The sequence below is a fragment of the Stegodyphus dumicola genome, chromosome X2 (assembly GCF_044657685.1).
Source record: "Stegodyphus dumicola isolate Sdum_Otavi_A_Nest chromosome X2, ASM4465768v1".
Classification (NCBI taxonomy): domain Eukaryota; kingdom Metazoa; phylum Arthropoda; class Arachnida; order Araneae; family Eresidae; genus Stegodyphus; species Stegodyphus dumicola.
In genome coordinates, this window is record NC_140781.1 from 103,898,436 (window position 1) to 104,019,607 (window position 121,172).

Here is a 121,172-nt window from a genome sequence, read left to right on the forward strand (position 1 = left end):
TAAAAATTTAAATTATCAGTTATAAAATTAATATTTGGCTGACTTTCTAGTTTTAGATTTATTTCTTTATTTGCCTTTTCACCTTTTATTTTAGATGCCTTTCTTCCACACTTTTTTAATAAAAGGAATAAGCAAACAGATTTTTAATTTTCTTTTCAGAGTTTTTATCTAGATTCTTGTTTTGTACATTTGTTGTCAGCTTGTTTATATATTTCTCTTTCTAAATAATTACTTAAAAAAAGTGTGCGCACATTCATATACTTGTAATAACTTCCGATATATGTTATGGAGACTGCAACGAAGAGAACTTGTTACCTTTATTCATTAAACGCATAGTTTTTGTTTATTAAATGCAGTGTTCAAGATAAATCAACAGCTGTTATGAGAACGACATTTTTAGTTTGTTCCTCGCTAAAATGAGCACGCATTTAAATTTAATTAACTGGATTTGAATCAAGTCACTTATAACAAAATTGTTATCATAGTTGTCTTAAATAAAAAAAATGAAGATTAAGTTTTGGATTTAGATAAAAATTAGGATTTGGATTAAATCATTTATAACAAAATCGTTATTGAAAAAGGAAAAATACTTTTTACTAAGAATTTGCTAATTCTGGGTTGCCGAATCTCGCAGTAGCAAGGAAACAATTTTTCTGTTACAACACAAAGGAAAATGAGTAATAAAATCTCTCTAATTAAATATATTAAATTTATTATTTAATAAGGTATTTACTTAATTGATGGCGCAATAAAGACGAGGAAAAAACTGAATCATATTAATTTCTGGAAAAGAAAAGTCATAAAATATTCATCATTAACTTTTTCATTTCTATTATCATTCAGAATATATATAAATCATATTTTAAAAAGATTCCTTAAATAAAGCAGCACGCATGCATTCTATATGCATCAGGAGGCAGCGGTTGTGTAGTAGAATTTAGAGACAGACGATTGGCGCCCTTTTAACTTTGAAACTCTCGCCAAATAAGCGATAAACACAGCAGAGCAAAACAATGACTATTATGTCCCTGCAAGGTGAAGAGGCTGGCGGAAAGTGAGTTAAGAGGAGGAAGAGCAAGAAGTTAGTCTCAGCATGGGGGGTAAGAAGAAAACTAAATGGAAGAAAGTTTCATTAGGTAAAATGTTTTCCTTATTTTAAGTTTGTTTTTTGTGGTATCAGTGCGTCTGTTTCCCTTGTATGTAAGACACAACTTAGCCATGTTTTTAATGAACTAAAATTAAGGAAGAAATAAAACACACATAATAATGAAAAGGCAAGCGAAATTTGTGCAAAATTCTAAACGGTATGTTCGATTATTTTTAATTTTTATTTATTAGTAAAAAATAATTAATTCTGCTTTTAGTTCCACGGGCATGAGAGGATATGTGATGAAATGTATTATCTTTCGATTTTGTTTGTTTAATACCCCTCCCCCCCCGAGCTAATGAATATGAACTACAAACTACAAAATCATAAATTATATTTATCTCAAAAATGTATTTCTAAAAGAACATTTTAATAACTTTTATTTGTTTATTTATATATTTTAAAACAGTAGCTGAATACTAGAAACTAGTCAAGCATGGAAATTAAAATTACCTATACGATTGAATTACCGTGTTTTAACATGAAAATAACTGAAAATGTACTAAGTGAATTTTGAATAGATATTTCATAAAACAAAATTACCTATACGATTGAATTACCGTGTTTTAACATGAAAATAATTGAAAATGTACTAAGTGAATTTTGAATAGATATTTCATAAAACAAAAATATACGAAACCAAAACATATTTTTCACAAATGTATTTAACAAGACATATGTCTTATTAATTTATATTAATATTTTAATAGATTTTTATTATATTATTAAATTGTATTATAATATTAATATAATAATACATTTTTTATAAATTTCTTTATTAATTGATATTATTATTTTTTGAACAAAACACATTTTTCATCATTTCTACAAAACAAAAACATATTTTTCTAAAATTTAAAGAAAGAATACCTGTTTTGTCATGCTATTTAAAAATTTTAAATTTCATTTTGAATCATTCTTCTGTTTATTTTCCCCCGAATGCATTTTTTTCTCTCCTCAGCAAAAAAGAATGAGTATTAATTAAATACTTGTGCTCAGAAGTTAAACGATATATTACTACAAGTACTACAAGTTACTTGTATACAGAATAAAATAGTCGCAAGGAAAAAGAATTAATTCCAAAGTAACAGTTCTCATTGAATTGTCAAGAATATTTAAAATTAATGGTGTCAAATTTTAAAAGGAAAAAGTAACTAATCAGAATAGAATATAAACCGTTTATTAAACATGCCCAGTTTTTCAGCTGTACTTTATAGAGTCGACATTAATTATGAGTTGTAACTAACCCATGTTAAAATATAATTGGAAACAATAAGAAAAGACTTATTCACCGAGAATTCCAAGAAAATGTAGTTCTCTGAATATTCCAATTAAATGTGAACGTAGCAAAGTAATTTATAGACCGAGTAAATAAAAATATGGGGTAAAATATTTCGATGGAAATCCATGGAAAGTTGTAAAACCATTATTACTTAATTCCCGGAAGTGGTTGTTTACATTTTTCAACACGTTTTAATAAATCGTAGCTGTGTAACTGTCTTTCTATACTATCTAATTAGAATAGCAAGTACAGGAGGCATATTTGTGTCAATATATCCTTCATTACAGTGCTATTTTTAAAATTAACGTTAACAACTCTGTTTTGAATAACTCTTAATAAAATTCTAAATGCTTTTCAAAATCACGGAAAATTCATACTTCAATAAATATGCATACTGAAAATCCGTGAACTAATCTTTTACAAAGTTTAGTTTTGAGAAATATTAAGATACACCAAGGAATTTCTTCAATGATTCCCAATTACACATACAGCTGAGCTCTTTTTAAAAGCATCTTTGGTAATAATGTTCACATAAATTACATATATGATTATCCATTAATGCAGCTCAAATTTAGAAACATACTGTGACTGCATTATTCGAAATTGATAAAAATGTGTGCAGAAGAAATTTGGACTTAAAAACGATGAATGTATGGTTAGCAAGCCATACTTTGAGAAGATATCATAACTTTTATCATCGATGCATTTAGGAAATATAATTTTATTAAAGTGTTTATATGTTAGAGTTTCATTAAAATGTTTAAAACACGAATTTTCATTAGAATATTTATAAGAAGAGATTTTATTTGGAATTAGAACTTGGTATTGATGACATAAAAAATATTCATCATCAAAAGTTGCTTTGCAGAAACAAGACAACACTACAGTACAGATTTGAGCAAAGGAAACGTGTTCGATATATTTCAGGAAGTGCAGTTCTTTATAAGACCTAAGGCGCTTGAAAAAAAAAATTGATGTTTTTAGAGAGTTATATAATCCTCGTAAACTCACTACACCACAGAAATGCATTACAGTAAATTCCCCTTTGTATAACACATCTAATAAAATAGCGGTTCTGAAAAAGCTGGAAAAAAAAAAAAAGAAAAAAGAAAACTGCCTGAGTAATACCATATAATACTGTTAAAAAGAATTTGGCATAGTCTTATATCTTATATCTTATATCTTATATATATATATATAGTCTGGCAACCAATGTGTACTAAAATTATATTCAAACTATTAAGACATAATACTAGCATAACTTCACTGTTTAAATGAAAGAAGCATTTTCAAAAAAGATGTTTTTGAAATTTATGAGTGTAAAATGGTAATCGAAAAGCATTTTTAGCAAAAAACTTGCTCAGCGTTTTTTTTTTGGGGGGTGGGGTGTTAGATGGAAGCCGCTTATAAATAGGTAAGCACAATCTGGTTGCCCCTTCAAACCGCATGTGTATCTTTTACTCTACGTACCATTTTCCTTCAAGAAAGAGGCATAGCTATGAATTCCGATGAAGAATAAGGCTGGGGAGTGAATTTCTATTTTGACTGGGAGGAAATGCTATTTTCATTCTCCGATGAGTCCACCGCGAAAGCTCACGTGCTCATGCTTCTCTTTCCAAAAAAAAAAAAAAAAAAAAAAAAAAAATTCTGGTAAACATGTTGGAAGCTATGTTATTTTATAACAAACGCTTTTGAATAAAATAATTAATATTTCTTTACTTTTAGCCTTTCAGATCACTAGCACACACAACGTACAGAAGCAAATAAAGAGCTTGACAATAAATATCTACTCGCAATACTTGCTTGATAATATTTTTTTGAATATTAGTTCAACTCAATGAAGATGCTGGCTTTAAAATATGACATATGGCAGCGAAGTATATGGATATGAAGCGTAAAACCAGGCAAAATTCGACTTGTCACCGGCCTTGATTTCATTGAAAAAAAAAAAAAAAAATTCTGCGCATATCAAGGAAGACAAACTGCTTGAACAAGGAAAAATATTCTACGTCTTAAGCCTGATCTGCATCGCTGAAATACATGAAATAAAGTAAATAAATAAATAATAAAGGAAACAATAATCGTACTGCCATCTGCTGAACAAAACAGATATCAAATGGTTGAAAAGATATGAGATAAGTGTGTTAAACATTTCAGAAAACCTGGATTAAAATTAAAATTATAACTAAAACTAGTAGATTTGGGTGGATATGTCAGTATTCAAGGAAACATAATTCATAAAACAAAGAAAGCATTTAGATTTTTTTAGGAAAGTTAAATTTAAAAGAAGGTTAAGAGAATTGTTAGAAATTTCATTAATTTCTCCTTTCCTTAAATGCAAAACTTAACTTTGTTTTAGCCTGGCCGATGAATATGAAATTATAAGATGCGTAGTTAATTAGACTCGAGTTAAAATTTATGTGCTCAAGTTTTTCTTCCAAGTTATTTTCTCTTGTTATTAATACAAATCTTTGTTTAGTCCCTTCCTCAAAACCGTATTTCAGATTTAAATTCAGAAGGATAACACTCCTTGCGCGTAACGTACACTGGTAGTGGTAATTTCGCATTGAGGAACATGGATCGTATTAAAAGTTTAACATAGTCATCTCATTCTGTCAACGTAAATTAATGATTTTGATTCTAAGCTACTTTCTTTTCCTCGAAATGTTAAAAGTCTTATGACATAATTTTATTGGTCTTTTAATTTCTATTTTGTTCGATAGATGGCGATATTATTCTGTTCTTTTTTATTTTAATTTATTCCCTTCAAACAAATGAAGTATTTCCAAAGTTTTTTTTTTTTCCTAATTCCAAAGCGTGATATTAAGTTATTCAGTGCTCAGCAGCAGTTGCAAATTCGAGTCCATGATAGAAAAAACATGCAATAAATTAATATTTGTATTAAATTTATTTGTAAGTTTAAAAATTATAATTCTATTTAAAAGTTTTAATTTGCTGTATAATTAAAAATATAGTTAGAATTTTTAAATTAGCGGTTTCTGCGTGAAATCATAATCCTTGTTCTCAAAATTTCAAGTTTCTTTACTTTATTTACAGCTGGTTTACTCTGAGACTTCTGTTACCAAGCAGTCAGCATATATTAAATTTCCTGCAGCAAGACTAAGACTTTTTAGAAAAAAGAAGGCAAACCAAAACGAGAACATAATTCTTTGATATTCATTTTACATGTGTAATTGAAAATTAATGACCACAAAAAGACCAAGATGGCCGCTATGGGCTTAAGAATTTAAAAATAGTAAATTATGGCAATTTAGTTACATTGCGCTGAATTAAAAATTGCCTAATCTTGAAGAAATTGTTTCCAAGACATGAAAAAAATTTAAAAAGATAAGTCTGGAGGGCTTTTTTTCCCTTCTTTTGTGAAGTCTTATATGGTTAGCGGCCCCACCAGTTGACAGAATGGTTAAAACCGCTGAACACTGTGATAACATGCTTTCTCTACTTTCAGATGCTATGAAAAAAAGTCATATATGAAAAAGGAAATTAAAAGAAAAAAAATAAGAATTCTCGTTGTCTTCATTCATTAATCGGAGAGCTAACGACAATATTACAATTAGAATTAAACTGTATGAATTCTCATTAGAATCTAGAAGCTAAAATTTTTTAGCATTTGCGATTTATTGTGATCAATTCTAAAATATTAAAATATATGCCACTTCTCATATCCATGAAATTCTTCAACATGTAGTTTCATAAAATTCAAAACCCTTTGAAATTTCCTTTGAAATTTTATTTAAATAATTAATTTTTCTAGTTAGATAAATTCAGTTATATATGATTTATAATAGTTTATAATAGATTTATAATAGAGGTATATTCTTGGAAATAGTTTAAATTGCCATTTGTACACCTTTCACAAAAAAAATGGGGGGGGGGGTCTATATCTCTCGTTCTACTGGATCGATTGTCGAAATTTAATTTGGCGTTTTCCATGTCTCAAAAGCGCGACTTAGGATATATATTAGATTTATATATAGCATTCTTCTAACATAGGTATTTTGACACAAAATTGAACTTTAGCAATTTTTTTACATATTTCGATTCTACGACTCAAATAATGCCAAAGTGCCAAGTTTTGTAAAAATCTCACGAGTAGTTTTGAAAAAATTAGCTCTCATAATTTTAGCTCCTCCATGTTAATTGAATTTGGTATGTATTTATTAATATATCTTTTTTATTAAACTTATTTGATTCTTCCTTTCACATTTCGAAATTCAGGTTCATTCCGAACAAAATTCGGCAATTTTTTTTATAATTTTTTTAAAAATAATTTTCATCAATTTTTCGAAGAACATTTTGAACTATAACCTATAAAATTTTTACCATCATCTTAAAGTAGATGTATTTCTAAGCATACCTGCAAAAATTATAGTTTTTTATTCAAAATTTCATAAGATATACGTGAATTTACATACTGGACCGTTTTGAAATTTGGCAAATTTGTTATAAACGATAATAATGCCTAATATGTTTTACACGCTCTGCTAAAATTATTTGAAAGTATGAACGATGACCTTTTTCTGCTCGTGTACAATGAAAAAAAAAAAAAAGAAAGAAAGAAAGAAAGAAAAATAGGTTGCTATAAATTAAGAAGCTCGCCAAGTGAATTATTCTTGGCGCAAACTGAAAAAACATTCTCCAAGATAAATTTTTAAATTTCTCATCAAAAATTACAAAATTTAATATCTAGGCATAATTTGAGTCGTAGAATCGAAATATGGAAAACAATGGTATGTTATTTCAGAAAAAGTCCGATTTTGTGTCAAAATATCTATGTTAGAACAATGCTATATATAAATCTAATATATAGCCTAAGGTGCGCTTTCGGGACATGGAAAATGCAAGTTAAATTTCTACAATCGGTCCAGTAAAACGGAAGATATACAACTGTCGCATTTTTTTGTGCAAGGTGTACAAAAAGAGATATGTATGATTATGCATACTCAAACAAGTCATATTCAAAATTTGATACATGCAGATCAGAACATTTTCTTCAAAATACCAAACTCGAAAGTTTCTGTGATGGCCAGGTACAAACAAACTGAAACATAATTTTTCAAAGTACTGAACCCGAAAATCTATATATTAACTAAACTTCCTTTCAAGTAAATAAATAAAGTATAAATGAATGCAAAGTTACGAGGCAAAATGTTGCAATTAAAGTTATTGAGTTACATTTAAATTAAAATTATAAATAACTATATAATACAGAGTTAAATTCAGTTTCAATTCCAATCAGTTTACTGTGTGTTGTATCTCGTGTGTAAGGGCATAGGACAGAAATTCGTTATTTCCTAGTGTAGAAAAACTCTTTTTATCAGTATTTCCTTATGCTTTTGTTCTTGTGTAAGTCTTGTCTACATAAAGAACGTTTCTCATCTGACATGGAAGAAAAAATGTAATATATACATATTTTCCTGTTTGTTGATTTCATTTTAAGATGAAGCGTAGTTTCATTTCTTGTATAATTCCGTTACATCGTTCAATAAAAAATGGAGTACATTTACATTTCCTACAAATAGAACGGGAAGAGGGAAAAAGTTTACAAAGTTTACAGCACATCATAAATATTTGAATGGCGTTTGATAAGAATATTAAGCTTTTAATTTGTAATAAAAGTAAAATGTCTTAAACGCAAATTGTGATTAGTATAAGCTATTGTTCGCATAAAGAGAAACTCTAATTCCGTGAATGAATACCTAATTATTGTTTTACTGTGTTTAATACTGGTAAATATTATTTTACTAGAATTATTTTATGGTGAAACAGGTCTACGTTTGCTTTGTTTGTCTTTTGATGCATGCCTAAAGCTTATGAACAAAGATACTAGAATACTTTACACTAAACAGTTATTTATACAAGTATGTAGGTTGTATTAAAAATAAATGTAATATCTATTAGATCCTATATGGTCCTGGGCATAATTAAGTGTTATATTTCAATTCGTTTATCTGTCTTAAATATTGTTGTCCTCTATAAACTGATAGAAGGTTTTGAGCATAAGCTATTAAATCCATTAATATCGAAGTTTAAATGTGGACAAATATTTTCTCCTTACCTGCATATGACAGCTGCAGTTTAAAATGCCAAGTAAAGGGAAAGTGATATTTTACTATTCACTAAAAATTATGCTATGATGGAAATGATGTAGGTCAAAACTATGTCAGAAAACTTACAATTTAAATACAATCTGTCTATCGTTAAATTAACTTAGACTCTGTACGCTAAACAGAAAATTACCATCAAAAGATAACTTTCTTTTTACTAATATATCAAAGTTCATTTTTTCTTCTCCTATTATCCCGGTTTTAAAAATTTCGAAATGAAAGAGACGAAGATAATACCCCCTCCCAAAAAAAAAAAAAAAAAAAAAAAAACACGCTTAGAATGAGTGATTATTGTAACTATAATATCTATCTAGCTATTTCTTTCGCTGTATCTATTACCTCTCTATTTCTATCTCTGTTCTCTATCTCTCTCTATATATAAAGCAGCAGCAGGCACTAATCATTTGAAAAGGAAGAAGGAATTAAGACATGAATAGTGGTAGCTTTGATTTTGGTTTAATTTGTCTTGATCGTTAAGTTTAAGGAGACTATAGGGAGAGTTTTTAAGCGAAACTTGCTAGTATTGATATTACACGTGAGGAAAACCACGTAAATACCCCTGCAACCAGCTCGTATGTACTTACCACACACATTTGCATATGATTATGGGCCCACCAGCGGCCGAGCAGTAAAGTCGCTGAACACTGGTAGTTCGGTCCGAGGTTCGAATCCCGCGAATAGGCTGGCTGCATGGGCGCTTTCGTGGCTTTCTCCATGTGTAACATGTATACGAAACAGTTTTCTCAGAAAGTCCTCCACGAAGGCATGCTTCCCCTTAGACAGATAGCCCTCGAGGCTTTGCCATAATCACACACGCACACATATGATTATGACTAGATTATTTGACTATGGGAAAGCACACGAAGACTATCTGCCTAAGGGTATGGATGTCTTCGTGAAGAACTTTCTAAGAAAAATTGATTCGCATTCACGTTACAAATGGAGAGGACCTACAAAACACACTTGCTGCCAGGTCTTTCGCCGAGGTTCGAATCCGAGCCAACCGCTCTACTGCCAGGTATTGAATACGTGATGGCACTAGAAAGAGGACAAAACGGCCTAAGTTTAAAGAATTGGTCAAAACGTATTAGTCTTAATTTTTAACTAAAACTGAGTTAAAAGGGCCCAAATCACTTTCGGTTCTATAAACGCAAGTAAAAAACACTCAATGGTATTAGACAAAGGGTAAAATTATTTAAGTTTCAAAACCAGATCGAAATATAGATTTTACAGCGAATTCACGTCGAAAAAGAATTTTTAAAACTTAAGCGTAAAAATGCTGCGTAACTACCAAAGCGTTGGTTATATGGAAAGGTTCACGTTAGAGTCCTGATAGATGCAGTGATGTTATGAATATATGCAAGTATTATACAATAAAATACAATTAATATAAGCATATTTAAGCGTTTTTACTAGTAGAATATCAGGAAAACATTTAAAAACTCGGCAGAATACAGTTGCTCCCTTAACGTTTCTGGTCTCCATACATTATTAATGATATTTTATGATTATATGGATAGATTGAGAATAATTAATCTATAACCATGTGTAAACCACTCAAATCGAGTAACAAAGCACTCGATGACACCGGATATTTTCAATTCCTAAACGGAGGTACTACCATGAACGAAGGCATGCAGTAGGAAAGGCGAAAATTCTTCAATGACTGACTTCTTTTTTTTTTTAATTTCGTTTAAGCGAACTTAGCTTGTTCGAAATTTAGCATCTATGAAACTATGGAGGAAAGTGAAACTGAATCAGTAAATCCGAAAAACAGTCGTTTCCAAAATTTTAAAATCAGCTTTCATATACCGTTTCATTTCTCAAAGGTATATAATGAAATCAAATTATTTCACTCTAATGCAGATAGAAATAGTGAATCGTGAAATGTCTTACACCGGAGATGAAATGCATGATCATCAAACCCTAGTGCAACAAAGCAACAACAAAATGTTATTCATTCTTTTAAATAATGCAAATATGTAAATGTATCGTGAGACATACTTTTGCTTAACAACGGTATACATACTTTTTTTGTACTTTAAACAGCTGAAAATAGTTCCCATGTGTTATTCGAAAAATATTATTGCTAAGAAAAGGCTTCGTCTCCTTTATTTTGGATAAGCAAGCATCTATTGCGTTTAGGCTGCAGTTTATAGTTATTTCCGTAATAAAATTGCCATTAAATTTTCCAGACAAACTATTAAGCTTTCAGGAACTTAGACCAGCTAAATCTGATAATGTTTCATTTGGACATGCCAAAGCACACGAGGGTTATCTGCCTAAGGGGAGGGATGCCTTCGTAGGACTTCCGAACCCGATAAGAATGATATATTTTCTATGATTCTGTTTAAAAATACTTCGTTAGAAAAACATAAGACAGAGGCACACTCTCACTTTGGCCTATTTATATAGGCACTCAAATGCGCCCTCCAATTTTCTGTAGTATCCCATTGCCTGGCAATTGAGATCTAACATGCTTATTCACTGTTATCTCCTACATAATCTTCTGTTTTAGACGTATAGAGGCTTATTTATAAATGCATATCTTTCAAGGGTTTGAGTTCAAGGATACATATCTTTTAGCAGTGTACTTCAAGAGCAGTTTCGTATCTAGAGCATTGGAATTTGCAAATGTTTTAACGCAACCCTCGTTAAAAAAAAAAAAAAAAATTCTGTGTAACTCAATTTTACGCCAAATTTAAAGAATGTTTAAAGAGTTCAAGAAAATTTATTCTTCTGAATAAAAACATCAGAAGTAAACTAGAGATTCAAATATTTTTTTCTTTACTTGAAAAGCAAAGTTTAAGGGGGGAAAATAAACGATATCTCTTCTCAAAATAAAATTATTCGAAACTGAAAAAAAAAAAAAAAAAAGCGGTACTTAACGAAAATTCCTGCTTTAAACTTTGGAACGGAAATGAAAGTTCAGTTTCTGTTAAAATACAGTAATCTCATAAATAACACCGTAAATGAATAATAATGCGAGAAAAACGAATACTTTATACGAAAAGCAACTGAATAAAATACAAAAGGTATAAAACATAAAATAAAAAAAAAATTGTTTATAAACGCTAGAGGCATTTAAGACGGCACAGAGAACTCCAGTCTTATATTTAAGCAGAGGATGAACGTTTTGAAAATAGATTACTTTATGAATGGTAACACAGAAGTTTAGAATCACGAATACACTCTAATGCTTGGTTTTGCTTTAAATAAGTCAAGCTTAAAAATGATTTAATAAACAAAAATTACAGTTATTAAGAATTTTTATGTAAATAATAGTTAAATATATTTGGTTGTATAAAGAAGTCATTTTAATGATAAGGATTAGAGTGGTTAATTATTTCGTAAGCCATTGTTATGTTCCTGATACTTCAACGACATTAACTTCGGCTACATTTGAACTTACAAACAGAATAAAACTTCTCGAATTAAATTATTATTGTTTTCAGTATACAGACGCAGATAAATATACTTTTAAAACAGTCATTAATAAAAACCTTTATTGTGTAAAATTTAATTAATAAGCACTGATCTTTCGATTTAACTTTTTTAGCTGAATTTACTAAGGAAATTCAGAAAAATGATGTAGCTCCATCCAAGATAAATAACCAAGAAGGTCAGTTTATTTAAAAATATTTTTACGTTCTTAGAATTAATTATATTAAAATATCAATTAGCTTTTTGAAAAGAAATTTTATTTACTATAAAAACTATTATTAACTAGAATAACTCTTTATGAACATTTGATAAATCAAAGGTCTTGCAGCAGGTCTGCCGAAGGAAGAGGAGAAGGAAACATTTTTGCCATTAACTGAGGAAGTAACTGAAAACTGTGCACCATATACGATAGGGTATGGAGAATATACGGATGGTAAGATATATCTGATTTCTCTCTTTTAGTTAAAGCACCTTTAACAACTTCTAACAAACAAACAAAAAAATATCTATTTAACTCTTATATGTTATTTTTCGTACATAGTTGTATCTGACTATTGAATTCTTTCCTAATGGATATTTCGACAAAACAGCCTAAGGCGAAATAGCCCACGACAAAACAACCCATGACAAGGTAGCATGCAGCATGGTCAAAATGGCCTAAATGAACGGCTTCGGAACTGGGTCTCGCAAATAATTTTTAAAACTTTTAATTTATAGATATATGCAGACAGTATAAAAGAGGGCCACAGCGTATGTTTAAATCAGTATGCATTTTGCATGCAAATGTGTTATAAAAATTATGTATGTCAAAATTTGATATTGTGCGCATATTTACATAAGCTTATCAGGTTCAATGTTCCGTCTTACTTTCTTCGGGAACCTGCAAGGACCTGACTCGGAACAGAGAGCTTACTAAAGCTATGTTCAATAACTGTGGGAAGTAGACAGGATACACAAGAAGGGTATACAAAACCCTTTATTTTTTTCTCTATTTACAATAACTTCCGTACTTCGGAATACAAAGACCCACTACTTGTGGTCTAAACGTAAAAATATAAAAATAAAACTAAACTCTAATTTAACTTTAAAATAATAAACGTGGAAGATTGGCCTTATATTAACAGGAAGCCGTATGTAGTACAGAGAACTGTGATCACTACAATACGTTTAAAGTTATCAAGAGGATTAAACCTCTGGCCTGGAAGGCAACCAGCAACTGAGTAAAACTTCTAAGGTAAGCGGCCTGCTTCGACTAACTGCTTCCTCTCTCTCGCTTGGCAAAAAACCACATCTTAAGTACTTGGCGTTCGCCAGACAAACTTTGCATAAATACGTTAACGCTTATAATTCTGGCCGGAAGTAGAAAATAAGAAGTGATAGTAAAGATTTAAAATAAAATAAACGTTAGTAAAACTTAAGATCCTTACATACTTCCCGCCAGAGTTAATTAGTTTGAAACTGAGGTCTAAAACGACCTTGTTGAAAACTTTTAGCTCTAGAATCTAACGCGAGGCCAATCTTTTACAAACATTTTTCGCTAGAAACTAGAAATTTAAAAGAAAGAAATTTGTTTTTACAATAGCAGCTCCCAGGACACGCAATTTTTTCATCTGTACTGCATCTAAACAGGAGCTTTTATTCAAATCTGGTTCCTTCCAGAGATCTGGAATGAAAACTAGTTTAATGCAATGTTACACAATGAAATGGCAAGTAACATGTATAATTATATTTCACTTAACATTCTTATTTTATTCATGACTATTTTAATTATCTCTCCCCGTGCTCTCTGACATGTGTTGTAAAAGAACACCAAACACGAATGTGTTTCTGTCTACGTGTTCAACACTTCCTCCTACAATCAAAGCACTAACGTGTTAAAAATTCAACATACCAAGACCTCGTAATACACCCTAACTTCAACTCTAAACCCTGAGGAACTATTCTGAAAGTGGCTAACTCTGAAGTGTAGCGTCAGAGAGTCTAACTACATTCATTCAACCTTTAACACATATTCACCATGATTTAGTCTTTTTACAGTCACACGAATAAAAAAAAATTTTAACATTACTTTCACTTTTACCATATCACGATATTTCTTAACATTTGAAATAACAGTTCACATTGTATATAAGAACATATTAACATGCCGTTAATTTTACGCATTTGACAACATACATTAGTAGTACATTGTTAACTTCTATTCTTTTCAAAGCAAGTGCCAATTTTTCTACATTGAAATACTACATTTCAAAAAGTCTTTCAGACTAAAACTTCTTTCTTGCTAGAATGTTTTAAATAAAATTTATACAATAACATTTTTCAATATTTAAGTCTTTACACAACGCTATTATACATCAACTTTAGTTTTACGCGCGAGTAATTGAAAAACATAATACCCAAAATCGGTAACAACTCATTTCTCGCCCTTTTGGCGATAAAGGTAGACCTCGCATGAAGTAAAACTTCTTGAAATCTGCCACTTGCAGTAAGAATGAAAGATTAACTTAAGTTTGCAAAGTAACATAAAATTTTACTTATCTTTGTGATATTCGGACATCCTTTTCTGGGCCCAGTCTTTAAAGGTATTGCAGATAGTAGTTTGATTTATCCTCCTTCTTGTACGGGCTCGCCCTTCAGTGCCTTCCTCTGGAAGCTTCCTTTTTTCACCAGTTCGGTCACCCTTGAATACCTTCTTTTTCTCCTCTGCTTGTGGTCTTGGCCGTTTGATGGCAACTGGTCTTGGCGGAAAAGGGAAACTTCTGTCGTGTTCCTGCTTGGACCTCGTTGCTGGCCGTTCAAATTTTCCTTGTAACTTTTCCTCCGCCGCTGGTGGCCCTTCCGCAGTTCGGCTACATTTACTGCGGAGAATCCTGTCGGATGAGTAGATCTTCCGTTTTAGAGCCGGGTTATAGTTGCCGTCATTTCTCCTGATTCTCTTCACATACGTCGTCCTTCTCCCTTCTTCATTCTGGGGGTGTTCGTGCACTCTGTTTTCTGGACGGTGGAACGGCTTCTTTTTCTTGCTCCCCTCAATTTTTCCGCGGGGAAATTTTCTTTTCACTTGCTCCTGCCTCTTACTGGCTTGCCCTTGTACTTGTCGTTGTTCCACCTCTGGAGCTTGTGCCTGCGGTGTCTGCCGTGCCGGATCCTGCAAAAAATCTTTGAAAATTTGCATTTTATTACGATCATAGTAGGGTTTGATTTGATCAATGTTTGCGGAGCAGGTTTCACCATTTCTATCTTTTAACACTACTACAGCGTGAGTTATTTTTTCTATGACATATGGTCCTTCAAATCGTGGAAAAAATTTGGCAGTTTTATCTTCTGGTGCTGAAGAAAGTGAATGCTTAATTTTTAATACTTCATCCCCTACTTTATAAGTTACTCCCCGTCGTTTCAAGTCATAATATAGCTTTTGTTTTCTCTGTGCTACTTCAGTATTCTTTTTTGCTTCTTTAATTAGTTTTTCTATATCACCCATTTTAAATTCTGGGGCTCTTTGTTGCACATAAAATAATTTATCTAACGGCGTTATAATCTTTCTGCCTAAAAATAACTCAGCAGGAGTCTTGCCCGTTGTATCATGTTTTGCGGTCCTAAGGGCGAAAGCAAATTCATTGACATAGTTATCCCAGCTTTTATGAAAATTTTTAACATAACTACGGATAATTTTCACTATATTTCTATTGACCCGTTCCGCTATATTTGATTGCGGCCGATACGGGACCATTTTTAAATGACGTATGCCCAGTTTTTGGCACATGTCTTCAAATACAATACTTACAAATTGAGGACCATTATCCGATATAACTTTTAGGGGCGCTTCGTATTTTAAAATATATTTATTTAAAATAGAATCAGTAACTAATTTCGCGGAGGCTCGTTTTCAGGGAGCAATTTCGGTCCACTTACTAAAATGATCAACCATAACAAGGAGATAGCGACTTTTATTTAACTGACTTTTTGGGAAAGGGCCCAATAAATCGATGCCAATTATTTCATTTGGAAATTCGGATTTAATATTATTTAGAAACCCGGCCAGGCGGAAATTAATATAATTAACTGCTTGACATGTTGGGCAGGACTGGACATACGCCCTTTTTAACTTTTGCAGTTCAGGAAAATAGACTGCCTCGCGTACGCGTTGGATAGTTTTTCGAATACCAGCATGAGAAGCTAAAGGGCTGTCATGGAGCTCCTGCAGGATATTTAATTTAAGACTAGCTGGGATAACAGGTCGAAATTCGTTGTTGGAATTCGTAGTTTTTGTATAAAATAATAGACCATCTATTAGTTCGTAATGGGCCGCCCTATTTCTTATCGCCACAATATCTTGGTGGCTAAAATTTTCAGGATCCTTTAAATACTCATAAATGCTTCCAAACTCAGGATCCTTACCCAGTTCGGTTATTACAGTTTCTTGGGAATTTATTGTACATGCTGTGAGCATTGCCACCTTTACGGTATTACCTTCTTCATCTATTTTAATTCTGGATAGGGCATCTGCTACGATATTTTCCTTTCCGGGGGTATGCTTGATTACCAGATTATATTCTTGTAGCTTGAGTGCCCATCTTATTAACCTTGGGGATAAGTTTTTCCCTCAGTACAATCTAGTTACCGCCGCATGATCAGAGTACACTGTTATTGGCGCCTTTCCAAAATAGACTCGGAACTTTTGCACTGCTAACAGAACTGCAAGTGCCTCTCTCTCGGTCGCGGAATAGTTTCTTTGTGTTTGATTTAAAGTTCGGCTAAAAAATGCCACGGGCTGTTGATTTTGCGAAAGTACCGCTCCTACCGCATAATCCGAAGCATCCGCTGAAATTTCTAAATTCTCATCCTTTTCAGGAAATTTCAACACAGGGGCTTGCGTTAATGCTTGTTTTAATTTTTCGAAAGCACTATTGGCTTCGGCCGTCCACGAGAATCTTGCCTTTTTCCTTTTTAATTTTAACTATGGCTCAGCGATAGCTGCAAAATCTTTTCTAAAGGACCTATAATATGAACAAAGTCCTAGATAAGAAGAGAGCTTCTTTGCCGTGTTTGGAGTCGGATACTTTTGTACAGCGATTATTTTTGCTTCGTCTGTCTCTATTCCTTTCTGAGATATTTTGTAACCTAAATATTTTAATTCAGGGGCTGCAAATTTGCACTTTTCGACATTAACTTTTAGACCGGCCGCATTTAATAAAGAAAACACCTGTCTTAAATCCTGTACATGTTGGTCGAGATTATCACTAGTAATAATGATATCGTCTAAATAGATAAATGTGGACTTTCCAAGAACAGGTCTTAACACAACGTCCATACATCGCTGAAATGTAGCCGGTGCCCCTGAAAGGCCAAACGGCATACGCAAAAATGCATAAGTGCCAGACTTGGTTATAAAAGCAGTCTTAGGCACGTCCTCAGGCCTAACCCCTATTTGAAAATAACCAGTCGTTAAGTCTAAAGTCGTCATATATTTGGTGGATGTTATGTTCCTTAGAATTTCTTCAATAATAGGTAACGGATATACCGGATATTTAGTTATGGAGTTTAATTTACGGTAGTCAATTGCGAATCTCCACCTTTTTGGATGTGTCAAAGGATAGTCATTATTTTTCTTACATAAAACCACCGGGCTAGCATAACTACTTGAGATGGGCTTTATGATCTTTTTACGTAGCATATCCGTGATATGCCATTCTATAATTTTTTCCTTATTCTTATCATACCGGTATGCTTTGTGGCGAACTGGCATTGAATCTCCGGTGTCGATACTATGGTTAGTAACCTGAGTAAATCCTGGAATATCACTAAATAACGAAGCAAATTCACTTACCACTTGTCGGATTCTTCCTTGCTCGTCATTAGGCAGGTGGTCAAGATTTAACATCGGCGGTTCAGCCTTTTCTCCACGAACTGGTTTCATTGTCAGCTTAAGGGACGCTTCATTAAAATCTAGCGTTGCTTGTGCCTCTGAAAGAAAATCTATTGCTTATATAATATGTGCTTGCAGATTCTTTACTATAAAAAACCTAACCTTTACTTGTTCGTCCTTGATACGGACATACAGCGGTAATTTACCTATACACTTACATCGTTCTCCTTGCGCCGCTAACACTGTTGTATTATCCGAATTATATGTGCGGTATTTCCGAAAATACTTCCTAAAAAAATCTTCTGCCACACAGGAACACTGCGCGCCTGTATCCAGGAGTGCGGTGGCTGGGATATTATTCACCAACACTTCAATCTTCGGAAGAGTCAAATTTTTCACCATTACTGTATTTAACTTGAAGGAAGAGGGGTTTTCGTGGCCTTCGGATTTCCGCACACTCCCGTCAGCAGAAATCCGTTTTAGTTTAAATTATTCTTCATTTCCGTGCTTTCCTTCTTTTTCCACTGGCCTTGAGACTTTTTTCCTGGTTTGCTATTGAACTGTCGACGTTCGCCGGCTGTTTTTGAATGCTCGGGTTTCCTTGCCCACTGATTCGCTTTGCTTCCGTAGCCGTGTGCTTGAGTTTGCTGTAGTCTTGGCGCACCAAATTGGTTTCGCTGTTGATATTGGCGTCTTCTTTCAATGTCCGCCGTTCTTCTACTTTCAAACTGGATTGCTAGCTCAAATAACTTTTCCAGTGTAGTCGGATTTCTTAATTCAATAATGTCTTGCACTTGGGGCAGTAACGTCGGCAAAATCACTTGAATTATCTCAGGATCCGGACGGTTTCCATACAAGAGTTTGAAGACGTGAATTTTTCTTAAAATAAAGCTTGAGAGATTTTCGATTCTTTGCTGATATATACTAAAAAGTTCCGTTTCTAATTTCGCACGATCCCTTACAACAGGGAAGGCTTTTACTAGGGCAGTCTTGAAATTCTCGTAAGTATAGGTGGGACTTCCTGCTTGACCCAAGAGACTTCTGCCTATACACTTGAACCAGTTAAGCGCTTGGCCCCTCAAAGCGCTGGTAGCTAAGGTAACTTTTTGAAATTTGTGCACGGGGTAGAGCATGAAGTGGTCATCCAATTTTTCCAAAAACTGGTTACCGGTGAGTTTCCATTAAATGTTGCTTCTGGTTTCATCGAAGCGCGCATGGTCTGGACGATGTAACCAAATCCTTCCAGGGCGGCAGCTGGCATTTCTGGATTTTGAGCCGTTTCTGCAGGCAGCACAGGTTCTTCTTGAAACTCGGCCATGGTTATTCTTCTTCGTTGGGCGCCACTATCAGGATCAATGTTCCTTCTAACCTTCTTCGGGAACATGCAAGGACCTGACTCGGAACAGAGAGCTTACTAAAGCTATGTTCAATAACTGTGGGAAGTAGACAGGATACACAAGAAGGGTATACAAAACCCTTTATTTTTTTCTCTATTTACAATAACTTCCGTACTTCGGAATACAAAGACCCACTACTTGTGGTCTAAACGTAAAAATATAAAAATAAAACTAAACTCTAATTTAACTTTAAAATAATAAACGTGGAAGATTGGCCTTATATTAACAGGAAGCCGTATGTAGTACAGGGAACTGTGAACACTACAATACGTTTAAAGTTATCAAGAGGATTAAACCTCTGGCCTGGAAGGCAACCAGCAACTGAGTAAAACTTCTAAGGTAAGCGGTCTGCTTCGACTAACTGCTTCCTCTCTCTCGCTTGGCAAAAAACCACAACTTAAGTACTTGGCGTTCGCCAGACAAACTTTGCATAAATACGTTAACGCTTATAATTCTGGCCGGAAGTAGAAAATAAGAAGTGATAGTAAAGATTTAAAATAAAATAAACGTTAGTAAAACTTAAGATCCTTACAAGCTGGCAGGCGAATCTTATTAAAAATATTTCATAAAAATTTATCAAGCAGTGTACCGTAGTTAATACTAATTTCTGCATACTGGTTATTGCGATATACAAAATTTTGATGTCTTATAGCCTGTATTCTAAATTATAATTGTTATATAATTAAAGAAGATTTACATGTATTGAGCAAAAATGTATCTAAGTATAGCAATGTTCTTGAAATATGAGTGTCAGTAAGGACTGATTTTATTGTTTTTACTGGTTTTATATGTCTTGTTTTTAAATGTCTTTTTTTGATAAAAAAGATTTAAATGATTTAAATGTCTTTTTTGATAAAAAATGTTTAAATATAAAGTTTTTTTATTTATTTTTAGAGACTAAATCTGTATGTGAACTTTGTCGAATGATCTAAAAAGTCGATATTCCAATAAAATGTTTTTAGAACTGAAACTAGAAATAAAACATTTACAGATGTATTTAGTCTATTTTGTCATGGTTATTTTGACGTATCACTCTCTGAATGTTGAGTTATAGGATAGAGATATCCATAATTATGTCCAAGATTCCAAAAGTTTCTGATAAAATGACTATAGCATGTAGAGTAAAAAAGGAGTAGATCAGTACACGAAAAAAAATCTCATAGAGTTTTTATATACCTTACAGGTGTTCAAAATATATAATCCTGGTGACGCGACAGCCGTAGGTCTCGACCAGCTTGTTTGTTTAGCATCGCATAGGTAGCCAATCTTTTAAAAGTTTTTGCACCACACACTAATTGCCCTGCCAGTAGATGCTTTTGGATGATATTTTGTAAGAAATATCCGTTTTACTATCACAACGATTGATTTTTAGCAAATTCTAAAATGCACTCCTTTACCTACTGCTATGCACATTTCTGCTGTATTTGTTATAGTTGTACTTAACATAAAGCCACGGTGAACATAAAGGCATAAACTTAAAAAGCCACGATGGAATTATGAATCCCCATCTACTATAAATGGAGGTATGAACTGGACTTTACCCAGTTAAGAATATGGAATTTTCTAAAACCGATTAGAGATCGAGAACCCTGAAAGTTTTGTCACAAGTTCATAGCTTTAGAATTTTGTCTTCTGAAAATCGCTTAATTTAGAAAATGCTCAGAAAATATCGAAAATTTGAAAGTCCGCTATTTAGACCGAAAATATACTGCTGTGGCTAAACTTATAAATCATATAGTATGAAGCGAATGTAACGGAGTTTGAAGCACAATTTAAACATTTGGAGCACAGAAAGTAGTCGGTAATAAAGTAAGTAGAACAGAAAAAGTAAGTAAGCATAGAAAAAACAGTAGTCGGTAAAGGAAGTTATGTTAACGCCGCTACCGACTCCCTTTCTTTGCTTGTCGATTACGTTGCTGTAGCACCGCACGATTTGATCTTCGGACACCATTTCCTATGTAAAAAACATGTTTAGTTCCTTTTGGGATACTTTGTGGTTTGGCTTACGCATTTTTTGACCGTTTCTGTTTATCTGTTTGTGTACAATTTTGTGTAATTGCATTGGATTTTAGAAGTAAATTCTCATCATCTAATGAAACAAGTTATTTTCAGTCTAGGCGTAAGAGTGAATATTTGGTACAGAAAACATGTATCCTACAAATAATGAGTATCCTTACTAAAATTTCTCTTTTATAAAGCCAGTTATTTTTGCTTGCATGTATGATATTTGGTGATTACATTAAAGTCTGAAATGTCAAAATTGCCTCTGGCTTTGAGACAATTTTTATACTTGCAGTTAATAACCATATAAATATGGCTCTAGGATGACACGAAATAAGTTTTCAGGGTGTCACGCTAACTTGAAATTAGTTATGGAGTTTATTGATCGCGTTCCTACTATTACTTATGGAATTATTTTAAAATATATTTATCTGCTTCCATTTTGACTTCCTCTCATCAGAAAAATAAAGTATTTAAAAATACTTTACAAATAGCATCTTACTATGGAAAAAGTTAGTTAAATTCCCCACTAATTATAAATGCTCTTCTTTGCCGATGACAAGGGATATATTCGCAACTGCTAAGACAAAAATATTTAAATGCTGTAAAATAGTCTAATACTTCAGCATATATTATATCTTGGACCTATTGTCTTTCAATATACAATGTAGAGTTAGGAAATGTTTTCAGACACATTTTTTGTACAGTGCAAATGATCTCTTCCATAATCTGCAGATACTTCGTGGAGACAGTTGAATATTACTACAGTTTTTAATATGGTGCAAACGATTTTTATGTATCTCACAAGCTAATAAAGATTCGTAAATCTTTGCTTACAGAGAACATTAATTTATTTCGTAAAATACTTAACGTGTAACATTAAATTCTGGAAATTTTATCCTTCAACTTACATATGAACCTTATCTTTAAAAGCGTATTTTATGTTATTACTATTCTTCATGTGATTTTAGTTGTGTGTATAAGTATTTTAGTATTCTACTTTTCTATTTCATAATTTTATTAATTTGCCCTAGTTTATTTGTTACTGATATTTTGAAAAGCAGTCACTGTTTGGCCTGAATATTGGACGATGTTTCTTCCCTAAAATGCCTTCCTAAAATTCATACCCGACTTATATCGTTTAAAATATATAAGATATTTAAGCCTAACGTTTAAAAATATATTAAGATATTTCGTTACTTATTCTTTAATGTTTAAAAGGAAGCATAAATACATATATATTATATATATATATATTATTTTTCTTTACAGTATGGTGTCTAGATTATTTCATCATCTATTTAACTACGGAACAGCTTTAATATCAAGCTCATCATATTAAAAGTCCGTCTTGTATACTGAGACTTTTTTTTTTTTTTTTTTGTAAACACGTTAAAAAGTGCAGAGTCATCTAATGTTTGGACTGATGCGATATTTGATTTGGGTTGTTACAATTTCTACTAACCTTATATATATATATACTATATATATATATATATTAGATAAATAAATTGCTTAAACACATGGCATATAGATTAAGGAGGAAATCTGAAGCATGCAGATAAATCACGGCTCTTTGTTATATTGCATATAACATAATTTTACTTCTTTATTTATGCAATTGTTATTTCTTTTCATCAGGTTTCTGGTATCCAACATCTTATGTCACCTACAATCCGGAACTTGTGGTACCTGGAAACTACTTTATGCCTATAGATTCTTGTTACTATTATTACACACCAGAAATACCTACAGTACAAGAATACGTTCCAGCACCTTACCAAGACTATTCTACTGTTAAAGGTAAGAGCTTAATCTGTGCTGTATACTTCAATGTTAGGAGATATTTGCTCGGGAAGAATCAAATAGCATCTTACTTAAAGACATGGCAAAAGTTAGTTAAATTCCTCACTAATTATAAATGCTCTTCTTTGCCGATTACAAGAAATTTATTTGCAACTGCTAAGACAAAAATATTTAAATGCTTATTTTGTTTATTGGAAGTAGATGAATGAAACTACCAAAACACACAGTAGGCCTTATTCTCTTTCAAAATCACAATGAGATGTTATCCTGACATATGACAGAAAATATATTACGTATAGGAAAAAAAGAATTGCTAATCAATGCGATTATTTACAGGGAAATTTACGGCATCAGCAGTCTTTTGTTATTATCTGTGGTCTTCCAGTTTCTAACCCTTTTCATCTTTTTTATTGTTTAATGTATATAATATTTCACTGAATATTATCATAAGGAAGATTATAAAAATTATTTATTACACCTGAATAAATCGGCTTAATAAATTTTAATCACAAAAATCAAATCCACGTACAGTATTCCTTCAGATGCTACTAATCTGCGTGAAGGCTATTTAATGATGGCAGTGTATAAGCTTCACACAGAACGGGCTGAGAGCGGAGAAATGGCGACAGGTTATTATGAACTATGTTATCATTTCTGAAATATAGTTTTAATTTTTCTCCTATCAATTATCGTGTTTGATTTATCCTAAGAACATACATGTGTTTGTCTTTCTAACTGGAGTAAAAATTTTTAACAAAGAGCCGTACGTACATTAAACGTACATTGAATAAATGCGTATAAAAATTAGTTCAAATATTCGTATCTTGCATTTTAAGATATCAAAAATATTCATTAAACATATATTATAAACATGTACTTATATACACGATTGCATTGACTTTCACTTGGAAGGAGAGTCATATGTAATTATAGAAATCTAAAGAAATATTTAACTATAGGATATATCAAGAAGCTCTTTTGATAACATGAAACGTAAAATATGAACATTTTAACTTTTATAAACTTAACTTATAATTAAACGTATACCTTACTATGGTTTTTATAACAAATTTTTACATGATTTATGGCTAATTTGATGTTTCCCTCTTATTAAGTGAAATATTCCCATTTATTTAATTTTAAAGAAAAGCAGCATCGAATAACTCGTAGAATTACTTAGGATTCTTCGGAGCCAGGAAGTGGCAGAAGAACCCTTACCGGTATTCAAACCTCGGATCTTTCAGTAGCGAGCTAGACATGCTACAAGTTACATTACGAGAGCTTGGGGGGGGGGGGAATGCAGAAATTCCTTATAAACTAAAGAACTAAATTTTTATGCATATAATACAACGAATTTCAATATTTGAAACACAGTTATCTCTAGAGAAGCTGCTATAATACTTAAAGATGTAACTAAGTAAAATATTTTATTTAACTAAAAAATCTTTCAGCGAAATGATAAAGTATCCTGAAGGTAATAGATAGCACCATTGTGAAATTTTAATGATTTATATTCACTTTAATTGAACATGGTTTAAGCTAAAATTATTTTGCACTTCTGGAGTAACCAAAATAAAATCCTTTTCTTCCCCTCGGAAGGAAAGTTCGAGGTTTAGGTTTATTTAAAAAGTTTTCCTGCTCAAATAAAAAATAAAATTCACGAAAATTTCATTTTCTATGCAGGTTAAGAAAATGTTAAATATTAGGAACATTGGATCATGCAGCTAAAGTATCTGATGGTCTGGCATCGTGTCATCTCTTACTTTGCTGTTCCTGGAACAAAAATAAATGGGGGTTCTACACTGTAAGTAAAAAAAGAAAAAGAAAAATATAGTTAAAACTTCGTTCCCATTCTGTATTTAAACATTACGATGCGAAGCATAAAATAAATTAAAAAAAAATCTGAAAGGTTTTAGATTTTAACTTACGTCCAAAGGAGCGTGTTTTTAACGTTTTGTGTGTTAGCTTTAATTATTAAATATCATGTTCTTCGTACTTAAACCATAAATTTCAGTTTAATAGCAATGTCGCAAAATAATTTTAAAATGAGCCTAGCTTTAGAATTTCCGATACACAGTTCCGCGCGCTGCAGATAAAAACGGTTCCCTCCCCCCGTAGATTGTTGCCATTGCTCGCTTTCAAATCGTTGAAATTGTTACATAAAAATTCGTTTAAGTTTTATAAAATATGAAATCGATAATAAAACAAATTCAAAATTTCAAATTTGGGCTTCCCACATGCCCATATTCGCAGAAGGATTACGTCATTCAAAATGATGGCTGTATCTACCGTTGTTTTATCACAATGCGAGAAATATACATACATTTATGCAGACTTTTCATTATTTAATTTCTTCAAATATAATGCAGGACTCTAACATTTGGTGGCAACAGTTTGCAAAGTGAAACGGACATTTATAGTGATTCAACGCAAAATCGCAAAACGAAAACAATAGTCCTTCAGGGACAAAGCCCCTTTGGACTAACAATGGCAATGTTCAGATTTTATGGTTAATTATGCTGCTAAAACATAAATATTAGCCAACGTAACACTTGTTATGATAAATAATTTTATCACATTGGAAAAAAGGGGGATTTATATTCTTATATCACCAGTTTTCTTAAAGATTAGTTCTTTCTAACTGGTGAGAAGAGGACTCAGAAACCAGTTATCTCCAATTTCCGAGCCTTCTCTTCTCACTAGTTTTCTCATATCACCAGTTTACTTTCTTTTACTTTCACTTTTTAAGTTCTTTCTTCTTTCTTATTCTTATATCACCAGTTCTTCTCTTATATCACCAGTTTCTTTCTTTCTTCTTCTATCCAGCTTTCTTCTTTCTTTAGAAATTTCTTATGAGAAATGTATGATCCATGGGAATGTTTCTAGTGCCCCAGTCTCTTTTGCCTACCTACCTTACCTACCTAGCTACGTTAGTACATATAACAAATCCTCCTCACTGGCCACAGGTGTTTCGTAAGTCTATCTCTTCAGGTAACCCCAGAAAAAGGAATTTTGGGCACGAAACGTCCAAAGAAAGTTGCACGCTAATGAATAGAACCACCAAGAGCAATCCACTTTTGACAAATGTTGAATTTAAGTGTTGTCGAATGAAAAGCTTAAATGTTCTAGGCGTCATCATGCTGGAACAATATATCGTTGTACTGCGGATGCTGGTTGCTTTGTTCATCTAACATAGAACGTCTTAGTCTTTTTCGCAGTATGCACGCCTTTCACTATTCCTAGACGATCATTCCTCCCCGTCCTTTCCCAAACTCGAAAAATGTGTATACGTTTATTTAAATTTAGATTATTTTTTTAATGTGTGTCATAAATTAACCAAAAATATATAGAAAATCTTGATAAATACCAAAACTTGAATAAAAATAATTATTTATGTTCACAAACAAAAATTAAATACTTCACGGGTAAATAAAAGAGGGACTGCATCCTGTCCTGAAACTGTGAAATTCCTTTCCCCCCCCCCCCAGGTAAGAAACGTTGATCCTCTAAGAAAATCTTATAAGACCAACCGTCCGGACGAACAGGCATGAAATATGGGCTTATTATTAGGTGGTCGCTAGCAACGGTAGAAAACCGATGTTGTGCTGCTTGGTGGGTTACTCCTGAAACTGTTTACTGCCGACACATGTGAGTCATATGCTTTGTAGAAGACATCTCTGCTAAAGTATACCTCATCAGCCAAGAGGATAGCAGCCGGAAAATGGGGTTCCATCGCACACGTCTACTTGTACCATTCAGCAAATGCAACGCGCTGCGTGTAATCAGGAGGGAGCAGTTGCTGCACGCGCTGCTCATGGTATGGGTACGAGTGCTTCAAATTCAGGATTCTGCAGACGATAGTTTGTGAAACAGCGAGGTTTGCAGCAATCGTTCGTGTCCTGATATGTGGATCCCTTTCCGCATAACGGAGCTCCACTTCAGGTGTCCGTGTGGTTCGTTGCCGATTCCTTTGACTTGTTCCGAGAGATCCCGTATTGCTCAATCATTGATGTAACCGTATAAATACCTGGTGATTCGGAATACTGGGTATCGTTCACTGTACATGCGCAACTGTACATCACAGCCATTACAGTCAGCCGCTCGATATGCTAGATGCATAGCTGCTAATTCGCAGTCACTGAAGCCTTCTATTCAATTTCCTCTGAAATGATCGTCGAATGCTGATACCTTGAAACAGAAGTATTTATCCAGGAGTTATATTGTTTAAGCGGTATTTTCTTGTAAACCTGAAGTTAATTTACAGTGGGCGTGATGTTGTCGAATATTTGGTGGAATTCCCGTAGCGAGAGATCTTGATGATCAAATGCCGAATTTCGTCCGAATTTCGTTAGAGGTTTTACTTGTTCCACAATAGCGCTCTCTAACCTGCTGCGAATGCTTTTCTACCCCTACACTGCTATGTGTTTTCAAACTTTCTGTAAGTAACTTACCTCTTCTGAAGTTTGTACAGGCTTAAGCGAATGCCGTTGTAACCGTTGTATATAGAGAGCAAATAGAAAAATAAACGCATATCACGAGTTCGTTGTTGCGCAGCTAGAAATGGATAAGTAAAAGTGAAAGGAAGACAGTGAAAACTAATTCTTTAAGTAGCGAACAAAAATGAAACAAAATACGATTTTTTAAACATTGAGAGGGGAGAATTTCAGAGATTATTCAAAAAATCTTACTAAGGTTTAGGACAAAAAGTCAAGAATTATCTTCAAGTTTGCAGGTACGTATGTGACTGATATGCAAGTTTATATAGGTACATGGTGGACTGTAAAAAAGTTAATATATGTTGTCAAATACGTAATAGTAATTAAGTTATTATACGTTATTACATAGTAATTACATCTTTAATCACAGTTCACCATGTACAAGCTTATACATCAACCATATACCTGTAAGCTTGCTTTTTTTAACGTCTGGTGTTTTCCCTGAACTTACAAAACTTTTTCGCATTTAAAAAGTTTTGGCTCTTAAATAATTTATTTCTTACAGATTCAAACTATATTCACATTTCATTAGAACACAGGGCATGGGCAGCGACAACTACTGATATCTTATATTGCTGCTTTGTTTGTTTTTACCTTTCCGTCATTCCGTCCGTACTTTTTTTTGTATATTTATTGAGCCCTTTATAATTTTTATTTTATATGTTTACAGATGGCTTTCAGTCAAGTACTATTTTTTCACTCTTAGCTCGTCGGGGTTGGTAAATTAATGAGGAGTTTAATCTAATGTTTTAAATTTAATTTGCTTATTTTGGCGTTACTATACTGTTCATTGCTTAGCTCAGAAACGAGGGATGTTTTTTGTATTTTTTAGAGCATGAACGCTCTGATGAAAATGTTACGAGAAAAGTAAAACTTCTTTTTGGTTTTTATGAGCTTTTTATGAACTTTAACGTTTGATTTTCCCTTATTTCGAGATTCTACACCAGTTACATTTTGATTGCAATACTCTTATTTTTATTCCTTTTTTGCTACTGCTCTTTCAATAAAATAGGAATTTAACATTAAGACTAGATTTTTAGAATTATCATTTTACAGCAAAACAGCGAAAGCTAAGACAGAGACAAGAATGACCATTGTAACAAAACTAAAAATAGTAGTTAGCTAAACAATTATGATAAGCACGTTAATTAAGCCCAATAATCAGATATTATTGCACCGGATGAACTGCTAGAATATTTCTGAGTACACTAATTCCGTTCAAGTTTCAGTTAATTATAAATTTCTATCCAAATCCATTATTTTTTTATTTAAAATCTTAATTATGTATGCTTGCGTTATAACCCCTCAAATTCATAACAACACCATGTCCAGCTTTGGTGAATAGTAAAGACGTTATGTCTGTAATTTTATACTAAATCTATTTGTAGGTATCAGTTAGATTTTGAGCATTATAGTTCTTTACATAAAAATTCTTTTTGTCCTGCTAATTACATCTGGCTTGTCTTGCTTTATTCTGCCTTGCAACGTTCGATCCCGTAATACTTCAATTTTTTAATATTGTTTTGAGTTTTTGGCAGCTATGCACTAGTTGTGTCATTATTAGACGTCTAAATGGTATGTCAATGATGGGCGGTCCTTTCAGATGGAGTACTTTTGTAAGCGGAAAAATTGAAAACAGTATGGTCAGCATCATTTGATTTTCCGCATGAGCATGGTCGGTATTTGCCAGGGTCCTGTTGCAGAAATAATCCGGGAAAGGATCATGACCTGACAAATATTATGTACTTCTGGTTTTGTGTTCCACGTTTGAAAAGAAGTAGTTTATGCGACGAGATGTTGTGTTTTTGTCCCATTCTTGTTGCCACAAAGGATCACACAAATAGATCCTTTGTGTGATTTTTTGTGATATTTAGTATATTCCTCAGACAGGTTTTGGGAAACTGAACATCAAGTAATTCTCCTATTTGCTTTCGTACTGTCACTTTTGCAAATACTACACCTGCAGAGTCGTTACCTGAGTCCTCGTTCTGGACTTCTATCTATATGAGCGTAAATTTTGTATTTTGCATGTTTTTCGAGTGCTGATTAATTCCGAATGCAATTTTACAGTTGTTGACTGGATTACAAATATCCTCGCCTTGCTGTCTTGATTTAGTTATATGGATGATTCTCTGGTCATTTGCTATTTTTAGTGCTGCTTCTGTTGGCAAAAGTTCTGCTTGATGAATGCTGTTATTGTTTTTTAGCTATCCTTGCCATTAAATGTATTTAATTATAGACGTTCTTTTGCATAGGAATGTAGGAATCGAACTTTTCCATCTATTATGGAGTTGTCCGTAAATGCTGTGGTTCTGTTGTTGAGGGACTCGGCTGTTGTTGAAATTTTATCCTTGTATGCGGGACAGGATGATGTCTGTTGTAGAAGACTGGGACAGCATTCATATTCTTTAGCTTTATAAAGATGATCATTAAAGGAAATGTTCTGGTTTGAAATGCATGAATGTTACATAAATAGCTTCATCTGTTGCTTTTAGATGTAGTGGAGTTGTTCCGGCTAGGATGTTGAGCACAGCATTTGAAGTTGTATGGAATCCCCATTATGCATAAGCTGTCTCTGAAGTGAAGTCAGAATTCCCTTTTTGCGTTCAGTCATAGTATTTCGCAAATGACGGTGGCGAAAGTCATTACTTTGATTATTATGGTATTATATAAAAATTTGATTATGGGGGTTAGGGCCCAGTTGTAGCCATGCATTCGTCTTAGATAAAGTCTTATTTAGCGAATGTATACCTATATCTCCTTGAAATGATAGATAAAATTTTGCTTTTGGTCAATGTGAATTCCTAGGTATTTCCTAATTTTTACGTTTTTAATTCTTCTGCCGTCAGTTTTCAGAGAGAGTCGTTTGGTAATAGTCTAGCTTGGTTTGTGTATTATCATGAGCTGTGATTTTGGTAGAGAGAAATTTCAGCTTGCGCTTTTTAAAAGTGTTTTCATTATTTCAGTTATGGTTCTGAAGGTTTCTTGGAATATCGTATGCAAGTGGCCGTTTCAACAAATGCGACATCATCTGCAAACGCACTGATTTTTGAGTAGATTTGATTAACTATTTCGTTCAAGGCAATGTTCCATAGGTCTATACACCTGCAGGATTCCTGGGGACATCCACGTGTTAATTTCTAAAAATTAAGGTATTGTTTTGTAAGATGACGTTATTGTGATTTTGTTTAAGAAGTCATATATTATATTGAAACGATTGTTTGGACAGTTAATGTTCCGTAAGTTACGGAGAATAGAAGGCTACCACAGTGAGTCGTAAGCATGGTGGAGGTATAGGCTAAGTATTTGGGAGAAGGTTGATTGGTCTGCCTGAAGCGGGGCTGTCTAGCGGTTTATACGTAGGTTGGGCAAAAGTCATGGCAACTATTGTTTTTCTTGAAGATACCAGTCCGGTTGGAAAATGTGACATATACACATGAAAGGACAAGGTCTTAACTACATGTGTGGACAATGAATAGCACTGAAATATCGTAACACACGAATTTATTACGGTAGTATACAGGGCAATATGGCCTTCAGCGTGCAAAAGAATGATAACACAATGCACATACAGCTGACATGTGTTCCTGTAGTACCATGCGGTCACTGTTCTGCCATGAGGAACAAAGTGGCAAACAATGACACCCCTGACGTCATACGCGACGATCACCATCAATTTGACTGGGAAAGGATTCTGAGGGACCTTCTGCTGCCTTGATGATCCAGGATGTCGCCACTCCGCGGACTGACATTTCAGAAGAATTGATCCCGTCCTGTTGCTAGCGTGAAAAGTGGTCGGAGCATATTGCATAGCACACCCACCTTTGAACTTCCGTCAGTGCATGCGATACCCACAGCGAAGCGATTTTGCGTAGCTGTAGCTCATTACGCAATATCCTGTGGACGGTGCGTTTCTCGATGCCATTTGCCCTCTCTAACTCCAGTAACGTCCATCGTCTGTCTTCATCCATGAGGTGCTCGATGACGGCACACTCACCGGTCGTCCTGAACGTTGCTCATCACTGGTTGACACACGTACTTGCTGAAACTTTCTTACCCACCGTGCTACTGTACGATATGGTAGGGCATTATTCCTACTAATTCACTACTAATTCACTGTGACATTCCATCGCGTTTCTCCCTCGGAGAACGGCTATTTTGATGTAAGCGCGCTGCTCAACACTGGTTGTTTCCATCTCGCAAGACACTCACCAACTGACTGATTTCAGAACTCTCGCTACCACACAGCCAACTATCACAGAGCCATCTGTTGTTCTGCATACACACTATGCCTGCAGAACTTCCACATGACACATATATGTTTTGTGATCCGTTTACATATATACAAGAAAAAAATAGTTGCCATGACTTTTGCCCCAACCCTCGTATTTTTCAGAAATAGTATTATCTGCCCTGTTTTAGGGCAGTCATGACCACTTTGAGGTCCAAGCATTTATTGCAAAATTTGAGGATTATGTTGAGACTGGTGCTGTGGATTATTGGGCCTGGTGCGTTTTCCCTGTTTAAGTTTCTGGGAATTTGGGAAATTTCTTGCAACGTGAAGGGAGGGTCGGTTTTGGAGTTCGGTCATTGTGAATTGGTATTGGAGATAATGTATTTCGGTATTACAGTTAATATCATTGTGAGTTTTCTTTTGTTATTCGGTAGTTTCATCTTCATTATCTTTGAGAAATACTGTGTCTAGTATGGGATTTAGTGTTGTTTTTTTTTGCTGTTGCGTCTTCACAGCAGTTGTTGTTGGTGCTCTGAGATGGGAAATGAAGTTACGTTGACTTGAATAGCTTGATTGTGCCCATTTTGTATAGTGGGCTGTGTATGTTTTTGTTGTTATTGAAGTATACATGCCATGTTTTTTATTTTGCTTCGATGATTAGTTTCTTGTATTAATGCTTTAGTTTTTTTTAAATTGTTGTAGATTTCCATTCTTTACGTGTCATAAACTACTGATTTAAACTTCCTGCGAAAGGCTCGGTTCTCATGCTTTTCCTGTTTCTTTACCATTATATATTTGAGCTAAGGATTGGGTTCTCTTCTTGAATGTTTTTTCTCAGGTGCTTTGGATACATTTAAGAAATTTTCCAGTTGTTATATTGATATCTTCTTTTGTTTTGCATTATTATTGGTTGAATAATATTTTCGGATTCTTGCTTTAGCCAATCTTGGAATTCCTTTGAGTTATTTTTGTTGATTTATATCGGGCTGTACTTTTAATAATTGCAGATGCTGATAGTTTAAATGAAGTGTACTTATGATCAGATTCTGTATATTCGTTTAAGGTGCATTTTTTGGATCTGGTTGGCTAGATTAAAGGTTGCAATAGTTAAGTCCGTCCAACCTTTGCTTCGGACATTGACGAAAGATGGCTGATCTGTTGCTTGATTACGGAAGATTAAGTTATTTGAATTGAGGAATTCTTCTGTTTGTTCTCCTTTTGAATCTGTCGAATTATATCCCCAAAGGGTACTGTGTAGCAGTTAAAAATTCTACTGATCGATATGAGAGCATTTAAAATTCTGTTAAAGATTATTGATGGTAATGAGAATTAGATACAGTTCTTCTGTTTGGGCGTTTTTTAAGAGAAGTTACAATGCTTCTGTTTTAATTTCGATTGTTGAACTATCTCTTTGGTTAATGATGGATGTGGAGTTACATTTTTTACTTGCCCATATTATTGCTGCACGTGGTTGGGAATTTCCTGATGTTGCGCTTTGTCTACGTATATGAAGGAAGCTGAATGCAGCTTTAAATGAAAACCATTGAGCATATTTATTGACCATCTTATTCAGTTTATGGATTTTTTATTCCATGAATTCAATATTGTAGTCAAGAACAGATACCATGATTCATCGAGTTCAAACTGTGAAAGATTGGTTCAAGGAATGCAAGTCATCATTCAAACGTACTGGTTGGTGACCACAAAGTTCTGACATCAGGCCAGCTGAGGGTACATGGGATACAGTTGTTAAGGAATATTCTTTGATATCGCCAAGAGATGGCGTTAGGAGTCCATCTATTGGCTTACTTGACCTTTCCCCTTCTGAACACGTGACTTGAAAAAATATTCTTCTTCTTGAAGGTAGAATTTCGATGCACTACGCAATAGAAATCGATTTAGATTTAAGCTGGAACTATTCAGTTCTTGCCTCTTGAGCATTAAATATTCGATTCAGGCATTTTAGCCTACATTGTATATATGTAAATATTAAGTTTAATTAAAATTTATGGAAAACCCTCCAGACCATGCATCTCGTCCTTTGGATTATGAGTGATTCGACTTTGATATAGAACCTTCGTTACATAATGGTGCATCGGCTCCAGAAAAGAATCTGATTAATTTGAAAATTTGTGTTTTTCGCCTTTTGGATTAGCTTTGTAAGCGAAGACTTCTCACGGTAAGTCTCCTTTGATAATTTATTAAAATGGAACAGAAGACACTAATTAAGAATCGAGCACATATACGTGCTTCTGTAACTCAAATTATTAAAAATGTAGATGAGTATTTAAAAGAAGAAAATCAAGAAGAGTTAGAAACTTGTTTGGAATTGTTAAATAGTAAAGAAACGGAACTACATGATTTAAATGAAAAAATACAAAATTTGATTGAAGATGAATCAAAATTAGATTCAGATATTAACACTTCTATGGAATATAACGATAAAATAATAATAGCGAAGTCTAAAATCAACCGTTATTTAAGGAAATACAATACTCAAAATATCAACACGAATTTAAATAATTCATCTACAGAAGTTGAAACCAAAAGACAGATTGAAGGCAATGTAAAATTACCCAAACTGTTAATTCACAAATTTTCCGGAGATTATAACGATTGGATGAATTTTTGGAATTCATTCAAGGTCACTATTCATGACAATGTTACACTTTCGAAGATAGAAAAATTTAATTATTTGAGAACTTATTTATGTGGAAACGCAGCATCAGCCATAGAAGGTCTCTCAATCTCAGAGGCTAATTATGACTCTGCTATAGACATTCTTAAAAATAGATTCGGTCAAAGTGACCTTATTATCAATACACACATTTCTAATCTCTTAAATTTAAATCCCGTTCAAAGTTCAAGTGAAGTGGCAAAATTGCGAAAACTTTATGATACAATTAACGTTCAAGTCAGAAGCCTTTTAGCATTCGGTGTGAAACCAGAAACATATTCCAACATGTTTATTCCAATTTTGATGAAAATTGTCCCGAACGATATAACTTTAGAATTTCATCGTACAAATACTGAAAATCCTTCAACCTATGATTTAAACAAATTTCTAGACTTTCTCCGATTAGAAATAGAATCGCGAGAAAAGATTAATTCGTTATCCTTCCCACGCAAGTCAAACCCGGAAATGAAAGGTATTAACAGATATCCACCGACGCTGAAACATAAACAAACTGTCACCACACATGAATTTATGGCAGCCGCGTCATCAAATCGAAACTGCATTTTTTGTTTTCAAAACCATGACTCTATGCCTTACAGTTAATGAGAAGAGAGATATTTTGAAAAAACAAGCGCGTTGTCTGCTTTGTTTGGCCCCTAAACACAAAATCTCACAGTGCCGGCAACGCCAAACTAAAGTTTGTAAAATTTGCAAAGGTAAACATTCAGAAGCCATATGTTTTAAATCCAGTTCGATAGTTAAAAATACACCAAGTGATAAAAAGGATAGTATATTAATTTCGAAAAATGATACACAAACTAAGGAACAGAAAGAAGAAATTGTTTCGGCCGTTTCACATAATGCAAATAATACAATTCTTTTACAGACTTGCACGATAAAAGTTAAAACAGCTAAGGAAAAGGTGTTTGCCAGACTTCTCTTGGATAGTGGAAGTATGAAAAGTTTTTGTGCTCGCGAGTTAGCGGATAGGTTAAACCTCGAAGTCATAAGAAAAGAAAAATTGACTGTCTACACTTTTGGGAATACTTCTCCCATCCAAAAAAATTATGACGTAGTTAAACTAACTTTAGAACATAGAAGTTCTCCCGATTCTAGAATAGAAGTTGAATTATTAGTAACTGATCATATATCAGGTACAGATATTCCACCTCCTAAATCAGAAGAAATTAAGCAAAACAGACAATTAAAAAATTTGCTGCTCGCAGATTTTCCCGACTGTAAAAAACCCATTGCCATTCTAATTGGTGCAGATTATTATTACAACATAGTAATGGGACACGTTAAATACTTAAGCAAAAATCTTGTTGCAGTGGAAACTATTTTCGGCTGGTGCCTACATGGACGAAAAGGTGATGAGGATGTCTCTTTAGCTTTCAATGTAGTTGTAGGGGAAGATTTGATTTCCAAACAAATAACAAAATTTTGGGACTTGGAAAACTCAGGACTTATTGATAAGAGGGAAAACTTCGATTCAACTGAAAATGAAGTAGTCGAATATTTCGAATCAAATATAACATATGAAAATTCTCGCTATAAAGTTAGATTGCCTTGGAAACATGACACATCAAATCTAAATAATAATAGGGAAATCGCAGAACAAAGATTTCATCGACTTAGAAAACGATTTAAAAAGGATCCTAATCTATTTTCTGAATACAGGAACGTATTAAGAGATCAGTTAAAACAAAATATTATCGAACCAGTTTCAGAAATTTCAAATGAAGAGGATGTCGTGTTTTACTTGCCACATAGGGAAGTTATACGCGAGGATCGAGCTACAAGTAAATTACGTATTGTTTATGATGCATCATCGCATGCCCCAGGATCCATTTCTTTAAATGACTGTCCACATGTTGGGCCAAATTTATACCCTGAAATATTCGAAATATTGTTAAGATTTCGGTATAATTTAATAGCCTTCACCGCAGATATAAAACAAGCCTTTTTACAGATTCTCATACATGAAAAAGATCGAGACGCAACCAGGTTTCTGTTTTCCAATTTCCCTAATGATGAAACCATTTCTCCTGATATATATAGGTTCACTAGAGTTTTATTCGGAATAAATAGTAGTCCATTTCTATTATCCGCTACCATTAAACATCATCTGAAAAAATATAATAAACTTTATCCTACAACGGTTAACTTTTTGAATGAGAACGTATATGTAGATGATGTGATTGGAAGCCAACCAACGATCAATGAAGCATTAACTACGAGTCTAGAATCGGTCCAAATATTTAAGGAAGCAAGCATGCAGCTTCACAAATGGCATAGTAACTCAATACAATTACATGAATTGTGGGTAAAAAAGGGTATCGTTCCAGATGAAAATCCTGAAGATTTTAATAAAGAAAATTTCCCATTTAAAGTCTTAGGTATGGCATGGGATAATTCAAAGGACTTACTGTATTTTGATGTTCGGAACTTATTGTCTTTCACATCTAAACCAATAGAAACAAAACGATTTCTTCTACAAGTGTTGGGTCGGATATTCGATCCGATTGGAATTTTAGGACCTTTCACTGTTAGAATAAAGTGCTTAATACAGAAGATTTGGTTGTCACAAATAGATTGGGATGAACCGTTACCTGAAGATTTGTCCTCTGAATGGAGAAAGTGGTGTGAAGAGCTACCTCAAATGGCTGAATTCTCCATCTCTCGTTACCTTTTCATGCACTCGAACATTAATGTCGAAAATATCGAACTACATTGCTTTTCAGATGCAAGTGTCAAAGCATATGGTACAGTCGCATATTTACGTTTCACGACAGAAAATAAAGAAATCAAAACGGCCTTTGTCTCTTCTAAAAATAGGGTAGCCCCACTAAAATCCCTTACTTTACCGAGGTTAGAATTAATGGGGGCATTGTTATCAGTTAAGTTAGTCAGCAATATTCTGAAAGCACTGAAATTGAGAATTCCGTGCTATTTTTGGACAGACTCAACAATTACTTATTTTTGGATCCAGAAACAACCTGAAGCCTTCAAACCCTTTGTCAGGAATCGTGTCGAAGAAATACAAAAATTGAGTTCACCTCAAGATTGGCATTATTGCCCAGGTGTCGACAACCCTGCCGATCTCGTATCTCGGGGAACGAAGATTTCCAAGTTAATAAATGAGACCATTTGGACGCAAGGTCCCCAATGGCTTCAACTCCCTCACGAACTTTGGCCAAGATTAGATATTAAAGAAACAATAGATGAAAACAAGCTGGAATACCGAAAGAGATCCGGTGATATACATCAACTTGAATGTACAATCGAAAAAAGTGCAGATGATCTTTTCGACATATCAAAATATAGCAAATTAGAGAAGGTGTTAAGAGTCACTGCTTGCACAACACGTTTCATTAGAAAATTAAGAAAAACTAGCGACATTCAAGGAACTCTCACAGCTGAAGAGTTACAAGAAGCAGAAAATTTCTGGATAAGATCAGAGCAAAAGAAGTTTTTTGCCGAAGAATATAAATCCCTCAAAGAAGGTAATTCAGTTGGAAAAAATTCTCGTTTGTATAATTTTCTTCCTTATATTGATGAAAAGGAAATCATGAGGTTGAGAGGAAGACTGGAATTTTCTGACTTCTCACTAGATAATAAACATCCAATAATCTTACCTAAAAATTCTCGACTAACGATTCTGATTGTATGCAAAGAACATGAGAAGATAATGCATGGAGGAATTGCTGCGACTTTAGCTAAAGTCAGATCACGCTTCTGGATTCCTAAAGGACGACAGTTAGTCAAAAAAACATTAAAAGGTTGTATAATTTGTCAAAAATATTTAGCTAAACCAGCAGACCAGATGACAGCACCCTTACCAAAGGATAGAATCCAAGAATAGCCTCCATTTGCAGTCTGTGGAATTGATTTCGCCGGACCAGTTTACGTAAAGAGTTCTAAAGACATTCGAAAATCCTATATTGTTTTGTTCGTTTGTGCAGTAACCCGAGCTGTACACTTAGAACTTGTATCAGATATGCCAACAGAATCCTTTTTACTTGCATTTCGCAGATTTTTGAGCAGAAGAGGAAACTGCGTAATCATCTACTCTGACATCGCCAAGACCTTTAAGAGGGCAAAGAAAGAACTTGAGAATTTTTCGAAAGTTTTAAAAGATGACAAATTCAAGAATTTCATTGCCAAAGAAAGAATCCATTGGAAATTTATAATCGAACGAGCCCCATGGTGGGGAGGGTTTTATGAGAGACTTGTTAGATCTGTTAAAGAATGTTTAAGAAAAATCGTAGGAAAAGCATTGTTGAGTTTCGAAGAAATGTCTACACTACTTGTCGAAGTGGAGTCAGTTCTTAATTCACGACCTCTAAGTTACGTTTACAACGACAATGACGAGCCGCAACCGTTGACTCCAATGCACTTCTTAAACATTGGACAAACTGATTTGAAGTATTTTTTGACCTTTGCTAGAATCATCGGTAGCGAAACGACAAGAGAAACGCTGTTAAAAAGAAAGCGTTATCAAGAATTGCTGTTAAAACAGTTGTGGTGGAAATGGAAGCAACAATATTTATTAGATCTTAGAACTGCCCATTTCTTGAAGAATCCGCAACTTCAACCAGAACTAAAAGTAGGAGATGTTGTTTTAGTCGAAGGAGATAATAAAAACAAACTCTTATGGAAACTTGGTAGAATCATAAAAATTATTCCTGGACGTGATGGTAAAGTCCGATCATTCGAATTAAAAACTGGTAATGGGATTTTAAAACGTACTGTTCAACATCTATATCCTCTTGAACTTTAGATATTTTGAACTTTAACGATTTAGTTATGCTTTTTTCCTTTTTTTTGTCTATTAATGATTAAAGTGAATATCCTTAGTTAAGTTTGTTCAGTTAAGTGGAAAATATTTTAAAATTTAGTTCATTTATTAGTTATAACATTTTTTATTTGATACCTGTATTGGAATTGAAGTGTTTGACTAATTAGTATTTTTTAATACTTTTATAGAATAGTGATTTATGTACTTGATTGTATGTATAACTGAGTTAGATGAACTCTTGTCAGAGTTCAGGTGGGGAGTGTGTTAAGGAATATTCTTTGATATCGCCAAGAGATGGCGTTAGGAGTCCATCTATTGGCTTACTTGACCTTTCCCCTTCTGAACACGTGACTTGAAAAAATATTCTTCTTCTTGAAGGTAGAATTTCGATGCACTACGCAATAGAAATCGATTTAGATTTAAGCTGGAACTATTCAGTTCTTGCCTCTTGAGCATTAAATATTCGATTCAGGCATTTTAGCCTACATTGTATATATGTAAATATTAAGTTTAATTAAAATTTATGGAAAACCCTCCAGACCATGCATCTCGTCCTTTGGATTATGAGTGATTCGACTTTGATATACGAACTCGTAGAACTTTCGTTACACAGTAGATAGAGATCAAAGGAGTGATTCGACTTCTCCTTTATTCACCAAGAATCTTGGAGAATGGTTCTTTCAGATCTGGTTAAAACTGAGAATAGAGGATGTACATAAACTTATTGAAATAATACCATGATGTTTGGGTGTTGCAACTTGTACCAAAGGCTCTCGAGCGAAGCATTAAAGTATGTGATTTTTTGTAGGCAACATGTTTAATTTAAAGAAAAGTATTGCAGTCTAGTTACCAGACTTTACTATAATACATATTGTCAAGAATGTTTGATAATAAGGACGGGTTGTGGTTCCAGTTCGCGTGGATAACTTATTTATAAACAAATAGAGTTGTTAAAAAATGAGTGCACGACAAAATATCTATTGAAAATTACTCACAAATCCATGCTTCTAGACTTAGAAAGGAGTTAAATAAGGTAGACTAAGACAGTTCCCGGTAACATTCGCATGTTTTGGTAAAAATATAACGCAGCATAGATTTTTATACAGGATTCGTAAGGGGAAAATCTATCAGTGACAAACAAGTTTTCCATAGCCAAATCAGGAGGAAAAATTCCATCTTTACCTTCACAGGATCAAATAGGATGCTTCCCACCGCATTAATTGCAATTTTTGGAGTCTGCATGCAAGTAATGTTTTAGACAGATAGGCGTGTAAGTTTTCGAATATAGACTTATAAAAGCTATCTTTTATGTCATAAATATGTTATTACGAAAGCTAGAATTCAGATTTTTCATTAGCAGAAAAGTTAAAATTCGAAATTTTTTAATTTAATATAATTACTATATTTTTATGCTCACTTAGAACGATTTCTTCGTTGTTTCTTTCATTAGGTGAAATTTATTTAAGTTGCGTAATGATGAAAATTTTTATTAGAACCAATTTTGCATTTCTGAATATGATATTTAGGGCAACAAGAAATTACTTACTAGCGCGTATTTTTTCCGTTTTTACCAAGGACTTATAAAAGTTTTTCATTTTATATTTTCAGTGAAAGACTTCATATGATCAGAAATATTCTAATCTGAAAGCGTAGCTTATTTATGTCACACTTCTTAAAGCTTAGTCTACAAGAGCATTCAACAGAAATTTAATCACGCAGCTTTGTGAATGCACATACACAAGCTTAGGGATACTTAAGATAAAGAAGGGCAAATAAACAAAATTAAAATTTAATGTAATATAGAAATTTTAATGATATGATCAGTGTTTCTCAATTTGTGGACTGGGGAACACAAGTGTCTTTGAAGCCTGCCCTTGTGGTCCTCTTAGATTAAAAAACAAAGTCAAATTAATTGTATGTACCATAGTATAGCTGAAAATTTCAGAGTATGGTAATTATGCACGGCAATCGTCTATCCCGTTTTCTCCCAAGATCGAACATTTTATGAGAATTATCACCGGTTTTCCTACTTATTTACTTTCCCTCTGGTTTCAAGAACAAAACTGGTATTTAAAACACTATAATTGTGGCACTTTTCGCTATCGTTCCTCTGCACGTCTAGATACGCTGAGCTCATTAATAGTGAAAACGGAATAGAATGAATTTTACAACTGTGCTTTAAAAATTATAATTCAGTTTGCTTCTACTTATTTATGTGACAAATGGTTTTCACGATCAACTCAAATAAAAGTAAAGTACTCAAATCAGTTTGATGTATGCGCCGATCAAAGACTTAAGTTTACCAGCATACATCCAAACGGAGAACAGCTATGCAAGAATCGGCATGCTCATCCATCTCATTAATGTAAATACCAATATTTATTTAATTTTTAATTAATAAGGTAAAGATTATCTAAACTACAATATCTTTGATTTATTAGAAGGGAATACGGATTTTCTACTTTTAATTTAATTACTTAATAGCGATGTAAAATTAAATGAATTTTAATTAATTTTAAGTTAAAGCATATAAGTATACCGGTAATAACATATTCTAAGAAAGTGCTTTCGAATGGGATAAGAGTAAAATGATGCCTATTTGAAAAAGAATTTGAGAAACACATGATTCAGAAATAGCTTTTGGATAACATTTAAAACTAATCGAAAATGTTCTTATTAATCTGATAAGCGTTAAAATGCTGTAAAAAAAAGAAAGTTCTCTGGGAAATTTCGAAATATGCATGAAAAATACCAACTTAGCAACAAAAGCTTAAAGCGTTTTAAGAGCGAGGTTATGAACTATAAAGTAAACACTTCAGAATTCGTCTGTGGATCAAGAGATATTTGGCAAGCTAATGGCTTCCTTTTATTCCACGTAGGTTCCGCATGAAACAGAAATTTTACGTAGGCAGGGTTTAGTTACTAAGGGAGCGATTCCGCGTTTAGTAATTTTCAATTGAATTGCATGTTAGGAATTTAATGAAATAAGTTACATTTTTTAGAAATAGTAAAAAAATCATTTATATTTTATTAAGTAATTATAAAATTACTTGAAGTTTCTTCTAAACTTCAAACTTTTAATATCGGGACTTTTCAGAAAACGGTTATATATTACTTTTAGCAATTAGGAATAAATTCGAGAACTCAGAACTATATTAGGAACAAAAAATGTCGGGCTATTTTGCTGCTAGCAACGTTTTTGCGAGTCAATATATAGCTGGGAAACTGCACACTGAGGGCTTACAAAACACAAATAAAAGTAATAAAAGTTTCCCAAAGGAATATAAAAGCCCAAAATAAACATAAATAATTGAGAAGAAATCTACAATATAACGAAAAAAAGAAGTAAAGTAAAAAGTGCATCAAAAACCAGAAAAATATTAGTTAAAAAAATACTGTCTCTGAAAAAACGCATGAATTTCTTGAACATAATCTAAACACGTGGTTAGATTTATGGCTAGATATTAGTGTAAAGTAGTGGAAATTCTGAAAACGGGGCATAAAATACTGCATACTACTTTACGAGTCTCAGTGCCTGACATACGGAAAGAGTAGCAGTAGTAACGTTTAAAAATTGTTTAGAAGAGAGGCCCGCCAATAATAAATGCAAAATCAATAAACCTCAACCATGTGCTGACGTTAGTTTTGTATAAAACTATATCGATTTCGAGGGCATCATGTAAGAAGACCCTTTCCTTCAGAAAAGGAAGAATACATAAACCATATATAAAGTTTTCTATAAATCTAACGCGCTAATGCCTAACTTTCGCATAACGCCACATTTAATAAATTTTTCCACGTGTGCTAAGTTGCGTGCTTAAGGGTCAAGACAAAATACACATGACCATTCTACGTAAAACAAGTTGATGAGCAAGACAATCGCATGATATATCACTTTATTTATCTTTCTCAAATCTAAAACCATATTATTCACTGAGCAGATTATATAACTCATCCTTTTACGTTTCAAGTACTATGAAAAAATATCAATCTAAAAGTGCAAAAAGAGTTTTCCCCTGCCTGTATAAATACGATGCAAAATTTCTGTATTTTTTTATTGATTAGTAGACACAAGCGGCACTAAACTTAACTTATACATAATTCCTTTATGTGAGATACAGAAATTTTATACAGAAAAATAATCTTAAGCAAACTGACTAGTTTTTAATTAATATCTCTTAAAATGTAGTCCAGTGCTTAGTGCGACTAATAAAATAAAGGATTGCGACTAATCAAAACTTTCACAATGATATCTGCGTTAAAATTTATGCTTTATTTTATAACTTAACTATAAAAAAAATCTTTTCGAGTGAACAACATTTCAAGGTGGTACAGATGAATAAGAGACACTATAAAAAATACACTTACATCAAAAAGATTCATTAATTTTGAGATCCAGAAAGTAATCAGGAGTTAAATTTATTTTACTTATTATCTCAGTTGCATTACTTTGTTTTTATCAGGCTCCCCTTTAAAGAATCATAATTAATTCTACTATTGATGTTAACAGGCATGAAAATATAATTACATTACTTATTAGTATTTAGAACATGGATGGTGAAAACTCACAGTCTGTATATTGTGTGTCAGAAGTAGATCCTAGTTCACTTCTGAGATCTCATCTTGGAAGTGGAGCATTACTTTATAATGTTGCGAGGCCCCAACTTTTCAGCAACAGTGGTAGTGACTGCTTTGAACTGTAAATTACACAAACTCGTAAGAAGGGTTTAAATCCCTTTTTATTCCACTTTAGAAATACAGCTGCGTTCATTTGACGCTCACAAACTACGCCGACCCGGCGGTTTAACAAAATAGAAAAGTACAACTAAAAATGAATGACAAGATGAATAAATAACGAAATCACTACCTACGAGGCTCTATAATCGTAACTAACTTAACCGCGTTCTAAGATACAGCTGAGATTCAGCAAACTTACTGATTAAGAAGTTGAAAGATTCAACGAACTGCCGAAATAGGCACACAGGCCGAAACGCGCGATTCTTAAATTTCTACCTAGCAACCTTCACGCTCGCGATTCAAGCAGCACATTTACAATCCCGTTTCCCTTCTATTTAAACTCAATTTACTTCTGCTAAAACTTGAATACCCTGCGCGTTCTACTACAATTTACATACTCTGGCATTGGCAATTCTAGGGGAAAGTAAAGGCTTGACAGGAAAGATAGCTTAAAATAAATATTAGTTAACATAAATATAAACCCTACAAATGTACAAGAATAAATTTCTCGAAAATGTTTCCAGATTTAGGTGGCGTTAAGTCTAAAACGGCTATGCTTGCTTTAATATTTATTTTGTGACCTGAGAAAATTGGGCAAAATTAAAATTACAATTAAGCTGTTGTTTTCGTTCTAAGCGAAGAAAATGTTATCTATTAAATACTTAATTTTTAAAAGTATTTAGAGAATTCAATAGAATATTTTATTTTTAAAACATAGCTCTTTCGTTAAACATATTTATTTCTCCGATGAAACATATCCTTATACTATATTACATGTTACTTATGAGAAAGACTGTAGAGAGAAAATATTTCATATTTTCATAACGAAAGAGAAGTAAGAAAGTGCTGTGAAGAATGATATTTTTATTTCCGAAGGTTCGTATGTCTTAATAATTTAATACTGTTATTCAAGAGTAGCACTTGGTAAATATTTTCATATAATATACATTTAAAATTAATCATTTGTCTTTCTTAAAACACTAAATTTCGTTAAATATAAAAACCATTACAAGCGCTTTTATTCTAACTTATCTCTGACTCGCAAACTTTTCAGTACTTTTTAGTATGTATTAATAACTACTTCAGATTAGGATAAAAAATCTCAAGCTTGATCATTTTGACCAATCTCAGGGTTTGAAACTAACCATCTGAGGCTATCCGTTCATAGGGTTCATCCATTTTGGAAAGAGGCTTAAGTAAGTTCCAAAATCTTGAACTTGGTTTTGGGTACGCCATTTGGTGGAATGATATCGAGCAAAGAAGATAAATTTCCATGCTCGACTAAAGCAATTTTTAAGAGCTTATTCTGAAGGAAAATGAAGAATATGGTAGCGAAAAGTCTTTAAAATAAACTGTATCTTTGCCTGAAATCGAACACGTAATCGTTACTCCTCAAAGGTGTAATGGGAGGAATGTTTTTAATTCTTTACATTTATGCTGTCCTTTGAAATGTAGTCTTCTGAAGGAATTTTATAATACAAATTAAACGCTATTTTACAAATTAGGAAATAATTAAAATTTAAAATTTCTGCAATATTTTGCAATGCAAGAAAAGATTTTTTTTCAGAAGCGTTTGCCATGGCGAATACAATTTACATATATAGATTTACTCTAAATGCGATAAGGGTATCATCCATTTTGGAAATTTTATATATAGGAAGCCAAAAACTTCTGCACTGCAATGACTCAGTCTGCTAAACTGAAAAGTGGTAATAATCTCCAATCAGGAAAATAAATTTTGACAAAACTACTTCAGTTAACGCGTTTTGCCACTTACTATTAGACCATAATTTTAAAAAAATCATTAAAAAATTTAATGCAAAAAAATAAAGCTGTATACATTTCATTGAAAATAATTTTGTCTATATATTTATCACTATTTTTTATTACTAGTGTATGTGTATTTTTATTATATTTTATTTATTTACTACGAAATAAGATAGAAACCAGTTCCGTGATAAAAAAAAAAAATGAAAGGACGCAAATCTACAACAGTGTGCTCAAGATACACAAAACATGTAAGACATACGTCAAGAAAAGTCAGCTGAGTTTTATTTTGCAGAACGTATCTAAACTTTCAGCTGAGTTTTAGTCGGTATCTGTTATGTAAATAGATGCAGGGGGTTAAAAAAGCAACATCCAATCCCGAATCTGAATAGCCACACAGACAGTTCATCAAAAGAGAGCTCTTCTCCCCGCAGAGGAGTTCAGCGCGAAAAAGATCCCACAAGTGGAGTAGTAAAAGTAGCTGATGACGAGTCTTTCACATCTCTCTGCGTCATGAGCTCTTTTCTGCGCTTCCTTCTCCCAGAGGTGACTTTTACGTAGTGTTTGTTATAACTTCCTTCCAGTAGCCCAATTAGTTGCAGAAATCCTGCTTGTATTTACGTTGTCTGTTCCGTGTCAGCTGCTATTGCTGTTCTGGACTAGGGTAAGTGCAATTTAGTCTCGATCGCGATTTATTGAATTATTGTTCAAACGAATAATTGTTAATCCCGGCTCTTGTTCAGGCGTGAATTCTCAGTTATTTTTGCTATTATGTTATCCCATCGTGACGACAGCGACCCCGATTCCTTGTCGTCAGCTGGACGCCGAGCACCATCTAAATCTTCTCCTGTAAACATCTGCGTTGTTTAAATTTGGATTGAGCATCATCGGATTTATCTGTTGTTAAGATGGTCAATGAAAAAGCAGAAATTACTCACTTTTTAATTTTCCGAGAAATAACATATCAGATAATTAGCACTATAAAAAGAAAAGCATATTAAGAGTTACTGGAATATATATTTGCATGTTATTACATAGGTAAAATAATTGCCTTATATTATTATTATTATTATTATTAAAATTCAATTCAACAAATGTACATTTGCCGCAAAGTTTCCTGAAAGTGTTAATCGTTGACATATACCGTGTAATTCCTGTTAATCTTTGACAGATATGGGAGGGACTATTTTATGCTTTCAAGCATCAGCTGATTTTCATTAGATTATTAAGGAATTTGGTTGGTATTGAAAGCTGGTGCATTAAAATGTTTCTGTATGGGTTATTGATGAAAAAACTTTCAATTTTCTTTTTTCATATCACTTCTTTGTAGTACAATTTTTTAAATGAATTAAATATATATAAAATGTACATGCCATACATTTTGTTAAATTAATTATTTACAAAAAATAATAAAATGATAGCAAAAACAGTTTTTCCTTTAAAAAAATGTAAAATTATTTACTATCGCAGATTCTTTCTAACAGTAATATACTTTTTCATTATCGTTATCATTGTTATTAGTATTACTTTTCACTAAATATTTTCCAGCTAAATTCAATGATTAATTCTCTGTAGGTTCAGGAAACTGCACAGAAATTAGTGGTTTTTCTAATAACTTTCTATGATTTATGTGATAAAATTCTGTATTAAGTTAAATTTTATTTTAATTAAGTTTTAATTAATGCAAATGCATTTATTAAAGTATGTCTACAGTTGGATCATTTGAAGATTTAACTGAAGCAGTTAAAAACATTTGGCCTAGTAAAGAAGAAATAAATTTATCTAAAAATGGTGATAATAATAATAACTAATAAAAATAATAATAAAAAATCTAAAAGTTTTCCGATTTTAAATTACTCCCAAAGAGGCCTTTGTTTTTCATTTAAACACACATACACGTTTCGAGAGTATTTGGGCTACGTGTCTTTGGATTAAAAACATTTAAAAAGTGTATCTGTAGAAATTCCGATAGAAAGGTCTCGCGCGCTGGAGATAAAAATATTTTGTTCCGTACAGTGTTGCCACTGCTAGTTTTGAAATCGTTGATTTTTTAAATCAAAAATTCCTTAGATGTTTTACAAGCTATTAAATAGATAATAAAACAAATTTTAAATTCAAAATTCGGGCTTCTAAGTGCCCATATTTGGGTGGAGGACTACGTTATTCAAAATTTGTTGGCGGTAGTTGTTTTTTCACAGTGCGAGAAAGAAACGTACATTCATACAGATTCTTCATTATAATTAATTTCTTTAAATATAATACAGGGCAATAATATTCGGTGGCAACAATTTGAAAAGTGATTCGACGCAAAATGCCGTCGTTTCGAGACCATATAGTCTTTCTGGCCTAACGCCTCTTAGGCTAATAATTTTTTTTAATAAAAATTTGAATTTCGTATTATAATAATGATATATAATATAAATTTATAATATAATACCCAATTTATAATATAAATTTCATAATGTACATATAACTAGAAATATTGGAAAAATAATTAATTGAGATTCAAAAATTATTTTCAAACATCTTAATACTGCTTGATTTCTATCGCTAACTTGCCGATCCAGCCTAATCAAGTGCAAAAATGTTTTGATCCAGTAAATAACAAAGTAACATAATAATAGTGAATTATAAATATATAACGTCGAAACCACTAAATACCAAATAAAAGAAAATTAAAAAATGAGATCAGAAAATTCCTTTCTTTGAAATAAAGTTTTTTGCCTAATTTCAGGACCAAGAGAAATTTCATTTTTTATTATTATTCATATCATGTTGAAATATAATATAAAGTTTAATTTTCTGATGTATATAAATGTGAGATAAAAAATACGAAAGCAAACTTCTAAATTTAATTGTCTATAACCTCTTTTATTTCTTATTTAATTTAGGGTCTTCATCTCTCTGTCTTAGAAATAGCGCTATAAATCTAAACTGCGTCATTCAAATTAATCATGTGATTTTACTTAACGCTTAATGCAGATGTCTCTTGATCAATCACCAAATTGTAAACGAAAACTTAAAATTGAAACTGTTTGACTCCCTCCCCTCTTCCTCTGCATAACTACTGCGACACTCTTCCCTTCCCTTTTTCGCTTGTGCTTTCCTCGTGGCCAGACGCTTTGCTGCAGTCATGCTGCTGCAGTGATCACTTATATCACAATAGTATCAAAACTGTTCTGAAAAATAGGCACGATTGGAGTGCCAAATGAATTATGACCACAAATCTGAATTTCAATAAATGTGGAATTTAATCAGGCTCGGCTGTTTCTTCATCAAAATGGATGGACATTCTAAGCATCAAGTATCTACACCATCAGTATTGCTTCGCTTCTACGTCTGAGTGTTCTATATATCCGTGCCTTCCAAATTTGTGCTATCATTACATAAATATAAAAAATTAGGAACAATAATAAAGTACATTATTGAATTCGTGTAACATATAAATACATTACCGAACACAAAATTTGTTTAAAAGTACTTCAGTTACTAAATTATTTCTATTTTATTTTTCATTTTTTATTATTATTATTTTAAAATTTCTGTCTTAGATTATTTCTAGGACTATATTTTTTCTTCTATGTAATCTCTAAACTCCTATTTTATTTGTCATTAAAATTTATATAAAGAAAGCTAAGTAATAATAATTAGACGTAAATTTCATTTTGTTTATCTGTAGATGTAACGAATGCACGAAATTTTTAGAATTTCATAAGAGTTATGTAAATAACATTATGTTGTTGGGACGGATCTGAGGGTCTACAACCTTTCTTCCTCTGCTACTAAACCTCTTGCGACGATTTTCGGCATGCCAGTATTTAAGTGCCCCTGTACCGCATAGGTATGCACTTACAAGCATCCAAGCCTTCTCCGGGATTTGAACTCAGGACCAACGATACGGCAGCTAGCAGCGCGCTTAACATTACACGAATCAATGCGCCATGTAAATAACATAAATGCCTAATCTTAGATGTTTGCAGAAGCTGATATATTTATCTCTCTATTTTATCACTTTATTACAGTTTAGATTTAATGCTAGGAAAATTTCACTACAGAACAGTTGTTTCATGAGTCATGCAATTACTTCAAAAGACATTTAATTTTTTATAAATATTTAATACTCTGTGACTTCAGATTTAAATTCAACTTTTCTTTTTGTATATTTTCTTACTTTATCTTCGCCCACCAGTGGCCGAGCGGTAAAGTCGCTGAACGCTGGTAGTTCGGTTCGAGGTTCGAATCCCGCGAACGGGCGCTTTCGTGGTTTTCGCCATGTGTAACGTGTATACGAGCCAGTTTCCGTTAGAAAGGCCTCCACAAAGGCATCCCTTCCCTTAGGCAGATAGCCCTTGAGGCTTTGCCATAATGACACACACATGATTCTTATTTATCTCCAGAAAAATGTTATCGTTTATGTATTTAATAACAATTAATTTAAATGTTATATTCAGATAAACTATTCATTTACTAAAATTTAATTTGTTAAAATATTTGGAAATGTAAAGAGGATGACTTAAAGAACAATTCATTTAAGTTTTAATTTTTTACGGCTTTTATATCTATCTACATTTCGATCTTTCCAATGATTTAGAATTTTGTTCTTAAATATTAAATTAAAATAGCATAAAATACTTCATAATGACTTAATCTTCTTTCATTCTGAATCTCATAAACTAAGTACGGTACAGACATATAATTTTAATTATATATTTATGTCAGCATGTATAATATGGCTGACAATTTTTACACATAGCACAATATGAAACGACTATTATAATCAGATTAGAAGCTATAGGATAATGTTAATGAGTTGCAACAATAGTCTGTATTAAAGTAGAAAAAAGGTATTCATGAGAGGTTTTTCCTTTAAGAGCATGCAAATAAGAAACGGTGAAAAAAATAACTGAGTGTATTAAAAATCGTGCTTTTCCTTCTTAGACAAAAGCTGTCTTGTTCAGTGTTTATTGTTTGCTCATATAGAGTTCCGTTATTTCGTAATGAAACAATTGAAACAATTCCTTGCATATTTATTAAGCAAAACATTTCAATGACTCTCGTTGTTCTCCCCCCCCCCACTTCTAACAAAATATATGAACTATCAGCTTGCAAGAAGCAGCTAGTACGCGGAAAATATCCGAAGGACATTTATTGGAGAAAATTTGCGAGGAGTGATAACTTTATATTTTTGCTTCGATATTTGAGACAGGGTAACGTTTTGAACAATTAGCTGCTTTTTTTTTTTTTATTTTTCTTTTAATGCCTCGCCTGTCATATCTTATTCACTGATCGAGATCGCCATACTCAGGTTTTCGTTTTTTCGTTTTTGAAAATGCAAACGCGAGTATAAAAATTAACCTGTTAATACACATCCAAAATATACGTAGATTTAATTTTCATCACAAACTCAAAGCTTTCATGGAATAATTTAACATTACATTTTGTCTCTTGCGTCATTAAAGGAGTATTAACCAGTAAAATTGTGATGTTTTACCAAATAATAAAGAAATCCTCGTATTTCTAAGAAATAGCGCAACTATTTAATTAATCTGCTGCTAAAAATACATGAGTTCACTGTTAAATTGAACCAAGAAATGGCAGTGTAAAGTGATTTGATATTAAAAAAAAAACAAATGATTATGTACCGAGGTACGTAAAATAGGGTAAGAAAAACAGCTTTTATTAATTACAGTAAGCTAGCAAATGCTCATAAATGTCAATTGTGTTTATAATACATTAAATCTATTTTAATTTATATCAATTACATACACTATTGTTAAAAAAATAAAGATTTTATTTACTGAGAAATGCTTTTATTGCTTTTACATTATTCAGTTTTTTCAAGCAATATGGCTATAATTTTAGATAAATTAGATCTAATGTCACACTGTGAGGTTAAGTTTATTTAGTTATCTAACTAACCTGTCTAACTTTCCGTTGCTCTGATAACTATGCTAAATAGAACTCACAGACAAAAGCTAAAACTTATTAATATAATTATTTAAAACTGCGTCCTGTAGTTCAATTAAATATTAGTAGATAGCTACGCTACTTGTGAAATTTCTGTAGTTTGAATATTTAAATAAATATAAAGCACAAGATAACATTTAACTAACGATAAGCCTGCTACTTCAGCTAATGGGAACTGCAAAATAACGTGTAACCAAACATTAAATTCGTTCTTGAAATACACATGTTGTTTAGACATGCATCTCAGGCTGAATGCTTATATTAGGCAGGTTGTCAAAGCGCATTTTTCTTAATTAAAAACTCTCTGGCTAATTGATCTCAATCAAATTTGCGTTCTTGACAATTGACGGTAGAAATAGAAGTATACTATTTTAACTGTAAAGAATTAACATAAAAATAACATATTAGCTAAAGTATCCTTACATCGTCGACTGGAAACTGATTATAAGCGGAACTGAAAGGCAAAATATATATTATTATATGTGGATTATAGGCGGAAATATCCACGTGGAAGGTAAAATAAAGATTTTATGGTGTGTGCTGATAAAGCTTCAAAACTGCAAGAACTATAACAGTCAACTATAACGTGGTATGTCAGTATTTACGCTTCTTTACTCGTAAAGGTCTAATAAACCGCCGATCTTTTTAACTGTTAATAATCTATTGAAATTATTGAGACTGGAGAGAATCTATATGACATTATTATTGAGACTCAGGAGAATCTATTTGACATTATTATTGAGACTGAGGAGAATTTAAATGACATCGATTCCACTCGCGACATTAAATTGATTCATTAATAATGGCGTTAACTAGTCTAATATCGATTAAGGATAATTTTAAGCAATTTTCAATGTTCTGTAATTTATCTGTCAAAAGTGATTTGAGTGTATACTATTTTCTTGCGTCAACAATTAAAGATGTAATGTCGAAAATGTTGTGCATTCAAAGATGGATTTGCATTCTTCCTGTGCATTCAAGATGAAAAATATGTAATATGAGTAATAGAAATCATTACATATAAAACCAACTGACATAAATACGAAAAGTATATTTTATTTCAGTCTGTGTAGTGAAAAATGTTAACTGAAGTTATGAAATGCTTAGACGAATTAAATGGGTTGAAAACTACTTGATCTATTGATTCATTAGTCTGTTTTTGAATTTCGTACTACCTGAAATTAAGCGAATATAATTTGTCACTTCGTCAGAAATTTCTTACAAATGAAGGTTGCACATATTCTTCAAGACTGTTACTTTTTTAATGCTAAAGTTATTTTTTAAATAAAAGCCCTTTTTCCTCAATTAGTATTCTCTGAATTTTTCATATCGTTATAGAATGCACCAATCTAAATTAAAATGTCGTTAATTTTTATTATCTTATTATGCAACACAAAGTCTTTTCCTTCTTTCAATTCTTTTCTTCAAAAAACCTGCCTCGCGAGGATATTTATTTTTATATTAAAATATTTTTTTAGTGTGGTTATAGAGATATAAGTATTGTTTTGGAAGTAGAAGAAGTGAAAAATGAGCAACGCCTTCGGCGGGAATCGAACCGCGGACTTCTGAAATATGCGCCCAGCGTGCAGATCACCACACCACGAAGGCATGCTAAGAAGGCGGGAGAAATACTTGGTATGATATTTATTTTATGGTATGATATTTATTCTCGCCTCAGGTCTAATTAAAGAAACAAAGAAAAATCTCACTATAACTGTAATGGATATAATATGTTTACATTTATTAAACTCTAAATAAAATGAATATTTTGGGCGAATCATGTTCAAAAGGGCCTTAGTATTCGGAAGGGCAAGTATAACTTAGAAAGGGTTTTAATTTCGAAAGAACTTAGACAAATCTAATATAACAGTAAATGTGCCTTGTAAGCTGTTAGTTGCATTTATTTGCCTACAGCTGAGTAATACAGCATTTTTGTAAAATTCCAGTTAGGTAATGAGAATGTTTAAAATCTTTTGAAAGACGAAAGTAAACATTCTTCTCATTTAAGTTTGGTTTCATAGCTTCTAAGGAATATAATATGAGCGACGTTGAACGTCGTTATTGCCTATGCAATCATTTCTGCATATTACAGGCAGTTATATACTGTTACTGACCGCCGCCTGAGATAACCACTGCCCTGACTTTGTTGTAAAAGTCTTACAGTGTTAATAGTCATCCTGGCGGAAGGAATTATTTCTTCCATATAAAAATATAAATATTACATGGGCATACAAGGCCTGTGTATAAGCATAGATATGTTACTAATTCAGAAGTCAAACAACAAAAATCAGCGTTATATTTACAAAATTTTCACAGGACTAGTTTCGAGGGTTTTACCGAACTACCATCTTCAGCTGCAAAACCGCAAATGAACAAGACAGGAAATAATGATTAGATAAGATAAGAAAGCCTGGACAAGAATAAGCAAGTGGCGCCATCTGTTGGTAAAACCAGAACTAAAACATAATTTCTTTAAAGGCCGAAGGCAAATTTGGATTGGAATTAGGATCGTTAACTAGAACAGAAAGATTTTTATGAATGTGAAATGCCTCTAGAAAATCCAGTTCTCCAATGGAAGATGTTTTTTGAATAATTTTGGCAGCAGAAAAACTGAAAGTGTGGTTTTCGGACCAACAATGTTGAGCAACAGAAGACTTCTGTGTTTCCTTTTTTCTAACATATGCCTCATGTTCCTTGACGCGAAATTTTAAGGCTCTCTTAGTTTGGCCAATGTAAATTAAACCACACTGGCAAGGAATCCTATAAATACCCCAGGAATTCATATCCGGAATTGGGTCCTTGAGTATGGAACTCGGAATTTTATTGATGGGAGAATAAACAACCCGAAAGTTAAATTTCTGCAAAATATGTGCAACTTTATAGCTAATTGATGGAAAGAAGGGAATGACAACAGAATTTTTATAATCTCCTAAAACAAGATTGTGGCTTTTATGTGTTGAGATGAGAATTTTTTAACTGCTTGATTAATAATGTTGGGTGGAAAGCCCCTGTCAATAGCTATTGCTTTTAAATACTTTAGTTCTTCATCAAGGGCTAGTTTGGAGGAGCAAACTTGAAGAGCACGGAAAACATAGGAATAAAATGAAGCTAACTTTTGTTTAGTCGGATAACATGATTTAAAGTGTGGTGGAAGGCAAACCGATGAAGGTTTACGGTAAACCGTAGTACTGAAGTTGGATGTGTTACGTGTGACCAGAATGTCGAGAAACGGAAGAGAATTGTAAGTCTCAAGTTCAAAAGTGAATTGAATAGCAAGATCAATAGAATTCATTGTTGAAAGAACTTTATTTAAATTAAATTTATTTATTTAACTTTATTTAAATTTATATTTGTTGTTTGACTTCTGAATTAGTATTTATTTGGCGTGTTATTGTGTCTTAATTATAGATATGTTAATTACAGACATTGTCATGTGCAAGTTACATGTGATAGTTAGATATAACCATGACAGTTATGTGCACATTTAAACATTCTCTGAATTCATATTTAAAATAGTTTTACTGAGATAATCAATGTAAACTTGTAATTCAGTTACACATTGACTGGATTTCCTATGTCTTTTTTAACTGCTTTACAACATTATTTTTAACAAGTACATAAAAAATGAAGAGTAATAAGCTTACATTACAATAGTTTTTGCTCTTACAGTCCTGTTACTGTTCTACGGGGTGAGCTGTTTTTCTAATGTTGATTTTCCGTTGTTATAGCTTCCGTTCTTGTATCTAGCTGAAACTGGGTAGGGAGTTACGTGACTCCTCTTTCTGGTACCTTAGCTGAATTGCTTGTAAAAGTTGCAACTGCTATTAAAGTTGTATTACCTATCAAGGGAGTATCTTTGTTATTGTTCAATTACTTGGATATCACTGCAAGAGACAACTACACTAATGTACTGCTCCGGTATCTGTGAGTTGTCAGCTCAATGTACTCCACTTTTGTAAGGCCTCTCCCCACCATTTTTATTTGCTATGGAAATTATGCTGCGGAGAACTAGGTTACTGGAACCGTTACTGGGATTAATTTAGTTAGAATCTGGGCACAGCCCGGCCTACCTAGCGAATGCGAATTCACTTCATAGCCAAAAATGGGCTGCATCCTAGAGAATACCAAAGGGAGGGGGAAGAGGAGACTTCAGAAGAGGTAAGACTATTACTATGGTAGCAATCTTATCACAGCTTAAATTTCGCGATTATTTTTATGAATTTTGAAGAATTTTCTGAATTTTCTCCAATATCAAAATTTTTCGCAAATTTCAGACATTTACCTGACATTTTAAAATTACTATTATAGGTGCCGGATTTGAATGCTACCTTTCATTAGAACTTACACAAATATGCTGCAAAGTAATTCTGTATTAAATTCTAAACCAGGACTTTGAAATATTCTTTAGGTTTCTAAGATTTCTGATCAGAAATTGTTCCTTCCCAAAGTGACACAGACCCACCAGCGGCCGAGCGGTAAAGTCGCTGAACACTTGTAGTTCGGTCCGAGGTTCGAATCCCGCGAACGGGCTGCCTGCATGGGCGTTTTAGTGGTTTTCCCCATGTGTTACGTGTATACGAGCCAGCTTCCCTTAGAAAGTCCTCCACGAAGACATATCCCCTTAGGCAGATAGACGTAGTGTGCTTTGCAGTAATTAAAACAACCAAACCAAACGAAAGTGACGAAAATCTCTTTCATATATCTGTCATTGCTGATAAATTGTTTAGGTGCTGAAGGATAATTTCTTAAATTTAAAAACATGTTAGATAATGAAAAAAATCTGCTATTATAAGCTATAAGGTATCAAAATGCCGCCTTATTAAATGTACATTTTTTAAGTCATATAACGGTGTTGATTCCACTGCCGGAAATTGACTTTTTATAAATCATCATTACCGAGCGAAAACCACGAATCTGCACCTTTTATTATTTACGTTTACATCCATTTTTTGATGTTATATTTCTATAATTTATATTTAACTAAAAGAAACAGGTGATTATTCTAGGAAATGAATTTATGAGAATTATTGCGAAGAAGATATAAATGGACTTTTTTCAAAACCAAGTGCATGCTAAACCATTAAATGCTTTTGTGGGTTTAATGTGATGCTGACAGAATTCAGTTTCAGTTTTAAAAACGTATAGTATAATGTTAAAGAAATAGTTATTTGTGTTACTGCTTGGTATCTGGAAGAACTTTTTCCCCTATTAAAATGCAAATATCTCGCAAACGTTCAGTATTCTTCCCTTGACTGATCCTAAATTTTGTCTCTCTTTTGTGAGACAAATTTACGACTCTCTCAAAGCTGTAACCTCCCATTGGAATCGTTAACAAAAATAATTTTGCAATTTTTTTAAAAGCATTTGTCTTAAAAGCAAGTATATAAGTAATTAAATGTAAGAAAAGCCTGTGACCTTAATAAGCAACAAAATTCCTTCTTTTGCGTGACAATAATTTCACTCAAAGTCCGCAATGCATTCAAAGAATAGCATTGATATCCTCTCTCTAGGATTATGGAAGAGAAAGCAACTGTGCGGTCCTTTGAAATTATTTTGTATTAGTTTTTTTAAATTACTAGTAAGTATTTCTTATAGTATATCGAGGTTTTGTAACTTTATTACCCCTCCCTCCATGTTTATTGGAATTTATATCAGTTTTGTTAATTGTCATCAATAGTAGAATTATCGTTCAGTCAATTTTTTTATGTTTTTAGTGTTACGAATATTAAAATTCATAAAATTCAAAATATCGCCTGTTATTTATTGATTGGAACCGCTGAATACTGGTAGCTCGATTCGCGTTCGAAACCAGGAGAACGGCCTAGCTGCATTGTTTTAGTGGTTTCTCCCGTGTGTAACATGAATACATGTCAATTTTCCGTAGAAAGATCTCCACAAAGGCCCTTTAAGCAGGTAGCCCACCTGTGCTTTTCAATATCCTATCAAACTAGGTTTTAGATTTTTAAAAAACTGGTGTACATAATATATAAATTCTAATTAATCTGAAGAAAAGTGCACCTAGTAACCACATGTTTAAATTTATTAATTTTAACTTGAGACAATAAATAGAAGCCAAAAGTTTGTATACAAAAATACGCGTTTCTGTGCAATTGGGTTTAGGTTTAGATTTAACATTAGTATTTGTTTAGGTTATTTGAACATGATAAGCCACACAAGGTCTGCCTAGATAGGGAATGGATGTCTTCGTGAGGGTTTTTTTTTTTTTTTTTTTTTTTTTTTTTAAGGAGAATTTGCTCAAACTTAAGTTTCACGTGAGGAAACACCGCGAAAACCTGTTCGCCTGGGATCAAACTCGTAACATCCAGCGGTCTCATAACACTCAGCCACTAATGGCCATCAGATTTTGAAAATGTGGTAATAATTTTAGACAGATTCGGTAAATAAGTAGCTTGAGAAACGTGCGCAGCTGTTTAGAATTTATTGGACTCTTTTTACTCGAAAATGTTTTCAAAGATTGTTCCTTGCATATTTTACTTATATAATTATATCAGCAATAAACTTTTATTTAAGACTGTTGCTCTCTTATTACCCAAAAAGATTCATAATTCTCAATTTCTTTATTCCCTTTTCTTTTCTCTATAAGTTGACTTCCTTTTATTTAATTTTTTGGTAAAGTCTATTATAAATGCATCGTTAAACATGAAAATATTACTGTTAATTTCTTCTGTAATAAAGCTAGAAAACGTTTTTTATCTGCAAGAGATGAAAACGTATCTTACAAATACTGTTCGAGCAATAATAATTATTAATACTCAATCAGATGGAATATTAATACTCAATCAGATAGAAATTTGTGATCGCAATTTTTTCTTGGTTTTTTTTAAACCTTATGTAATTCTGAAGAGAAAAACTATACTAACTTTATGTACTACCACTTAAGATCATTATGACGATAATGACTTATTACCATTAGACAGTAGACAAATGAAAAGAAATTAACATTTAGCATGTATAAACAAAATTTTTTGTTGATTGCATTTTTATTGGAATTCATTCCAATTTTATTAAAAAATTCTGCAACCTTTCCTTCTTGGCCCACCAGTTTTGAGTGTTAGAATCGTTGACTATTGGTAATTTGAGACGGGTTAAACCATTGCGCGCTTTGCTGTTATTCAGGTAATTTAATTTAATCAGCGACTTTTTATAAACAATTGTAAAATGCTGTAACAACTGAGCTCCAATAACACTTTAATAACAACAATAAAATTTTAATAAAGTGGGACTGAACTCCAATAAAACTGCAGACAACAACAATTTTTATATTTTTTCCACTAAATTTTACGTTTAACTTTTCATTTGACTATTCACCTGTTTTGAATAAAAATAAACTAAAATGAATTTTCTATTAAGAAAACCATCCATTCAACACTTTGTATTTCATAACGGCTGCTAAATAAATAATATTCATTCATTTATTTAAATTTTAAATAGCAAAAAATATTAATAACATTTCTCTGTTTTTAATGTTTTATACTTAGTTGAACTATATTAGTTTTAAATATTTTGTTAAAGAAATTATTAATAAATAAATATTATTAGATGATTAATAAAGTATTATTACTAGATCATTAATAGTTACATAATACTTATTCAACAGTATCGTATAAAGGTGCTGAGGCAGTCAGTGTTTCTTTGAATAGGATAGTATCTCATTAAAGATGTAATTAAATGGCATATTTACCACATCTGAAAATGGCAAGTATTTCTTAGAACATAAATAAACATTGGCATCGAACATCATCTTTTAAAAGATCAAAATCATATGAAACCATAGGTAGTTTTCCTAAGCAGATTTCAGTGTGTTTTATTTCCATTTCCTTGTCTGTTTTTTATGGAAAGGTTTCAAGCTATTGTTATGCAGCATGAGATATATACTTTGCAAAACTTACTTATTAACAAATGCCAGTTAATTTTGTTTATTCCGCGAAAGTAAAATGTCTTTAACAACTAATGGGCCAAAATATGATAAGTCAACATAACACTTCAGTATCTGGCCAATAAACATGTCTAGCTTTTTAAAATGATTAATTTAGGTGAAGAAAAATTAAGTTTTGTAGAAACAATGCAGAGATCAAAAAGTAATGCGAAAATAAGAAAAAAGTGCAACCTTTGATCATCAAAACCAAAATCATTGTCGTGATTATTTTGGTTTCCTGTAGAGGTGGTCGTTTCAATAAAGTGATTATCAATACCGCTGTTTATTTAGCCATTTACTGGCGCTGTCATCTATGGGAAGTAATCGCTGAAGTTCCATGATTATCCACCGTTCTACGATTTGAATCTTCTCTGGAACTGGTTACCGCGGACAAGAAATATTCAGTGCTATGTTTATTATCTGAGAAAGGGTCGTATAAGGCAGGTTTGTCGCCATGAAAGCGATGAACGTGGCTTAGACGAACTCTGCGCTTTTCAGACAGAATACAGACGCACACTTTTCAGACAGAACTTACGCAATAACTTTCATGATATTTTTTGTACTAAAAAATGGTAACTAAGGATAAATTTGGATTCCTTATTGCAAGAGAAAGCATATTTATACAACTATCATATTTTAATAAATATGTTTGTCTACTAGAGTAATATGGAAATGCATTTCTTTAGAAAAAGTGAAGTCAGGCAAATAATGAGAAAGCTTTTCTCTAGTTCTTAGCATTAAAATGTCACAACAAGAAATTTCCTTGATAAAATTAACAATGATCGAGCTTCTTAGCATAGGCTATATTAATTTACATGCAATCTTTTATTGCACACGAGGCAATAATAAAAGGAATATGCCAACTGTTACGACCAGAAACTCAAGACTAGATGAGACGGCAATGATTTGCTTCTATGAAGTTGCTACTTTCAGATATTTGCTACTCTTAAATATTGTCCCTGAATTCAGTTTTTAATGTTTTTATGCTTATGTATTGCGACCAAAATGTTTTATTTGCGTACTTGATTCAGAAAACTTTTTTCCCAATCTTCTTGCGTGCAATTTTAGGTCAGGAATTAATTCTTTAAACATTAAAGGCTGGGATTTTGCTTAGATATCACTTCTTTATAAAGAAAGAATCTATAAAGGAAACTCAGTCCGACTTTCTGATTTCGCCTGTCCCTTTTTTTTCGGTGGGGTGGGGCGAAGTAGGGAGGGGTAATCATGAAAGCAATATTTGGCAACTATGATTAGAACCAATTTCATTATAATATCTCGTTTAATCTCTTAGTGCTTTTAAAATGTTATCCGTCATCTTCTACTGTGATCTTCTACTATTTAAGTTGCTCTGATCTTACCAACTTTATTTATTGTCATCTGTCGCATATTTCTATATGCCAGTTTTTCAGTTACTTATAGTAAGTAACTGTACTATAAGTAAAGTACTTATAGTAACACTTACAGTTAGTCGTTTGTAAGCAAAATCTAATTTATTATACAAACAAATAGAAATGTATATAATACAAAATATTTTATTAAGTATAATTGGTCGTGTGTAAGAACTGGTTTCTTTAAATATTTACCAGCAAAATCAAATATTTACCCTTTTGCTTTTAAAAAAATAAAAATTGTGTTTTATTGGACATTTGAATAACATATAGTTTAATTGGTTTTTAATTTAAGCAAATTAAGTTTTCATAGTATATTTAAAATAAATACTTTTTGAAACGAATAAAATAACTTAATTTTCTTCTGTGTTATTTCTATAGTATCAAAAAATCTAAATTCATTTTGATTTGCGCGTATATCACCGCAATATTTAAGTGCCAGTAAACAATGCTCGTTCAACTGAAACAATCAGTTATAGTTCTATATATACAAAAATATGCTACAAAACTGTTATGGGCTTCAAGTAAAAGACTGCTTCCGTTTTATATAAAATTTAACCAACTTATTATAGGAATGCAGAAAGCTTAAATACGAAAAACAGAAATTTTTAGAAGTCTGATATAAGAGCTTTGGTGGACAAAAACCTCGTTACACACATACATACAGACAGACATGATAGGAAAAAATGTAAAAGTGTGTTGCGCGGAACCTAATTCATACTTATTCACTGAAAGCACATTAACGAATTAACTAGAGTTATAAAAAATTAGCTTCCGATTTCCAGTTTCTGATTAGTGAAACATTCATAATCAAAAATATCTAGTTTGAAAAACCACGCTATTTCAATGATTTTGGTCGTTAAAGCAAAATCAGATATTTTAAATAAAATTTCGGATTAATGCATTTTATTTCATTCGGAAATTACGTTAATATTTTTAATTTGCCAATTACTAATGTTAGTGTGAAAGAAGTTTCAGAAAACATAAAATATAAAAAACAGTAATGCAAAATCTCCTCTTCCCCCCCCCCCACAAAAAACGTTTAAATATTCGTATTTTCTGTATAGAGTATAAATTAATAGAGCATAATCAAATAGATTTTGAAAAAAAAAACCTTGTCGATTTTAGTTTGTTCAAGCAAGAAAAAGTAAATTACAAAAAGGGCTTGAAGGTTAATGTAATATTTATTACATTAACTGTAGTTCTATTTATATCATTTCAGTGTTATCTATTTGTAGAGACATTAGGATTTCTGGAAGCAGGCAAGATGAAAAATTAGTAACGGCTTCGCCGGGAATCGAACCACGGTCCTCTGGAATACCAACCAGCGTGCAGAACCACTATACCACAAAGGCGCGCTAGGAAAGCGGGAGAAATACCTTATACACTCCCCTTTTTTAAAGGGCGACAGGGATTTTAGGGGACCCAGTCACCAAATTCTGGGTGTGGAGAATCTTCATCCAACACCTTTTTAGTTCGGGCGCCACTGTAGAGACATTAAGTATTTTTTGGAAGCAGGAGAATTGAAAAATTAGCAACGCCTCCGCCGGGAATCGAACCACGGACCTCTGAAATACCGGCTCAGTGTGCTGACCACTACACCACGAAGGCGCGCTAGGAAAGCGGGAGAAATACCTTATATATATTTTTATCGAAAGGTGATAAAAAGTGCATTTAACGTTTTCATTTAAAAATACGAAATATTTACACGTATTAATTTTCTAAATATATAAAATTATCATTAAAAAACCTGATATTTACACCACCTGACTTTCTTGTATAGAATATTAAATTATACACATTTTTTCCTGCCTTTCATTTAAACTTATTTCCTCGAATTTCGTTAGAGATATACTTCTCATTTAATTAATTCAGTTCTCACTTCGCGACCTGACAAAAACACTTAAAAGCTCAAAATATCTTCATTAAAAATTGAAGGATATAGAAAAACATAAAACACCAAATAGAGTTAAAACAATTAAAAAGCAATTTTTACATTTAAAATTAGAGTTTCTGCGCAAAAACAAGCAATGCGGCCAGCAGGCCAAAAGGCAGATTTTTCGTTGCAAAAAACTAAAAGTTTCCTTATGGTCCCACTCGACAAAAAGACACCAAAGGCGTAGAAACTGATTTAATTTGTTGTGGATGCTATGCTGAGTCAATATATGGGATAATTTAACAGCTTTAATGATAATTCCAGAATGGATTAAGCATGATTTAATTCACAATAATAACAGAAGACGCTATCTTTGTTTTTGTAAAGCTTAGTTTGTCTAGATTGGCAACAACTCCACTATTTTAAGCTTCAACTGTAAACAAATATGGCTGCTATGGTTTAAAAAAAAAAAAAAAAAAAAAAAACCTAGGCTTAGCCGCATTTAAACAACTTTCAAATTGTTGATAATTCTACAACAGGTTGATAATTCTATAACATGCAGGTAGGCATAAAAAGCCTTAACTGGATGATAAGAACAACATAATTCAATCATTTTTAAAGCAAAAAATGCACAGTTTTATAAGAATAAAAACACTGAGCTCACGGAGCCGAGTAACAGAGTGGATATATATGTATACATATAATTTATTTACTAAAGAAATATTGATTATATTATCTCCTAAGATTAATTTTAGTAGAATTATCTTAAAAGAGAGAATCCATAGTTAGTAAGTTCAATTTCGAAAATTGTTTTAAAGTAACTTGAATGTAAATTGTTAAAAATGTTTAACGGGGACTTGAATTAAATCATGAATAACAAAATTTCAGTTGTAAAAAGAAATAAATCGTATTTATTTCTTAATTATTCTTAATTATTGTTCGTATTTATTTCTTAATTATTGTTCATTGAACGGGAGTTGGTTTGTTCCCCTTGAAAAGTCAACTAATTTCCGATCAATGGCAATGATTACTTACATTTAATTTAATTACTTGCTTTTAATTTATTTCTTTTTACAATTGAAATTTTGTTATTCATGATTTAATTCAAGTCCCCATTAAACATTTTTAACAATTTACATTCAAGTTACTTTAAAACAATTTTCGAAATTGAACTTACTAACTATGGATTCTCTCTTTTAAGATAATTCTACTAAAATTAATCTTAGGAGATAATATAATCAATATTTCTTTAGTAAATAAATTATTATTAACTTACTTTGTAGCAATTGCGCAAGTAGTAGCATAACTCGATTTCGCACTAAGTGAATTTAAGATCATACAACATTTGATATGTATACATATATATATATATTTGGTATATTTTTGGTGCTGCTGATTGCAACCCAAAAAGGAGGTGCAAATCTACATGCTATAGCAGTCCCACATACAAAATTTCAACGTTCTGAGGCTATTCGTTTTTGAGTTATGCGAGATACATACATATATACATACGCACATACATACGTAGGTACGTACGGATGGCACCAAAAAATCTCCTTTGAATCCCTTTTAAATCAATTCTGTAATTCGTTTGGTTAAAAAAAGTCATTTATTTTGCCCTTACGTACAGATTTCACTCAAAAACATCGTTAAATTACATTCGATAGCGGTCAAAATGGATATTTTCGTTGAAATATGGTATCCTGAATTTTTCGTGATTACAATACTTCCTTTACTTCGTACAAGGAAGTAAAAAAGTATTATTTAAGTAAAAAAAGTAAAGTTTAGTCTGTCTTGTATAGTCAGTAGTATAGTACAGTATAGTCTTTTTGCAGTATAGACATTTTGCATAAGTCTATAGTATAGTCTTTTTGCTTTGGTACAGCCTTTTTGCTTCATATGAAAGTATAGAAATACATTTAAATCGGTGGTATATAGTTGCTCGTATTTACCTCTTTGCCTCAAGGGTAAAAAAATACCTAGGCACAGCTCTGGATTAACAATTGATGCGGGTCAAATTCTACACTGCAAATAAAACAATTTAATTTACTGCTCATGGACATTTAGTAAACGAATCACTAAAAATTTATTGACACTCGGGTTATTGCATTGACGGAAATACCTTTTTGAACCGAATACGCAGATTTAAAAAACATTATTATTCATAAATTTCATGATGAGTAATTTGAATTAATTAATTTCATGATGTTGATACCGTTGCAAATGATGTTCGCAGTTACGATAATTTAATGTTACAGAAGAGCCAAACATTCAAATAACGTAAGCTCTGGATATTTTCGGTTCATTCTGTATTTTGGCTGTGTTATAGGGTTTGGTTTCAGATCGTTTTCATAACTTACAAATCTGATGTATCAAACGCAAAAACAAAGGGCTTCTGTTGGAAATAATGTACTTCCTTCTGCAAAAATAACATAAGTTCAGTTAAAAATCAGTTAGTGTATATTCGAGCTCCAAGAATTCCCACCCAAAATATGCTTCTATGAAGCACTTTCGAAAGTTAATAGAAAGGTCAATTTCCTGTCTACAATATCCGCTTGTTGATTATGATTCCAGTTTTGGGCATATAACGCTATTGAATGTTTATAAAATGAAAAGAAAAGGGAAAATGTTTTAAATGAATCAAGATTTTATATTCTCTCTTCTATGCTTGTGTGTGAAGAAAAGAGATTTTGTTTCAGCGTTAAAGTTTGCTTGGAACTAAGCAAAAATAATTAATTCTAATGAATTTATACGGTCGACTCCTTCATATAACATTCTCTATTCCCACGCCTCTTGCGTTATCTATTTAAATATTGAATTTTTTTTTTCCGGTGAAGTATGTATTCCAGTCGAGAAGATGAAAATAAAAAAATCCCGATGTTTTATTAGAACTGTTAGAATACATTTTTATGTTTTTAATATCCTCTCACAGAAGAAAGGTTACTTTTACGTGTTTTATTTTGATTTTTTATTGAGTGAATTATCTGAAAATCATCAGATACTTAGAGAATCAGTTCCAAATTTTTTTTTATCTTACTTTATATTTATGGATATATTACCAAAAAATTCGGAAATTTTACGATTATTTCAATATATCCTGCTTTTCATGGAAAAGTTATGTAGTCTGTGGGTTTTTTAGTGTCGATTTAGCTTGATAATAAGAAATCACGTGTAACTGGAACGTGTTCTTCAAAGGATGCTAAAACGAAAAGGGAAAATGAAGATATATTTTAATATTAACGTTTACTAAACATAGGAAAATACTCACTATTTATATTAAACACTAGGACTTCGAATAACAATTAGGAAAAATTACGAATATTTTTCTACTGTGTCTAGAAATGGTAGAAGCACTAGACAGTCGTGTTACGAGAGGCGCCATAAGCACGTGATGCACGCACGTCGCGCCGCATTATATTTAGACACGTCGTATGCAACCTTTCTCGCAATTCAGTGTTAGTGATCGTGGGAATAGGTTAATCGGCTTAACCTCTGTTACGAAATAAAGTATCTATAATTGCAGTCTTATGCGCATTTATGTTTGTTTTTCAATTTTTGCTGCTTTTGGCACTAAAATAATGGCAAGAAGAATGGAATTTTTGTAAACAGCGCAGTCGCACCTTTAACCATCTGCCAACAGTAGATCTAAATCGTAAAATTTCGATTCCGCAGTTATTAAGATATTTTAACAGGACATGGTTCCTTCGCAATATTTTACTATAAACACGGATTTTACCAATACTGATCATTGTGTCTGTAGTGACATTTGATCTCCAGATCATTATATAATGGAATATTCCTTTACGAAATAATACCAGCTAATTTTCTGCAGCTAATGTCATTTCGTTCAAGAGATTCCCAGTTAAGCAAAGACATCGTATTCTTAAAATTTTTAAAACTATAAATTACTATTTTCTGCATTTGGGAAAGATTTTAGCTATCTCGCTTAAAAATATAATTGTAATAGTAGTATATTTACTTCATCTTTAAAATTTCATTATTTTATTTGTTACCTCTAACTTTCATGTTATGAGCATAAGTTATAAAGTCTTAATGAAGAAGACTTTAAGATTAATTGTATGATCGGTTTTATGAATGTTTGATAGAACTTACGGATTTTATGAAATTTATTTTTAATGCAATTGCATTTTATTTTTAGCTTTTTATTCCCCTTTCATGTAAATGCGTTTCAAAATTTATACTTTAAAATTATGTATATGTAATATGAAAACTGTGATTAATTTGGATATTATTATTTAAAATAAAATCTAGTTAATGATGAATGTGGGACAATACCTTTAACCATTGTTAAAGACCATTTGTCCTTATTCATCATCAACTGACCTGATCCGTAGTACAGAATGTTACAAAAACGTATTCTCTTTCAGATTTCAGTTGTATTCTTAAAAATTTTATCTATATTAAAAATATAAGGTACTCTCAAGTTGCCACTGCATCCGACGCGAGGACTCTTAGTGTGGCAGTTGCTATGAAATTATGTACAATTGTTGTGAGACATACTAATAGTTTATTATAGCTGAGCTCCTGAAAAACGTTAACTAACCTAGGGATACTCTTTTCACGAGAAATAAACTTTTTAAGAAAACCTTCTCCGTTTTACTACATTTCACTAGTTAAAAAACAAACATTTCTATGCTATCTAACCATTCTACTTGGAATCGAATTCGGACGAAATCATTATTATTCAGTGACCTGAAACACTCGGGTACTGTTGTGAAGATCTGGTTACGAGGTCTGTGGCAGATAAAATTGATTTATTTGAAAGGATCTGAAACAGAAACTGTCATTCATTTACTGTTTATCAATTTTCGCTTTGCACAAAGTGTTTTAAAATAGAAATGCTAACTAAAATAAAGCTTTTCAGCAAGCGTCTACAATTCGCTTTATGTATTTAAATGCTATTTAATATCCGCAACTGTTAAAAATCGTTTTTTTTTTTTTTCATGAAGTGCAAAATGTTTGTAAATATTTAATGATATTTGTTAACCAAAAAAGCTTTCGTAAATGTATAAGCTTGGATGAATCCGAGGGGAAAAACCCAAAGATGTAGAAAGAGAAGAGTTAGAGAACAAAATGGCATTTATCCATTTTTAGATTTTGGAAGAAATAATTCTGTTGTTAAAAAAAAAAAAAAAAAAGTCATTATATTTTGTGCAATTAAGAACAGTTTAAAAGAAAAACTGTATGCAAAACATTTTAGAACTTTGCTTAGTGTTTTAATTATAGAAGCTATTAAATTGTTACAATATATGCTGCTTTAATTTTACCCTAATTAACAGCACTGTAAGTGAAATATTTTAGAAAGAAAACATAAATTATTTTAATGCTCTAATTAAATTTTACAGTCATGAAAGTCTTTGAAGCAAAAGCAAAGGCTTTGTTATAAACCTTTAGTAAAAACAAAGGCGTTCATTTTTAATTTTTATTCATTCTTGCTGTTTAAGGATTGCACCATACCGAGTGTACATAGATATTTCAAGAACTTTCATTCATACTTCTGTTATGGCAATTAAAATAAAATTACTGTAGGAATCTTAGCAACTAAATTTATCCATGAATAAACTTTTTTCATTAAAGCTTTTTCAGACTGAAAATCTGAATAAGAAATACGATTTTACCTTTTTTATTTTTAAAAGAAAAAAAAAAAAAGGAAATTAAAATTAACGGAATATCATCAAAACATATACGAAGAAGAAGCAGTGAAAATTTTTTCAAACTTTTACAAAATCATTTGCTGCTAAGCAAACCGTTAATGAAGTCACAAAAGAGTTTTCAAAGTTATTCTTTCCACTTTTACTAATATGCAATTCGCTTTATGTATTCGCTTTATGTAATTCTTTCATAGTTCTCTTAAAATATCAAAGTTATTATGAGAATTTTTTTTGTGTATTTCTTTATCTCTATTTAAACGTTTCACCATCATTGTATTAGTCCATACATCTCTTAAATGTCTACATAAAACAATGATGGACGTAATTATGATTAAAACAAATAATGTTTGTATATACTTATGTATAAATTGTAATAAATATAACAGTGCAATAGTTATAAATAACAACATCTGTTATAAATAACAGTGTAATAGAATAACTATATACTTATTTAATAATAATGAAAGAATAGCATGGTTACGTTTTTGCCATCATGAGGAAGAACATTTTACCTGCATGGTATTCGTCTGTAAAGGGTTTGGTTGCATATTTTTTAGATATTAATATCAAGCGTTCAAGATAACTTTAACTTATTTTTCTTTAAGAAATATATAGCATGAATTTTCTACATCTTAGATATTTTACAAAAGCTTTCTCAATTTGTAGAGTTTTATGTTAATTAACCAGTTATCTTATTATTATGACTATTCGTTCACTTCTGCTTTCGTCAGCTCCCATCAGGATGCAGATATATTTAATATATTTTATATTAAATATATATTAAGCAAAAGTTCTTGAGTTCAAATTTTATTTAAGATGAGACGATAGATTGCCTGATTGTCTTACGACTGATTTAATGGTCGTTTGATTGTTTTGCTTATTTGGTCATTTAATTGTCTTACGTCTGATTGGCTGATGATAGGTCGTCGGATTGTTTTATTTATTTTAAGACGAGACGATAGGTCGTCGGATTGTCTTTATGGTTCTAGGAATTAACATTCAGAGAAGGCTAGATCCGTATAAATGTTAACAGGAATTTTATTATGCGTCATTTTTATGGATATTTTGATTTTTCAATAGACAGAGACAAATCACAGGCAAAAATCAGTCGATATGAAACATATAGGGAACGCATCCTAATGTACACACAAATTTATTAATTTGAACGTTTGAATATCACATTTTCATCAGGTAAGAATATAATATCATCTTCGGTTGATCGTAGATATACGGTTGTTTTGAAATGTTTCGGACATCACCAACTGTCCCTTTTATTTTATTTGTTTTCTTAACTCTATAATGTAATTTGTATGCAAATTATTATCAACGCACTTATAAAGGAAAAGAGAATTTAGTAGATAAAAAAGTGTGGTTTAAAATTTGGTAGCATTATTGTGAAACTGAAAACTGAAATCTGAAATGAAATCTCTTTCACTAAAGAATATAATTGTGTGGCAAAGAAAATGAAATGATTTCTTTTTCGCGAAAAACGAATTGATTTCTTTTTTTCTTAAAGCTAACTTCTCCACGTGTGTCTTATACCTAATTCTATGCCCTTATTTCAAATAAAAACATTAAATATTTTCTTGATATTTTAATATTTCAAAATCTTCTTTTAGTTTATTTCCTTATGGCTTACTTAACGTTCTTTCATTGTTCTTAATTTATGTTAAATTTACAGATTATCTTTTGCTGAAGAAATCTGAAGCTCACTTTTTCCTTTTATGCAATTTTTGCAACACAGCGGTCTAATTATATAATGCCTATTTAAAAATTTGCTGTTTGAACATTTCCCCCCGAAAGTTCTTGTTTAATTTCACAATTTGAATAGATATCCCTTAAATCTCTAGATGCTTACATACACACTCATAGATCAATGCATAAATAGTTCTACTTCATTGTTAAGGTAATCCATATTCTGCTTTATCGCATAAAAATTTTACAGAAAATTCAAAGAAAACAATTATTTATAAGGAAACAGTTTACTTCAATATTCACACCATTGAATTACGAGAGCAAACTTGTTTAATGGCGAAATTTGATGTCTTTAATACAAAAGCAGTATAATGCACTATCCTCTTACTGTGACAAAATTGATTTAAGAATATATCAATAAAATTTTATTTCGAATGCATACTCTATACGCATAAAGCTATTCAATATCGAGAGAAAGCTTATGCGAGGATTTCTTATTGTCTGAAAGATAAGGTTTTTAATGTATTGCCACTCCTTTCCTTCTTGGTTTACACAGCGGATCATGACAGACAAAAGGACAAAAAGAAGAGATGTTCGTTCTACTTACACTCTCTCTCTTTTTTCTCTTTATCTGACTAAAGAACTGTTTTACATCTACTAGAATTTTAACTCAAGAATTCTTTTTATAATTCAGCTCTAAAAATAGGGCTTTATAACTGTGAAACAGTAGAGTGACTTAAGGAGGAAACATAAGAAATAGTTATGCTTTCGATTACACTGTTACTTTCCTTTTTAACGTGATAGCAAGTATCACTGAGTGGTTAAAATATTAGAGACATCCATGTTTTTAATATTAATTAGTCTGCCAACGACCTACAGTGATATAACAGCCAAGAGTTATTTACGTAAGGCACTCACATGAAGAAACGTTAACTTATGATTAACAGGAAAACTGGTACAAGTTTGAGTGATTAAAGTGAGTATTTGAGTGATTTTTGAATGAGACATGATCATGAGTGGAAGAAGACTTTTGTTTCTACATTTCAGAAACGAATAATGTTGGAGTCTTGTCTTGTGCAAGAGTAATTTGCATGTTTAAAGGATGGCACCTGAACAAAAATTTCAGGTAGTAAAGAATATTCTGGTTGAAAAATGCTGGTTAACAAAAGAGGTGAAAGCAACTGGCACAAACCATCCGCAAGCTCATGACAAGTTAATATAGTTCACGTACATCATAAAAAGCACAACAGGACGGACTCTGCAACGGAAGGTACTTGACAGCAGAAGACCTTCAAAGCTGACTATGATATCACTGATAAAAAAAAAAAAAAAAAAAAAAAAAGCACGGTTGCTGTGAGTTCAGGTTAGTGACAACTTTTTAAGATGGTGGTCTTAGAATTATGGCCTGAGAAATATCTTTGTGGAGTGTAGTGGTCTTTTGATACGTCTGGAAACAGTTCTCAGCATTACAGCTTTATATCAATATCTCTACCTATCATTACACTCGTTTACGTCTGAGATATAATGCAAATGGTCCCTTTCAGCAGATCAATGCGCCTTGTCACCATGGGCGATTGATCTCAAACTTATTGGAAGAGCACAAAGTATGTATATTTTTACCTCAGGCTTATTCAACGTTTGTTTGACGAATATGAGTGATCAGTTTAAAACTTGGAAACTTCAGCATCCGCTCGAAATATTATTAATGCCTTAATTACATCAGCATAAGATAACATTCCTTAAGAACGATATTAGTACCGTGCTAAGGCCTTGCCTAGAAGAATATTGGTTTTGTTCAAAGCTAAAGGTGGACTAATGCGTTATTTTCCGTACCTCCAGTATTTTGGCTCATCAGTGTAATGTCTTGTAAATGACTCTGCTCCGTCGGCGTGGGGTAGTAATTTATCAGTTATTTAAGACCAGTAAGACCAGTTGCAGGGCCGGATAAAGGGCGATTGGAGCCATTGGGTCCAATTGGGCCCCGCATTTGAAAGGGGACCCCGCGTTATCATCAAAAAGAACAAAAAAAAAAATCGAAATATAAAGCAAATTGCTTTTGACGATAATGGATAAATTATGAATTATTCAAATAATTAAAATATATTTATTTTAAGTTCGCATTGCTGGATGAGATTTATTAACGTGTTTATTATTATATAATATATATTTATAATATATTAAACTGATACCCGTAAAAGTTCATGTCAAATGTATTGCATTTAATCGGGATAGTCCTATATTAGAGAAATTTTGCACTAGGTACGTGAACTACTTTACGTACGTAAACTACTATACAGGTATATGTACGCGCAACTAGTTGCGCAACCGGTACCAGCCAGTGGTGGATGTATAGCTAGTATCAAATGTCAATTGTTTCTTGCATTTGTAGTGCGCTATTCTTCTAATCGTTATAATGATTAGAGTCGTATTTTGTGACTACAATTACTAATTGTTGAATAAAGTAAGTACTAATTATATTACATAATTTTTATTAACAAACAATTATTTTTTAAACTAAAAATTTAAGTATATTATGTGATTAAAAATGGATACCTAACCTATAATTTTATCATTAGATGTCGAATCCACTGAAACGAGAAAGAGAACACATGAAAAACCAAAAAATCATTTGGTAGCTATGTTAAAATGTACAGAGCTTCAAAAAAGACTTTATGCTGAGCAAACAATAGATAATGTTCAACAGAAGTTGTTTAACCAATAAAAAATTCATTTGTATAAGATATTTGAAAGGGGTCCCGCAATGAGGAGAGAGGGCCCCGTAAAAAAAATCCAACGGGCCCCGCACCTATTCGATTCGGGCCTGAACAATTGGATGATTTACCTATCTCAAACCGTGTAGAAGTAAATAATAAATAACAGTACGAATTATTTATAACATACAAATGAAAACAGAGGGAAAGATAATCACAGCAGAAGACTATGCTTGTACACGTCATTAAACGTTTAAGGCATCCGAACACGTTAAAAAGGCCAATTTTGGCAAAAAATGGCAATTTTCTTTTATTCATTCATTGGATAGATTGCATATTTAGCTTTCCAAAACTGGTCTGCTTTTTTTCTACGTTAATTAGAAACCGAGATATTAAGGATTTCATAAAGACGCAAAAACCGAAACTGGGCATTTAAATCACCGAAAGTGCGCATTCAAAGTTGAAAAGGGCTAAAAATGGACATAAACAATTTTTTATCTTTGAAATGTAATGTAAAGACTTTTAAAGAGAGGGAATTAATAGGATATTATCTGTAATCAGCAACATGAAATTATTTCCAATAAAATGTATCATTTTTATTAATTACCTGTTGAAAGCGATATGTCCTCGCTAGCATATGGGTTTGACTTGATTCGAAACATTGCATACTGCAATTAGATTTATCTTTGTCTTTGATTATTTTTAATAACATTCGAGTTAAAAGTATAATAAAAGGTGATTAAGATAACCGAAGCCGTGTTTGTAAACGAAAATGCGTAAGGAACAAATTTATGAAACGGGTTGCGAAGGAAATTGAAAATAATATTAATAAAGCAATTCCCATCGAGTTAACTAAAACTAAAATGTTTCTCATCGGCAGGAGATGTTTTTGAAAGTGATTTGCGACGTAAAAAATATTTATATTTAAGTAGTGTTATCAGGGTCAATGTTCCTTCTAACCTTCTTCGGGAACATGCAAGGACCTGACTCGGAACAGAGAGCTTACTAAAGCTATGTTCAAAACTGTGGGAAGTAAACAGGATACACAAGAAGGGTATACAAAACCCTTTATTTTTCTCTATTTACAATGACTTCCGTACTTCGGAATACACCGACCCGCTACTTGGGGTCAAAACGTAAAAGTATAAAGATAAAACTAAACTCTAATTTAACTTTAGAATAATAAACGTGGAAGATTGGCCTTATATTAACAGGAAGCATATGTAGTACAGAGAACTGCGAACACTACAATACGTTTAAATTTATCAAGAGGATTAAAACCTCTGGCCTGGAAGGCAACAAGCAACTGCGTAACTTCTAAGGTAAGCGGCCTGCTTCGACTCACTGCTTCCTCTCTCTCCCTTGGCAAAAAACCACAACTTAAGTACTTGGCGTTCGCCAGACAAACTTTGCATAAATACGTTAACGCTTATAATTCTGGCCGGAAGTAGAAAATAAGAAGTGATAGTAAAGATTTAAAATAAAATAAACGTTAGTAAAACTTAAGATCCTTACATACTTCCCGCCAGAGTTAATTAGTTTGAAACTGAGGTCTAAAACGACCTTGTTGAAAACTTTTAGCTCTAGAATCTAACGCGAGGCCAATCTTTTACAAACATTTTTCGCTAGAAACTAGAAATTTAAAAGAAAGAAATTTGTTTTTACAATAGCAGCTCCCAGGACACGCAATTTTTTCATCTGTACTGCATCTAAACAGGAGCTTTTATTCAAATCTGGTTCCTTCCAGAGATCTGGAAGGAAAACTAGATTAATGAAATGTTACACAATGAAATGGCAAGTAACATGTATAATTATATTTTACTTAACATTCTTATTTCATTCATGACTATTTTAATTATCTCTCCCCGTGCTCTCTGACATGTGTTGTAAAAGAACACCAAACACGAATGTGTTTCTGTCTACGTGTTCAACACTTCCTCCTACAATCAAAGCACTAACGTGTTAAAAATTCAACATACCAAGACCTCGTAACACACCCTAACTTCAACTCTAAACCCTGAGGAACTATTCTGAAAGTGGCTAACTCTGAAGTGTAGCGTCAGAGAGTGTAACTACATTCATTCAACCTTTAACACATATTCACCATGATTTAGTCTTTTTACAGTCACACGAATAAAAAAAAATTTTAACATTACTTTCACTTTTACCATATCACGATATTTCTTAACATTTGAAATAACAGTTCACATTGTATATAAGAACATATTAACATGCCGTTAATTTTACGCATTTGACAACATACATTAGTAGTACATTGTTAACTTCTATTCTTTTCAAAGCAAGTGCCAATTTTTCTACATTGAAATACTACATTTCAAAAAGTCTTTCAGACTAAAACTTCTTTCTTGCCAGAATGTTTTAAATAAAATTTATACAATAACTTTTACAATATTTAAGTCTTTACACATCGCTATTATACACCAACTTTAGGTTTACACGCGAGTAATTGAAAAACATAATACCAGAATCGGTAACAACTCATTTCTCGCCCTTTTGGCGATAAAGGTAGACCTCGCATGAGGTAAAACTTCTTGAAATATGCCACTTGCAGAAAGAATGAAAGATTAACTTAAGTTTGCAAAGTAACATAAAATTTTACTTATCTTTGTGATATTCGGACATCCTTTTCTGGGCCCAGTCTTTAAAGGTATTGCAGATAGTAGTTTGATTTATCCTCCTTCGTGTGCGGGCTCGCCCTTCAGTGCCTTCCTCTAGAAGCTTTCTATTTTTTCCAGTTCGGTCACCCTTGAATACCTTCTTTTTCGCCTCTGCCTGTGGTCTTGGCCGTTTGATGGCAGCTGGTCTTGGCGGAACCGGGAAACTTCTTTCGTGTTCCTGCTTGGACCTCGTTGCTGGCCGTTCAAATTTTCCTTGTAACTTTTCCTCCGCCGCTGGTGGCCCTTCCGCAGTTCGGCGACATTTGCTGCGGAGAGTCCTGTCGGATGAGTAGATCTTCCGTTTTAGAGCCGGGTTATAATTGCCATCATTTCTCCTGGCTCTCTTTGCATACGTCGTCCTTCTCCCTTCTTCATTCTGGGGGGGTTCGTGAGCTCTCTTTTCTGGACGGTGGAACGGCTTCTTTTTCTTGCTCCCCTCAATTTTCCCGCGGGGAAACTTTCTTTTCACTTGCTCCTGCCTCCTAATGGCTTGCCCTTGTACTTGTCGTTGTTCCACCTCTGGAGCTTGTGCCTGCGGTGTCTGCCGTGCCGGATCCTGCAAAAAATCTTTGAAAATTTGCATTTTATTACGATCATAGTAGGGTTTGATTTGATCAATGTTTGCGGAGCAGGTTTCACCATTTCTATCTTTTAACACTACTACAGCGTGAGTTATTTTTTCTATGACATATGGTCCTTCAAATCGTGGAAAAAATTTGGCAGTTTTATCTTCTGGTGCTGAAGAAAGTGAATGCTTAATTTTTAATACTTCATCCCCTACTTTATAAGTTACTCCCCGTCGTTTCAAGTCATAATATAGCTTTTGTTTTCTCTGTGCTACTTCAGTATTCTTTTTTGCTTCTTTAATTAGTTTTTCTATATCACCCATTTTAAATTCTGGGGCTCTTTGTTGCACATAAAATAATTTATCTAACGGCGTTATAATCTTTCTGCCTAAAAATAACTCAGCAGGAGTCTTGCCCGTTGTATCATGTTTTGCGGTCCTAAGGGCGAAAGCAAATTCATTGACATAGTTATCCCAGCTTTTATGAAAATTTTTAACATAACTACGGATAATTTTCACTATATTTCTATTGACCCGTTCCGCTATATTTGATTGCGGCCGATACGGGACCATTTTTAAATGACGTATGCCCAGTTTTTGGCACATGTCTTCAAATACAATACTTACAAATTGAGGACCATTATCCGATATAACTTTTAGGGGCGCTTCGTATTTTAAAATATATTTATTTAAAATAGAATCAGTAACTAATTTCGCGGAGGCTCGTTTTCAGGGAGCAATTTCGGTCCACTTACTAAAATGATCAACCATAACAAGGAGATAGCGACTTTTATTTAACTGACTTTTTGGGAAAGGGCCCAATAAATCGATGCCAATTATTTCATTTGGAAATTCGGATTTAATATTATTTAGAAACCCGGCCAGGCGGAAATTAATATAATTAACTGCTTGACATGTTGGGCAGGACTGGACATACGCCCTTTTTAACTTTTGCAGTTCAGGAAAATAGACTGCCTCGCGTACGCGTTGGATAGTTTTTCGAATACCAGCATGAGAAGCTAAAGGGCTGTCATGGAGCTCCTGCAGGATATTTAATTTAAGACTAGCTGGGATAACAGGTCGAAATTCGTTGTTGGAATTCGTAGTTTTTGTATAAAATAATAGACCATCTATTAGTTCGTAATGGGCCGCCCTATTTCTTATCGCCACAATATCTTGGTGGCTAAAATTTTCAGGATCCTTTAAATACTCATAAATGCTTCCAAACTCAGGATCCTTACCCAGTTCGGTTATTACAGTTTCTTGGGAATTTATTGTACATGCTGTGAGCATTGCCACCTTTACGGTATTACCTTCTTCATCTATTTTAATTCTGGATAGGGCATCTGCTACGATATTTTCCTTTCCGGGGGTATGCTTGATTACCAGATTATATTCTTGTAGCTTGAGTGCCCATCTTATTAACCTTGGGGATAAGTTTTTCCCTCAGTACAATCTAGTTACCGCCGCATGATCAGAGTACACTGTTATTGGCGCCTTTCCAAAATAGACTCGGAACTTTTGCACTGCTAACAGAACTGCAAGTGCCTCTCTCTCGGTCGCGGAATAGTTTCTTTGTGTTTGATTTAAAGTTCGGCTAAAAAATGCCACGGGCTGTTGATTTTGCGAAAGTACCGCTCCTACCGCATAATCCGAAGCATCCGCTGAAATTTCTAAATTCTCATCCTTTTCAGGAAATTTCAACACAGGGGCTTGCGTTAATGCTTGTTTTAATTTTTCGAAAGCACTATTGGCTTCGGCCGTCCACGAGAATCTTGCCTTTTTCCTTTTTAATTTTAACTATGGCTCAGCGATAGCTGCAAAATCTTTTCTAAAGGACCTATAATATGAACAAAGTCCTAGAAAAGAAGAGAGCTTCTTTGCCGTGTTTGGAGTCGGATACTTTTGTACAGCGATTATTTTTGCTTCGTCTGTCTCTATTACTTTCTGAGATATTTTGTAACCTAAATATTTTAATTCAGGGGCTGCAAATTTGCACTTTTCGACATTAACTTTTAGACCGGCCGCATTTAATAAAGAAAACACCTGTCTTAAATCCTGTACATGTTGGTCGAGATTATCACTAGTAATAATGATATCGTCTAAATAGATAAATGTGGACTTTCCAAGAACAGGTCTTAACACAACGTCCATACATCGCTGAAATGTAGCCGGTGCCCCTGAAAGGCCAAACGGCATACGCAAAAATGCATAAGTGCCAGACTTGGTTATAAAAGCAGTCTTAGGCAGGTCCTCAGGCCTAACCCCTATTTGAAAATAACCAGTCGTTAAGTCTAAAGTCGTCATATATTTGGTGGATGTTATGTTCCTTAGAATTTCTTCAATAATAGGTAACGGATATACCGGATATTTAGTTATGGAGTTTAATTTACGGTAGTCAATTGCGAATCTCCACCTTTTTGGATGTGTCAAAGGATAGTCATTATTTTTCTTACATAAAACCACCGGGCTAGCATAACTACTTGAGATGGGCTTTATGATCTTTTTACGTAGCATATCGGTGATATGCCATTCTATAATTTTTTCCTTATTCTTATCATACCGGTATGGTTTTTGGCGAACTGGCATTGCATCTCCGGTGTCAATACTATGGTTAGTAACCTGAGTAAATCCTGGAATATCACTAAATAACGAAGCAAATTCACTTACCACTTGTCGGATTCTTCCTTGCTCGTCATTAGGGAGGTGGTCAAGTTTTAACATCGGCGGTTCAGCCTTTTCTGCACGGACTGGTTTCATTGTCAGCTTAAGGGACGCTTCATTAAAATCCAGTGTTGCTTGTGCGTCTGAAAGAAAGTCTATTCCTAAGATTATATGTGCTTGCAGATTCTTTACTATAAAAAACATCACCTTTACTTGTTCGTCCTTGATACGGATATACAGAGGTACTTTACCTATGCACTTACATTTTTCTCCTTGCGTCGCTAACACTGTCGTATTATCCCAATTATATATGCGATATTTACGAAAATACTTCCTAAAATAATCTTCTGCCACACAGGAACACTGCGCGCCTGTATCCAGGAGTGCGGTGGCTGGGATATTATTCACCAACACTTCAATCTTCGGAAGAGTCAAATTTTTCACCATTACTGTATTTAACTTGAAGGAAGAGGGGTTTTCGTGGCCTTCGGATTTCCGCACCCTCCCGTCAGCAGAAATCCGTTTTAGTTTAAATTATTCTTCATTTCCGTGCTTTCCTTCTTTTTCCACTGGCCTTGAGACATTTTTCCTGGTTTGCTATTGAACTCTCGACGTTCGCCGGCTGTTTTTGAATGCTCGGGTTTCCTTGCCCACTGATTCGCTTTGCTTCCGTAGCCGTGTGCTTGAGTTTGCTGTAGTCTTGGCGTACCAAATTGGTTTCGCTGTTGATACCGTTCTTCTACTTTCAAACTGGATTGCTAGCTCAAATAACTTTTCCAGTGTAGTCGGATTTCTTAATTCAATAAAGTCTTGCACTTAGGGCAGTAACCTCGGCAAAATCACTTGAATTATTTAAGGATCCGGATGGTTTCCATACAAGAGTTTGAAAACGTGAATTTTTCTTAAAATAAAGCTCGAGAGGTTTTCGATTCTTTGTTGATATATACTGAAAAGTTCCGTTTCTAATTTCGCACGATCCCTTACAACAGGGAAGGCTTTTAGTAGGGCAGTCTTGAAATTTTCGTAAGTATAGGTGGGACTTCCTGCTTGACCCAAGAGACTTCTGCCTATACATTTGAACCAGTTAAGCGCTTGGCCCCTCAAAGCGCTGGTAGCTAAGGTAACTTTTTGAAACTCGTGCACGGGGTAGAGCATGAAGTGGTCATCCAATTTTTCCAAAAAACTGGTTACTGGTGAGTTTCCATTAAATGTTGCTTCTGGTTTCATCGAAGCGCGCATGGTCTGGACGATGTAACCAAATCCTTCCAGGGCGGCAGCTGGCATTTCTGGATTTTGAGCCGTTTCTGCAGGCAGCACAGGTTCTTCTTGAAACTCTGCCATGGTTATTCTTCTTCGTTGGGCGCCACTATCAGGATCAATGTTCCTTCTAACCTTCTTCGGGAACATGCAAGGACCTGACTCGGAACAGAGAGCTTACTAAAGCTATGTTCAAAACTGTGGGAAGTAGACAGGATACACAAGAAGGGTATACAAAAGCCTTTATTTTTCTCTATTTACAATGACTTCCGTATTTCGGAATACACCGACCCGCTACTTGGGGTCAAAACGTAAAAGTATAAAGATAAAACTAAACTCTAACTTAACTTTACAATAATAAATGTGGAAGATGGGCCTTATATTAACAGGAAGCGTATGTAGTACAGAGAACTGCGAACACTACAATACGTTTAAATTTATCAAGAGGATTAAAACCTCTGGCCTGGAAGGCAACAAGCAACTGCGTAACTTCTAAGGTAAGCGGCCTGCTTCGACTCACTGCTTCCTCTCTCTCGCTTGGCAAAAAGCCACAACTTAAATACTTGGCGTTCGCCAGACAAACTTTGCATAAAAACCTTAACGCTTATAATTCTGGCCGGAAGTAGAAAATAAGAAGTGATAGTAAAGATTTAAAATAAAATAAACGTTAGTAAAACTTAAGATCCTTACAGTGTCAGTAAATATGAACGCATAAGTCATATTCAGAAGTCCCGTTCCAGAGTTAGAAAATTGTAGCAAAAACAAAAATATCTTGATGGAGGTGTCAAAATCGCTCATTAATCGATGTCTTTATTGACAGATTTCAAAATGGAGTTAGAATCAGAAACAATGAATGGAAAGTGCTGTAACTGCTCCATTTTTTCACATTTTCTCTAGTGCAAAACTACCTATACATGGCCAGGGTGTCCGCCGATAACATCGTGGCAAAAACATCGCGGACGAAAACGTCGCGGAGAAAACAACGCAAGGCGAAAACGTCGTGCTACAAAACATCGTGGGAGAAAACATCGCAATGAGAAAACATCGCAGTTTTAAAACATCGTGGTATAAAACATCGTCGTCGAAAATAAAGCGGTTCAAAAACTTCGCAGTTTAAAAACATCGTCGCCGAAAATATCGTGGTAAAAATAAAGTATCTATAAATCATCGCATGACGATAACATCGCAGACATGCTTTTTTTCAGGTTTTAATAATTATAAATGGATATTCCCATAATGATTTGTGAGCACAAGGTGTAAAGAAGGATAATTTTTACTTTCACATTTTTTTATTAACTAATAAATTTTTGCTGAAAAAGTAAGAATGCAACTTATAGATTATACTTTTCATGAAAAATTATCAGTAAAAACTTTATAAAAATGATTTATTAATGGCCTTTGTTAGTTAACTATGTCGGTTTAAAATTCTATTAAGTGCTATTAGTTGCATTAATTTTCTATGCTTAAGTTTCCTTTTTATTTTCTCAGCAAAAATGTATTAATTAATAAAAAATATGAAAGTAAAAATTATCCTTATTTCCATCTTGTGCTGACGAATCATTATGGGAATATCCATTTACAGCTATTAAAGCATGTCTGCGATGTTATCGTCATGCGATGATTTGTAGATACTTTATTTTTAATCACGATATTTTCGACGACGATGTTTTTAAATTGCGAAGTTTTTGAACCGCTTTATTTTCGACGACGATGTTTTGTACCACGATGTTTTAGAACTGCGATGTTTTCTCTTTGCGATGTTTTCTCCCACGATGTTTTGTAGCACGATGTTCTCGCCTTGCGTTGTTTTCTCCGCGACGTTTTCGTCTGCGATGTTTTTGCCGCGAATTTTTCGGCTGTAACCCATGGTCAGTGCCCAGATGGACCAGACAATTTTTGTAAATATCAGCGTGCTGTATCAGTTAGAAGAGTGTACACAACAAACAAATCCAAAGAATGTAATTAATATTCTTCAGAGTGTATATAAAACTATGTGAGTAGAAGGTCTTATAAAAGTGCTTATAAAGAAAGACACAAAGTGCAAACAACATTTTAATGACATTTTTTTGGAAATTTATACCGATGGTTGCCATTGTGGAATTACAAACTCTTAACTTAAAGGCATATATAGCTGTTATACACTTTAACTGAGAACTTTTAGGCTTACTATATATTTTAAATTATATAGGTATGCAACATGGTGAATATGCAGTCGAGAGATTTAGTAAGCTCGAGATGAAGCGAATAAGTAAATCAAAATAACACTCACTATCCAGAGTAAAAATTGCCACAAAAACAAATAGGCTAAATATAAACAGAAAAACAGATAAATAGGGACAAAAGGAAGGTATAACCTATAGATATGGGAAGTTTTAGGTATCTGGGTCAAGATTTAAAAATAAAATTATAGCATTTTAAACTTTATGCATTTTTCTCAAAATCTATTTTTTCAAAAAACTGGCTCACATGGTGCAAGATAAATCAAATTATTATTATTTTTATGAAACTTTGTATGCTTAATCTATATATAGTTATCTAGGGAATGACATACCAGAATATTTATATGTTAAATGTTTTTGAAATTGTGGCCTGTTATTTAAATAATGACATCGTGAATTTATCGAAAATCTCATAAAAAATTTCAAAATTCTGAAATCACCGCTATGCCTCTGAGTGTCAGTTTCAAAGGGGAGCATACAGCTTTCCTACTATAATGTTTTAAGTGGAAAACGGTGAAAGAAGTACAGGCTATCAAAGTTACAAAAAACTTCTTATACGCTGAAGCTAGGTTTCTGATACCCAGCCCCGTCGAAATGTTTATTTTGCTGGTGTAGTGAAATCCATCCAGTCAATCGCCATCCATGTTGGCTTCGTTTGGAAAAGAAGACACCGAGAAGCACTCCAAAAATAATTATGATACCTAGTGCCAGAAAAGAATAAGCAAATCAGAAAAAGGAACAGAAAATATGTCAAGCAGCACTGATAGATAAATATGTAAAATTCTGTTCAGCTGAGCTTTGAGAAAACTCCCACTGTGTTTAATTATTCCAACTCGTAGCTTTATAACAGCGATTTTACAGTGCTTGAGTTAAAAAGAACTTTGTCGAAGACACGTAGATCTTTCTTTTATATATTTCGTTTTTAATTACATTAATTACATTTGAATTACATTAATCAATTTTATTATAATTATTACCTTTCATAAATAATTTATATTGTTTTATTTATTATAACGATATGAACCACGACAATATTTAATATTTACTATATTGATACTCAACAACACAATTTTTTATTACTTTCTGTAGCAATATTGGAAATTATTTCATTATTATTTATGCTCTGGTTTTTATCCTCAAAATAATATCAGAGTTTTAATAATAATTCAAAATTCCAGGTATTAACCTTCCCTACCAGCGAAATGCTCAACATTTTTTTAAAATTCATTATCAGTTTATTCAGCGTAATTATGGAAAATTAAATTTCTAATACCATAAAATTTTTATTTTATCTTTCCTAAAAACAGTGTTACATTTCAAAAATCAAATATTACAAGAAAAATTATCAATTTGCACTTCAATTATAATGCAAAACATTTTTAATTGCACTAGTTAATAAAAAAATTAATTCACAGTTACAAAAAAGCGTTCAGGATGCATCAGTTAACAAGACGATATATTTAAATGAATCTATAAAATTGGCAATTAATAGCCATTTAAAGTAAGTACGTTTTAATTTTTTTGAACAACTATTAATATGATTTTCCGAAGTAGGTAAATCAAAATTATGAACTTTTAATTTAAAACGAAAATAACTTGCAAAAATAAAAACTTATTGCACTTATATTACGTCTTGTTAAAATATAGTGCCGTATATTCCATGGATGGCATCCATTAAACAATACTAAATCAAAACATGGAAAGTTAGCCGTACCCTTATATCACTTTATTATAAACATCTGGTCAACTATTAGAAATCACATTATTCTGAACATTCGAACTGAACTTAGAAGCACTGTAATATCACATCTTTCAGGTTCGTTTCTTCATGATCAACGGAACAGGAAAGCGATAAATGATTTATGACCAAAAATTACGGCTTTTGTACTCGTAGAATAAATAATCACTACGAAAAGCTGAAAAAAATGCCTTGAATATAGAATTTATTTTAATTAATCACGTTACTTTGAAGCTCTGCATATCAAATTTTGTAGATAAACTCTCTGTTGCGGAACGAAGCATGAAAATATATAGTTTGACAGAAAGGCTCTTTTTACATATACAGGACTTTTCCATAAGATTACACGAATAAATAAATACCTCTCAGCCTTAGAGCAGATCATAAATTTGCGATTCCAATTACAGCAATCGAATAAAACAAGCCTTTTTCATTACTCCGGTCTAATCACATGATATTTTAAATAAAGGTTATTTATTTTAATTTTAATTAAAATAAATTTTTATATTTAAATTTTTATATGGATATCTGAAGAGAAATTTCTAATTAGTAAATTGTTCCTGGTTCTTCGAAGGCTGTGGAATATGGAAAGCTGTCTCAGAAAAGAAAAGAAAAAAGCTGTTAGAACTATGTGACTTGAAATTTGCCAGTGAAAAAAAGTACTTTCATTGCAATATATTGAGTAAAATAATTCGAAATTTAACATTTCTACAAATGGGAATTTAAAACATATGTTTTTTGTAATTATAATGTTTGGTGTAAAAAATGTCCCTTACAAATTTTATTCGGAAGCTTGCATACGACGCTGTCATTAACAATATTTGTTTCTGAGTTCCCTCCGAAATTTTAATTTATGTTATCTTGTGTAATTTTGATTGTATGAAGATACATTTCAATTTTTTTTGACTAATTCGGTTATGATGAACAGTTTATAACCCTGATATTTTTTCTTACAATAAAAGCCGCGGCAAAGGGGAGGCGAGTGAGGTACTTGCCTCAGATGAACAATTGGAAGACGCTCTAAATTAGCCATGTAGATTAAGAAATTCATTTTAAAAGAAATAATGATTGTCAGCTTTCAACTCTGGCTACACCAAGAAGTATCAGAAGAATTATGTGTTACAAACAAGGCAGCTAACTAAAAGAAGAATTAATAACATTTAAAAAAATTAATTTATTTTAAAAAATTCTGAGGGGGTCACAGTATTACTGTTTTCTAGCATTAAATTTTATTGTTGGGATTAACGCATTGAAGATAGTTTACGCTTGTTTGCAACAAGGTACTGAGTTGTATAAATCTAAATTAGCCGAGAAAACACCCCGTTGCCGACACCAACAATTCTCCGTTACCTCTCTTTAATTTGAACCAGAGATATTAATGCTGTCACTTCGCAACAACAAACTTTCAAAAGTCTAGTAACAAAGGATGGACGGTGATGCAAATGCCTTCAGTTTGTAGCAGCAAACCTAACGCATTAAAACTAAACCCATTGAAGTAACTTTGGGAGATTAAGCAAGGATGTTTTAAAATGAAATGTAACATATTATCAATCTTTTACTTCTTTTCTTATGTAAAATTTGCGTTCAGCAAGACACATAGTTCGAGGTTTCATTTTGTTGTATCTCTATTTAATTTACACCGGAACTGTAGAATTTGTTTCGGCAATTTCTGAAGTAATTATGCATATTGCTGGGCGGATTAAAGCAATCGGCGTATTAGGCTCCTTATTCCCTGTCAAGACTGGAATTTGAACGCAAATCGGTACATTTCTGACATCTTAGGTCCAGTGGTTGTGCCCTGTATTCGAGGCCAGCCAAACGCCATTTCCCAACAAGATAATGCAAGACTACTTGTTGCACGTCTTGTTCTGACCTTCCTTGATACACAGGGTATTCGATTGCTGCCCCGGTCTGCACGGTCTCCAGATCTCTCACCAACTGAAAACATCTGGTCATTCCTTGCTGACAGTCTGGCCCGCCACTCCTCTCCAGTTAATACGGGTGATGAAGTGTGGCATAGACTTGAAGTAGCATGGAATGAGTTGCCTCTTTCTGTCATCCAAGCCGATTTCAGCTCGATGCCTAAGCGGGTAAGGGTCGTTTTAGCTGCAAGGGCTGGCAGCTGTGTCTTCGAATTTCGTAACCCTTTAAATCCCCCAAATTCTTACAAATGTAATCATTTTGTCTTAAAATCATGCTGTGTACATACATTAAATGTCTATTTTGTATTTGCTTTCCTTCATGGTGTTGCAATTTTAATGGCTAGCAGTGAATTGCAAGACCAGGAAGGAATAATCTGACGAACGTCAAAGTCACATGCAAGGAAGAAGAGGTTGGCATATGCAAATAATTAGTATTTCAGAGAATTTAGACGACACAGGAGGGAGGAACGACATCTGTAGCACTGCATAAAAGAAAAATTGCGTAGTGGATTTTTCATTTGGAAAGTTCTTTGTGAGGTTGGAGTTTGCTCATAATATCGTGTTATGCCGTGTTATGCGAGGAAATGCTTACCCCGAAGTTCCGAAATTCAATAGAGGCAGGATCGTTGCCAATCGAAAGTGTAGATTATCGTTCCATGATATCGACGGTCGCACTTGTCGACATAAAACCACTGTCATGCGAATATGGAATCAATGGATTGCTGAGGGTCATACTGAACCGCATGCAGGATCTCAACGTCCTCCCATGATTAACGCCAGAGAGGGCATACATATTGTGAGGTCAGCCCTGCAAAACCGTACGACCACATCACGGAGCATTAGTCAGGAAATGGCCATGCTTAAGGTGCGTCGACGTTTGCAGCAGCGTGGACTATCAGCAGGGTGACCATTACTTCAGCTTCCCTTAACAATGCAGAATAGAGAGAGACGGCGACTATGACGAGCCAGACGACAAAGCTGGGTACACGAGTGGCACAATGTCGCCTTTTCAAACGAGTCCCGGTTCTACGTGCATATTTTGATGGCCGTATGTATACGTGTGAGGAGACCGCACGTCGCCTGCTTGCATTCGATATCGGCATAGGGGCCATGCACCTGGTGTGATGGTTTGGGCAAACATGCACGTCTTTAGTTCGGATCGACGGTAATTTGAACTCAGATGGGTTTATTTCTGACATGTTACGTCCAATGGTTGTGCCTTATCTTCAACGCTCCCAAACGCCATGTCCCAACAAGATAATGCAACACCACATGTTGCACGTCGTGTTCTGACCTTCCTAGATGCACAGTGTTTAGTTTAGTTTAGTTTACGAGTATGCTGCAACCCTCCTGGCCGATAATAATCGGCCTCATGGTTAACGCAGCACACCCGACGCAGACAAAAAAAAAAAAAAAAAAAAAAAGTCAAAAGATTAAAATACAGATTAACACAGATTGTGTATCTTTAAAAATACACTCACACAATACAAAATAAAGAAAATCATAAGCTTAATCGGTTAGAAAACAAAAAATAGTAAGACGACATATAACACAGATTGTGTATCTTTAAAAATACACTCACACAATACAAAATAAAGAAAATCGTAAGCTTAATCGGTTAGAAAACAAAAAATAGTAAGACGACACATAACTAACTCACCCAACACATAAACTCGTTAACAAAAGAAAAACTAAAATATTTAATGTCCTATTCCTATGATAGTCTTGTTTTCATTCACAATCCTCATAATTTCTGTTGCATAGCTATTCAAAAATTTCCTTTTTTCAATTACATTCTGTTCATTTATTTTCCCCAAATCTCGCCCTCACACTCTCGGTCAGTTTACGTATTCCATCGCTGCCCTGGCCTGCACGGTCTCCAGATCTGTCACCCATTGGAAACATCTGGTCATGGGTCGCTGAGAGACTAGCTCGCCACCCCTCTCTAGCTAATAGGATTGAAGTGTGGCGTAGATTTGAAGCAGCATGGAATGAGTTGCCCATTTCTGTCATCCAATCTCAGTTTGATTTTATGCCTAATGGGGTAAGGGCCGTTTTATCTGCCAGAGGTGGCAGCTATTTCTACTAAATTCGCACCCCTGTAAATTTCCAAAATGCTTACAAATTTAATCAATTTGTCTTCATGCCATACTGTTTACGTGCAATAAATATCTTTTTTTGTATTTGCTTCACTTCATGGTGTTGCAATTTTAATGGCCCGCAGTGTATTTAGTAGTTGCTATGGCGCATTCAGGAATATCACTTAAACTACAAGTTTTGCTTAACATATTGGTGCAAGTTTTGCCTAAATTAAGAAATTGTATTTAAGTTTTATTTAACATGTTAGAAACCATTATTTGTTGTTTTTTGTTAAAGGTGAAGAAATGTGAAATGAAGAAGCTATAAAATTCATTGCACTTAAGGGAATTGGAATCATTGGTGAAAACATGTCAGGGTAAATTTTAAGAAAGCCAAATAGTTTCAACATGAAAATCATGTTCAGTTTACAACAGCGTTTCGATCTACATTGGAATATTTGTGTAAACTGAGAACCGTTTTGGATTTCGTGCGTTAATAAATTAGTTGTGTTAAAAATTTATTGCAAATTCGTTATACCGAAACCATAGCTTGTATAAAAAAAAGGAATTTTTCTGTTATAGAAAAAACGCAATAAAGAGTTTCCTACAGGTATATATTGGCCACTAATAAATTGAATGTGTTATTTCTATATCCTATAACAGTGTTCTTATTTTCATACTAAATAACACAGATATACGATTGCCATCAAGTAGAAAAGCTGTTAAACAATTGTATCTAGAAATAACCAAAGAATACCGGTTATTAAAACATTATGCACTAAGTGATAAATCATTGCAGTGATTTAAAGATAATAGCGTTTTTAAGCAAATTATTTAAAAAAAATTATATATGTTATCTGCATGTAATTTAATACATTCAGAAACAGAATAAAGCCGTACAATCAAAAACTATAAATATAAAAAATAATATAATATAAAGCCGCACATTTAACAGAGGGATTATGTCTTTCTTTAAACAGCAGATGAGCGAAAATAGGAATATTCTGAAGAAATGTAAATATTTTGCTTTATAGATAAATTTCAATTTTAAGAGTTTGTACAGAAACGAAAGATTTTTAATAAAATCAGACTGTTAAAAATCAATTAATAAGAAAACAAATTTTCCAGAAAAATAGTTTTTCACAGAAAAAAATTAAAAAATGCTGAATGGTTTAGTCTCGCAACTGAATTGGAGATAAGAAAAATTAAGTATGTTCTAGTTTTTAATTTCTAACTAATTAATATTAATGTCTTTGGATTTAAGTAAATTGGAAACAAAAGCTTATAACTTAGTATTTAAATACCCGAATGAAGTAAATGACGCAGGATTTTAGGTAGAAATATTTAGTTTTAAAAATATGCTCTTTCAGTAACTCCAGACAATAAAGCAGCTACTAGATAGCTTAAATATTTTAAAATATTTCACGAAATAAATGCATTTCAAATGTATTCGAATTTGGAAGGAGTGGGTAAGAATGTTTCTAACGTTGCCCGCAGTTACTATTGCTAGCGGCTAAAGAATCTTCAGCAAACTTAAAAATAATAAAAGCAGTTACATAAGATTTTCATTTGGTCAAGAAAAACTTCGATATTATGAAATTCTGTCCATAAAATATGAATTAATTGTTCAAGTAGTTTTTGGAAAATTACTGATGATTTTTTACCTCGTTAAAACAAGAAAAAATGAGTTATTAAAAATGCTTGAAAAATTAGTGCAATATTCTTATCTTAGTTATACCTGCATTATTTCAACGTTATATGCCAGGGGTGGCCAAAGTGCGGCTCTCACAGGCAATTTGTGCGGCTCATGCATATAAAATATATGTATGAAATATGGTAAATTAAAACTATTCAGTGTCCAAAAGGAAGTAATTAATTAGTTTAGACTCATATTACAAAGTTATCAGAGATTTCTTTCTATTTAAAACCTCCTCCACTACTTCTATAATGATGTAAATATGAACTCGTGGCTTTTAGAAAATCTAGATGCGGCTCTCGAACATTCCTGAATTCAAACGTGCGTCTCTTACTGACATGAAGTTTGGCCAACTCTGTTATATACCATCAAAAAAGGATATTTTTAATTTTTTATTCCAAAATATAATTAATTATATGCGTCATTTTTTAATATATAAACCACTGATTAAATGTTATGTTATGGTATTGTGATTTGAAATAGTTACCTTTAATTCCTAGAAATTAATAGAAGTTAATAGAAGTTTACAGATATAGTTGACTTACATATATATTTTTCTTATCTCTTTTAATCATTATTATTTATTATTATTATTTATTTATTGCCATCAAATGGTCGGGCACTTTGCATTGTATATGAAGGCCGCAGTATATCTTTGTTTATCACATTTATATCTTTGTCTCCGTGAAAAATTACTTAGGCACGGCTCTGCCTACTATAACCATGCAAAAATACTAATTTCGTATATTTTCATTAAAAAGGTATTACATGATCAAATTTTCCTCAATCAGTCTGAAAGCCTGCCTTATATTGGAGCAATAGTGTATGACAAGCGTTCAAGCGATAATTAGTCGTGAAATCTTGTTGAAACATAGTTTTTGTGTTTGTATTATACACATGCATACATACTTAACATTACAGTGTTCCTAAATGTTATAAGGATACATATTAAAATAATACTAGAACAGACTTTTGTAGATGTTATCTAAGCTAATATTTAAGAGATCATCCCAATATGATTTTTTTCCCTATTGATGAAGATCTTAGGCGTAATTGCATCTTCCTTTGCTAAAGAGTACAGCGCATATGATCAGAAAGTAGGTTCTACAGTACTCAACACGTGAGCTGTGTGCAATCTAGTAAGACTGTCAGTAAATAGAATAATATGATATTTAAATTAAACAGCAATTAGTAAAAATCTGCCTAAGTTCATAATTATTTTAATTAATTAATAATGAATGCTCAGTCTCATTTAATGGGGCAAAAATATAACCTGGTACTAGAAACATGTCTCCTTATGCAAGCTCTTAAGAAAGATATTTTTATTACACATTTCAGTCTCTCGCTTCACTTTTTAAATTGAAGGAAAAACAAAAATACTAATATCGAAAAGTGAACATCCAAACAGAAGAATCAATAAAAAGATAGCATATTAAAACTGCAGGCCACCGATCCGTGTTAAAGAGAAGAAAAATGAATGTCAGTGGTGAGGGGGAATTCGTCAGCTCTTAATTCATTTCTACCTCCCCCCTCTTCCGCTGGATTGGGTCTCACCATCTCTCCGCCTGTTAGCCATTAACTCATCTAGAATTTCATTCTCATTCTTTCAGATACTGTTTATTTGTTGCTGCCTACGCCGGCGCTGCGGCCACCTCATACTCAGCCACACATAGCTACAAGTAGCTGGCAAAACAGGCGACGGAGGAGACGAAACGTAAGAGCAATTTTTTTTTAATTAAAATTTTGAATGACGTAATTACCTATAAAGGATATTTGAGAATACCAGAAAACTGTCCTTCGAAGAATTAATGTGTCATATGGCTAAACGTTGAGTAGTATTATGTAGCGCGTGATTATATGATAACATTAAAGCTGCAATGAGTTGTTTTTTAGTGCATGTAAAATTATTACTCTTAAAACTGATTGAGTTAATATATATGTAATGAAGTACTAAATATTATTTTATTTTGCATGTTTTATCTTGTATTTTGATAATAGATTATTCATATTAATTTTATATTTCTTATTCATATTTATTATGTATTTCAGCTCTGCTTTCTTAAGACAATGAGATATAATAATATAATAATATTTAACAGTGCTTCTAATGATATCATATTAATTTTATATTTTTATTGGCATTTATTATTTTATTTCGTCTTTGCTTTCTTCATATCATCCAATACATGGTCATCTGGAATGTAATATTCTTCAGTTTAGTAAATCTCTTTCGAAGGATGTAAGTTAAAAACGCAAGGAATTTTCCATTCCTGCAATGCCAGAGCTACAGAGATAATTAGATTCACATTATTACGAATTTTGTACATTAATGCCGTTGGCCATTAAAATTGCAACCCCAGGAAGGAATGATCTGACGAACGTCAAAAAATCACATGAAAGGAAGAAGTTGGGATGTGCAGATGATTAGTATTTCAGCGCATTTCGACAACGGAGGGAGAAACGACATCTGAAGAACAGCATAATAGGAAAAGTTGTGTAGTGGATTTCTCATGCTAAAATTCATGACAGCCGGAACACAGAACGTAATTCTGCGTGCTAATCGTGGCTTAGAGAGGAATTTCGAATGAATTTCTCATTCGGAAAGTGCTTTCTAAGTTGGAATTTTCTTAGAATATCGTGTTATGCCACGATTAAGAAGTGTGTGTGTTTAATTATGACAAAGCACACTAGGGCTATATGCCTAAGGGGAGGGATGCCTTCGTGGAGGACAAAATATAATTAATTATATGGAACTAAGGGAAACTGGCTCGTATACACGTTACACATGGGGAAAACCACGAAAACACCCATGCAGCCAGCCCGTTCGTGGGATTCGGACCGAACTACCAGTGTTCAGCGACTTTACCGCTCGGCCGTTGGTGGACTCCACAAATGAGAAGATAAAATGCTTACAAGCAAGTTTCGAAATACGATAGAGGCAGGATCGTTGCCTATCGAAAGTGTAAATTATCGTTCCGTGATATCGCCGGTCGCACTGGTCGACATTTAACCACTGCCATACGAATATTGAATCAATTGCTGAGTGACATACTGAATGGCATGCAGGATATCAACGCTTTCCTATGAATAACGCCAGAGAGGACAGACATATTGTGAATTCTGCTCTTCAAAACCGTACGACTGCATCACGGGCCATTAGTCAGGAAATGGGCATCTTTGCAGCACGCCCAGTACTAGCTTGCAAGATGCGTCTACGTTTGCAGCAGCGTGGACTATCAGCAGAGTGATTACTTCGGCTTCCCTTAACAATGCAGCCTAGAGAGAGACGGCGAATCTGGTGCGTCAAACGGCAAATCTGGGTACAGAAGTGGCACACTGTCGCTTTTTCAAACGAGTCCCGGTTCTAGCTGCAGTATTCTGATGATCGTATACGTGTCTGGAGGCTCCGACGATAACGCACGACGTCAGCTTGCATTCGATATCAACATAGGGGCCCTGTACCTGGTGTGATGGTTTGAGAAGCCATTAAATACATGGCACACACATCTCTAGTTCGGATCGACGGTAATTTGAACGCAGATGGGTACGTTTCTGGCATTTTACGTCCAGTGATTGTGCCCTAACTTCAAGGCCCCCAAAAGCCATGTTCCAACAAAATACTGCAAGACTACATGTTGCACGTCGTGTTCTGACCTTCCTCGATACACAGGATATTCGACTGCTGCTCTGGCCTGCACAGTCTCCAGATCTTACACCCGTTGAAAACATGTGGTCACGTGTTGCTGAGAGACTGGCCCGCCTCCCCACTCCAGCTGATACGGTTGATGAAGTGTGGCATAGACTTGAAGCATCATGGAATGAGTTGCCTATTTTTGTCATCCAAGCCCAGTTTGACTACATACCTGATGCGGTAAGGGCCGTTTTAGCTCCTAGGAGTGGCAGCTGGTTCTACTAATTTCGCAACCCCGTAAACCTCCAAAATGCTTACAAATTTAATCACTTTGTCTCATGCCATACTGTTTATGTGAAATAAATAGCTTTTTTGCATTTGCTTTCCTTCATGGTACTGCAATTTTAATGACCAGCCGTGTAGATGGATGATTTTAGTGCAATTGTATGGGAAATTGTTGTATTTTTCTGTACAATGTTAACATGAAAAGCTGAGAGAAACGATGGTGTTCCGGAAAAATAAGAATACAGGGACAGGTCTATTTAGCATTGAGTAAATAAATGGCTATCTGGCTAATTTGTTGGCGAGATATTGCAAAGCTGACGATGGTTCTGGCGATAAATCGCCAAATTTGGTGACAAGTTGCTCCGGTCCCTGTATCACCATAATAGGTATATTAATTTAATGACTGTAACTGATTTCATATGCAGCTGTAACTGTATGCAGCCCGCATAGGCCTTCCACTAAATTCGAGAAGCAAAAAGTACTAGAAATATCTCAGCGGCTGGGTGAAAACTATACAAGACCGATGAGAGCATCAGTTTATCAGCCGTTCTTAGTGGCTAGTTCAGCGCGAGTTCGGAGTACTGAGATGCGCTTTGCATTGCGTTGTGTTTAACGTTCTTAGTAATTTGAAGTGTAACTACTGATTGTATTCTGTGATACCGTGAAGAATTGTAAGACTATTTTTGTGGAAAGTTCCAGAACTGTGAAGTGTGTATCAATTCTGTGTGCATTCAGCCTATTACGAAACTGTACGCGCGCAACAATATCATCTGCAGAAGTTTTTTGTCCCTCTTCTACATAAGATTAATTAATTTTCTCACTCTAAGGGATGAGTTTAATTTCTGTTTCAATGTGTAAGCTACTTGTTATGAAGAATATCTAATTATAACAGTTAGTTCTAGTGTAGCGTTGCTAATTTGAGCTTCGAATGAATTTAATAAAATTAATTACTTTAATGTATCATATTTTAAATAAATAAATTGTCTCTGTTTATGATTTTTCCCATAGAAATAATAATCGTGAAACTTTGAAACTACTGTGTGTACTCACACGAAATTTTTAGTCTTTTATGATATTCAGGCGCTTCTGTATTTGTTACATCATTAAGATATATAGATTTCGAGCAATTAATTGTAATAGTGAGAGCCGTCGAAATTTAGACTCCACAATATTTTCGTTTCACTGTAAAAAACGAATACAAACTTTGGTTGGCATTAACTGAGCAATATTGTTACGTTATTAATCATGCGAAACATGATTAGTAATCAGATTTTTGGTATAATATCATTTAATAATCTTAAAAAATCAAAACAGTTTCTTAGATGGATGATACTAGTCACAAATATTATTTGGTTGATTGGTGTTATCCTTGACGTTTACACGCTATTATAATCATGTAGGCGTGCCGAAGTATAAGATTATTAAAGAAATTATGTAAAATAAATTGAAGCATGTTGTTTTATCAAAGAATAATTTTTTGTTCTGTAGTTGGAGAATATTTATTTTTTTATGAAATATGTACATATAGATGGTGGATTAATACTCCAGGAAAGAAAAGGAGAATAATATTAAATAATAGGAGAAAACCATCATATTTTTCGTAAGAAATTTGATTTCTTTTGCGTAGAGGATGAAAAATAAAAGACAGCTCAGCAGTAAAACAAAAATGTGATAAAAAAAATCTAAATGAAAAGTTTTAAACGCGAAAAAAACAGTATGGTTTTAAGTTAATTTGTTAACTGTTTTAAATTTTATTAACATTAATATATACAACGAAATTAATCGAAATGCATACAAGTGTACTCAAGCGTGTACAATTTTCCATCTGAGTTGAAAAATGCAAGAAAATACAAGACGTAGTCACGTAGAAATAAACAAGAAAATTATTGGTATGTATAATGAAACTTCATGAAAACGTATCTGGATAACATAGTTATTTTTTTAATCTATAAAATGCTTGATTAAAAATCTTTTGAAACGTTTCTGTAGAGTCTGTTATTGAATAATAGTTAAATTACGCAATTAATCCACCAGCTGTTCTTTTCAAGAAAAGTCCCTTTCGTTTTAAGCCCGTCTTAACATCTAATGAATGAATAATAGATGATTCGTTTTATGTTTAATATATATGTACATTGTGTTCAGGGATATTTATTATAAATAATAAAAAATTCGACAAAATTATGATAAAAAAATCATAAGGTAAAAAGTGGAATGTAAAGTATTTCTACACAAAGACAGATAGCTAACAAGAGCTAAACAGCAAAATTAGGCCCGAGTTCCCTGTATCTTCAAGACATGAAATATAAATCATCGTCTGCAAAAGACACATGTAGACTGATAGATTGAAGGAAAGCGAAAATGTCTGGTAATGTATCAGACTGAGTACTGGATAAATAAATTACAGAAATATATTCCTGAGAGCAAAACATTATTGTCTGACTGAAAACTGAGCCACGAATTTCAGTCATCTATCTTTCTAGTACACTATCTTGGAGAAGAATGTGCACTGAAAACTGAGGTTGCGTATAAAATAGCAATAGAATACTTTAAACTGCCAAAATAAGACAATAAATCTTAATACAAGCACTTTTAGCTACTTTGGATTTTAAGAGCATCTTTAGTTTGTGATATAGCTAACAAGAGCTAAACAGCAAAATTAGGCCCGAGTTCCCTGTATCTTCAAGACATGAAATATAAATCATCGTCTGCAAAAGACACATGTAGACTGATAGATTGAAGGAAAGCGAAAATGTCTGGTAATCTATCAGACAGAGTACTGGATAAATAAATTACAGAAATATATTCCTGAGAGCAAAACATTATTGTCTGACTGAAAACTGAGCCACGAATTTCAGTCATCTTGCGCCCGGGGACAGATGTCCCCCCTTGCCCCACCCTAGCTACGCCACTGTATCTATCTTTCTAGTACACTATCTTGGAGAAGAATGTGCACTGAAAACCGAGGTTGTGTAGAAAATAGCAATAGAATACTTTAAACTGCCAAAATAAGACAATAAATCTTAATACAAGCACTTTTAGCTACTTTGGATTTTAAGAGCATCTTTAGTTTGAGATACGGCTGTTCCACTTATTTTGCCAGTCTGAAGTTATGATCGTTTTCTATTTGTATATAGCTGCTTCTAATCTATTGTATTTTTTCTTCTGTCATGATTATGAAATCCGAAAGAATGGTGTAGTTTAAGTGTAACCAATACCCAAAAAGGAATATCATAATGAAAAAGCAACAAACGACTATGTAAGAGAGGCATATTAGGAGCTTTAATGTCAAGGGATAAATTGTGTCCTTTCATGTTAGTTTTATCTAGTTTATTAATTAATGTAAGTAACTTTAGTTAATGTACTACACAGTTTTTTTCTTTATCTAAATCGTATATATTTGAAATATGAAAAAATTCTTCCTAAAAATTACCTTTCCTTTTATATGTAATTAAAGGAATGTTAAATACGTTTTTTAAATCAAAGGTTCTTAGAAATCGGTGTCTCGAGTTAGCTGCCTGCTCTAAACGTAGTAGATTCATATAACACCGTTGATTATCCGGCTCTGGTTAGCGGTGATTCAATAATTTTTAAAACATTCATACATAATTATGTTTTTTTAAATGAAAAAAAGGCATGAAAAGTGTAAACTGCAGTCCTCTGAATATTGGATGTAGAAGATATAATGCCAGGTATTTATTTTCCGTGTAAGAAATTTGATATCAATCAGAATTTATGTTTGAAAAGAAACAGTGGAATTAATATTTTAATTACATAATAAAAGTGTTTTAAGTATTCGGAAATATTGAGAGTATATCTTGATACTTATTCTATGTAATAAAAAATACTTTTTTCTGTATTTTGAATTTATTGTTTTTTTGTTTAAATATAGAGCTCGGTACTCTTTGCTATCATATACTGGTATTAAATTCTTAACAGACTCCGAGCGATACCGTAAGGCTATTATCATTATGTCGGAAGTTAATGACAAAATCTTGGGAAGCTTTTAAAATAAAATTTTTATTAAATCAGAACTTTGAATATAAAATGCGCGTTTCATGCTCGACAAGATCAGCCAACCACTTCGTGGCGATGTAACCTAAATTAAGAGCAAATTTCCAATTTATAACTAAATATCGCGTATTGGTTTAACGCGAAGTTGGCTGAAAACTTCTTCTCACCGGCGTAACAATTTAAATATCGGTAACTGCAAAGCCGAAGAGTACTATCTTATATGAGTTGGTAGAAAGCTAGTAACTTGGCCTCGAAAGGCGGAAACGCTCTGTCTTACAATCCGGAAACCTCACCTTAAATATTCTCAAACCTGATTTGCATTCTGGTAGGGAAACCGAAAAGAGAAAGGACAGTAAAGATCTAATTCATAATAACTGGTTAGATTAACATAATGAAACTTTACGTATTGTATAGCTTTTAATAGTTCGTTTATCGAGGTGATTTATCAGAGAAAGCTATCATTTTGGAATTAATATTACCATCTGACACAAAGAAATCTTATCAATTATTTGTTAATCTAATTAGTAATGTAAAAATTAATCTACCGCTAATCATCAGTTACCAACGAAATTATTCACGTGTTTGTGCCTCGTTTTTAAACATTTCATAGGAGAAACACGTTTAGAAATCCGAATTTGACAATATATGTAAATACATATACATAAAGCACAGACATAGCTCTTGGTGCAAGCGCATGAATGATGAATCTACTAAAGTCAGGCATGATTTTTTTTTCTAGAATTTTTAAAATTAATTTAACAAACCGAAAATATTTACGTAGATTTAGTAAAGATCTTAATTGATTTCGAGGGCAAACGAGTACAGGTCCCTCTTCATCAGGAGCAACAACAAAAATAAAATTATGCAGGCCTAGAATGTAGCTCTAACTACCACTATTTAGCGATATTATCGAGTATTTTACTCGACGTGTTCTGGCTCAAGAAAATAATGCCTCCATGGGCGACTAATAACAGAAAGTCCTAATCAGAGTCCCACATCGGGTGCGTTGGAAGGTGCAGAAGAGGGTGTGACCGTTAGTCACGTGAGCGTACCAAAGGCTGATGTAGTTCTATGTTTTAGCCTGAAGTGAAAGAACTGCATGGAAAAACAAGTCAAAAATTTGAAAGAAAAAAAAATAATTAGATAATGCTTTTTCTAATCGCAAAATAAAATGGAAGGTGATTACAGTGTTTACTGTAATATAACTTTATAACTTTGCATTCAGAAATGTTCATAGTCACGTGATAGATCGCAGACATAACGTCACCGGTTAGCTACTTGAAATGCAGTAAAACACAAATTCTAGTCATAATTACAGTACTGCAAGTAAGTACAGAAGCAAAGTCAAAGAAGTATGTACACATCAACATGCAAATTAGGTGTGGATTACACACAGCAGAGATGTGAAATCGATAAAACAAGCGACTTGCAGCTGTGGTATGTCATCGTGTGGCGACATCTAGTGATGGATGAAACAACTGATTTCGGCAAAATAATTTGAATTAGGTTAGTCTTCTGTTGAAAACACATTTCTTAAGATACCGGAAAGTTGTGATTAGGTGGGAAAATTCTGGTTTGTGTCATAGGAGCTGCAAAAGGACGCAGGTATTTATCCTCGTTCAGTATCTCATAATGGAACACACTAAAATAATTAAGACGTCACAGTCGTAGGCGTTCCTAAAGATATTTTTATTAGTATTTCGAAGGAAAACGTCCGTGAAGTCAAACTTTAGGTCATCGTGTTAGAGCTGAATTCTCACATAGTAATGAGCTCCTGTAATTATTCTTATATATTTACTTTGAACTACTTTCAGCTTGATAATATCCGAACTTTTAGCAGGTGCCCAGGCCAAAGAAGCATAGGTCAGAATTGGACGTAGAGTAGTTATATAAAGAAATCTTCTTTTGCTCAGAACAAGCTTCGAGTATTTGCCTATAATTGGCAAGAGACGATACGTTCATCATGACTGAGTATTCTACTAAGAAGATACGTGTTGAATATGGTCAGTCCTGGTATAGCGATCAGTAATGGTAACACCTAAGTACTTAGCCTTCTTGCCAATCGGAATAGGGGCGTTGAAGTGTTTTAGTTGTTACTTGAGGTGCATAGAACGTCTTCTTTCTTTTATGAGAAATAACTGGGACGTAGCACATTAATGCAAACTTTCCACCTGCAACACCAGTCTTCAATGGAAGTAATAACCTTGGAACTAGCGTATGCTTGATGTTAGCAGACTTGACCGTAAGGCAATGTCGTCTGCATAACAAGCTAACAAGGAACTGTAACTGCTAGTGAGATTTGAGAACTCAGCAAAGTAGAAAAGGTATAAAATTGGTCTGAGGCACACCAGCAGAGATATTTCTCTCAGCGGAGAGTGTATTCCTCTCTTAAACTTTGAACTGTCGGTCGGAGATAAAGGACAGAATAAGAAAAATAGCTCTCTATCCAAACTGATGGGGATAAGCTTGGAGATGAGACCCTCATACCAGATGCGGTCTAAGACTTTCGCAATGTCCAACATGAGAACAGCGACATTAAGCTTGCTGTGGAAAGCTGCACCCGCAAACTCAGTGATGCGCATAAGTTGCTTTGTCGTTGATAGTTTATATTCGAATTGTTCGGGCGGAAATAAATGCAGATATGGCTTCATTCTGAGCAAAGTGACACGTTTGTAAATTTTTCCTAGGCCCAGTAACAAGCTGATGCGTCCGTCAGATGTTATATGATCCTTTCCGGTTTTGGGATATTACTTTAGCAATTTTCCAAGAACTAGGGAAGTAAGAATTCATAAGACAGGCTTTAATTATACTTGTTAGACAGGCTTTAATTTTACTTGTTAGACAGGCTTTAATTATACTTGTTTGCTTACATAAAAAGCTGTAGGCAAACTTCAAATAGCAATGTTGGAAATTTAGTCGTTTGTAGGTGCTTCTTTAATCCTCAGTTTTTTAATGATTTCCGTTATTTCAATGGACCTAACTATATCAGGGATGTTATGTGCTGCTGGAAGATTTAGCCAATCACGAACCTTTAGTAGAATATTCAGTTCAATGTCGTTATCAAATGGCTACGAGTTGTGCAAGATTCCAGGTTCGATGCGAAAATGTTGGCTTTTTCTTCATGTGAGGTGGCAGTTTAATTGTTATAGCAAATTGGACGATTGCGAGAAAATTTTCTTTTCAAATATTTAACCATAAATCAAAAGGTACCGTCTCTCTTGTCAAGGCTCATCAACAATTCCAGTACGACAACAATTCCAGTCACTTTGTTAGACGTTAAGGTCGCCGGCTCTGATGGTGAGGATGTCTGCAGGTGAAATGGAGTCAAGTAAACTATCACTAAGTCTGTTGCTGGGCGAACTTGTAGAAGACACTGAAATGAGTATCATGATAAATAGGGAGAGAAATGCACACAGTCACAAGTTCGAAACCTTGAGCTCTGAGTTCATTTATGAGACAGGAAGGTAAAGTTCTTTTAACATAAATAGTAACTCCGCCGCCATGGTAGTTCAGCCAATCATATCTGTATTGATTGTAATCAGGGATACTGAGCTTAGCATGGTCGAGCATGAAATTTAGTTATCATCTCAATGTCAATATCGTGTGTAGAAAATGTTTTGCAAATCCTTGTAGTCTGCTGGGAAGCCCATAGGCATTCCGTACCACGAAGCTTATTGGATTCCAGTTTCTAGTGGGATTATCCATGATTGGTTGTTGTGAGAGAAGTACACATTGGAATCGTTACATTTAAACACAAGAGGAGTAAGATAAAATTAGACAAAATTGCATAACACAGCTGTTGAGTATACTCATTACAATATGCGTAAATACAGTAAAGTTGATACTTTGGAGACTGATGTGCACTGGAGCTTTTACATTTTTATGGAACTAGAACATATGGGAGAAAAACATATTTGATTTCATATTGCTAATATATTGGGATGTCTGTTTCTTTTTCTGTGAGGATTTTCTGGAGGTTACCTTTGAGGACAGGTAAGATTATACTGAGTTCAGATCTTTCAGTCCAAAGTTCATAAATAAAATTCATGGGCTCACCTCAGTTCGTATCGTGTTTTGAAGCATTATGGAAATTGTTGATGTTGCTCAGAATCTGTTATTAGAATGCAACCTAGTCATTTCTCTTTCCACATTTTCGATTTCGCTTCTAAGGTGTGACTTGGTATAGGTCCAGTCCTAGAGCACTAAGCTTGTAAGGTATATTTAATTTTATAACAGTTATTTAATCTCAAAGTGCTTTCCTATCAGTTCTCGTTTCCACTTACAACTCCGTACCGGAATGAGTTTTTAGAATCGCGTTGAATGCAAATGAGCTAGAACTAGCATTTGAAGAAGGTTCAGTTTACTTCGTGACAAAGAGCTAGGAATCCTGAGTAGTGCGTGTTTGCATTCAGGCTAAATCTCTCTTTAAACTGTTATGATTGTCCGTATATTATGTGCCTTTTGATAGTTCGCCGGCTAGTTTAGATTACGGGGCAACTGAGATAGAACTGTATTAGCTCGACTAAATCTCTTAGTTAGTCGTAGTTCTTATTTCTTATTTTTGAGTTTAAACCCAAGTGGAGGCTTTGTTGTAAGCGCTAAGAAAGTGACCAAATTTTCATCTCATTTTGAGTGAAATAAAGGGTAGTTAACCCTTATTGAGTCTACTTCTTTAGTTATTTGAACTCAGCGATAAGTCGCTTAGTAGTTCATTAGGTTCCTCGACTTTTACTTTAGCCAAAAAGAGTGAGGGATCCTACAAGCTATTGGTGTAGTTTCATGATATTTTCATGTAGGTGACGTTGAGATATCACTAGTCTTTTTTAATTAAAGTATGGATTGGTGAGTTTCTGGATGTACAGGCCACTTGTAAGACGGCAGAAAAATAGGTAATGGTCAGCATCTCCTTTAACTCCACAGACGCAGTTGTCGCTATTAGAGAGGTTCTTTTAAGAAATTAATCTGTATATGGGCCATGACAGATGAGGTAATATGTTAAGAAGAGCTTCTGATTTATGTGCTGATTTTTTTAGAACTGGTGAGTGCGCAACCTTGTTGTTGAGGAAGTCGCCTTCTTGGGAAGGAGCTGCTTCTTTTGCAAGACTGTCGGCAGTGTCGTTGTCAACGTTGCTGCTGTGCTCTTTGATCAAAGTTTTGGTTATTTAAGCATTGAGATCTTTAGAGATTTGATTAATTTCAGGGGCTGGGTGAGAATGGTTGTCTGGATTTCGGACGGAAAGTATGACTGCTTAGCTGTCTAAAGTTATTGGATATTTTGGAGAAGTTGTTTATTGGCACAATGCTGATAGTAGCTTTTATGGTTCAGAGTTCCGCTAAATGTATGATATTGCATTTGTTTAAATACCATTTCCATTTTATTTCAGAGTCTAGATGTTGCTGTATTGGAAAGATTGCTGCACATTCTACTTTTACTTCGATTTCTGATCCTTCAGTGTAAGCGTCAATCCCTTTGTTTCTTGTGTGTCAATGTTCTTTTGGATTTCAGTTTTGGTAAAGGGATAGGTCGGATGTGTTTTTATATGGAGGAGGACGTTGTTCATAATCATCCGCAGAGTAGATGTAATCCTTGAAGCTGATGCTTTTAATGAGTTGAAGATCTGGAGAGTAAATAGCCTTGTCGATTGCTTAAAGATGTAGCGACGTAGTGCTTGCTAAGATATTCACAGCTGTGCTGGAGGTGGTTTCAAAGCCGTGTGCGATATTTAGCATGAAATGTCGCTGTATGGATGTTAGCAATCACTTTTTTCTTTCTGTCATCGGCAGGGCCCATATCGCAGCTCCAGTTTGCTGATCTTTGTGATGTTGGCTTTTTATAGGATCTTAGTGATGTGAGGGTTCAATTCCCAGTCAATTCCTTGCATCGTTCGAAGATTTTGTCCTATTTGGTGGGTGTGAATCTTTATATCTTAGAGATGATCTATGAAGCTGATTTTTTGGCAATCCAAGATATGTTAATGATTTTACGTTTTCAATTTTACTTGTTTCTATTTTTATTGAGAGTTGTTTTGTAATTTCGTATCTCGGATTATGAATGGTGATGGTCGAAATTTCTTCGATGTTACATGTTCAATCAAAAAGGTGTGACTGATGGAGAATATTTGTATGAAGTAGAAAAATAATCTTAAAAATGTACAATTTTTTTAACTTTGAGTCACGTGTATTTTTTATTTTGGAAAATATATATTTTTATGTCATTTTTATTCAAAAAACGTAAAATTCTTTGATAGCTAATAAACAAACATTATATGGTTTTTATTCTAAAAACTTGAGCTTATTTTATATCTAAAAACATATTTTTATTCTAAAAATTTTAGAGTTTTTTATATCCAGAAAACATATTTTTATGCCGTTTTTATTCTAAAAACATGAGATTTTTTGTGTATTTTTTCATCTCTGAAAAATATGCATTTTATTCCAAAAACTTAAGATTTTTTCTTTTTTTCTGTAATTTTTTAGTATCTGTCATATCTAAAAAATATGTAAACATCATACATATTTTGTTAAAAAGATTTGACATGTGACAGAACCGTTCAGGTTTTTGGAAAAGTGCGCCAGAAAGGTCATTTTGATTCTATCTGTTAATATACTTGGAAAATACTCACTGTTATTTTCAAATATTCAATTTGTGACTTACTCAGTGACTTACCCTCGTATTTTGAGTGGTTCCGCTCGTTATTTTATTTGCCTACCTTTCATTTAAAGTTTTGATTTTTAACACTTAATACTCAGTTTGATTTTATATTTATCTTCCAGCAATAATTCCAAAAACATATTCAGTATTTTTTATATTTATTTTGCAGGAAATATATGCTGATTATGCAGTCATACCCGAAAAGCCAGCAGCGAGATATGAGCAAGAGAGCAACAGAAAATCAATCGATGTAGTTACCAGGAAACCTAATTGCCAATCGAATAATGTTGAAAGAATGACTTCATTTTCAGAAACGAACTCTCTGAATAAAGGAAATTCAGTTTCAGAAACAAAAGTAAAACGACTTCCAGAACCAAATGATGTAAACAGACTTATTCCTCCGCCCGGGAATAGGGTAAATAAAGACAGTAAGTTATCAGCACATGAAGAAACAAATATTAGTCCGCCAAAAAGTGTACAAGGGAGGAAAAAATTAAATGCATGTGGCGTTCACACAAAGAAACAGCCAGAAAATAATTTCAGTTATTTCAAAGACAAAATTGTTCCCGCGAAAACGAACACTGAATTTTCTGTCTCCACAAACCCTTCAGAAGAAATTGAAACATCGACTGGAAACACGAAGAAGCAAGAAAATATCAGTTCGAGTGCTGAAAGGTGTTCAAATAACCTAAAACCTCAGACTGTGAATGATGTAGATTCCGAGAAGAAACAGGAGTCAGAAAATCAAAATATAAATAACAAAAGCACAAACCACAAAAACCTAGATGCCTTTACTGTGCCTTCAGAAACCCATCTTCCATCCAACACCAAAGACTTTCGGAATGTTGAGCTATCATCTTGTGTAGATGCAGAAGACAATCATAAACGAGATCCAGTCGTATTAAATTTAAACGCCTCAAATTTACAACCTGACAAAAATTCCAATAGCAATGTAACTGATTACAATGCAAATGAAAATTCTTGTAGATCTCATTCACAGACATTTCTTCCTGATATTTTAAGTACACTAAATAATTCTGAGCTTCAAGGTACACAGAGTAGCAATAATGCGAGTTCATTCACAAACGAGAAGTTACGAAACTCCAACTTTTCTGAAAAAACAAACCCAGAAAATGAAATAAATCCTAAGAGCAAATCCATTTTATCTCAAAATAATTATGTGTCACACCTCTTGAATTCTGATATTTTAAATTACGAAATGGAAATGGAACTTAAGAAGTTAACTGCTTTAGAATCTCTACAGGCCAACCAATCGATTTATAAACTAGCTTTCGATGAAAATGTCACTGACCACTCAGAAGATGACTCTCGATCACCTAGTCCCATTAATCCTGAAAGCCAAATGCCAAGCAGCATTACTAATGCTGAAATCCTTATTCATGAAGCTGATAGCGGCAGTGATGCTGGGTCAGAAGACGTAGAGCTTATACCTCATCGATACGAAAGTGAATCTTCTCTTCATGAGAATAAACATGTTTACGTCAACAAGCTTTCCTTGGCTGTTGAACTTCTTAGAACGGAAGAGAATCTTCCGTATGATGACGAGTTCAAGAGAGTAGTTGGAGAAAACAATCAGACAGCTGGTAAAATATCTCGTGCTAATCAAGGAGAAATTAACCTTGGATTTGTTGATGATTATTACTCAGATATTCTTCCAGAAGTACATAGCCGAAAAGATGGACAAATTCCTACATCGAAATTTAAAGTTGACGTAGTCAATGAGTCCAAGGAATATCCCAGAAGTAGTGTTATTACTTCGGAGAACACTTTTGACGATTTGAATTGTGAATCATGTGAAGTAGCGACTGAAATAACATTTGAAAGGGGAAATAACCAGGTTAGTTATTTTTGTAGCTCTTCTGCTAAATATTCTTTGAATTTTGTTTTTAGTAAGTTTTATAATGTAAAAGAAACGTAACAAAATATGAAACACATGTATTGACTTAGTTACGTAATTATTCATATGAAGAAATATCCCTCTATATATAACAGGGTTCCATGGGCAAATTCTGGCTGAGAAAGCAAATATTAAGTTGTTAACACCAGACATTGATAGGTGTAAAATGTAAAAGGGTGTATAATAATACATTATCCACAATGACAGCGTAATTTTCTCACAATCTGTACACAATAAGATATTTAAAATTAAGTAATTCTCCTAAACGCTTTTTCAATAATTAATAAAACACTTCATGGAAGTTATTATATTAATTATAATCAAATATATTTCTGCAGTGTTTTTGTGATAAATCTATTGTCATAAGAAACGTGGATGACAGGAAATATTTCACAAAACTTTTTAAGAGCCAAAATGCGATTACATTGCTTTCATATGGCATTAACTGAAAATAAAAGCATATTTAATGTTAGATAGGCATACTTATTTAATCAAATATAAGCACATGACCTTTCATATGTTGTACTTATATCATTCAAGAACTGATTTTCCCGGCACGTGGCCTTGCTCTCCGTCTGAATATGCATGTCTGCAGTAGATTTAAAACGCAGAAAAACTTTGCTTTAATTTATGAAAAAAAGTTTAAAATGTGTTTCCCATCAGCTGAACGAACTGCGGGGTGGAAAAACTGCACAAATCCCAAGTAATAGTAAATTTTTCCACTGTACAAGACAGTCTATCCTGACTGCATGTCCCTGAGACAAGCATACGTTTATGTAGAGTATTATTGGGCTACAGCCATCTGTAATGTAATAAATGTGTTAGAATCGAATAATGTGTTAGTACTATCTAACATGGGTTAGAGTCATCTTTTGTTCTGATAATGACCTGAATTTTCCTTGGCATTGATTTAAATTAGCAGAAGTTTCTGCAAATATGTATTTTGCATGACAGTCCTAATCGATGATAATTAATAGACTAACAGATGCTGGTACCTGATCAATTGGCACAGATGGTACTGCAAAACGTTCTTTGAATATACAGTTGGGCTAAAGTAAGGAGAGACTAGGAAGGGTCATTCCGTATGTTTCTTGATGTCAGAATGGTTCTGCAATTATTCTAAGATTACACATTTTGGGTGGCAGTTTGGAAGATAATTTTCCATTTGCGAATAAAAACTAAGCATTAAAGTGCACGTATTCTTTCGAAACGCCATTCCAGTTACACGTTAAGCTAAAACTACCAAGGTTCGAAATGTTTCCCATCAATAAATATCCAACAAGCTCCGCCAGCTTGTACTATTTTTAATCATGTAGGTAGGATTCATTGCTTAATTTTACTGGGACCATACACGCAAACCATCAGTAGCCTGAGCAACCCAAACTACATCTCATTAGAACAGGCATGTCAAACTTAGCATATCAAGAGGGTCAAATAATCATCAGAGTACAATAATGTTAAAAAAGAAACTAGTTGCTTGCCATTTTAATTAAAAATAATAATTTAATTTCATAAAATAACATAGAAAAAAAATCTCTTGCGTTATGTTCGTACATCCAAGTTAGAATAACTAATAACTATTAACCTCTCCTAAAACTTACTTTGGATCATATGTATTTAATACTTCTAGCTTATAACCCATTTATGAGGCTGTGAGTGTTTGTATCAAAGACACTTTTTGATTACACTAACTTAATTTTAATGAACAATAATTATTCGTTATGGTTATGGTTAATGCTATGGTTCACCAAAAACAAAAATATATGCTTGAAATATTTCCTTATAATCTTAATTAGGACGATCACTCTCGACAAAATTTTATTTAGCACCAACATACTTTCCTATGAGAGCATCAATAATCAGTTTTGGAGTAGTCCTGACACTCTTCACTACTCAAGTGTATATGGCTGATGATATTCCGATGAGTAAACAAAGGAGGAAGCTGACTCACTTTTGTATTTTTTAATGGCCGGCACTAGCCATTTTAGGCTTTGGCCACTACTAAGGCTAGAAGCGCTGATCATTTTATTATGGAGGCACCTGTTAGGCGGCCACCGTTACCTCCTATTGAAGGGACAGACAATTTACATCGATTGCCTACTCCAGGATTCGAAGCCGGGCTCTTCAGTACGGCAGTTAGCATCACTAACCACTTTACTGCGATATATTACTATATTGTGCTGAGTTTCTATTGCAAGAGCAATACTTCCCAGTCATGCAAAGAGTTCCCTGCGGAGCCTGGTATTAGAAAATTCCTTATTGAGTTTCCTCTGGGGGGGGGAGAAATAAGAAGGAGAAAAAGCAATACGGCGCAATTTTTCGCCTGGGCTCAGGAGTTGACGCGAGCTGTTTGCAACACTGGTCCAAACAAAAACAAGTTCAAAGTAGTTACATCTAAAAGTCCGTGAGATGCTCGTAGCCTGCTGGCACTTCACTGTGATCGGTCGAAATCTAGTTAGAATGCTTGTCAGAAGAGATGATGTGAGAAGGTGCACACGGAGCGTAAACACAGAGTACTGACGAGTAAAATTAATTATTGGCTTGCCTAATTAAGTGTGCAGCAAAAGGTCAAATAATTATTGTATGAGGAAATCGTCCGGGATGATTTCATAGTTCAGAATATCAGCAAAGTTACCTGTACTATTGGTCTCTGCTTTCCTGAAAAAGTTTCCATTTAGCTTGGAACTTCGAAATGTTCTTGAGAGTGAAGGTATAAAAAGAAAGTTAACGTTGAATTAAAAAGGTGCCAAATCGAATCGCGAAAATAATTTATCTCTTCTTTCCTATTTTAGCTCAAAATATTTTTTTTTTAAGTGTTTGAAGTATAAAACTTTATGATTGCTTTGTTCTTCTTTGTGATGTCTTTTTCGTGACATCGAAAACTTGTGTCCCGCTTTCTTTTCCATTGAAAATTTTCGGCTTTTCTCTCTTCTCGCATAATATACCATCGGTGATATTTTATTGAGTGCGGCAAAATGTGTTCCTATTATTTTGCCTGTCGCATAGAATATATCGAGCAGTATTAGTAATCAGAATATTCAGTGTTAATTAACGCTGATTCAATAGAAAAGGCTGAGTATATTTTGAAAGACAAACGAGAATCCTATAGAAACGCATTGTTTTCTGTTGTAGCCATGGCCAACAAACTGTAATTTTTATCTATTAGTAATATGCATACTGATATGGAATACTTATATCGTATCAATGTGGTTTCTTAAAATGATTCTCCATCAAGAGGAATATGTATGTATACATACATATATTATGATTTATTAAAACAAAATCGGATGCATATATTCAATGAAATTTCTTTTTTAAGCATCAGAAAATATATAAATTCCTTTTTAAGAGTGAAATATCTAGGAATATTTTCGACAATTCGTGAGTGACGCATGGAGTTCACGAAGTGCACTCAAACAGCGTGGTATAAGAGGGGTTCGAGTGAAAATATCGATCTTTTTATGAAGCACGTTCTAACGTAAAGTTAACGTACGTAAAGTTAACAAGTGTGCTATATCTCGATCTGAAATTCACAGATGTTTTTGAAATACAGGACGTCCCATAAATTTAGATGCATTTAAAAATTACTATATATCCCGACGTATAACGCACGCCTATAATTTCAAAACCGCATTTTTTAATTTTTAGGCATATTTGGAGTATAATGCGCGACCTTTTCTTTACGAAGAAACATGAATGGTACATATGTGATGCTCTTATTTATTCGAAGATTTTTCCCAGGCTTTCGAGCAATGGTATACGGAATTGATCAGAGATAAGGGGAACAATATGTGTGTGATTTATTGAAAGGCACAAAAACGGTTTACATAGCACAACGGGAAACGAAAAATCTCACTTCACCGTAGCGCTTTCCCGCTTAGCGGACGGTACAAAAATCTAAACCCATGGTTATTTTTAAAAGAAAGACGGTGCCACAATGTAATTTCCTAAATGGTATTTACATTCATGTTCACGAAAAAGGATGTATGGATGAAAACGGTGTGAAATCGGATAAGCAATGTTTGGCAAAAGCGTCCTCTTTCTTTAAAGTCTTTTAGTTTGGGACATAATGAAATCGCATCTAAGGGATAATCCAAGGGGACATAATGAAATCTCATCTAAGCGATACCTCTGAGTCATATGGAAGCAAAGCACAAGCACAATCTAGTTTTGCAGTCACGAAGCTTGGTATGTATCGGATTAAAGCCGGATAGTGTTCATTGATAAAGCACGATTTTCACTCTCAGATGTTCGCAAAATTCCTATGTGGAGGAGACCTGTGTGTTATTTAATTATTGTATGAATTTCTGATTTAACAAGAACTCTTCATAACCTCATAGAACGGTGTAATTAAAACTCATGGGTACAAAATCTGGGTATATTTACAGAATCCGGGGCATGTTTAGGACTGAAGAAGGACACAGCATTGTAATGCTGGACTGTTCCATGCAATCCGCGGCGTCTGGCCACTTTAGCTTTTTATATTATAGCCAAAGATGAAAAAGAATTTATCGAATTATTAACTACTATGAAAATATTAGAAACAATATTTAATGATAGTTTATTATATAAATATGCTCACCCCGCATCATTTTGGAGCAGTATACATCAGCTGGAGTTACCTCTTAGAGAGCCACTGCCTATGAAATCCGATAACTTTTAATGGTCTTTTGTTGCATTTTAACTGCCTGATGAAACATCGAAGAAATTTCTTTTGCATTACCAGCGCTGCAGATGGCCTTTTAGCTCGTCCTCAGATAAAGAACGCCACCAAGAAATGCTTGTAGTTGCTACTAATGCTCACTTGTCTGACCATAGTTGGACCAAGTCCACGAAATTCTTCGTGGCAAGGAGCGCAAGATACGTCTGTCGTTGGCAACAACGTTGGGCTTGGTCAACAAATATGCAACTTGCACTTCTGTTGAAATCTGCTGCACATTGATTTTACTTTCCAGAACTTTCTCACGTACGAAAAAAATGTTTTAGACGTATGTGCTTGGTCCTGCGATGAAACTCAGGGTTCTAAGCTAGTCTTACTACAGCACTGTTGTCTACATAGATGGTTGGCACTTGTTTCAATGAAGAAACACCACTAATCAGTCTGTTCAGCCAAATCACCTCTTTTGCAGCTTCATTTGCTGTAACTATCTCCACTTCTGTAGTTGATGTTGCAACCATGGCTTGGCGTTGGCTCAACCAAGATATTGTTCCACCTGCATACAAACATGTTACTCCACTGGTTGATCTGCCTGTTTGAATACATCCACCAAAGTCAGCATCACTAAAACATTCTAAAATTTCTGGTTTATAGCCTGATATATAAACGATGCATTTTTGCTTGGAGTTTGCAATGTATCTAAATACACGCTTAATCTTGATCCAGTCTTCTTTAGAGGGATTTTCTAATTTATGCGACAAAACACTAATAGAGTATGCCAAGTCAGGTCTTGTCCCCATCATTAAATACATCCATGCTCCCACAGCTTCACGGTAAGGGATATTTGTTTCATTAACGTCTTCTGTGTAAACCACTTTATCTTTCAAAATGGGTGTATGAACTGGTCTGCAGTCACTCATGCTAAACCGCTGAAGGATCTTTGTGGCATATGCTTCTTGCCCTGTCTTAATACTTCCATCTTCAAGACGCTGTATTTCTAGTCCTAAGAAAGATGAAGCTGACTTGCTGGTAATTTTAAACTTTAACTTCAACTGGTCTGTAAAATTTCTGGAATCTTCTTCATCAGTAACAACGATCAGTCCATCATCCACGTAGAGTGCTATGAGTAGCTTCTTACCGTTTTCTTCTCAAATGAATAGACATGGGTCTGCTTCACTGACCTTAAACCCAAGGTCCATCAGGAATTTTCCGAAATATTTATGCCAGCATCGAGGAGTTTGTTTTAGCCCATACAAGCTTTTCTTGGGTCTGCATACTTTATTAGTACCATCGTTATATCCTTCAGGCTGATTCATATAGATAGTTTCCTCTAGATCACCGTACAAGAAAGCAGTCGAAACATCAAATTGCATAAGATGCATATTCTCACTAACTGCAATGCTTATGTGTGAACGCACAGTTCCTAGCTTTGTGACTGGACTGAAGGTCTGATCATAATTAATACCTTGCCTCAGATTGAAGCCTTTAATCACAAGTCTTGCTTTGTACTTATCCACTGTGTAATCTGGATTTTTCTTGATTCGAAAGACCCATTTTCAAGGAAGAGCTTTTGCTTCATCTGGAAGGGTTTCTAGTGTCCAGGTGTCATTTTCCTTCAAGGAGCTAATTTCAGAATCCATGGCCTTTTCCCAGAAATCCTGTTCGTTACAATTAATAGCTTCTTTGTATGACTGTGGTTCATACACATCACACATAAAAACTTCAGATGCCATCACATAATCTTCAAAACGTATAGGCCTTTTTATTGCACTTCGCTTTCTTAAGTTCCTAGCAGGTGATTCTTTTTCATCTTCATTTTCCCTTTCAGAACTTGTTTGATTATCTGAATCTTCTTGATCTTGCTTCCCCTCATTTTCAGCTTCAGGTAACTGTATTTTAGGTTCAGGCAAAGGTATTTCTACTGGAGTTTCGCAATTTTTCATAGGTTTTTCTTGAATACTACATTTTGTGAGCAGATAATAGTACTGGTTTCTTTTATCCAGATGCGATATCGTTCATTTCCATCATATCCTAGTTAGGTAGCCCTTTACGGCTTTCTTATCCAATTTTCTGCGTCTCTGATCTGGTATTTGAGCAAAACAGATGGATCCAACTATACGCATATGTCTTATTCTAAGTTTTTGTCCCATCTAAGATTCGTAAGGACTTACATTTGATGATAAACTTTTCCCTGTTCTGTTTAAAATATAGACAGATGTACTAATAAATTCAGCTTATAATGATGAGGGAAAATTAACTTCAGAATTAGAATTCTTCAAAGTTCTTGCCATTTCTACCAAGGTTCTGTTTTCTCGCTCACTCCCACCGTTTTGCTGTGGGGTATAGGGGGCAGTTAATCTTTGAAGAATTCAATTTTGTCTTAGAATAAGCCTAACATTTTTATTATCAAACTCACCACCATTGTCACTTAACAACTCTTTGATGGTATGTCCTAAGCTTTTCGCATGTGCTAGCATACTTTCAACTGCTTCTTCAACTTTTGATTTATGGCGAAGGAAAACCACATACCTAAATTTGGTGAAATGATCCTTGAAGACTACAAAATAACGATACCTTTCGAAGGATTCGTCAAACGGTCCGCAAACATCCGTTGAGATAAGTTCTCCGGGCTTTGTTTTCTTCTCTCTGTTGCCAAATTTTAGACGATGTGTTTTCCCCATATATACAGGGTTCACATAGTTGACTGTCTAGTTTAACCCTGATACCCATCTGTTCTTCAAGGACATTCTTAATATGACGTTTGTCCTGGTGACCCCAGCGCTCATGGTATAACTGCAGAGTTGAATCACTTGTGACAGCTATGTTGACTTCTACTGGGTTATTCGGAACAAGTACTTCCATATGAATTTTATAGAGACCACCACTTATGCTTCTTGTACCATAGAGTACAATTTCATTGTTGATTTTCAACCAGCATTCTTCTGCAGTTGATTCAAATCTACTATTTTAGTTTTTATCTTGAGCAGCCAGTACGGAAAATAAGTTCTTACTAATACCTGGAACAAACCAAACTTCTTTAAGTTCTTTGAATTGTTTTTCTCCTTTTATTGTTGTCATAATTTTCCTTTACTACCTTAAAAGTTCCTTTACCTACAGCTGGTAGTTTTTTGCCATTTGCAGCAGTAATTCCATGTGGTGCTTCAAATTTTTCAAATTCTGTGAAGTAATCACTATTATTGGTAATGTGCTTTGAAGCAGCATTATCCACAGCCAGTCATAGCAATTCTTTTCAGATGAGGAAGCTTCTTCGTCTAGAGCTAAATAAGGACATATTTGCTTTAACACCATCTTTTCTTGAGACTTTATCATTTTGACTGGGCTTCGGTGGTCTTCCATCTTCTATCCGTTTTCGACAAAATTTAATCCAATGTCCACTCTGGGGGCAATAGTTGCATTTTCCTATCTGCTTTTTACATTTGAAATTTCTTTTTATTTTGCTTGATTTAGCTTCTAACGCATATTGATTTTGGACATCACCTTTAGATTTTTCTTCTTTATATTCTCTTTCTTAAGAGCATAATTGAGTAGTTAACTCATAAATTGTTCTTTTCACTTCATTAAGAAGCAGCCAACTTGACTTAAAACAACGGTAATCTTGAGGTAGTGTGTCTAAAATTTTGCAAATTAATAACATCTGAGGCAGTTGGGTTTCTTGCTTTCTTTGAAGACCTAAATTTCATTCATTTCAAAGATTCTTCAGCTTTGATAGATGGGCAGCCATACGATCATTCATTGTCCACTTACACTGGAAAATATTATATAACTGATTGTCAGATGTTGCTTCAAAAAGTTTATGAATTTCTAGCCACACCTCTCTAGCAGTATCAAACCTCATAATTTTCTGCATGGTTTCTTCTGTCATAGAATTCGTCAGTATCATCATGGCACAAGTGTTCGCCTTTTATATATCGTGAAAGATCATCCGAGTATTTCTTCAAAGTTGCTTCAACAGCTCCTTCAGGTGGCTGATCGGCTTTAACTATTTTTCCTTCAACAACTTCCAAGGAGTCGTTATAGTAGTTTAAAGCGAACTTGATTCTATACTTCCACATCAGCCAATCCGATTCTCCACTTAATGGCTTCAACTGCAACTTTCCTACCTCCATTATTTACTCTTAGCGTTTCTGGAACCTTCTTCACTTTTATCGAAATAAAAAGATAAACACTTGAATATTTAGTCCAGTTCAATCAAATACTTCCCTCTAGGGCTTTTTTTAAACAAAATATGATTTCAGGACTTGAATAATGAGAAGAAAAAACTTTGCCGATCGCGTGGTTAGGGTTAACGCTATTGTCTTATTATAAAAACTTCTGCATTAAAAATAAAACTCTACTATCATTTTTGCGCATGTAGCGTGCGTAAAATCCATAACCTATTGCATTTTAAGATTAAATATGCTAAAACTGAAGAAGAATCATACTAAACGTTTTTCTAATCCATGCTTTTAATGCAAGTTAAGTTATATGACAAAGTCAACAACAAATCGCTCAACTGAGCTTCTCAAAGTAGAAGTTGAAGTACATTCTGAGATGTTGCCAAACAAATATATAAAATAAAAAATTCCAGTACCTTGTTTTTTCTTTTGTAACATAAATAACTTCAACAGATTCTAGACAGAATATCCTCATCTATTGTCTCCGGAGGCAGCTGTACATAACTTTACGATGTAATGATTCTGAACATAAGTTTGTTTAATGAATGCAGTGACTGGTATCAAGTTGTAATCATTCTTTTCTTTTATGTCTTTATTCGTCATTTCAAGTTTTATCACGATCGAACAAATTTCTGGTGCGTCCGATGCGGTTGCTCTCTTTCAGCCCTAGGCACAAGCATATATGCCCTAGGCATATATTTATGTTATTATCTGGCTGTGAATTAATTCGCCATTTTATTTTCGAATAATTATTAGTTTAATTTGTTATCATTTGAGCGATTTTAAAGAATCTTTATTTATAACTCTTGCAATTTATTTGAAGTCAGATCTGCTGATCTTCAAAATAACATTGTTTCGTCCAACAGATACAAAGATGAAAGGAAAATCTGTGTTTAAGGTGATTAAAAATTTCACAAAGAAGCAGTTTTTCGGTTAGCATTAAAACGGAATTTAAATGGAAGTTGAAAATAAGTAAGTAAACAAATAAAATTTCTAAGTTTCTTGTTTCTTAACTACATGGGAAAAAAGAAATTGTATTATGCGATTAGGAAAATGATCGCATAAGTTAACATGAGGTGATAACATTAGTTGTGATAACATCAAGACAAACGCAACAAGTTTTATGCGCCCTTTATGTCATGAAATTTGTCATGCCACTACATAAAAAAGGGAAAAGTGTAATTAATTAGGTAAATATTACTGAAGTATTGAGTGATATGTATATATAATTAATTACGGCTTCAGTTTTGCTCAAATTTGAAATGCGCTCAAATTTAAACAAGGGGGTTATAAAAGATATCCCTATATAAAAAATCTTGTGTACCTGCTAATATGTGAATGCTATGTGTTATGCGAATGTTAAAAAGATGTAAAAATTCTGTAACTTCGAAAACACGTATATTTTTTCCTTCTATAATACATTATAAATTAAATTTTTCATTTAACTTATGTTTACATACTAATGTGTATGCGTGGGTGTTCCAAAAGTGATAGGACACATGGAAACAAAAACCTTTCATTACGAAATGCAAGGTCGCATATGTTAAGCGGTTTTTAAGCGACAAAAGGTGCGTTCCCTTCTTTCTCAACGTAAACGCCTGTCTTCTCTTTACTTGTATTCTCGTCCATTCCTTAACTCTTGCAGTAACTGAAGTCGATAACCCATAAATGGTGACTGTTCAGACAAAAATATCGGTTAACAGAGAATTGAGGTTCTCTCTGGGAAGATGATGAAGTCGATAACCCATAAATGGTGACTACTCAGACAAAAATATCGGTTAACAGAGAATTGAAGTTCTCTCTGGGAAGATGATGAACGAGGAGGCGGTTAAGATAGTAGGTTTTATAAATTGATCACACCTTAACCAAAGTTACTGGGATGGTTTTAAAGAACTTCAGCACTAGTATGAAACAAAAACATCAAATATAAGTAACTAATCGAGAAGCAAAGCGATGTCACAACGGAGGAGCACAGACAAAACACATGAAAAAGTACAAAACACAAATGCGACTAAAATCAAGGAGGTTAGAATAGAAGGAGGGAGGGTTCGCAGTTTCCTCCACTATCGGGGAATGAAACTCCGCTGAACAAGCGGCGTCCATGTTTGTGACTTCAAAACATTGCATTACGGCAGTGACATGTACGTGTTTCTAAGCTGTTCTGTGCATTTATTTTCCAGTAAAAATATGTTAAATTTATAATGAAATCCCTCGCTATTGTTAAATTTTTGTTTTAAAGTAATAAAGATGATATCCATAATTTACTATGTACAGCAAATTATTAAGAAATAGTTCGAAATCTAAATCCATGCGCATAACATTAAAGCCTTTAAAAAATGATGTTTCTGCATATTTCACGGATTTGCTTAGGTTAGAAAATAAATCTTAATGAAATAAAACAGATTTATGTGAATTCATTGATTTCAGTTTATGCGCATTTCATATTTATTAATCTCAAAGAAACTGCCTTTAATTAAGTTGAATTACAGAAATACACCTATTTTTGGTTTTGGTTTGGTTATTTATTTAAGTTTTTGGATACATCTTTCCACATGTTCAATTGTGTAAATATTTTGCTTAATTTTATCACTATACTGCCTAGAAATTTGTAAGTTTACATAAAAAATTTTTAACAACAGAACAGTTTATCTTAACTTAAAAAAATGAATAATAATTAATATATAAAAAAAAGCATTGCTTTATTTAACACCTTTACAATTAATAAAAATAGTAACAATTGATTTCTTACATTTCATGAAAGTTATAAAACGAATTAACTAAAACGTTCAAATTATACAATTTAAATCCTACCATATAGCATTGTATCTTAAGGAACGAAGATACCAGCTATAAACAGAAACATTAAAATGTATTTAATATATTTTGATTATAGTTATATTAAATAACCTATTTTAAGTCCTTTTTTTTCACATCTGGAAAGAAAACCACATGACATTGTGATATTTTTTGACATAGTTGTCGTATTACATAAAAAAAGAAAATTAATACTTACGTGTGAAAAATAATGCCCGGAATTTTTTTCGAGAATCTATTTGTGCATCCATATGCAATACAAGCTGACATGCTTCAAAAAGAAAAGAAAAAAATGTTGCAATGACAGACTTCCTTGCACAAGTCACGGTGATAACAGGAAGATGGCCGCCAAGCTTCACCGTTTGAGTTGAACCTTCCCTCCTTCTATTCTAACCTCCTTGACTAAAATGAACGCAAAACTACCGATAACGCTGCTTGCGAAAACTCTAAAGCGTCCTATGTCTCTATATGCGAAAAACAGAGCGAGTGCCTTTCTGCGCCTAACGGCTTAACGCGAGGCCGTACGTTCTGTGATGAAAAGTGTTTGCTTCGGTGTGCTCTTTACCCTTTATAGTTTATTCCATTAGTTTTGAAATACCCTGTTCAACAATAATTTATTTATCGATAAAGATCTGAAAAAAAAATTTTATTTTACAGGATCAGTCAGAAGATGTTAAGACAGAATTTCGCAGGTTTGGTGTCCGGGCTCAACACTATCTTTCACCAAGAGCAGCTTTAGTAAATCCTTGCTTTTGTTGCATCATTATGTAATATCATGTTTGCCTTTTTGATTCCATCCATATGAAAATTTTTAATAATATTTCTGATGTTTGAAATCATATAAAAAGTTTCATAAATACCAATTTCTTTAGTATTGCATTTATTGCTAGAATGAATTTAAATGTGTTAAAAATGTGAATTGTGCCACATTCCAGTACAAATTCTGGAATTCATTAATGTTAATATTCTGATAAATATTTTGAATAATATATGTGTATATATATGTACACTCAGATATACTAGTGTTGTTAATTAGTTTAACTAAGAACTTTGTGACATAAAATTAAGGTTATCATAAAAAGGTAAAATAAATATAGTAATATTTTTTAGAACTCTTTTCATATATTAAATTATTAAATCATGCAATGGTTTTTAACTCGGCGAAGCAGTAAGCAATTTCGATAAATGCGTTATAAGAATGTAAATATGAGCATTTCTACAAAACGCGCCCTAAACCAAGCGGACAATTTCTATGAAATATTTCTCACATTCAAAGAAATTTATCTCCTTCAAAATAATCACCAAAGGAGTCTATACAATTTTTTCAACGTTTCTTTCGGTCATCGAAACACTGTTCATAGGTGTTGGAACGAACCGTTCGGAAAATAAGCGTAACACTGTTGTTTTGTTATTGTGACTTACCTCACTTCTTTGACAGTAACATCAGAACAAGCCCACGAAATTCATAGTGGCAATGAGCAAGATTGCACCTATCATTGGTGAGAGCCTTGAGCACCATAATAGGTGACAGTGCGACTTTGCTCAGTTCTGTCCCCAGTTTTGAAGGAGAGCACCCCAGGGAAACGAGTCCGAGGATCTCCCACTTATCAGCAACCTCTTGAGAGGATTTTCGGCTCGCCGCATGTTTAGAGCGCCCTCATGCCGCACAGGCACTAGACATTTACCCTTCAGTTCGGCAGTCAGCGTTGCAAACCACTAGCCTGGTTGTGCGGCCCTCGTAATATTTGCTTTAAGATCCGAGATTTTTTTCAAATCTCTGTCCTTTCATTATCATAAGTTGCGAGAATGTGGTGGGTGATTTATCGCTGCAATTCGATGCTTAACAAGATATTGTTGTACAGAAAATGCTGTATGGGGCATAGCATTGTCATATAAAAGAAACCATTGCCAAGAATAAAAAAATTCCTCCCTAACTCGCCTTAAAAAGTACCTCCTTGTAAAAATACTGATTATTTGATTGATTTTCAGGGATAGATTCATGGTGAAGAGTTCTTTTCAATCAAAAAATGCAATCAGCATCACATTCATCTTTAATTTTAAAATCCGTTTTCTTTTTTAAAAATTTTTTATTATTAGCTTTTAAACTTTTTGTGGGAGGAGATAGTTTTTTCCCACTGTGAACTTTGTCGTTTTATTTCTGGGTCGTATTGTAGACAACATATCTTACCTCTCGCTGTGATACATTTGAAGAGATTGCTGTCCTGTTCCGCAGTAGTCACCAAATCTTCACAGCAAGCTTTTCTTTCTTCTTTTGGCTGTTCTATCAAAGTCCGAGGCCTAAATCGAGCACGCTTTCCTCATTTTCAGATTTTCAAGTAAAATTAACCTACAGCTTTCTTTGTTTATCCCAAGCATGTCTGAAAATTGTTGAGTTGTTACACGTCTATGAACTTTTAACCGAACAGCGAATTTGTTTCACAGTATCCTCATTCGTTGAAGTTGAAGATCTTCATCTTCAACGCTTTCGCGCCCACATTTAGCTATTCTGCTACTCATACAGTTGCGTTCTTGATAACGATGCATCACCATATACTGTTCGAATGTCTCAGTCTGTGTGTATTGTTATAACGTTTTCCAGATACAATTTGGAGTTTGAGCGCTAGTCATGTACGGCTGCACGACTGCCAGGGTCTGAGCTCTCTTTCTAGCGTAATTACAATGCTAAGCAAATATGTAACATAAAACAATAAATGGAAATGCTGTTACATATTGTATTTAGACTATAACAACCATTTACCCTAGGAGTCATTACTTAGATAAAATAAGTGTTCATTTTTGTAAGAACAGATAAAACAAATGTGGTGATGTAATTTCAATTCCTTCTACAAATTCTCTTAGAATGTAACTACAGACTATTGCAACTGATTAGTCTTTATTTTGTTTTATCGAAATATGCGTCTTGCATTTTGTTTCACGGAAATAATAACAGTTTTTAACTGTATAATCGTTATCAAAATAAATGAAGATAAAAGAATAAATAAAATTCTGAGACTTGCAACTTCAATGAATATATATTTGGTCCGCACAAGGAAAAGGAAGTTCCAATTAATCACATGTGTTTTAGTCCCAGTTAATGCGGATATTTACAGGCCTACTGTAATGAATTCATGAAAAATAAATAAATTAAAATAAAAAATAGAGGAAAATATTTTTAATCACAGAA

The 121,172-nt window shown here is 33.4% G+C and overlaps 1 protein-coding gene across 3 annotated transcripts; it reads left to right on the top strand.

Annotated features, from left to right (window-relative positions):
- The first annotated feature begins 999 nt into the window (after positions 1-999).
- LOC118184687 (uncharacterized) lies at positions 1,000-118,851 on the top strand. 3 transcript variants are annotated; one of them, XM_085809780.1, is made up of 7 exons: positions 1,000-1,136; positions 12,117-12,179; positions 12,321-12,434; positions 22,907-23,068; positions 91,456-91,559; positions 104,594-106,282; positions 118,646-118,851. In XM_085809780.1, the coding sequence occupies exons 1-7, from the start codon at positions 1,094-1,096 to the stop codon at positions 118,757-118,759; spliced, it is 2,289 nt and encodes a 762-aa protein (XP_085665906.1). In that variant the 5' UTR covers positions 1,000-1,093; the 3' UTR covers positions 118,760-118,851. The 3 variants fall into 3 exon arrangements, with proteins under 3 accessions (XP_085665906.1, XP_085665907.1, XP_085665908.1); XM_085809781.1 differs by having other exon boundaries at positions 12,330-12,434; XM_085809782.1 differs by having other exon boundaries at positions 12,333-12,434.
- The last annotated feature ends 2,321 nt before the right edge of the window (positions 118,852-121,172 follow it).

Excerpts from the sequence above, each read along its gene's own strand:
- LOC118184687 (XM_085809780.1), top strand. The coding sequence starts at position 1,094 with ATGGGGGGTAAGAAGAAAACTAAATGGAAGAAAGTTTCATTAG. Across the intron at positions 1,137-12,116 it reads ATGGAAGAAAGTTTCATTAG|CTGAATTTACTAAGGAAATT; the intron begins GTAAAATGTTTT and ends TAACTTTTTTAG. Across the intron at positions 23,069-91,455 it reads AGACTATTCTACTGTTAAAG|ATACTGTTTATTTGTTGCTG; the intron begins GTAAGAGCTTAA and ends TCATTCTTTCAG.